The sequence below is a fragment of the Cavia porcellus genome, unplaced genomic scaffold (genome assembly GCF_034190915.1).
Source record: "Cavia porcellus strain 051 isolate PalLab524CR breed Dunkin Hartley unplaced genomic scaffold, mCavPor4.1 scaffold_14, whole genome shotgun sequence".
Taxonomy (NCBI): domain Eukaryota; kingdom Metazoa; phylum Chordata; class Mammalia; order Rodentia; family Caviidae; genus Cavia; species Cavia porcellus.
This window is the reverse complement of record NW_026947497.1, coordinates 50,482,381-50,624,594: the sequence shown is the minus strand read 5'-3', so window position 1 is coordinate 50,624,594 and position 142,214 is coordinate 50,482,381. Positions and strand designations below refer to the sequence as shown.

The following is a 142,214-nucleotide window of genomic DNA, read 5'->3' as shown; positions in this document are numbered from 1 at the left end:
CACATTTAAAAAAGGAGATGACAGGCAGGAATACTAGTCTTGCCTTGTGTCAGTTTGCTGAAATCGAAGCCTCCTGTACTGATGTCCACTGAGCCTTCCGAGAAGTATGTGGGGAGCAGTGCCCTGCTAGGCTACAGTGGCAATCAAGAAGCTGAGCTGAAAGGTGGTAACAATCACTTCATGAGGTCAGAAGTTGGAATCTGACCTTCCTCAAAATGTGCACTCTTTACGGAATCAGCATTAAAATATTCCAGAAAAGGAGAAATGGGGCATGAAAGCAATCTTATCTTGATCATAAGAAGCAAGCGTCTCTAATGTGGAGCTATTCCTATGTTAAAGGTACATTACTCAGTTAATGGATATAACTACAAATCAAGGGCTTGAGGAAGATGAAATTAACTGAAGAGATGGCTTTACAAATAACACATGAAAAAGGAAGGGCTTTGGAACTGTAAGCTGGTTTGTCCTAAGGGCATTCATTTGAAGAGATGTGAAGGGAATGAATGTATAGGGCCTCACTTCCTGGCTGAAAGCTGAAATTTTCTTTACTAGAAACAGAACTGGTCTAAAATGCATTCTTTCTTGGGGCGCTGGTAGCTGAGGCATTCATCAGCCTGGGGAGCCTGAGGGTCTGCAGATGCCAAGGGTGCAGTGCTGGGTGGTGTAGGAATGGCAGACAGTGCCTTGAGCAAATACATAGGAGAGACTCGAAGGGCTTGAAGCCTAGAGTCTGCTCTTGCTCTTGTACTGGGAAACTGAGATAAGAAAACTGAACCTTTTCATGTGGACATTTACTTCCACAGGCATTTTGTTTGGGGCTACGAAAATGGAAGACACCAGATGCATGTAAGAGATTTAAAAAATTTTTTCTTTTTTGTTTTCATGAAGAACCATGGAAGACACTTGTCACCTATGTGCTTATCAGTGTTCTTTCCTATGGTTTGCTTTAGCTATGCTCGATTAACATTACCAAGGGTTTAGTGATATGGATTAACACAGAAATTAAAAATTCATTGCTTTCGTTTGTTACCTAAAATTCACCTGACATATCCCATCTACATTCTAGATTATACCACAAATTTAAGTTAAATAGATCTAAAAATTTGTAGAAAACTTGGGCATTTATGTGTAACGTTCACAGATCAGCAGTGCTCTTTCCAAGTCTCATCTTCACGCTAAAAACCTCACCAATTCCCAGCAACCACCTCCGTCAATGAATGGAATGAAAGAATTGCACTGGAGGGAGAGAAGTTCTCATGGTATCCATGATATTGTTTGACATGCTACGTGTTTTCTTAGCTTCTGTTAAAATAATGACTATTATATTTAAAAATTACATTCTCTGGTAGTACTTTATACATTTCTGTACAGTATAGGACTTTACTATAACTGTCCCAGAAAAAAAATTACTGAGTCAACGTTTGAGCTGGTTTGAGTGTAATAATTTGTGGTGTGTGCGTGTGTGTGCATGTGCGTGTGTGTGTGTGTGTGTTTAGACATGGTCTCCCAATGTGACTCAGGGGAGCCTTGAATTTGCATATGTAATCCAGGCTGGCCTCAAACACAGTGATCCTCTTGCCTCAGCTTCCCAAGTGCTGAGATTAAAGGCATGCACCACCACATCCAGCTTTGAGTACAATAAGTTTTGTTTATCTTTAATCTTTAAACCTTTGCAAATATCATTTGAGTTTCAAGACTCAAAAAGATTTTAAAAGGGTAAGTTTGTTGTATGTTTGACTTTTGTACTCCAGTAGCATAGGTTTTTAACTATGTTTTCGTGTCCATGTTGTTTCTTGGAAATGAAACTTTATTTCTGTTTTGCTTTGATATGATCTCTCTAGTTCTAGTCTCCTGTTCGCTTTCAGTGTCCACCATTTAATTTTACAATTACTATTTGTTGACTTGATCTCTCAACTTCTGTATATGAAACATTTCTTTTTAAAAAGGTAATATTGACACACAATTACTGCATAACATTGCATGTTAAAGCTAAATTTTTAAAAGCATTTTTATTTTTAATATGTTAAATTACTTCCATTTCCCATTTTTTATTAAAACAAGCAGCTTGATGTTTTCTAAAGTGTTTCTTTAATATTGATATTAAAATAGCCTTTTGAGAACCATTTATTCTTTCAATTTTAATTATTTAAGTTCATACACCATCTCATATGTGATCTCACTATGATATTTTGCAAAATATAATAATAAATATTAGGTTCATTAAGCAAAACTTTAAAGTGACAATATATTTACTTTCTTTTTTAGTTTCAGTGTAGAGGTCATTTACACCCTTCATCAGACTGAGTCCTAGGTATTTCACTTTTTTGGATGCTACTGTACAAGGTATTATTTCCCTGATTTCTCTCTCAGTGAGTTTGTTACTCATGTATAGGAAGGCTATTGATTTTTGAGTGCTGACTTGTTGTAATCAGCTATGGTACTGAATTTGCCTGTTAAATCTATCAGTTTTTTAGTGGAGTTTTGGGATCTTCTATATAGAGTATCATGTCATCTCCAAGTAAGGATAGTTTATCTTCTTCCTTTCCTATCTTTATTCCTTTTATTTCTTTCCCTTGTTTAATTGCTCTGGCTAAAGTTTCCAGGACTCTGTTGAGTAAGAGTAGAGACAGTGGACACCCTTGCCTTGTTCCTGCTTTTAGAGAGATAGTTTTCAGTTATTGTCCATTTAGCATGATATTGGCTGTTGGTTTGTTGTAATGGGTTTTATCAGATTGAGATGAAGACTATCTATTTCAACTTTCTGTAGAGTTTTTCTTTTATCATGAATGGGTGCTGGACTTTGTCACAAGATTTTTCTGCATCTATTGAGATGATCATATGATTTTTGTCTTTGGCTCTGTTAGTATGGTGTGTTACATCTATGGATTTATGTATGTTGAACCATCCCTGTATCCCTGGGATGATTCCCACTGGATCATGTTGTATAATCTTGATGACTTGCTGAGCTCTGTTTACTAGTATCATATTGAGGATTTTTGCATCAATGTTCTTTAAGGAAATTGCCCTGTAATTCTCTTTCTTAGTTGGGTCTTTCTGCAGTTTTGGTATCAGGATAATGCTTGCTTCCAGAAATGAATTTGGGAGTATGGCTTCTCTTTCAATTTCATTAAAAAGTTTGAAAAGTAGTAGTGTTATGCCTTCTCTAAGTTTATTTTAGAATTCAGCAATGAATCAGTCAGGGCCTGGCTATTCTTTGTTAATAGGTTTTTAATTACATCTTTAGAAATCCACCTTCTTTTGGTGTTCTTCTGTCTCTCTGCGATATGGCTAGATGAATGTCTGGGTGTGTTCACTGCCTGACTTTGCGATGCCCCTGGAGGTCTAGAAGCCTTTCACATGGTATTTTCAACATTGAATGTTCCTGAATTATTTCTCATATCTTTTTCTGAGATATCAAACAGATGCTCTCTGCAACCTTTTACTCTGTTCTCCATATCCCTTAGCCCTTTATATGCTTGTAATCTTTTGTCTCCATGATATATTTTGATATAATTTCTTCTGTTCTATTTTGCAAATTATAATTTTCTCCTCCGCATTTTCAAAATACTGTAGTATGAAATCATTTAAACTTTAAATTGCAATTATTGTATTTTCGTTTCTATTTATTTTGTATCTACTAGGTAATTTTATGTCTCCAAATCCTCTGTATAGTTTCTTTCATATCTGTTTGTATACACTGAGTTATCTTACTTAATAATTTGTATCTGATAATTCTAAAATGTGATATTTTTGTTTACTTTTCTGTGTGTTTTACTATTTTGCAAACCTCTCGTGTTCCTTGGTAAATTACTTGTAGGTGTCCTTTATGGCCTGGACTACGTGTGTACTTATCCGGAAGATTCCATGTTGTTCTACTGGTTACTGCAGGGTGTTGCCGGGTTGAGACCACATTCAGAGTCACAGCTGAGGTCTAGAAATACTGCATGGTGGATTCCAGTTTCCTGGGACAACTTCTCGCATCTTTCATTGCTCTCCCTCCCACTGACCATTCCATCAGCAAATCTTCCATCTCGTTGGGCTGTGGTGGTCATGTGTAGTTTTTTTTTTTAATTTAAAGAGAAAAACAAAACAAAACAAAATAGTAAAAGGGTACCAGTAAATACAGAATTTCAAGAGAAAAAATATGCAGTAAGAAATCACTAGTTAATAGATTACATACTGTCATCTCAGAAACAGTTGTCCAGATTACAAAATTAAAGCATATAAGGTGAACATTAATACAGTGAGATTGCAGACAGTTCTGTTCAATGATCCAACAAAAACTCAGTAATATGGTTTTCTATCCTACACACTTAAATATACATGCAGTTATATCCTTTAGATCATTTTCTTTCCTCTCTTTTTTATGATAACAATTACACATTTTGGCTTTTATTACTCCCACAGTTCTTATAACTTTTTCTTTGAAGAGGAAAAACAAACAAACAAAACAAAACAAAACCCAATGTGACAAAGCAAAACAGAGTCAGTTAGAACAGGAGGATGGACATAGTATATAATGCAAAAAGAGAATACCAGGTGATCAATAATGGTTACCATTATGCCTTTTGCTATCTTAAAAAGAGTTGTCTGTAACATCTGGTATAATAGAATTGAACAAAATAGTACAGAACAAGACCAATAAAACCCACATTGACGACCTTACAGGACTTCCAAAGAAGATAATAGTCAAACCATAATGGGCATCATAGAAAATCTTGTTGCCTTCAAAGTGGTTGCCTATACCCTCAAACTTGATACTATTAAACAAAACAGAATATAGTAAAATCAGTCAGAACAAGATGTGGAGAACAATACAGAGGTTCAAATCAGGTCATGTGTGGTTTTCTTCACTGACGTGGAAACTGGTTTGGCAACTCATGGTGGGCGAGGCTCAGTCCTCTGCCTCACACCCTGTGACAGTGGAGACCAAAGCTTGGGTTCTCCAGGCTGGGTGTGAGGTCAGGGAGAAAGGGGCTGTAGGGGTCCAATCTGTGTTATGCCTAATTCTTGGTGTATGGTTTTCACACAGAAAGAGGTAATGAATGCTACTTTCACATATTACATTCCTAACTCCTAAAAGGTGTAGAATGTATTTATACATAGAGATTTCCTCAAAGTGTAAAGAAATTTTTTCTGTGGTCCAGAATTTTCGTTCTACTTCTTTTTTGCCCTATATTGTCTAACATTGTGTTGCAGATTTAGTGAATTTATTCAGAGAAAAATCACAAAGTCATAATTTAAAACGTTGGCAATCCTTAGCTAGCCTCAGTTCCCTCTGTCATCCACTATCAACCTTCTGTTGATTCACCTAAATTTTTATTTCTAGACCAGACCAAGAGGAGAAGATTTGTGAGGAAAGGTAGTTTGGGGTTTGTTTGGTACAGGGAGAAAAAGCACAGTCCAGGGGTGGAAACTGTTGGGGACCAGGTCTGAGTGTCTCATAGAATTCTGCTTTCTGTGGCTGCCGCAGCCATTCTGGGTAATACAGCTGAGGCTGGTGAATGGCGCTGATACACAGGCTGACAGCTCAGGTTATTTGAAATTTGTGTGTCATCTCTGAGTTTATAGAAGTCTCATTTGTCAAACTCTGTCATCACAGAGTTTATAGAAGTCTCATTTGCAAGCCTTTAATCTCTTGACAGTGTTGAAGGCATGTGTTCTGTCCGTTTCATGTGTGGTGAACCCTTTATATCATCTACAATACTGATAGATTTCCTCTTGGAATAAAACTTTGCTTTGTGTGTGTTGATGGATAAAATGCCTAATTACAGTGCCGTTCTGAAATTTTATTAATCACATCAGATTCCACCGGCTGTGTGCAGTGCATGTCCAGAGTCACAGCACGTGGGATAACTCCACAGGCCCACAGTGCCTGAGACCAACTGTGGGTGCTTAGTTATTTCAGTTTAGTTATTTCTTCATGGGGAGTCAGACAGAACTGAAGTCCGATGTCTCTAATGATTGAGATTTTCTATACACCTCCCAATGCGGTCCAAAGTGACATTTTTAATCAGTGACAGTTTGATTTTGTGTTGGGAAGCTGCTGCCCTTTGGGAGGACCATGCAGCGACGAGCCCTCTGGTGAGGCAGAGACCGAACCTCTGTGGCGTGGGTCCCTTTGCACCACTTGGAGCTCGCCCTGGCCCTGGCCGCCTTCCGGCAGTGCTTTGAACAGGGTTTGGCCTTCATAGTTTATGTCCAGGAGCAGGGCATTCAGCGTGGCCTTGTGGAGGACATGGAGGCTCGAAGACAGCCGCCCAGTGAGAGGCTGGCAGGGACAGGGAACACACCTTGGACAGAAGCGGCATGGCCCTCCTGGGATGCCAGCTGGTTCTTAGAAGATGACTGTCCTGACAGCAGGAGAAGGGTCCTCCCCACTCTCCGCTCTCCATCTTGTCCTGCGATTGCTTCTGGGCTCCTCTGGGCCACCGGGCTGGCGCAGGCATGGCCCTCACCAGAAACCAAGCAAAAGGGAGCCCCTGCTCCTGGACTACAGCCTCTGGGCCTCTACCTCACTTTCTGCCTCACGTAGCTGAGGTTAGTTTATTCTAAAACTGCAAAACCACCGTGAAACAGGGTTTTCACCGCCTTATGGTGAACAGAAGTTCTGAGCAGAGTGCAGTGCTCTATCTGTGAAGCTTATATTCTGTGCAAGTTTAATTTCCTTTTGTCATCTTAAGTTCAAATTAAATAAATCCTTGAACAGTTTATAGAAGTCTCATTTGCAAACCTTTAACAATCCTACTACTTAATGTTAATAGTTATTTAGTACATAAAATATCCATCCTCCTGTGTACTAATTAATGGAATGAACTGCAGTGTATTTTAAAACAATGTTACTGAGATTTCTGAGTCATGAGATAATATAATTTAGAATAACTGATTTCTAATTCACCATCCAGAGGCACATTTTAATCTCTGTCTCTTCCAGTGCTATCTAATGCTATTAACTGCTGTCTAACCAAATTCTGATAAAAATGCTTTTAAAAAATTTTACCTCTTCTGAATTCGTAGGTTTTAGGTAACTTTTTCACGTGGAGAAGTATGATGTGTATGATAAACTATAAGGCCAATGGAATTAAATAAGTAAGGTTTTCCTAGTGGTCCCAATTGGATTAGGTCCACCAAAGTAGCTACATTTATGTTCTCTAAAAGGAGTGAATTGGTTTTAACTTACTGTTTTTATAATGATCACAGACTCCCTGTAAATAATGGTTGGCATAAAATAAATTTAGTTGAGTTAATAACATTTATTAGTTCATCTTTCACAAATTCCCAGATAGAAAATTAAATGAAGATACACCTAGGCTATGGTTCACCTCCACAGGGCAACCTAAGGAAAATAATCAAAGGGACCCACGCCACAGAGGTTCAGTCTCTGCCTCACCAGAGAGCTTGTCGCTGCAGGAATTTTATAAAACTTAGGCATGTAGGTGAGAGAACTAACTGGGCAAACCAGGTATATCGTAATGTAATGGAGCAAGTGATGAATTTAAGAGTGTAGACCTGGGACCAGGATGGCTGAAAACTATTGGTCCTTATCATTTCTCTCCCCACTGAGCTGTGCTACACTGAAAAGACTGATAAAAGTTACTCAAATATTGTTCTGTCCCCAGCATTATATTACCTGGAGTCTCTGCACTATGACAAGCATCTAAAGATAAGAGCCAGCACATGGGTTCACAAATATAATGGACCTTTGTACATATTCTGGTCATACTCAGAGAAAGCATCATATGCTAAGGTGTCACAGATCGAAGAAATGTGATTAGAGGCCCATTGCTGTCTGTGACAAGGTTGCTCTTTTTTGGTGTAGGCAGTAACAAAAGATTCACTCTGCCTCTGCAGAGTGGTGGTTCCCTGTGCGTGTCAAGTTTAGGGGCCTAAACTACTGCCCTCCACACCCCAAGACAAATTACAAAAGCCTTCTAAGCCTTATTCTATCACTGATGCCTAAAATGTTACCAGTGGTAAGTCATTCTGTTAGGCTATTTTTTCCTCTATTGAAATAAACACACACTGAAGCACTACTTTGAGATTATCATTTATTATTTATCAATACTCCATTAACTGGACATTTTCCAGTGTCCGCCGAAAGTAGACACCTTGAAGGAGACTTGAAATTAGAAGTAATGGAGGAAATTATTAAATATCTGACAGTGAATCCTCCACGCTTCCACCGAGATGCTGTATTTAACTACACTGAGATACTTAGCAACTTAGCAGAGATTCCCTGACTGCGAGCCATATTTCCACTCATCCTGCAGTGTGGGCCTCAGTGTTATCTGAATTCTCCCTATCTGCAATAAAGATTCATTCAAGAGCTCATCTCCACCCTGCAGCTCCAGCTTCTACTTTGATCGGGAATACTGTCACTCCTTTCCATTGCCCACTCCAATGCCCATTCCACTGGGAGCCAAAATAGCTTCGTGAAGTTTGAGTTTGATTATGTCATCCACAGTTGAAATCTTTCACTTGCTGCCTATTATCTTTGGGGGTGAAATTAAAATTCTGTAGAGTGGTATACATGGCTTTTTATGATCCGATCACTATGACCTTCTATCCATTTCTTCACAATCTTTTGAAAATTAGGAATGTTTTTAAATTAGTGTCATCTTTATTCATACTTGAGGCAAACATACATAGATAGATTTCAACAACTGTAATTTTCTGCACCACATTTTTCCACTAGAGATTTACTTTTGCTCTGATATCACTTGGTGGAGAGATGCAGTTAGGACAGACTGCTACTCCCCCAGTTAAAGGAATCAGGCGTGATTGATTTAAATCAGGATCAGCATACTTTTCTATAAAGGGCCAGATAGTGAATATTTTGGGTTTATAGGCCAAGAGACAAATTTAAGGACTTATATAGTTACTTGAATAAAAGCAGAGAGAACTGATTTTCATAAATTTTTGTTGAAAAAATGCAATCATAATGAGTACAATTTTAATATAGGTTTGCTAATGAGAAGAATAAAAAATTGGGGTATGGGCAAGATTTCTGTTTAACTATGGCTTTGAGTTAGTTTTTCTGTATTACCTACTCAATTGCAAAACATTTACTTGTAGAATTTCATGAAGCAACTTTGGCCCAGCCCCTGGTCTAAACTATTATGGGCTCCAATTCCTTTTTCCAGCACCTGGTTTAGGCATGAACATCTTTCCCATGCCTGCCAAAGAGAATCTAAGAGAAAGTCTGCCTGAGGTTTCTGGGAAAGCAGATCTCCAGGAATAAAAGTAAACTGTGGGAGAGAAGTCCGCTGACATGGTGTGTCTGCACGGACACCCCCTGTGTCATTCACAGTGGTCTGTGACTCCGGACATGCCTGCACACTGCACCTGGCACACAGGTGCACCATTCTATATGACCTACTAAACATGGTAAAAGATACAGATGCAAAGGACACGGGGCACAGTGGGGTTGTGCCGTTAACTAACTTAGGGTACCTTGCTTTCCATCTTCTTGCCATGTGAAAAATAAAAGTCCCTTATTATATAAATTCCATTTAGTCATATTTTGTGTTACTCATAACTCAAAGCTTTTTAACTGATCCAACACCTCTATTCCTGGAATCTAAAATTAGTTCCCCCTGTAAGTTTAATAAACCTCCACTCCTTCATTTGCACTGTGTTCAGATAACATGTAGATTCTTTTTCAGAAGTTTTTGCTGAGTTCTGCAGTTACCCTCCCTAAACTCAGGCTTAGGTGGTCTTTAAACCTTTACTATTTCCATAGGACTCTGCACAATATTTTTTTCTTTTTTATTTCTACCCTTTTTTTTTCAATATTCATTTCACTAGGACCTGAATTCACCCACACTGGAAACAGCTCCAATCCAGGAACTATAGGTTGTATTTAATTCCTCACAGCCAGCACAATAGCCAGTACGACTGTTGAAGGATAAAATAAATTTTATGTTGTATTTATCCTCCAAGAGAAAGTGCTACGGATGGAAAGACAGAGAAATGGGCAATATCCTGTGAGCACTTCTGGTATTAGGAATGAAAAATGGTGTTTTCTGCTCCTTTACTAGATTTTTAATGTTTATAGTTAGCCAGGCCTGCCTGACTTTCTGGCTACTGACTACATGAGATTCAGAAATCCAGGGTACCATCGTGCTGGCAACTCCCCTTGTCTTTCCAGAAGTTTCTTTGTTATGGTAGGAACCTGCTGTTTCTTAGTTTCCTTTTGAAAAATGATGTCATTTAGAATAATCTGAGTCTGGAGTATCATTTGTATTGAGCTGTTATGCAATAGAAAAACTCACTGACCACCTGCTTGTTAGTACCTCTACGCTTATTTCATGAAGGAATTTTATTCATTTCAAAAAACCATACCAAGACTTAAGTCTGAAGCCTCATCCAAAGGACCACTGTATGCTTCACCTGGCTATAAATTAACTTCCAGTTGTCCTCAGCATTCCCCTGAGCCACGTGGCACTGTGAAACCTGCTGGTTAGTGCACCACGTCCACCCAGAGGAGAGAGCAAGGTAACAGCTCTTCTGGGAACTGCAGTGGTAATTTTCATCACCAGGATGTTTCTATCAATCCATTGCCTAGATTGCTGATCTAGTGCCAACTAACAAGTAAAATCCATCTCTATGCACTCTTTGAATAATAATTTTTTAGAAAGTTTAAACAACGCATCCACTCTCAAAAAACCTATCATTTTCCAAATAGCATTGATATTGGGGGAATATATCTTTCCCCACTGGTTGCTGAAATTAAAAAATATTTACACTTAAGTAGAACAATGGAAAATTTACTAATGTCATTTTTTGTAAAGAATATAACTTACTCTTCAACCGCCCGGTGTTTTATGAAGAATGGGTTCTGTACAGGACATTTCCTGGGAGCTGCAGAATTCATTTTCTTATTCAAACTTCTTGTGTCTTTGGATGATCTGAGCTGTTTCAGTTTCAGGTCTGAGCAGCTCCAATGATTGACTGTCATCTCCTATGAGACTTGCTGTGGTTTGAAGGGTTTATCTCCCCAAAACTCATACTGGGGCTGGACCCCCAAGGTAAGAGTCCGGTCAAGCCCTTGAAGAGGTGAGTAGTTGCTAAAGGGGGTTAATACTTTTCTCTGGGAGCTAGCTCTTGCTCTCCCAGGACTGCGGTTTCCGCTTTCTGGGCCCAGGCTCTGGCTTCCCCTCTCCCCACGTGACTTCTTCCACAAATGCTCGCCTCCCCTCTGCTCTTCTACTGTGAGGCCTTCAAGCCAAGCAGAGGCCGATGCTGTATTCTTAGCCTTCCAGAACCACAAGCCAAATATCTCCTTTCCCATGTAAATTATTCAGAAGTGGATATTCTGCCATAGCAGAAGAAAACCTCCTAAGACAAGCCCATGTTCTCTACTCCCTATAGGCCCATTTGCTCAGTTATCTATTGTTTATCTTAGGTTTAAAAAAATCCCATAAAATGTTTCAAACTCAATACATATACATATCAGATCACTTTCATCCATGTTTATTCTTCAAACTGTAATTGTTTCTCAAGGGATAACTCATTGACCAGCTAACCAAAATACCCTAAAAATAATAATAGCTTAGTTGTGAGCCCGGCACATTAGATGCTTTATTTCACTGAATGCTGAAAAGATATAGTATCTGGGAGGTTTTTGTTATCCTAAGTGAGTATCTGAGCACTTGGACTTAGCTGGGTGAGACTGTGTCTCACAGCTGGAAAACAGAGTGAACAGGGTTTGAATCAGGTTGATCTAACCCTTGCACCTCTTTTCATTGTGGCTGTGCTGCTTCGGCGTCCTTGAGCCTCTCTGCTTCGTCCTCAGGTAAATCCGCGTCTCAGTAACTTTTCACACTTCTTCTCTTGGTAAAGCAGTCGGTGCAGCCTCTGGGCGGCTCTCACTCCAGGGCGAGGATCTAGGTGGGACTGGATCATGAGCGCTCCTGACAGAAAACTTTCTGGGGTCTCCAAAGCACAGCTGTTTCTTAAAACCGAATGTTTAACATGTTTGTACGTCTTTATCCTAAACACATTCTTGTCTGGATACATATGAATATATATACCTTTTGGTTTTTGGCAATTTAATAAATACCAAATGTTTGAACTATTTATTTCTATGTAATAAGCCTTCCCTGCACATGATGGCATCCAAGAACAATCTCTTGTCAGTCTCACAGCCTTGCATCAGGAGCGTGGCCAGCACAGGTGGCCCTCCTGCCTCTGCTGCAGCGTCCGGCTCCCTGTGTGGCCCAAGGCTGGGGCAGTGAGGACCGGACACCCTCTGCTCCTCCGCCACGCGATCCCCAGCTCTTTATTACTTCCTTTGTGTTACTTAGACTTGAGTTTTGTTTTTACAATGATTGTTTTATTCCCTTTAGTGAGTCATTTTTATGTCCTAAAACTTTCCACAAAGGCCTGTACTTGACCAGGAATCCCCTCCAAGGTTATATAGCCCAGGGGTCGAGCAATGTGCATCCTCCTCTCCCATCCTTTGTGCTGTTGATATCAATTAATTTACTGCTGTGTGTGCCGTGAACATAAACTATATTGCTATTGCTTTTCCTTTATTGTGCCTTTTGTTATTTAGACTTGCTGAGCAAAGGAATAAATATTCATTTAACCTTCCTGCTAACTTACTCCTTTACATTTGCTAGTGTAGATCCAAGTTTCTGTCTCAGATCGTGCTTCTTCTCCAGGAAGAAGTTTATTAAATAAATCTCCTAGGATGAAGGGTATGTCCAGAGTTCAATTCCCTACATCCAAAATTTAGTATATATGCATTATGTACATAATACATGCGTGTGTGCCTTACCGTGTATATCTACTGGCAATGAATTTTTTCTACATTTGCTTTTTAAAAAGTATTTTTACTAAGTATAACATTATAGATTGACAGCTTTGCTTTGTTCATTAAGGATATACTTCTTAATGTTTAGGATATAAAGCACATATTTTAATGCTTAGGATATCTTTAGGATGTAAGTCTTAATGCTTTCTTGGTTTTGCAATAGAAATTTTAAAATTTTATTTCTGTTCTTGTCAAAGTAATGTGATTTTTGTATGTTTGTCTTCAAGATTTTCTCTTTGATTCTTAATTTCATGAGTCTGAACAAGAAGCACTGAGGTGTTTTGTTTCTCTGTTTTATGTTTTGCCTTTTGTTATTTTCCTGTTTCATGTTCTTGGAGATCTGGGATATGTTGTTTGTTATGTGTCATTAATTTCAGAAAATTCTTAGTCATTATTTTATCTGTATTTTAAAAATATTGTGTTAAAATCTCATTTTTCCTTCTGTTTTGTGTATTGTATGAACTGCTTGATGTTTGTGCTACTGTTCGGTTCTTCTATTTTTGTCTCATACTTTCTTTTTTGTGTGTTTCAGTTTGTAATTTCTATTGAAATGTCTTCCAGTCCACTGATTCCTTTTTTGACTCTGTTGAGTGTTCTCGTGAATGCTTTAGAAGCATTATTCACCTTTATTATTTTTTAAAAAGGAATCTATCATTTTCATTTGATCGTCTCCATTTTCACCTCTTTGATGAAATTATTCGTTTGATCTTTCATGCTACCTTTCCATTTAATACGGCTCTGGGAACGTATTACGCATGGTTACGTTCAGTTATTCATTATATAGCCCTGGAACTGTGCCTTCTCTGACTCCGGATGTGATAACCATTTTGCATCTTGGGTGTGACTTTTCAGATATAAACTTCGTCCTAGAATGGTCCAGTTTTCCATTCATTAGTCATTTGGCATACCAGTTTTGGTTAGAAGTTGGGCAAGATTTGAGGCTCATTGTCACTGTGGTAAGCTCAATGGCCCTTTCAATTCCTACCCTGATTTTGGTGTTCAGAAGGGACTGACTTGCCACCTTAATATCTGTGCACCTCTGCTTTAGCGATTTCCCTCTAACTGCGCTGTTCAGAGGGTCTCTTGCGTGCTGGAGCTTGTGTTCTTTATCATTTCTCAGCATGGGCCTCAAGCAGACATCTTGGCCCTGGCTGTCAGGCTCTGGCCTTCTCAGTTCTGCTCCTGTCTTAGCTTCGAGGTCTCAGTGTTCTTCTCACCTTGCTCTAAGAGCTGCATTTTGCTGTTCCCCTCCCTCCCCAGTGCTCCGAGGGCGCACCTTCTGTTCCTTCCATCTTTTGTTCCACAGGAGATGATGGGGAGGGCCCATGGGAGGTTCTCGGCTCTCCTGCAGAGTGCGCTCGTCCTACAGCCACCTGCACCTTCTCTCATCAGACCCGAGGACGTGACACGATTTATGGAAAGGCACCCCGCACAAAGGCATGGACAGCTCAGTTTCCACGGTCCCCTGGCTCTGCACAGTCCAGCCAGTCCCGGCCCTCACCAGGTTCTCCCTGACAGCTGACTTCCTCCTTGGTGTCCAGAGGCGTCTGCTAAGGAAGTGCGCCTCTGCTCTCTGTCGCTGAGTGTTTGTGTCTCACTGGCCTGTGGCCCACTGACTGTTTCGCAAACTCAGCTTTCTGATAAATTATAAAGAGCCAGGAATTTGATGTTATTCCAGCTATATTTTTGGTTTTAAAAGTGGGAATGATGTTCTTTCTTATTCTCTACATTCTAGAGAGGATACTAGAAATCCTTAATGAAGGAAAAATCTTGAAAAAAATAATGAAGTTGTCCAGTTCCACTTTTTAAACTTTTAGCACATTTCAGCTTGGATTGGTACTATTTCCACAGCCATCCGAGTTTTTGGCTTCCATATCAGAGGATGTAGCCCTAAACCTACTCTTTTGCAAACAATGGTCAGGACTGAAGACCGGGTCACTTGTAAACAACAAACATGAATTTATCATAGTTCTGGGGCTACGGTGTTCGGTATCAAGGCATTGGCAGATTTGGCTTCAGGTCAGAGCTGCTGCTTATAGACTACATCTTGCATTATCAGGTGATGAGGGAAAGGCAAACTCCCTTGGGTCTCCTTCCCAATGACATTCATCTCATTCAAGAAGGGTCTGCTCTCTGATCTCATCTCCTCCTGAAGAATCCCATCACCTAAAACCTTCAGATTCAGATACAAATGGGAGGCCAGCCTAGACTCCTAGTCTATATCATATACAAGTATATTATAACTAATATTACTGGACTCTGTTCTATGGCAAATGAAAAGTTTAGTTTAATGTTTTTGGTGATTTTCATATTCTCTCAATATTTATTCTCAATATAATATTCTTATATTTATTCTCAATATAATATTCTCTGTAAAAATAATAAGGTAAAGTATGTATCGCTTTAAATATACAGCTTACTTTAGTTAATTATAAACCTGAAGATATTGGGAGTGTCACCCTACACAGTTGAGATAAAATTTGTTAAGTGTATCTAATAGAACTTTTTCTAGCACATATTGTGTTGTTTTGGTTATTTATTTACTTATTTATTGAGACAAGGTTTCACTATTCAGTTCAGGCTGGCCTTAAACTCATTATGCAACCCAGGTTAGCTTCAAACTTGTGGTCACCCTCCCGCCTCAGCCTCCCAAGTGCTGGGAATACAGGAATGTGCTACCACACTGGGCTCTTCTAGCACATATTGTGATGTGTAGGCCTAACCCTAACTGAGTTGCTGCATTGAAGCATTACTTTAATAACATACAAACATTTTCAAATTATTTAAGCTGAGATCCTTACAATGATTCAACACCAAAGTAATAATATTGCTTTCAATTCACCAGAAGCAAGTTATAGTTAATAGGAACCGACTCACTCTCTTGAAAGCAATCCCAGCTAAACACCTTCAGTTTCGATTTATGCCAGGTGTATAAAGAATTGGAGTCCCCGATGTAGGGCTGAAGTGGAAATACCGAGGAGTCCATGTCAGGGAAGGGAGGATGTTGTGCAGTTCGCTTATTTTATTAATCTCATTATTTCCAGATAAACTGTGCTCTTTCCGTCCATTTATTCATGTAGGATGGAAACTCTGACCTCAGAACTTACTTAACTCCGATGACTCTTTGCTCCTTTCACTTCATGCTCTGTGCCGTTTTCTGCCTGCACCTCACCCAGTGTGAGACGCATTCTGATGCAGACAAATAGTTCCAGGAAATCAGCTGTTCTCAGCCTCTCTCTCCCTTTCTTTCCCTGGCTGACTTCTAACTTCTACTCTTCGGGTAATCAACAATGACATCTTTATTATGTTTCACGGGCAGTGAAAGATGGGAAAATGCTTGGTTCCTTCATGAATAACCTTAAATGCAATTTAACTGAAAAGTCAGTGCTTAGATTTGGAGACACCTGTGACTCACAGAGAGGCCTGAGGTCAGCCCGACAGGGAAGGGCCAATAGGGTGTGATAACCCTCACACTAATGTTTCTCTCCTAAACCCACCCACCGAAGAGCTCAGCTGGCAAGGAAGTCAATGTGGGTTTGCACCAAGGTTAGTTCGCTAGCACGTAACGGTGGCAGGCCTGGGAACATGTTGTGATTGAAGGCTGCACGATTCTTCTGCCTCTTTCCTTATGCTGCCTAGGCCCCCCACCCATACCTGTGCACCACTGAAGCTTAAACATGGCAATAGTTCATGGTGCTATGAAATGAGGAAGTGACTATAAAGAAAGGAGTCAGAGAATTGGAGAAAAAGGATAAATACCTTCCTTTGAAGGATTTTTCTTAAAACTAAGCAAAGAAGTAACACAGAATACTAGGTATTGGGCAAAACATGATTGTGGGTTGTCTGTTAAGATGAAAAGGAGCAGTTTTGCATACAAGGAGGATGGCGCTGGTAATGTGAGCAAGAGACAGTGAGAGAGAAAGAGCAAGAGCAGCGTGAAAGCAAGAGCAAGAAAGAGAGAGAGAGAAAGAGAGAGAGAGGAGAAGGAGGGAGGAGGAGGAGGAGGAGGAGGAGCAGGAGGAACGGGTGCGCGGGCAGGGCCTAGCTCCAGCTGCACAGTTGAACACAGTAACAGCCCAGGGGGCAGAACGGGTGGTCCAGGTGATGGTAGCTGAGTAGGTGGACAGTTTTGGAGTCTAAACATTTCCTTCCACTGCTTCCGTTTACTGAGGGACTCAGTAATAAGCTCATTGGCTAAGGGGGAGGGTGGGGAGGCTGTTACTAGGAGTTGAAAATAGAAGATAGGAAACAGCCTTCTATGAAAAAGAAGAAGGCTGAGGCAGAAGGATCACCATGAGTTCCACACCAGCTTTGGCTACGTAGTGAGTTCAAAGTCAGCCTGAACTGCATAGGAAGACTCTGTCTCAAAAAACAAAAACAACAAACAAACAGAATAAAGAAACCAAGGATTGTTACTGGCCATTAGCAACAAGGCCCTTATCCAGTTATCCCTGGGTCCTTGTGTGGTTAGCACCCAGATCTTTGTCTGGCCCAGGCACTCACTTCCAGTCCCACTGTCATTCCAGCCCGTACCACCATAGTCTCTCAGTCGGACTGCTGGCCTGGCTTCCTCCTTGGCCTTCCAAGTCCACTCTTGGGCTTCCTGGAGGGCATCTGTGAAGTCCAGGCCTGTTGGTGTCCTTTCTCTGTTTAAAATTCCTGAGACTTTTGCCGCAGAACCCACCTTCCCAGGCAGCTTCGCAGCAGCTCCTGGCCCCTCCTGCACCCTTAGATCTACAATGGGCCCAGCTTCCTCAGCTCATGAATCCTTATGAATGCTGCCTGCAAAATCCCTTCAGTATTTTATTCCTATTTTCTCTTCATTTCCCAGCTCTGTCATTACTTTCCCAAAGAAAACCTTTAAAAGTATTAACTTAATTTCCCTGTTACTTAGTTTTATACTATCGTGTATTTTTAGACAATTTTAAATTTATATGTTGAATTATTTGATTAATAGCTATGACCCTTACTAAACTAAGGAGCTACAAGAAAGTTGAGTATTTTCATTTTTGCTTGCTGGTTTATTCCTAAATCCTTAGGAAATAGTGTCTGGCACATAATAGGCTTCAATAAATATTAATTAATATTTACTGAGTAAATCTAGTGGGTACCAATGTTTGAAATAATACTACATGTAAAATTCTGCGCTAACTCACCTAATCTTTATAAAAAACTTCTAAAGTAAAAGTTACTAATTTCAGGAAGAACACACAGAGGCTTGGAAATGTTGCGTTTTCTTAATCCCTCCCCCACGCCCACTGTCATTTAAACCAGACAGATTTGACTCCAAAAGCACACATTGTTATCTACTCTGAATTATGAATTTTTTATTACCAAGTCTTTCATTTAATACCCAGTTTTGTTTTCCTCTTTTAGCTTAGATGCTTCAGTTCACTTTTAGAATATTTTAACTTGCATAACACAATTGATTAGCTCAGAATAATTTCCTTTATAAGTACATTTCAAGAGTATATTATTTTCAAACAGAAAATGCATAGCCTATTAAGCAGAGCTCCTGTTCTATGTGTGTCAAAATACATCAGTCAGCTGTTCACTTTTGTGATGATGTATTTATTGTATAAAATAAATGAAAGCCAGAAAGCCATTAATGTTAATAGATTTTATCCATTATCCCAGTATTAAAAGAAAGTATAAAAGGATTTATCTTATTCTTTAGAAAACTGATGATAATGCTAAAGTTTGAAGCTACATAACTTTATATAAAACTATTGCACCTCTGAGACGAGATTTCTTTCACTCCCCAACTGCCTGTCAAGTAGCTAAAGCAAGACAACGTGAGGCACTGGCTTGCTAATTTATATTCTTAGTTTTAAACTGACCAAAACCATAAAATCCTCCCAGGCCACTTTACTAGAAAATTACCAATCTTAATGCCATTCCAAGGCATAAATTCCAAGCCATTCAGAGAGCTGTGAGCTTGCCACTGTGAAACGCACCCTGCTTTTCTTGCACTTAGGAAGGAAACAGGACCACCTGTTACAAGGTACCAGAACCACCGGTAATTACGCAGGAAGTAGCAGCCGGAAATGCTGCGCCCTGGGTGGGCTCCACCTCCAGCATGAGGGCTATATTTTCAGTAAGGTGAATAGTGATTAAGCTGTGTGATTTCCCATTATAGACACTTAGCAGGACTAAAAGGTACAGGGACTCCAGGTCACTTAAATTCCTCATGGGGAAGCTGTTGTGAATAAAACCTCGATGGCATTGAGTTCCTACTGGAGCCACCTGGGGCTTCAGGAAACCACAGGGTATCACATTAGCCCTAATGGCAGGGGTTGGCCGAGGAACCATTTTCCAAATGGTGACTCACTCTTACATTGTCATTCCATAAATGCAGACTGACTTATTTCCTACTCACAAAGCGCATACCTCCCTCCTCTTTCTGCTTTTGCATGCTACTCATAAATGTAAGAGTTTTCTTGGCAGATCATTGCTTCAGATTTGAGAAGTAGGCTCCAGGACTCCTTTAAAATGAAGTATTTCTTTAAAGGATACGGAAAACGTTCCTGTCAGAATTTCCAGTGTCCTGCCGGGGGGCCACAGATCATTGCCCTCATTCTTGGTAGCAACACTGAAGCCTAGGCTCAGAAACACAAGGCTCCGGTGACCTTTGCTATTCTTACTGAATTCAAAGGTTCAGGTTTCTCCATTACTCAAGCCACCTGTAGCTGCAGAGGAGCCACTGGGACGGCTGTGAGCCCTTGTGGCTCCTACAGACGCTGCTCCATTGCCTGGCAGACCTCTGGAAAGGTAGCTCAACTCTCAGGGGCTCTAACATGATGTGAGTTTGGTTCTTTATATTCAGAGCATGACTCTTTTAGAGTACTTCTCATATTGAAGCCAAAGCCCCTAATTCTCCCACTCGCCTTTCAGAGAGTGAGGCACAAGTCTCTGAGCCACAGCACAGAGTGTAAGTCATGCTAGTGTAGTCAGGAGGGTGCGTGCAGCCACCACTCACCGCTGGGAGGCCGAAAGGCAGAGAATTAGAAGTGACTTTGCTACTGGCCCATACTCCTTACCTCTCCTCCTCCAGCATCTACTGCAGAGCTCCCCAGAGCTACCAAAGCAAAGGGCTAGGGAGTTCTGATTCAGTTCAAGAAATACATTTGTTCTTGAACAAACTTGGCCAATGCTCATGTAAACAATGCAATCCATTAAAATTATGTTCACAAACATAAAGTAATCACTTACCAATATCTTTTCAGAGAGAAGAAATTATTGTAGCATATCTCTCTGTGTAAGGCACATATATTCTTTTGAGCCAAACAAATTGCGAGAGTCACTGTCACTGGGGATGAAGGAAATTAAGGAGAATCTCCCTTCACTCGATGTTTCATCCTTAAACCTTCAGCCTGTGCTCTCATCACTCTCCCCAAACAGGTAAACCTTCTCTGTTTAGTTGGGCTTACTTTTTGACAATTCTGGGCTGTTCTGTATGTCTCTCAGCTAAATTTATTTCTCAAACTGTGTTTGGGAGTTTCTGAAAATATTCCAGTGGGTCCAAGAACATTCTATAATTTTTACAATTTTATAAAATATTTTTATGTTTACAAATATAAGCACACATTGAGTCAAGGTCATCATGTAATTTAACTTCATCCATCACAAAACTTATTTGTGTTTATCTATATCACATCATGATATAGGTAAATTAATGTTACAAGATTTTGCACAAATAAAAATTTTAAAGGAGTTCTATTGACTTAGAAGCTGAAAGAATTTGTCCCTGCCCATTCATGGTAAAAAAGAAATACAGAATAAAATAGAAAATGAAAGAAAACCTGATTGTAGTAGTAAATAGACAAAAGATCAGAGCAGTTTGCTGGCAATACATAGAGTACTTAGCAATGAAAACTTTTTCTCCCTTTGCTTCTAGCCACATTTATCTCAGGGACTTATTCAGTGGTCCTGAACCTTTTTGGCACCAGAGACTGGTTTGTTTCATGGAAGACGCTTGTTCCACAGATGGGAAGGAAGTAGGGGTGGGATAGAAGGTAGTTTGGGAAAAATTCAAGTGCATTACATTTGTCACACACTTCACTTTTATTATCACTACATTAGAGCCTTATAAAGAGCTAAGCAGCATCAACCTAGGCTCCTCACATGTGCAGCTCACAGGAGGGTTTGCGCTCCTATGAGCATCCAGTGCTCTGCTGATCTGACGGGAGGTGGAGCTCGGCCCTAATGCAAGTCCTCGATACAGAGGAAGTTTCCCTGGCTCATCCCACCCCTGCTCCTCAGATTCCTAAGGAGGCACTGAGCACAGACTGGGGACCCTCCTCCACTGTCCCCGCTGGCTGCCCCCGGATCCTGTCTGCTTTCGTGCATTGCAAAACCTGATGATGTCCACTCTCTGACCTCCTGCATGACTGACCCCAATGCCATTTCCTTTTCTTTTGTAACCCTGACTCTAGGGAAATTTTTGTAGGCCAGGAATTATAAACTTTATATTTGAAGTTCTGTGTAATATCCAGTGTGTGTGTGTGTGTGTGTGTGTGTGTGTGTGTGTGTGTATTTTTTACAAATTACAACATAGAGTGGCCCTTCTTAAACTTAATCTGGTGCTCCATCCTGTACTTTGAAAACAGAACAGGAGAATAACATTCTCTCCCTTGTCTCTTTCTTCTTTCTTTTGGTGGTCCTGGGGACTAAACTCAGAGAATTCATACCGAGCTACGGCTTATTTTAAATTTTGATATAGGCTCTTGCTAAGCTGTTAAATTGCAGGGCTCTAACTTACAATTCTGCCTCAGCCTCCCAGACTGTTTGGATTATGGGCCTGAGTCACCATGGTAAACTTGGAAAATAAATTTTTGAAAGTAACTATACAAATTTTAATAATATATGCATACAAATCATCAATCTCTACATTAGCATTTTTACTTAATTTAAATATGGGTGTGGGTTACATTGTTTTATTAAAGCTAATTTGAATTTCAAATTTAGCAAGATGATATTATCTTTAGATTAATATTAATTTGAATTTTTTGGCATCATTATTCTGTTTATATTTAATTTGTACACTCAGTTGGGTTTAAACTTATAAAGTCCATACACAAAATACGTTTGAATCTGCTTAAGTGATTGTCAAGTTAGCTGGTTATCATGTGACTTTACATCAGCCTAATCAAATCATGTGGCTCTGTTTCAGGAAAAGTTGTCACAACTGTTATTGGCATAGAATGCAGAGGCAGCCTCCTTTATTTGAAATCTAATTTTACCACTCAAAAGTTGTGTAACACTGAGAAAATGTGTAAACCTTTTTGTAGAAAGAATAATATGTACCAGCACTTTCTTGGTTTGTTAGTCGGATTCCTTGGATTCAAATATGTGAAGGACTTAAAATAATAGTACTCAGTGTATTGTGTGTGAATGTGTTTATCTTTGCAATGTGCATTATTCTTCATTATTTCTTCATTTTCCCATACACAGTGGTTAAAGTAGGTGCTTACTGAGAGTCTGGTCTTCAGCTGATGATTATATAGCCAACAAGTAAAAATCTGATATTCATAGTTTTACATAAAAGAGGCTAGTAAGTGACTTGGCATTCTGCTGACTTGCAGTTACCAATCAAGCCTGCGATCATTTGTAGATAAAATCAAGTTTAGAATCCACATACACATGCACAAAAGCTACATGCACAGCCCACATCAGTGCACCTTCTGTGGAAATGCTTTTGCTGAGTTAATTTCTGGTGTTCTGCCCTTGGTTATCTTGGAGGGCTGACATTTCTAATGACCGTGTTTCTTTGCAACAGATGCTAGACTCTTCACGATCTGTTCCTCCTGCCCACATGCCAGGCTCCCAGAAGGCACAATTCAAACTCATTTTTCATAAAATTAGAAACTTTCAGTTGAAGATGACTATTATGCCCTTGGAACATTACGCCTTGCACCTGACAGCACACCTCTTGGAGTTTAGCGTTGCCGGAATTTGTTCAACTTGTGTAAGCTTTGTTCTTCTGTGGGTTCTCTGGAGACCTCAAATGACGTGCTACGTGGGCTGGAGTCTTAGTAACCTGTCTTTTGCACCATTTTCTGACAGATAATCATTGTGCAACACTGAGAGACCTGCCTGCCCCATTCTTCAGTATCCTCTGCCCTCTTCTTGTCCTTGTTTGAAAATCTCCACTCAGTACAGGACATTGATCTGAAAGGAATGAAGTCCGGTTCCTGAAAATGTATTCGTAATCCTACATACGTCACACCATTACTCAGTAGTCCAGAAAAGGGAGCAACCTAAGAGTCCATCAATGCATGTGTGGACAAAAAACATGGTAAAAACACAAAACAGACTACTATTAGCTTTAAAAAGAAGCAAATCCTGCCCCGTTCCACAAAGTGGAAGAACCTAAAGACGTGCTAAGTGGAATAAATCAGTCACGGTAGGACAGAAACTGCAAATGCCCAGAGCAAGTGATCAGTCAGTCACTGTAGGGAAGTCAGATGTTATGCAGTACCTGAAATAGACCTGGAGGGGCAGAGTAAACTGGTGGTTTCCAGGGGCAACAGGGAGGAAATACAGGGATTGCTGCAAAGATTCAGTTATCCAACATAAATATATTCTCAAGAGCAGCTATATGACACCATGTCTACAGTTAACAATCCCGCAGTATATGTTTAAAAATTTATTATGCTTGAAGTTTGTTAAAACTTCACAAAGTTAGAAATTCATTAGAGAAAATATCAGAAGAAAAATATAACTATTTCAATAATATTCGAACACAAGAGTTTGTAACTAGCAAACCTGTAATATTTCAATGTTGTGTTGAGTCGTTTTATAGTAGATATCATACTTTATGGAACACAATATTTGAAAGTGTTGGCATGGAAACATTGCTATAAGAATCTATACAGATCATGAGGTCATTTAGTTTGTTTACCTAGGTTATGGTCACTGTTGCAATGCCATGGCGACCCGGCTCTGTGACTCTGTGCCGTGTCCCTGTGATCTCGGGGGTGTGGACACTGCTCTTCCCTTGGTGCCAGGATACCAGGGTTTAAATCCAGTGCTCCATTTTTATAGCCTCTGGCCAGTGATTCGGTTACTTTGAACTTCCTACTTTGCAGTACGGCTTTCTCCAGGGTTACTGTGAGAATTCCAGAGAATGGAAATGAAAACAGCAGTTAAGTTTATTGGGTGTTCACTGCGCTCCTGACCAAAGGTGCCGGCTTCCTTGCATGAGGAGCATTGTTCAGCTTGGCACATTCAGTCTGACTTTGCTGCCCCACCATGTCCCTGTAGGTGCTGTACTCAGCTCTGCCCCGTGGTGTGGCTCGGCTGATGAGGTGAGCAGATGTAACTCCCGTGAGGCTGCGTGTGAAACCCTTATGCGAGCTCTGTGCACCTGGGCTCCTGGCTCTGGAATTTGCTTCCTCTGCTGAGACGGAAGCAGCTCTCAGAGGGTGGTGATGGCTTCAGCCTCAGTCCTGGAATGAGGAGTCATGTGGAGCCTCTTAGAGTCCAGAAGAGCCACAGCCAATGCAAGTTCCTAAATAATACATCCAAGTGACAGATATTTGATCTTATGGAAAATATGAATTTGGAGATAGTATGCCATTGCAATTGTGTCTATTGGTCATTACCATAAAAATACCTGAAATATGCAACATAGGCTTAGAGGCTAGGTGCTGAAACTGTTCCAGACACCAACATAAGTATTATTATCCATGGGTGCCACGCTATTTGTATAATATTTGATTATCCTTTAATTTATGAGGCCGAGTTGTTGCTGCTGAAATGGTATAGATGTTATATTATGCTTGTTAATCAGTTACTGCTGCTATCAAGGAATGCCACCATTTTCATCCATGTTTACCACTTCTATCACTTCATATAATTGTGGACTATCTTTTTAATATAAATGTTTACTTTCTCATATGTAATGATTGTCTGTTTACCTCTAATCTTTCCACATCATTTAACTTTCTGAGCAGTTCTGTTAAGCAGGAGTACTAGCAATGTGTTTCATTATCTTATTTCTGACTTGAAAGTGAATATCCTAGAATTTATCTGTCTATTACAATGCATTTATAGAGTTTTGCTAATGCTTTTGTCAAAATGTGCTGGATATTCCTTGGCTATTAGAGGAAATACGGTAGGACACAGCTGTGGAGGTCCTGCTTGCATGGGGGTGCTCAGAGCTTCTTCTTTGTCCTGTGCCCCAGTTCTTAGTGGAAAACCTGGCAAGGGGGAAACATAACCTCTGACAGTTAACACTGCCTTTCAACGTTTAAAACACTCATGGAAGATGGCATGACAGCATTCCTTTCCAATTAAATAATAAGCAGAAAAGGAAAACATCATCATTTACAGTAAAATATTTTACTTAAACCTGAGAAATATTGGCCTGTAGAGTTGTAAATCCATGATGGGAAGGCTTGCCTTTATTGTTGTTCTAATTTACACTCCCAGTTGAAGTAGACAAAATAAATGTTGATCCATCTGGCTTGTGTGGGGGCATGCAGCAATATTTTTTAAATAAAGTGTGGTCATTTATTAAATCATCTGAACTATGTATTATTCATTAAAGGGAACAGCTTAACCTAGGTTAAGGACCTACCCTTCGTGCTGTGACAGTTTGTTCTAAGCATTAGTGTGCAACAGAATAATCTGCAGCTTGAAATAAGCAATTTTCAAGAACCCCACCCACAAATTCTGATGTGGTGTGCATGTTCTCCTCTTCCCATGCCTACTGAGATCTGAAAAACACTTTCTCCTGCCCCAGATGAAGAGTTAGTGTATTTGTTAGAAAGCCTTCTATAGAGCAACCGCTGATATTTACTTAAATTTACCCAGGTTTACTATTTGTGCTATTCTTTATTTATTAATTTTTTTGCAATTGTCTCCATTTGGAATCTTGTGAATCTGTTGATGTTGTACTGCTCTTTTTGTTGAATACTGGGCATTTTTTTTTATCGGTACCAGGGATCGAACTCACGGCCACACGCTTGCAAGGCAGGTGCTTATGCCACTGAGCTAAATCCCCAGCCCCTTACTGGGCAATTTTTAATTTTTTTGCATGCTTTTTATTTTATTTTTGAACGCGAAGCATGGAGTTCACGAGTCTCTGGATGATGCTGCGTCCCTCACAGCTCTGCCTGTTCTTGTACCAGACAAGGAAGGTAGGTGTGGGCAGTTTAACCGGACAAGGGGCTGACCTGTTTTCATGGGCTTGTGCCTTTCGAAGCAGTTGTCTAATTCCAGCTCACTTTCATTTTTATAGTTCCATCCTTCCTAGTCTCTCCCTGAAGTCTGGAATGATTTCTCGTGCCCTTCTTCCTGGTCCAACTCTTAGAAGACTATTGAAAGCTTTATGCAGCTTCTGGTGGTTTTGGCACGGAGAGGAAGGCGGAACTGTCCACTGCAATCATCAGGGCAGCTTCTGTTTTCCTGCACCCCTGACCCCTGGCTCTTCACTGTCTTAGAAACATTCTTATCTCCTGTGTGCCTTGTAGTTTATAATGAGTGTCTGACAGCCCTTGAAATTGTCTTTGCACAGTCTTTTTGAGGCCTCAAGATGAAAATAGCTTTCGACAAGACAATGTCCATTTTCTCCCAGTAGCCAGGAAGTGTCACCATCTAGGTCCATTTAATTAAAATTATTTCATTGAAGTTTTATTCTTTATACATGAAAGCTGAATTTAGATTGATTTCACACATTGGTGCTTTGGGTTGAAACTAATCTTTGTCTCTTGTTGCTGTCACAGTGAAATTTGCTACCTGAAGCTTTAGAAAATGCTCTCAGCCTCGCAGCTGGCTTAGGTTCTTCCTTCTTCACAGAAAGCCTGCCTTTGCTTTGCAGTTTTGTTTGCTTCCCTTCTACCCGTTTCCTTGTTTTGCTGTGCCTTTACTGTATTCCTGGCTATCTTAGTCATTTTTCCATTGTCTAGACACAATATACCATATTCCCACTATCTTAGTTACTTTTCTTGTTGCTGAGACCAAACACTCAACACCCAAAGTTAAAGGAGGAAAGGTTTATTTGAGTCACAGTTTGTACATGTTTCAGTCCATAGTGACTGGCTCCAAGGCAGGGTGGCACATGGTAGAGGGCCATTGCAGAGGAAAAACAGTCCATGGCAGGCAGGCAGGTGACAGTGCATTAGCCCTCTCTCTGTCCCTTATGTTGTAAGCAGGATACACGCCCTAGGATGGATATAGCGCTGACACCCTTAACCATAGTCAGAACTATGCAAATCCAACCAGCAGATTTATTCAGTAGTCACAGACCCTGACCCCAGCATTATACACTCTAGATCCAACCACCTTTGAACACACCCCCATGACTGTATGAGGCTTTAGGGGGACATTTAAACATAAGCCATAACACACAATTTAAAGGAAGAGAAGTTTATATGGGTTCATGGTAATACACCACAATTAACAAGACCATGGCATGTCAGCACGGCAAAGGGACTTCACAAGTTATCCTCCAAGTCATACGACATGTACTTCTTCTCCACCTTCTTGAAATTAGGTGAGTTTGTGTTTTACTTTTTAGCCACTAACATCACAGAAGTAGCATTTAATCCCTTTCTGGGGAAAACCAAAAAATTAGTGTGCAGTTTGGAACTTTGGCATTCATGGTATGACTGCTCGCATGTCTGAGTGATTGAAGTAAGTAAGCGAAATTTCTCTGTTGGTCACAGTAGGCTTGGAGCCTATAGCTGTACGTTATGTCATGCTACAGGGACACAGGGATACTTTCTAATTCTGTGTCTTCTAGCACATGACAGTTACCTTCTGACACTAGTTTCCACACGGCTCAGGTGACTTTTATTTCTGTCTTGGTTACTTTTCTCTCACTGCTGGGACAAAATACCCAATACCCCAAATTAAGGAAGGAAAGGTTTATTTAGCTCACAGTTTGTGAAAGTTTCAGTCCATAATCAGCTGGCTCCAAGGCAGGGTGACATAGCACAGAGACAACACTTTCAGAGCAAAGCAGTAAGAGCAAAATGAAAGAGAGCGAGCCTCTTCTCCTCCCTTCTATTGCACACATGCCACCTCCCTCCAGAATGAGTGTAGCACTCACACTGTCTCTGTGCCCTCTTCTTGCACAGGCTCAGGATGTTTACAAAGTAAGGACTCTGACTCCTGGCTGACTCTCTTAGGTTATATTTCTAAACTTCTCAAGTTGACACAATGTATCAACCATAAACAATGTCTTTGTTATATTTCTGTGCCATCTTTTCCTTTTAAGTCTCTCCATTTTCTGTTCCTTCCTTTTTTGGGGAGGGGGTGCAGTACTGGGGGTTGAACCCAGGGTTTTGCAGAGACTTACATCATCAGTCCTGTTTTTATTTTGATAGAAAAATCTCAGTAAGTCACCACCCAGCTGAGTGTCCGGCTGGCATCTGAAAGTATCTTTTCCTCAGTACTGTGCTTCACTTTGTGGACATGATTGATGATCAGGATGAAAAGAAGCTCCTACTAAGTAATTATTTTACTTGACTAGAGCTGACAATAGCTCAGCAAGTAAATAATGGTTTTAATTTAAATTTTTACTGTACCAGCCAAGAATGCAAAGGATAAATAGGACACTAGATATCATATCAGAAGATACAAGTCTTAAAATGTAATTGAAATGACACAAAAGAGCGTGTGTCCTGAAACTTCACACATTCCATTTAGAGTAGGTTTAATTGGCTACATACTGCTATATTTAGGTGTCATAATAGTGGCGTGTTTTTAAAGCAGAGTCAAGGAATAGCTTCTTTTGCTAAGAAAGTTTTTGTGAAGATTACATCCTGCAGAGGGGAAAAATTCCTCTTAGCGTGTCGTGCTTTACTTGGGAGATACTGTGCAGCAATGGGTCACGGTGACCAGGCTTAAGACTGCAAGAATTTAAAATGAATCTTCGAGAGTTTAGTTGAGTTAACTCAGGAGTGCCTTGGAATGAAGAGGAGGAGTTAAAACTCCTGTTCTTGCCACTCTCAAAAAATGATTTAGGATCCTATTTGATGAGACATATGCTTTTCACCTTATCCATTTTTCTGTTGATATTCAGGGTGGCGTGTCCATTTGATCAAGATAAAATAATGCCTCTGAAATCCACCCTAATCAAGACATACTTTATTGTCATCTCAAAGGTCCCCCCACGCTTCTTTGCACTCTTTTGCTCGTGACCATGGGATAGGACCGGCAGAGCTCCGACCAGCCCTGAAGTCACAGGGATGCTTCATCCCCAGGGAACTCAGACACCAACGGCTTCTATGTCCTTTCCCTGTCACCTCTGCTTTTCATTTCACCTTTGGCCTCCTTGTGAATTTTCCAAAAACCTTCTTATGGAAGAAGATTCTTAGGCTTTGCTTCGCTGACAGATCCCCTCACCTGACACTTTGGTGCGAGGCGGAAGTGGAATTCTGCAGCACTGTAGTTCAGTAAAGATGACTTGGAAAGGAGGATTGCACAAGGGGCAGATTTTCACATAGTTTTCCACTTCCTGGTAGTATAAATAGCCAAAAGTATGGATTAATAGCATTTCTTTTTTAGAAGTGCCTAAAGGTTCAGTAAGAGTTTCTCAGACTTGAATGAAGGTCCAGGAAGGATATGGTGAAAAATTTCTTGGAATGGTCACAGAATGCGAGCACATCACAAAAATTCATCTTCAAAGTACACCCCCAGAAAGAGCCTCTCAGGGATCCAGGGACCAGATGGCCTATTCTATTGCTGTCGGTTCCCTGGCCTCTCTGCCCTGCACAGTTCTCATGAGATAGGCTAATCGGGCCATGGAACCAGGGATGGAAGTAGTGCATAAACTTGACAACAGAGTCTGGTCCTCACAAGGGCTCATCTGTCACACACTCAGCCTTTCAAGAATGTAGAACTCAGTTGAGCCTTCTTCTCAGCCTCATTGCACAGAGAACAAACCAGAAATATGGTAGTAGAAGGCTGCGTGCACAGAGGCACTAGAGCTGGTTTGTTGTCAAGCAGATGCCTACTCTGGGTATGGGTCTGGATTCTCTCTCTCTGCCACATTTAGCCCAGTATCACCACCTGTGGGGTCTCTGAATGGATTCTTTTCCAGTTATTATGGTATCCTGCACAAAAATCTTACCAAAGAATTAATTTTACAGTAAAATAGGTAAGAAGAAGCCAACTTCCCTGGTGCTCATATGTTTGCCATGCAACCCATAGCTTGATGAAACAGTGGATCGGTGACGACCACTGATGATGATGATGATGATGACAACGACTCAGCTACATCTCCGGATGGATGGTGAATCCTGCTAGGATGCTGAGCTGCCCTGTAAAGCTGGAATGGATGCTTTGTGACATTACATCACACACAAGTTCAGGAAACTATGGGTGAAAGGTCATGGTGGTTACATTCTACAATGTTCAAGATTGAGTTTGATTTTGCCTCTGTTGCTATGATACTTGCAATGTTTTGACTTTTTTTCCTGACTGTGGAGATTCTATTGGCATCAAAGTAGGGCAAGGATAATGTCAGAAATCCAGAGTGACCAGGATATTCCCTTTCACTAAGAATAATCTGGTCTAAGATTTCAATAAGACTAATCTGATAAAGCTGGCTCTGTATCTAACGTGTGCTAAATGGCTCTGTGCTAGATGTGAGGCCTGAAAGGACCCCATCACACTCTCCTATATGTGCTTCCTTAGAAAGAATTTCATGTTTATGAGTCCATTCTGAGCCTGTCTACTACATTTAAACAGCATACAGTGTGTCAACATATCAGTTCACATTAAGCTTCTTTTTAACCTGGGACTTTTTTCAGAGATAAATTTTAAACAATGGAGGTTTTTAATATGTTAGTGTTTTATTATTATTTTATGTATCATTTTTACTAACCCCCATTGTAGACAGTAAAATATGGTTCCCATTATCCCCACTTCTTTGGTGTAATTCACCCCCCTTGAGTGTGTTCGGTCCTGTGATTTGCTCCTGGTCCACACAGCGCACCACCTTACAGCAGGCTCCTGCTGGAGGAGCTCTGTGAGGGTCTCTGCTGGAAAGACTGCACCACAAAGGCCCAGGAGCCCCCCAGAACTGAGGGAAGTTTTGTATAAACTGCCAGTCAAAACCTAATCAGCACTTGAAGCCCTCATCCTGCAAAAAATGGAATGAGCTATGCCAAGAGCTCGAATGATTTCAGACACAGATTTTTTTCCCCCAGTAGCATAACATGTCTCTATGTGGGATATGGAACCCCAAGTACCAACCCCACTATACTGTCCCTGGACTCTTGATCCACAGAACTGCAGAATAACAGAAATATTTTGTTTTGTTTTTACCCCAAATATGTGGTAATGTGTTGTGTAGCAATAGAACATCCTCTAAAACTGAGAACTCAAACTCTTTGCAAATATCTGAAGGCTGAGATGCTTGTTTTGTCATCTAGTGTAGCTGACTGCAGTGAGCATCTAATTATCCAGGCAAAGACAAAACTGGAGAGGGGAAGGAAGGGGGAGGGAGAGAGAGAAAGGAGCAGAGAGCAGACAGAGGGCAGAAAGTAAAGGGAAAGGCACGGCTGGGGATGGGGTCCAAACCCCAGGCAAGGACAACAAACCATATCGAATTTCATCAACTGTCCATCTTAAAAAATTAATCCTATCAACTGAGATTTTGAAAAAGTTCTGGATTTCGTCTTTGTTTCTATGCAGGACTTTAAAGCTGTGTGAGCCAAATGCAGACTTGACTGATGTGGAGGCTTCTTCATTCTCCCAGCGAGTGAAGAGACTTAGCAAGGTGGCTGGGGACACAGAGTAAAACTCTTCTCACGCTGAGTCCTGGGAGGCCTGAGGGGGACTCAGGAAAGTGCAACTGAAGTAGACAGCGCCTGCTTCCACCGCATCCATCATCTGTAAGAACTCAAATACCTCACACACTATTTCCCGCCGACACATCCATTTCTGTCAGACATCAGCAAGAGTAAAGGTTTCATAAATGCATGGATGATAGGAACAGCTATTTTGGAGAAAATGACGTCTTAATAGGTAATACTGATTTAGTATCATCTTGTTTTGAAGTCTCATCAAACTTTTGTTCTTCTGTCTCCATTGGTCTAAACAGGTTGTATCTTATTGGATTTTATTATGTACGATAGTATAAGCAAAAACTTTTAAAGACAAGGAGATTATACAGAAACCATTGTTCATTTTCTGTTAGTTGATTCTAAATACCCTGTAATGCTGTCATTATCTTAAATGGTTTTACATTGTTTTGATATATTTAATGCTACAATATACGAAGTTGTACTCAAGGATTTCAAGGAAAGAGACAACATGGTAACTACTTTTATGTCAGGATTATCTTGTGGTGAAACACTATTCTGCTTAAATGGTTACGTTTTGATCTGCGCTGATTTGCTGTTATGCCCTCTTTTATCTCAATCTCTACTCCATTATTTACTTTTTTATTTTTATGCTTTTAATTAAGGAAAAAATAAATAAAAATAGCAGGATATATTATAGCAACCCACTTTGACTTTCCATTATCTTGATTTAAAGCCCTGTATTACTCTCACCATCTTGTTTTTGACTGATGTCCCCCTATTCTGCTTTGCTTGATAGTACCAGGTTCGAAAGTTTAGGCAACAGCTGTGAAGATAGTGAGATTCATTATGACGCCCATTCTCGATGACTTTTATCTACTTTTGAAGACCTACAATGTCTCCAATGTTTTGGTTTTGTCGGTTTTGTTCTTTACTGTTTTGTTCAATTTTATTATAACTGATGATAAAGGCAATCCTATTAGAGATAGCGGGAGGCATTATGGTAACCGTTATTGATCACCTTGTATTATGCTTTTACATTATCTATTATGTCCACCCTTTTGATTTGATTGACTCTGTTCTGTTATGTGACATTTGGTTCTACTCCCTTCCAAAAAAAAGTAATAAGAACTGTGGGAGTAACAAAACCCAAAATGTGTAATTGTCATTGTACAAAAGAGAGGAAAAGAAAGTGCTCTAAATGATATAACTGCATGTATGTTTAAGTGTATAAGATAGAAAATGATATCACTGAGTTTTATTGGATCATTGAACAGAACTGTTTGCAGTCTCACTGTTGGAATGCCCACTTTACAAGCTTTAACTTTGTGACTTGAACAATTATTTCTAGAATGACAATATGTAATCCATTAACTAGTGATTTCCTACTGTTTATTTTTTTCTGTAAATCTGTATAACTTGTACCCTTTCTCTGCTTTTTTTTTCTCCTTAAATAAAATAAAAAAAAAAAATAAATGCATGTCTACGTTTCCTCACTGCCCACAATCCTTTACTGGGTGGCCCCTAAGGAAGCACCGCTTTATTCCCTGGTCTGTTTAGCTCAGAGCATTCCCTCACCTGAGGATGCAGTCCCTTTTCATGGTTAAACAAGGAGGAGGAAGAATAGGAGAAACAAACCGCACAACTGAACATTGACAGGTTTTTCTCTAATTGTCGGCAGGCCTGGGAATACAAAAGCTTCATAATTGTAATGACTACTTTTTATATGGAAAAATATTTTTAATTATCTTTTATAAGCCACGTAGTAAGGAATGTTGGGTCTGTGGTTTGGTATTGAAAAATGATTATTACACTCTAATGCTAAGGACCTCAATATTGATGTTGGTAAATTTTGATTAAGGCGGAGGAATAGAGAAGTGAAACTCTGGATGCTTGAATGTGAACACTAATTATAAACACTCTCCATTACCGAGAATTTTGTTTGTGTATAAACCGCAGAGCTGTAGAACTGAAGGTGATTGGTGTTCGTTAATAGCTATGAATTTCACTGTAAGCCGATTGGCCAGATCACAAGTGTTGGGAATGTTTTATACTGTATAGTAAATGTCCCATATTACCCTTCTAAAATGTATAAAATATGTATTATGCATTTGTATTATTTGGATGCACCTTTGCTTTCAAAGGTTTTAGATAAGGAACCGCAAGCCTGTATTACTGGGTTTGATAGGAATTGTGTAAGGATGAAGAGCAGAGCAGTGGGGAGGAAATTCTGCTTGAGTCACAATGCCCAGCAAGGGCTTTAGGAGCAGATATCCCTGGAGCCTCAGAGAAGGAGCATGGGAAGAGGAAGAGACAGGCCAGGGCGTCCAGACCAGATGGTGCGGGGCTGGAGAAGCAGCCAGGAGGCCGAGGATCCGATGGGAGCAAAGCACGTAGGTAGGGGAGACTGGGCTCTGTCTGTCTGCATCCCCTGCACCCTTAATCAGGTGCAGAACTCTCTAGGTGCTGAGACCTCTCATGCCCTTGATGTTCCTTGGGTGAAGTACTGTGAGAGGATGAGAAAGTAAAGAAGAGATAAACTGGGATCAGCTGGAGCCCTTACTCTCTGGGAGGAAAGGAACTGTCCCTCGCTGCAGGTGCGTTTATTTATACATTTTAACAATTTAATGTCATGTGGTAACCCGTTGTTCTAGCAACCCACTATTTGGATTATCTTGGGGCTGGGTGTTCCCAGGGCTGCAGCAGGCACCCCAGGCGCTCTTTGTTCTTGGGATGGTCATGCCCCAGCATTGCACATGTGGTCAATTTCTTGCTTCCACCTAGGTACTCCTGCTTCCCATTTCCAGTAACTCAGTGGTTTCACGGTGTTTTGTCTGTTAATCTCTATAATTCTTCAACTGGGATTTACCCCCCTCCCCCACATTACTTTGAAGTGTCAGGCACTGACCCATCCTTCAACAAGCAAAGGAAAAGAGTTCCATGATTCCTTACAAGAAGCACCTGGTGACAGTTACAAAGGAGTCAGAACGCAGAGGTAACACCACCCTGTGTGATTTGAAGTCTTTTGGCAGAAAGGAAGAAATACACGCGTGATACTATAATATTTTTAAATCAAGGAACATGCTTTAGATAGACCAATGTTCTTATATGAGATTATTGAATTAGCCTTTTCTTTTTATTACATTCTGTTGTTGGCTACCCTTTCATGAAAGACTGAGTTCCCTTGAGTCTGTTACCTCAATACCCTGCAGTACTGACTAAGCAGCTTCTTTCGGTGGCATGCTGGGTCCTTAATCCAGGTAGAGATCCGCAGCTCCCTGCTAATAAACCCAAATCTCAGCAGGACAAAATGTTATTTAAAACAAAATCTAGGTGGATTTGTTTCAATTAAAATTCAATTTTGGAAACAGCGTAACCCGTTGACCGCAATAGCAATCCACTCTGATGTAACTAGGATGTAACTAGTTTCCCCTGCATTTAAATGTTAACCTAACGGTCTCCCCCACCTTCATTTGTTTTTAATTCTGATTCACATTTGCCCCAGCCTGGAGGTAATAGTACGATAACGTCACTTTAATGTGAAAATAAATAAATAATGACATGTCTGGGATGGACACCATTTGCCTGGGGTAAATTATTTGGACACAGCCATCCAGTCCCAAATTACTTCCAAGAGTTTCCAGAGCAGGCCTCAGCCCCGGCAGGCACTTCTGTCTCACACTCGCTGGGGAGCCTGCAGAGAGCTCTGATGCTGTTGGAGGGTACAGGGTGCGACTCCCAGAGGCTGGCACTGAATCCTGCCTCACCCCGCTGAGGGGCTGTCTCTGGTGCCCTCAGCCCTGCTCCCTCTGCAGTGCTGTAAGGAGCTGGCATCCCAGTGCCAAGGTGAGCTTTATCTTAGCAAATGCCTCTCCCGAAGACTTTATTTATGCCTGCGTATTTTAGTTTATCCTTGCAGACTTTTTTGTCTTAAAACAAACAAATAAACTGCATATTGATTTCTCATGATCACCAAAGCAAAACATCCCAGGCTTGATAGCTGAAATGGCAAAAATTAATTTTTTTCTCATTCTGGAGGCTGAAAGGCCAAGATGCAGGTGTCAGCAGGGTGGGGCACCCTGAGGGCTCTGCATTTCGCTTGCAGAGGGGCTGTCACCACATTCAGGTGCAGTCTGTGACCCTTTGGCTCTGCTTACAAAGACAAAAATCTTCATAAGTTGAATGACTTTGTTTAACCTTGAAGAGACTGCCAATCCACTGAAGTGGTACAAAAATTATTAAATTGAAAATATCTAAACAACCATCAGACACAGAAACAAGCAAAAAAATCTAAATTTGGGCAGAAACTCCAGAGTATGAAGCTTTTACTTTTTTCTAAGGGAGTTTCCTGTTTGGGGAAGTGTTGGTCAGTTCTGTTTATCAACTCGCTATCAGAGTTAGGGTACTAGAGTCTCCTTCTGGAGGTGGTTTCTAGGTCCTTTTCTGTTCCAAACAAAGAACTGAAGGAAACAAGCAAAAATGGTAGCAGGTTCACATTTATTAAAGGGAAAGGGAAAAGAAGGGTAGGGGGAAAATGTGTTCTACAGAGCCAGTTAGGCCAAGTGAAAAGAGAAGAAAAATACGAAAATAAAATATAAAAATAAAAACAAGGATCAAATTACACCCTAGAATATAGGGCAGCCACGATGAGGGAAGCATGAGAGAGCGAGAGAGACAGACAGAGAGACAGAGACAGAGACAGAGACAGAGAGAGAGAGAGAGAGAGAGAGAGAGAGAGAGGTGCGGGGAGCACGAGCAGGTGTAAAGCAGAGATTCTTTGTAAGGAATCCTCTCATGTGATTATGGAGACTAAGTCCCACTATCTACTTGTGTGCAAACGGGAGACACAGAAAACCAAAGGTATAATTCCAGTTCACTTGAAGGTGTGAGGACCAAGGGTGCCAGTAATGCAAGTGCCAGTTCAAGGGCAGGAGAAAATGATACTGCAGGCAGAATAAATGCTTCCTCCCTCCACCTTCGTTCTAGTCAAACCCTCGACTGCCTGAAGGATGCCCCCACCCCTGCACACCCTGGGAAGAGAAACCTAATGAATCCGTAAATTAAAATGCTAATCTCACCTGGAAACACCCAGAAATGATGTTTAATCTGGGGATCTCTTGGCCCAGGCAAGGTTATCATTAGAAGCTGGAGCGTGGCTTAAACTGGCTGGGAAGGGAGGTGTGACCACATCCCAGGACCCTGTGCAGAACCAGCTCTCCAAACCTCACATGTGGATTTCTCAGGAGAACTTGAGATAGGATGATCTAATTGTCTGTGGAAATATTTCTTATTCTTTCTAGTATGGAAAATATTTCTTAGATGAAAAGAGTTTCAGATGAATGTTGAAAGATTTGTTTCAAGTGCATTAATTTTGCCGTTTTCCTTATGAGGCAGCTTTTCAACTCTCGTCATGGTGCCAGAGGAAGTCTGAATATTTTCCAGTGTTTGTTAAAGGCATTTAGCTGTGCTGTTGCTAGTGCTTGGAAGTGACCCTTGGCAAAGGTCCACGTGTTAAGGACTTGGTCCACAGCCTATGGTGCTGTTGGGTGGTGGTGGGACTTTCAGGGAGGCCTACTGGGAGCAGGACAGGCTACTGGGAGTGTGTTCTCGCAGGGAGCCTTGGGACTCCAGCCCTTTCCTTTATCTGTTTTTGCTTCCTAGCCACCATGAAGTAAGCAGGCTTTCTCTATCAAATGATCCTACCTGATGTGTACTGTATCACACACAGGTCCAAAGCAACAGAGCCAGAGCCATGCAGTCATGGACTGAAACCCCTGAACCCAGGCGCCAAAATAAATGCTTCCTCCTGTGAGATGTTTGTCTCAGGCATTTTGTCGCTATGATGGGAACCGAGCACAGCAGTGCACTGAGTGATCAAGATGTTTCTGAGGGTAACAATGAAATTACAAACAATTTTTCTTCATTTGAACAAATTCTTCATATTTTTGGTTTTGGTCCAACTTGATTCTATACTATTCAGGCAGACGGCTTAATTTATGCTTCTTCAAGAGGTCTGTTACTGTGTTTCCCTGAAAATAAGACTGATGGGAAGATAATCAGTCATGAAAACTACAGACTGTAAATCCCATCCCTAACTAGCCTGCTTACCTGCCGTTAAGAAGTCACCACTGAGCAAGAGAGCAAGGAAGCGTGATCTTCTGGGTGACACTGGACGTCACCATGGTAACAACCACTGCTTATTTCCCAGTTAGGTCTTTTGGGGGGAAACATAGTATACTTTCTAAAAGCTGTAATGTAGAATATTTATTGCTGTATTGTAAATGCATGTTAATTAGCATCTCTTTATAAGTAATAGAAAAGTACTCAAGACTGAAGATGCATAAGAAGTCTCCTGAAACCGTGAACTAAATTAAAACTTTGCTCCTTTAATTCGCGAGTGTGGGGCATTATGTCTCAGTGACAAGAAGCTGACTAACACATAGGCTGAGCCATTCCTGAGACAAAAGCTGTGTTAGTCAGATTTCCATGACTATAACAAAGTATCTGAGGTAGGCAACTTATAAAGAAAAAAACATTTATTTTGGTTTGTAATTGTGAAGGTTCTCCTCCATGGTCTCTTGGTGCCCTGGCTTTGGGTCTGTGATGACACAACACATCATAGTGGGAGCACACAGTGAAGCAAATCATGCATAGGGAATGAGAGAGTGAGAGGCTGGAGTCCATCACCTGCTGCAAAGACACGCTCAGGAGGGCTTCTCTTCCTCCCCAGGTCACATGGCTTCTGTCGTGTCCCCTCAGTGCTACTCTGGAGACCAAGAGTTCAACATTAGGCCTCTGGGGGGCATGGAAGATCCCAAGTGTGGATGCTACCAAAAATATTTAGGTTTATAAAGTTGTATCTCAGAAGACCAGTAGCAGTATTCTTTTCTGGATTGTAGTCACTATTTTCACACCTAGATTTTGCTATGTTCAAATTCACTAAAAACTTGAAATTTAGATTTTTAGTGTTTAAATTTTTAATGACCAGAAAGAGGTATTCATGCATATCCAAGCAAAATAAACTTCTTCACAGCATACTAGAACTTGCTTCATGCTCTCACCCTCATTATATTTCTTTTTCTTAGTAATAAAACATTTATAAAGTTGTATGTTAAAATTCAAAATTAATGACTTGTTTCTGTTTTACTTCCCGTAAATATCCAAGAGAAAAATATTCTGGCTCTTGAGACATGAATAAATGTATTATATAATACAACTTCTAGAAAAGTTCCAAAACCTGGTAGTATTTATGGCAGTAACCATTTATGGAATCATAAGAGTTTAGAGGAGTAGGTAGAAAATAATTAGAAAAAAATAATTTTTTGCAATACAAGTGTCTGAGGAATCTGAAAAACAGTTGTATTTGTTTGTACAAGACAATGTGCAGAAGTTCATTTTCTATGCTGTTTCCTTTGTCACACAATCTAAAAGTCCTCTAAGAGCATGTGTTTAGATGATTAATTAAAATGAAGAGCCACTTAGACATGGGTATTTGAGAGGTGCAATCTTAGATCTCCTTTTAGGAGTATGAATCTTTTTCTGAGAGTCTTTTCCAGACCCTGACTGCCTAAGCGGAGTGAAAGAAGGACGAGGGAATTCTGTGAATGCCTTCAACTGAAATCACAGCAGGGCTTCCCTGAGGTGGCTGAATCCATAGGATGCACAGACTGTCACATACGAAAGGCCTGGGGGAGGTGGTTCTAGTGTGTTAAATCACCACCTCCAGCAGCAGAGCTCAGAAGCCTGTCCTCCTCATCACCTGTCCCTCAAGTCCACACCAGGCCTCCCATGAGGCAGGAACAGCATCCCACGTCATCCCTTCATCCTTCCTGTTAAGTTCCTCCCTCCAGGGAACACCTACCAGAGGCAGTCACAGGCAAGAACAATAAAGAACAATAGGATTGTCTTACAGGATTATGCTAAATTCTACCTTGGAGAGAGGGCAGGTGATGAGGAAGACAGGCTTCTGAGCTCTGCTGCTGGAGGTGGTGATTTAACACACTGGAACCACCTCCCCCAGGCCTTTTGTATGTGACAGTCCGGGCATCCTATGGATTCAGCCACCTCGGGGAAGCTCTGCTGTGATTTCAGTTGAAGGTATTCACAGAATTCCCTCGTCCTTCTTTCATTCTTCTCAGGCAGTCAGGGTCTGGAAAAGACTCAGAAAAAGATTCATACTCCTAAAAGGAGATCTAAGATTGCACCTCTCAAATACTCATGTCTAAGTGGCCCTTCATTTTAATTAATCATCTAAACACATGCTCTTAGAGGGCAAAAAATTACGTGGATGCCTGACATCTTGTCAGGTTAATGATAAACAAATGAGACTGACAAGTCTTTCACACTGAATGATGATGCAAAGAGTAGAAATATGCCCATGAAATTTCTCCCCAGTCAATGTATATATTTTACAGTATAATTGTTTTTATAAAAAAGCTTACAAATATATTCTAAAATAGATATAAAAGAAATGCCCATGCATATGGACTGAAAAATACACAGCATATATTACTCAATGGGTGCAGTCACATACCTCACAAGATATAATAGAATTTAAGAACTTATAAAAGCAATTATTCTTTGAAAATATTGATGATTTGTTTTACAATATTAATTTATGGAAAACAAAAAATACAAAGCCATTTGAGGTAGACTTTTTGTAAACTCCTGCAATAAACTTTCTACAAATGTCAAAACTATTATTTCCTTTTCCAGAAAGGACAGTTTGTATAAAGTGTTCGGCTAAATTACATCTTAGGGTTGCTCTCCTTGCCATGACCCAGGTAGGCCCCATGGGAGCCCTGAAGACAGTTTATGAGCTGCATTGGCATAAGCATTCCTTCCTCAGGGCTCAAATCCAGCCCAGAGGCAACAGTTCTGGGAATCATGGCCCTAACATTCCTAAAATGTTATCTACAAAACAGCTAAGAATCAATGTGCTACAAAGATTTTTCAATCAACTACTAACAATACAAAATAATAGATGGTTTTATGAGGATTTACTTGAAAGATTTTTTTTAATTCCCAAACTCTCATATCTAAAAGGGTTTCAATCTCCTCAATTTGAAAATAAACAAAGATCCAGAAATTTCAAAGCTCAATGGAGGTCACATAGCTGGTGGGTGAAAGCACACACATACCCGCACACATGATCAAAAGAACAGCAAACAAAAACAAAACAACAAAAAATCTACGAAAACTCACCCAGTTTCTGTGGCTACTAGTTTGGTGATCTCTACTATTACATCAAAGGCTATTTCACCTATTTTTATAAAAAAACTTATCTTTGACTGCATTGTAGTATTTGAGAGCTGTTACTGATTCATACCAGTATGGATATCCTTTACATATAATAAGCCAGTGTTGTCGACAAATCTATTGAAAATAACAAGAGAAAACATAGTAGCTACGGAAGATCATTTATATTATAGTTTTATAAGTCCTATCCATTGCATGATTATCTAGGAAATTGTTTCGTTGTCTTGTTATGACTTGGTTTTCCCTATAATACAGAGAGGATAGGAACAAATACTCTGAGGAAGAAACCTGAAAAACCCGAGGCTTATTTTGTAGCATTATAATATAAATTCTAGCAATCTATTGCTTGCTGATTAAAATGACTCTGGACTGGTTTCTTCAGCTCAACTTCAGCATATGCAGAGATGGGGACGGCTATCACAAAGAGAATGAGAGATGCGATGGTAGTTGGTATTGTCTTCCCTAATTTGGAACTTGAGGACCTAAAAAGACTCCATCATCCTGTAATGATTTGATTAGTTCTATAATATGCAATAAGTATAGAAAGTGGGTGAAGTTAGGGACAACTATTTGTAAGAAGCTAGATAGATAAGGTAGATCTCCAGTGGACTTGCTTTGAAATCTGTATTTCTTTAAATTGTTTTTTTATTTTTTTTAAAAATGTTCTGTTCTGTTTTGATATGGTTAACCTTATCCTCTTAGAGATGTAAAACAAATAGGTGGGACTGATAATCATATTACAGAGCTTTTGTTCGGCCATAGAGCAGAATGGTTTGTAGGGTCATTTTTTTTTGAATGTCATTCTATATACTTTAATTCTATAACCTGAACAGCCATTTCGAAGATGACAAATTGTAACTTATCAACTGGCAATTTCTTACCTTTTGTTTGTCTGTAATTTAGAATTATTTCTACCCTTTTTTTTAAATTTCCATGTATTTTTTTTGTTTCCTTTTCTTAAAATAAAAAAAAAAGGCTATTTCAATCAGTATAGTAATTTTAATTATTCATGTTAATGATGCTGTTATGGCTTGTGCCTAGATGTCCCCCTAAAGCTTTATGTGACCATAGGTGGCGCTTTTTGGAGGTGGCTGAGTCTAGAGTGTGTGATGCTGGGGTCAAGGATGTGCACTGGAATTGACGCACAGTGAGATGCCAGGATTAAGGCTGCCCCACACTGCGTGTGAGTGCTGCCGCCCTAAGGATGAGTAGCCTGGACATGATATAAGTGACAGAAGAGATTCGCTGCTTGTCACTTGCTGCTGTTCTGTCTTTTGCTTACCACAAACTGTTTCTCCTCTTCGATGCCCCTCTGCTGTGCTACCCTGGCTTGGAGGTAGCTGATTCTGGATGGAAACCTCTACAAACTGTGAACCAACATAAATTTTTCCCCCTCTAACTTTAAGTGTCAGATGTTTTGCCTCAGCAATGAGAAAAGTAATCCAGACAAAAGTTTAAAATGACAAAATGTAAACAAAGCTGAAATGAAAATGAATTATCCCACCTCAAATGTTGAGGTTTTACTCATAATTGTCAAAATTTGGAAGCAAAAAATATGTTACTTAATTAGTGAATGAATAGACTATGGTCTATCCAGACAGGAGACTCATGATCACACAGATGTGCATGATTAATTTTGTCAACCTGTGTAGATTAAGAAACACCTAAGAAATTGGTAAAGTAAACTTCTGGATATCTTTGTTAGTTTCCAGAGACAACTGGCATGTGGAACAGCAAACTGAGGAATGAAATCTTCCCTGAATGTAGGCAGCACCATCTGTTAAGCTCTGGGTCCAGGTGAAACAAATGTAGGAGGAAGCCCTCCTATACAAGCTCTTCTCTCCACTTCCTGGCTGCCACGAGGTGATCAGGGTTCCTCTGCCCCACTCTCCCACTGTAACATTTCTGCCTTGCACAGGGCCCAAGGTGAGGGAACTGCTGACCATGGACAAAACCCACTGAAACCGTGAGTCAAAAATAAACCTTTTCTCCTTTAAGTAGTTGCTCTCAGGTGTTGTGTCACAGTGTTGGAAAGCCAAATAACACACGATGAGCTGTCAAACTATACAAATATTGATGCTACTATTGGCAGGAGTTTAGGGATCCTGATACCTCTTGATATACTCCAAGGTGAAGAACAAGTTAAAAAATCTGCCTTTCCACTGCCAAACATTTTGTTATATGAGTGGCTGCTTTTCTGCATGGAACAAGTTTGAGTATGGTTCATTGTCAAGTTGCAGCTTCAAATCCTAATATCATGACAGGTATTCAGAAGACTCCTTTGAAAATTCTGTAATGACCAATTGCTAAAGGAATCGGAAAATTGTCAGGCAATTATTGCTCAAGGGGTGGCATCATAAACTAACCATGAAGCATGGGTGATACTCCTTATGAAATATATACTATTTACAAAATATTGCTAAAAATAGAAATTCCATTTGACCCATGTAATTCCTTTCTAGACATCTTCCCAAAAGTCAACGACATCATGTTATGGTGATACATGTGTACTCATGCTGACAGCCATATAATTCATAATAGCTAAATCTTGAAAGAAGTCTAGATGTCCAGAAGCAGGTCAGTGAATAAAGAAAATGTGGTGGTGATACACAATGGAGTACAGCTTTGCTGTAAAGAAAGATAGACTCAAGTCATTTGTAGGAAAATGGTTGCACCCTGAGACCATAATGTTAAATGAAATAAATCAGATAAGTACAAACCTTTTTAATTTTCAGAGACAGATTATTAGGATATTTCTCAGGCTGATCTCAAATTCATGGGATCAAGTGATTCTCCTGCCTTAGGCTCCTGAGTGCCAGGTTGCAGGTACATCCAGTCAGTACAACCCCTGATGGAGTTTATTACTGTCTTCCCCATACAACATATCTCTCGCGATTCAGAACATAATCATACCTTTTTGCTTATTAGTGTTATCTACATCTTCATTTCTGAGTGGTCATATTAGGTGGCCCTGCTTGGCTGATACAGATTTGGTTAACTTTTACCATTGATAGGGAAATAGATTAGAGGAAGAAATGTCATTCCTAGATATGCAGCCCTGGTAGAATTTATACCATGGATATTTACCTAAGTCTGGGGAAAGAAGGAAAGGATTGCAGATTTTTGCAATCTAATAAGTCAAAGTAACTAAAAGCTTATAACGTGTATGTCTTTTTTCTAAGAGTGAGAAAAGAGATGATTTGTGTTGGAAAATGTGAGTAGGTGAGGACAGCAAGATTATTACAGGCAGCAGAAAGCTAATTCTTGAGTGTATGCTGTCCATATTAGAAATTACTTTTTCTCTACATATTAGCTGTCTGTAATAACTGGTCCCCTATGTAAGCGTAAGAGTTTTAGTGAACAGAACTCAGTTAAAACATACACTCCATGCATGGTCTCATATTGTCTTCCAAATAAACTGTCATTGAAGACTTTCTGTATTTGGAAAATGGTCAATGTTTTTTAAGGATAATACATGTTTAGGAGTCTGGATGGAAAGAGAACTGATTCTTGTCTCTGCTGGAGTGATTGGAGTCAAATCTCTTGTATTCAGGCAACAAGCAGAAAATGTCATCAAAATCGTCAGTGATAGAACACAACATGATTTAGAGTTTTCCGGCTCATTTTCCTCCAAAAGAGAAATACTGAAGAAGTGAGGTTGAGAGTACAGACCACTCAGTAGCACACAGGAGCATGTCACTGCTTGTTTTGCTTTTACAGGCGCTAAAATATTTAACACGGCTGTGTCTGGGTGTTGTTGGCTGACAGCCTTAAACACGCACAAGCTAATCATCTGAGACCCCTCACTTCTCTCCCGCTGCGCCTCCCACAGGCCTGCACGTTTCCAGCCTCACTGAGCCTCCATCTGATCTCCTGGCTCCGTGGAGAGCTCTGCTTTCACTCAGGTTACCGGCATGGTTACAGTACCTACCAGAAGTACACGGTAGAATATTCAGGAGGTACAGAAGGTCATGTAGAACAAAAACAACATCTCTCTTAGGAGAGTGGCCTCTGTTACTCTGTCCCCCACCCCTGAGATGACCATGGGTTTTGGTCATATGTGGACCCCTGCAGAGGCGTCCTGTGGGTGTGTAAATGCACATGCACAGATGAGCAGATCAGCTCCCTGCCCCTGCCAGTGCTGGCCTGATCTGCCTGTGGTCCTGCCCCTGTGATATTTGGGTCTGTACTTGAATGCATCATAAAATCTCCCTAAACTTTTTTTCATCTATAAAATGGGAGTGTAGACACCTGTTTTTCAGAGAAGCCATACAATATACAAAAAAATCCACAAAACTTATTATCTGATAAATGTTGACTGTATTTCTTAAAATGCGCCTTATTCTAACTCCTGGGATTATCAGAAAAGTTCAGGAGTCAGAATACTGACATTGGCTAATAAAGTCTATAAAAACCAAACAGTCCTGAATTTATCATTAGGAATTGCTTCAAATTTCAACATGATATTTTAAGAAGATTATTAGTTTTAGTAATTGAAATACAAAGTGATGAAATATGCAAATTTTAGCTGCCTCATGCCAGTAGGTTTAAATGAATCTCCAAGAAGTTTAGAAAGAAGACACATAATTAGGCGTCTACAAGTAACTCCCTATGCTGTTTAAACAAAGGACACGACAGAGCCAAGGAGATCGAAGCACATGAAGTGAGGAAAAGGCATGTGGAGCTGTGGAAGGAGAGAGAGCAGAGTGAAGAGGCTGGGCTCTTACCTCAGAATGTGGTTCTGGTCGGAGCTCAGAAACCCAGCATAATGATATAGACAAGAACAGTAGAATCTGGGCACAGGAGGTTTCAGCTGAGAAAAAGGATTCCACTGGCACTTGGCCTAGAGGCCATATGTGTGATGCACTGGCAGAATATTCATCTACATTCTGCTCATGGCTTGAGACTTTAGAGGAGACTAAGATTGAAGGTTTTTATAATTTAGCTCTAAATATCTCCCCACAGCCCCATGTGTTTGTCATGCATTCAAAGGTTGGGACTTTAGGAAGGAGATTCAGTTATGGGGAAGCTATAGCGGACTTGCTGGGTATTGGAAGTCTGACCTTCAAGGTTCCATCTCCATCCCAAGCTTCTCCTTCTTTCCCTGCTTCCTGGCACCTGTAACATGAGCAGATTTTTCTCTGCCCAAGCCTTTCCATTATGCCATTCTTCCTTTGAGCATGCCAAACATAGGCTGACACTTCTAAAATCTGTGAGTCAAAATAAATTTGTTCTCTTTAATTTTTAGGTATTAGTTATTGTATCCCAGCAATGAGAACAAGACTAAAGAAAGGGTGACAGACTAACTAATTTGGCAGAGGAAATTTCAAGACAGCCTGACATTTGAGCTGTGGCATGGGCACTGCTGGCTGCTTTTATTAAGATTTACAGTGAAAAGCAGGGGCAGAAGACAGGACAGAAAAATTTGATAAATTCCAATTTTCACCCCCAAAGAACCATGTATAAAGTCAAGGACAAAGTGAATTTGACTGATGAAGAAACTAGCACTATTAAAGAGAAACCAACTACTTTGTACATAGACAAAAAGAAAGATGCCTTGAGGGCACCTCAGGAATCAGTGAGGCTTAACTCAGGCTCAAGGGTACAATAGTATAAATCTACCCTGTAAGAAGAGAATGCCTGAGATTCCTGCTAGTGAAGGGCTTCCTAGATGCTCAGAGGCTGCTGAAACCATGGTCCAAAGAGGGCTGGCTACTGCTTGAGCTGTTAGCTGATGATAGCATCCTCCACCTCATGCTACCAGAACCAGAATACTGGGCTGAAAGTACAGAATGCTGGTTTACCAGTGGAATACAACAGTTATGGGGATAGGAAAACTCCCACTTAGATTTCAAAGAAAGGTCTAGGAAGCCAGGCAAGGATGAAGCCAAAGATGCAGTGAAAATCCCAGGAAGTTGAATATGGCAAAAATGAAGAAGGTCTGCAAAGAAAATCTTCAGTCCAAGAGTGGAGTGAGCCCAGGAGAGAGGTCCCATGGGCTACAGTCAGCACGGTCACAGAGGCGGTCCTGGCCAGCTCTCTCTGGAATGCACATTTTACCACTATGTGATCTGGATGCTTCATATGATGCTAGGTGAATTAATGTTTGCCATGTTGGGTTTCAATTTTGCTTTGGTAAAATTCTTTTCTGTATCATTTCTCCCTTTTGGAATGGTATATTTATCCCATGCTATTACATGTTGACATTTTAAACTTGATTTTAATTTTCATAGAGATTCTTAGCTAAGAGTTTGCCATGAACCTCAAAAGAGATTTGTACTTGAACCTTTGAAGCATACTGAACTGTTGGGATTTGGGGGAAAGGATTATTGCATTATTGTACCAGGGATGGTTGTATTATGTTAGATGCAAGTCTGACCTGCCATTGTCTTTATGTGGAGATGCAGTTTAAGCAGATGTGTTTGGATACCAAGTTGAAGCTAGACTTTCAACTTGATTGTTTTAGGGATCTGCACCAGTGATCAGTGGAACACACTTATGGGTGTGTTATGGAGCTGTCATGTTGCTTTTTCCTCTCTGGCATTCTTCCTCTGCTCTGCTTCTAGTCCTCCATGAACTAAGCAGCTCTCCCATGCTGTCTTTCCACCACGATGTCTAGTTTGGAGCCAGCCAATCTTGCACTGAAACCATAAGAAAATTTAACCTTTCCTCTTATAAGTTGTGGGTAGTGGGTGCTATTTTTCAGGAATGAGAAAACTCACTAATAGAAGGAACGAGAAGTCAGCTAAGATGTCCTTAACATTTCTCTCTGCCTGACATCTTAACAGGCCTATTACTTCAGCCCCTGATCTCACCCTTCTGAAAGCATTTGTGTAGTTGATGTCCAATTGTAAATTCTTTTTCTGTCCTTCTGAGATATAAATCTTCTTAAAACTCCTTGTGGATTTATAGTCCAGGGATGTCTTCCTCAAAGACCTGAGAGCCATCTCTTGGAAATGAAATCAGGGGAAACATTGATCCTCTTTCTCAGCTTTCGTAGAGGGTAAGAACCTTGCCTTGGAAATGCCCTGTTACAATTAATAAAACTACTCTCAGGCATGAAAATACTGTATTGTTTACTTTTCCTCTGGTAGAGCCAGTACTGTATTGTTTACTTTTCCTCTGGTAGAGAAAAATAGAAGCATTATGAAGGATGTCAAAGGAGATGAACAAAAGGGAAAAAGGAATTACCACTGACCAAGGAGGAGCAGACTGTGGCCACAGCCTGTGGAGGGGCTGAAAATTCCAGCTGGGGATATGTTCAGTGTGAGAAAACTATCTGGAGTTAAGATAGGTGATCCGAAGTAGAGCTACGGTTGTGACAGAGAATCTATCAAGACAATTACCAAGAATGAAGTTTAATGTCAGATATAAGAAGGCTAAGTAAGATTAAGCTCAGGGTCACTATCTCAGTAATGTAGGAGAAAAAACTGCCGGTTTGAGAACGTGGGGCTCTGGAGTGAGGAAGAAACCCAGAGGAGCACAGAATTAGAAACCAAGCCTCTGCTTGATGCTGCTAATGAAAGTTTAACTATGAATCCAGATGGATCGTGACACAGTAAGTTGGAGACCATTGGTGGCTTCATCCAGGGGCTTTTAAATGGAGTGATGGGGAAAAGGTGGCCTGGCAGATATGAAGGAAAATAGGAAGAGACAATTCTGTGTCACTGAGCACTTGCACAGATAAGTTATGCTACTTTACTGGGTTAATCTGCCGAAGTCTTAGACTGACTGCCTTAATCTGACCTGATTAAAAAAGATGGGAGCGCACTTCTGAGATCCTCTCATCTGTGCCCTGATTCCCTGAGGTTACTGACTGCGTGGCTGACCTTAGAGCTGCTTGCTGTGTTTGTATTTTTGTTTTTACTTTTCAGCGATAAGCTACAAAATAGCAAGACTTTTTGACTGTTTTTCCACTGATGTACTACAGGCAACTAGAGCAAGTATTTGGCATATGGTGAGCTCTAAAAAACCTTTGTAGAATAAATGAAGGAGGGGGGCCAGAAGGAAAGTGGAAATTTTGATCCTGCGAGACGCAAAATCTTATAGTTCTAAGATTTTTTGTGGACTTGAAATCAAAAGATGAGGGTATGGAAACGTGTTAGGTATCAGCATGTAAAGGAAGGCCTGGGGATGTAGCTCAGTGGCACAAGTGCCTGCCTGGCAAGTGCAAGGTCCTGAGTTCTATTCCTCGTACCAAAACAAAAATAATACAGTAGGAGAAGAATTCTTTCCCTCAGGTGAGGTGCCCAGAGGGCAGTGTGCTTAGTGGAGAAAGCTGTCGGTGTGATCCTGGGAAACAGCTACAACCCCATGACTTTTACTTTCCTTTATATTAAAGTTGAAGGAAAAATCTGAAATGTAAGGGTAATAGAGAAATAGGAAAAGAAAAAACAGTAAAGGCTAATTATCTGAGTATTATCATCTTGGCTGAAATGGACATCTGGCGTCCACTCGATCAGGATATTAATATATGCAAATCCCCGGGGAGGTTCATTTACTTGGGCAAAGGAAATAAAATGGTAAATTGAAAATGAGTGAGCTAGACAACTGAATGAAATCATGGACAATTTACTGAAGACTTCAGAACAAAATACACACGAAAGCTGTAATTAGTGTACAGTGCATTTTTGGTATCAGCCCTCGACACTCTGCTCTCCTTGTCCCTTTACCTCTAAGCATAGAAGAATCTTTCAGAATGAGCCGCCTGTCTCTCTCAGCACACGGCTATAGGACGTGTCTGTCCTCATCGTGCTTCTATCTTTTAATCGTTCACCCCCTGGCTTCCAAGCCTTATGTTATGCAGTCTCAAGGCACCATATCTTGTCTCCTCAGCAGTGAGCCACAAGGGGAGCACCTCAGTATTTCCATTTGCAGGTATTTTTAGGTAGATCTCCTCAGGACTTTCTAGAAAACTTGTCACTGCTGTTCTTGTGTGCACAGATTCATATAGTTGGGTCTTTCACGAGTCTATTGCCTCAGAAACCCTCTGCTTCATTCTCAGGGCCTTGGGGATGCGTGACCTCTGCCTTATGTTCTGTCTTGCTTTGTAAATTCTCCCCTCTGTCTCTGTCTGTGTGCCACAACCACAGTGGAAAGAGAGGTTGTATTTATCTCCTTTTGGTTAGAGAAATGATTCCAGAAGTCAGGTAAAACTGACTTTCTAATTGCAAATGTTACCGATAAAAATATTGTCCTTTATAATATTTGTAAACATTGCCTCTGGTTTCAACATAAAGTTTTGTTATTCAAACATTACTTCCTGATAGGAGAACATGGTGGACAGACAACAGCAACTACCGGAGGCTCTCTGAAAGGCTCGGCTCAGAGGCCAGGAATGATGCAGACTAAGGAGACATGAACCGGTAGAGATATGCTCTGCTGACTCAGGAACGAACTGGGCTGAGAGAAACCAACTTAGAATACAGTCCTGGCGCCAAAATAGGAACAGAAAAGACTCGGTGTGGAGGCTCGACCCCGCACCATTGGAAACCGCGATTTGGGTTTCCCGCCGCCCGGCGGCTGGCTGCCTCCACAAGCGGCTTGGCAAGGAGAGACGTGCAGAAGCTCTGGAAACGGGAGTCTGCGAACGGAGTCGAAAACAGGATGGACAAGGAGGCGTACACGAAAACTGACTGGTGATGAGGTGAGTGAGAGAAACTGACACTCTACCACAGTTTGACTCCAGCAGAGGACTTTCTGGGCTCGGGCAGTCCTTTAAGAGCAGGGTGCGGTGGCAACTCCAGCCACACATTCCCCTCTCGGACGGGATTGGTGAAAAGTGGCTGGCCTGCGTGACACTGCTGGCGGACTCCCTAGGCTGGCCTAACCCAGATCCCAGAGCCTGACGGTGGCCCGGAGGAGCGACTGAATCCCGCGTAGGCTGCCTCCTCCGCAACTCCCTGGTGTGCAGCGGTGGGCGGGAACACCTAGCCAGCCCAATTTGATCAGGCTGTGGCTGACAGGCAGGGAAGCCGGGCCTCCTATGTAAGCTTGCATTTTATAAGGAACAGAAAATATGGGGAAGGGAAGCAACAAGAAAGGCTCCTCGGCCCCCAATTCTGAGAAACAGGCAATAGTGGACACCACACCAATATACATTAAGCTCCATATAGAGAGCCTCATAGACCAATTCAGGAATGAAGTTATCAATGACTTGAAGCTAGAAGTATGCAGAATAGTTAGAGAAATGCTAAGCACCACCCAGGAAAAAACAGATAGTGGAATGGAAGAACAGAAAAAGAGGGGAGAATTGCATGATGGAGAAAACAGAGAAAGCATTGAGTATGTGAAGCAGGTTCAAAGGGACTATCAAGAAATTAAGAAGTCTATCCAAGACTGGCATAACAGCTTGAAAGAAACTAAGGACAGACTATCTGAACTGGAGGGCAGACTTGTAATATGGGAGAATGAAATGAAAAACTTCTTAAAAATAACAAAGAAACAAACAGCAATAATACAAAGACAAGAAGATGATAAGAGGAGCCATAACTTAAGGATTAAGAACATAAAAGAAGAAGTAGGGACACAAACAAGTGAACTACAAAAGCTACTCACAGAAATAATCCAGGAGAATTTTCCTAATTTAGCAAAAGGTAAAGATACTCAGATGTATGAGGCATACAGGACCCCAGCTACCTACAACCCTAACAGAGAAACACCCAGGCATATAATAATAAAAATTCCAGAAATTCAATACAAGAACAGAATATTAAAAGCTGTCAGAGACAAGAAACAGACCACTTACAAGGGAACACCCATCAGAATTATAGCAGATTTCTCTGCACAAACCATCAAATCACGAAGAGCATGGGGGGAAATAATTCAAGCTTTGAAAGATAATAATCTCCAGCCAAGATTGATATATCCTGCACAACTGTCTCTGGAAATTGATGGAAAAACGAGGTGCTTCCAGGATAAAGAGGGACTGGGGGAATTTGCAACCACCAATTCAACCCTACAGAAAGTATTGCAGGATATTCTAAAAAAAGAAAAATACAAAGAACCCAGAAATAGTGGCGGGGAGGCCACAACGAATGGAGCAGAGAACAAAATGAAGAAGACAAACTGACAGCTACTGACAGAAAAAGAGCTCAACAGCAATGAGACAGAGAAGATTGGATGATAGGAACAGCTATTTTGGAGAAAATGACATCTTAATAGGTAATACTGATTTAGTACCATCTTGTTTTGAAGTCTCATCTAGCTTTTGTTCTTCTGTCTCCAATGGTCTAAACAGGTTGTATCTTATTGGATTTTATTATGTGCGATAGTATAAGCAAAAACCTTTTAAAGACAAGGAGATTGTACAGAAACCATTGTTCATTTTCTGTTAGTCGATTCTAAATACCCTGTAATGCTGTCATTCTCTTAAATGGTTTTACATTGTTTTGATATACTTAATGCTACAGTATACGAAGTTGTACTCAAGGACTTCAAGGAAAGAGTCAATATGGTAACTACTTTTGGGTCGGAATTATCTGGTGGTGAAACACTATTCTGCTTAAATGGTTATATTTTGATCTGCCGTTTCGCTGTTATGCCTTCTTTTTTCTCAATCTCCACTCCATTATTTACTTTTTTATTTTTATCCATTTAATTAAAGGGAAAAAATAGCAGGATATAATATAGTAACCCACTTTGACTTTCCGTTATCTCGATTTGAAGCCCTGTATTACTCTCACCATCTTGTTTTTGACTGATGTTCCCCTATTCTGTTTTGCTGGATAGTATCAGGTTCGAAAGTTTAGGCATCAGCTGAGAAGATAATGAGATTCATTATAACGCCCATTCTCATTGACTTTTATCTACTTTTGAAGACCTACAATGTCTCCAATGTTTTGGTTTTGTCGGTTTTGTTCTTTACTGTTTTGTTCAATTGTATTACAACTAATGATATAGGCAATTCTATTAGAGATAGCGGGAGGCATTATGGTAACCATTGTTGATCACCTTGTATTATGTTTTTATATTATCTATTATGTCCACCCTTTTGACTTGACTGATTCTGTTCTGTTATGTCACATTTGGTTTTACTCTCTTCCAAAAAAGCAATAAGAACCGTGGGAGCAATGAAACCCAAAAAGTGTAATAGTCATTGTACAAAAGAGAGGAAAAGAAAGTGCTCTAAACTATATAACTGCATGTATATTTAAGTGTATAAGATAGAAAATGATATCACAGAGTTTTATTGGATCATTGAACAGAACTGTTTGCAGTATCATTGTTGGAATGTCCACTCTACAAGCTTTAATTTTGTGACTTGAACAATTATTTCTAAGATGACAATATGTAATCCATTAACTAGTGATTTCCTACTGCGCATTTTTTTCTTCTGTAAATCTGTGTAACTTGTACCCCTTCACTGTTTTTTTTTTTCTTTTCTCCTTAAATAAAAAAAACAAACATTACTTCCTTAGCAGCAGAGAACTAAGTGTCAGGGCCGTGTGACTTGTGGGATGGAGTGGGTGTTGGTCACTCTTGTGCCAAATCTCAGAGAGGCAACCCTTTGACCCCTCAGTACCCACAACCAAAGGGGGCCACCTTTCTCAGAACAGGGTCTCACCTTCCAGCGAGCTACAGGTCTAATCCACGGCAATAGCTGGTGTGAGGCACACTGCCCCACTCCACCAGAGAGCAAAATTCTAGGCTTCCATTTAACTTATTTTTTTCCTTGGAGTTTCCCCTAATCTTTACCCACCATCTTTTGTTTTCAACTTCTCTGATCTTTTTATTTTTCTTGATTGTTCTATATTCCTTACTCTTGCTAAAACACACACACACACACACGAGGCTTTTCTAAATCTAACAGATCAAAACACAGTAACAAGTACAGAAGAATTCATGTGCTGCAAGTGCTTTGTATACACTAATATAATCTTTGCAGTAAATCTAACATGTTAGATATATGTATTTCCCCCATTTTATCAAAGTAAACTAAAATAGTAGAGGTAGAATAATTTGTTCATAGACTCAGCTAATGAAAGGCAAGATGTAAACTTTGTTCCAATTGACTCTCCAAGACATAATTTATTGTTCCAGTAAAGAATGATTGAATCTACTGATGTTGGAAACAAACAATGACAAGCATATATCTATCACTGACCTTGCGGAGCTTCCTTCTTATGGAAAGGTGAACTTACACCAAATAGGGTACCTCGGCAAGAAGACTATTCATGACTATTGCAACATGACAGAGAGTGTGAACTCAACTCCCTAACACAAATGTCTGCAGAGAGTGAAAGTGTGGGATGATTAAGTATTAAAGCAGTGGGAGCATTAGGGAGTCACGGTGACCCAGTCATCCGTGTCTGTCAGCTAGCTCTTGGGGGCACAAAGGTGTCTTTTTTGATTAATTACAAGTAACAGCTTCTTAGTTCTTGGAATAAAAAAAACTGCTGGGTTGTTGAACTGGCAAAAAGCTGAGAGAAGATTTGCATCTCAAAAATAATTGCTTTAAGAAAAAAGATCAGACATCTATCAGCAGAAAGAAATTTCATTAAAATTTAGTTAAGCTAGAGAGTGGGAGAGACAGAGTGAAAGAGATAGAGATAGAGAGAGAGAGAGACACACACACAGAGTGAGAGAGACAGAGAGACAGAGGAGAGACAGAGACACACACACAGAGAGAGAGAGAGAGAGAGAGAGAGAGAGAGAGAGAGAGAGTAAACACTATATCCAACAGGACAAAGGTGAGCTGGAAAGAAGCTGTGTCTCATGGTTTACATAATTTGTCCTACTTTAAACACAGAGTAGAGGTCTCAGACCTCCCAGTCTTGGCTATGGAACAAACAGAATTAAGGGAAAGTATCTCCTGAAGCAATGTCATAACCACCAACCTGACCTTCCCTGGAAAACACTTTGCTGGGCTGGGGCTTCTGGTCTACCCAGATCTAAGGGCTTTCCCAGTCATCATTCGCAATATACACAATTGATTACAGGTTTACTGGATTCAGCAAATAGGCACACACTGATCATCCTGATCATATTCGTCCTCCCGCAAATTTCTGAATCCTCTAACTCAGTAGACCTGACTATCTGTTATATAGTAACGTTCTTCTCTCATTCTTCTCAGGGACCCCTTCAGAGTAACTTCAGTGCTCTCTGTCCTCAGCATTTTAAATATGAATTATTTGTCTATTAAATCCAAATATAAACAGCACAAGTATTTGTCATTGTTGTTTTAGGTATTGGCTTCATTTATGAAATCTCCAAAGGCCAGAGAGGCCACTGCAGCAGCTCTGGAAGTATTTTCCCCCTCAGGCAATCAAGGGGATTTTCTAGCAGCCTTCTCACCAGCTAACTTAAGTAAATTAAGCACCTAGCCAAAAACGCAAGTTTAGTCTTCAGCATGGCACTTCTATTCCATTATAGAGGGGTCTATTATTTTTATTTTTTCACAAGAAAGTTATAAATCCTCTATCTTTAACAGATGAGAAGGCTGAAACTTACAAAGTCTTGTTCAAGTCACACTAAGTCTCAAGCAAGAGCACCAGATGAAGACTTAGGTCATTCCAATGTCAGAGCCTGTATTCTCTGTGATTTTTGTTTTTATTATTGCATGATACTAATTGAAGGGTTCTGATCACATGAAACTCAATGTGGCGCCTGCCCAGCATGGAGCAGGGCCTTAGAGTGACACTGTGTCCCTTCAATACTGATTTGCACATTCTTCTTCCAAGCCGAAATTAAACTTTCTACTTTTTGCGTGTGTGCCTACCCGTCAGCACCCTTTCAGGCCTCACCCCCTGTCAACCCTAATAAAAGCCCTCTGTCTCTTTGTCTGCTTCTGAGGGATCCTGTACACTTCTGCAGCCCTCCCGTGTGCGCAATAAAGGCCTTTTCCCTTTTCTCTTTCTCTGCCCTCTCTTCTTTGTTGTGCCAAGGAAAACCTATCACTGGTAATCAAGTTTTATTCTCAAGGAAAAAGGAAGCAAAGTCTAAATTCTATCCCTTTCATTTTTCACAGAAAAAAATATCTGTTTTGGGGCTGGAGGGTTAGCTCAGTGGTACAAGCACCTGCCTGGCAAGCGCAAGGTGGCGAGTTTAATCCTCAGTACCAAAAAAAGAGAAAAAAAATCTCTTTTGCTATCAGAATGAATCATATGAGAAATATTCTGGCCTAATATAATTTTTATGGTGTTCAATAAATATTAGATTTTTCTATTCAAATGTTCTTTTTGGGACTACATCATTAGGGAAAAGGCTCAAGTGCTATTAATTATTCATCTTTATTTCAACACGAGGAGGAGCAATCTTACTAGCTTATTATTTTCCTTTGTAGCTTTCTAACCTCAATACATTTTGTTCTCCTTGGAGACAAATACAGACAACAGAACACATAGGAAAAATATCAATTAGCTTGTGGAATATTAACCATTTTATCTTGTTACCTAAGAGATTTCTCTGATTAAAGTATTATAATTTAAAATGCAGCAATCACAAAAATAAAATGCAGAAGGAGAATTTCCGTAGGTACTACTTCAAAATCCATTCTTCTTCTCTTTGTGTACTTAAATGGATTGACCTTTCTAATCCAAAAGTCTAAAATCCAAAATGTACAGACATTTGTAATTTTTAAAGCGCCAACATGATACTTCAAAAGGAACTTTCCACACTCTGAAACTTTATGTACAACATTATGGGAAATGTATAAAATTTCCTTCTTGTTTGTGTAGAAGGTGCATATGAAACACACACTATAGGTCTTAGAATTGTGAGGGATGTGCACCTGCACCATGAATCTTAGGAAACGATACTGGGTTGCATCTCTTTGAAAAAACTAAGCCATGCTTCATGGCATTTCTATTTACCATTTCCTTAGAATATAGTCAATTGTGAATATTTAGAGAATTCAGATTATATCTCCTATAGACAAGTGGGGTCTGCAGGATGAAAGCTCAGGCACCTGCATGGACACAAGTACATTCTGATGTATTCATGAGGAGGGGTGGGGGCTCCTCCTTCCTGTTGCTGCCACAAGTCTATGAACCTCTATGCACACCTCTTGTCGTTAAGGGCATGTTCCTGCTCAGATGGGAGGAGTGACCTGAAATCCTTTGGGCACCTGTGAGAAGGAAAGTCTAAAACTCTGCCTCTTGAGAGAGATTTAGAAGCAGGCATTGCAGTTTATGTGAATTGTTTGGCTGTTGGTTCATCCAGGAATCATAGGTAACATCATAGAATCACACACCCACATGGGGCAAAGGACCATAAGAAACCACATATTATGGTCATTATTCAACTCCATGCCCACTTCAGAATTACTGAGAGATTATATATGTGGTCACGCAGATTCTTGTACCATATCCTGGCAACCAAAAGCCTTTCTGGGTGGCTCCAGAGTCTCCCTATACATTTCTCAGATCTAACTGGACCATGAAATGTATAGGGTACTTGTAAGAATCAAAAAAGAACAACAACAAATAATTCCTGAACCATGGTTCTAATCATAAAAGTCTGGGTGAAACCTGCCAGATGCTAACTGTTACAGATTAAAAACCTTTTCTGTTTTCTCATAAGTAGATGGATGGTGAACTGATCTGATTTTTTCTTATGCAGACATTCTGTGGCTTTGTCCCTGGGGAGAGCCAGAAGGACATGATGGGAGGATCATTCTAGAGAACAGCTTCTGGGGTGGGGAAGGAGCCTCCCGGAGGCAGATGTCACAGACTTTCCTTTTGAGTCACTAACCCCTTGACCTTCTAATTCTTGACACGATACATCTGAAAAGTGGAAGGACTGTTTTGCTCATGAGTCAGTTCAGATCAAATGAAACTCTGGCCTTCCCAAGCTCCAGTAATTAGTTTAGCCTAATGTGTCTGTCCTAGCATCCAAGCCCGGCAGCAATCGGCGCCATGCTAATGTGCAGATAGCTGCAGAGATCACTTCATTCAGATAATTTCATTACACCTAGGTCCATCCACTGCTAACAATGACTTCAAACTCTCATTCATTACTGAGAGTAATAATATTACGTATGTTGAAGCAATTTTTAGTATTTAAAACACTGCTACAAGCCATGTGAGGAAGCAGGTGCTTGATGAAGATGTCAGGGCTTGATTTCATAGTCTGGACCAGCCTTCAAGAGTCAAACTCATGATTCAAATCCAAGCCCAGAGGCTCTCAGTCTAGTTTCTCTTTAAAAGTCATGAAGATGTGTGTAATTGGTTTTCAAAGCTCTGGTTGCAATAAGTGCAATATTTGACTCAAACCCTCACTGGGACTTGTTGAGACAGTAAATTCTGTTCTATTTCTCATCAAGGTTTAGCTCCTCCTGAAAAAAGAATCCACTGTCTCCTTCCTCTGGTTAGAGATCAGGAGAAACTCCTTGATGTACCACTGCAGCCTAGGTCCTCACTTGATGTATTCCCTTTAATACTTCCATGTAGTAGGGACAGGGCACTGTGCTGAAAACTGGAGGTAAAATCAAGGAGAGACAGCTACTCTTCTCAGAGCTTCAGTGCAGTAGGAGGTTAGAAAAGCTTATTATGTCCTGGGTATAGAGTTATAGAGATGTTTCAGGATGAGCTGAAGATACATAGCTAACCCATAGTGGCCTTGCCAGCAAAGGCTTCTCAGCAGAAGATGCCCTAAGCTGATCCCTAAAGGTAGTAAATTGGGATGAGACGGACAGAAGCTGCCGAGCAGAGGGAGCTGTGGGGAGCTGGGAGCCCTGAAGGATCAGAGATTTCTTTGTAGAGTGCCTGGTTAAGGCCACTACAGACCCCCACATTTATGTGCATCCTCTCCCCATCCTGAACCTAATCTTGACTTTGTGATTACAAAATGTTCTGGTTCTCCTTCTGCTTCCTGATGCAACTAATCACTTCACTATACTGTCTGCTCCTTTATCTGTAAGTGAAATAAGGCTGTTGAGCAGAATAACAATTCCTCAAAAGGTTTTCATGGCATAATAGGTAGCAGAGTGCCCAAGGGACAGTGTTGCTTATAATTAAGGTTATTAATCAATTGGTTTTTTTTTAATATGTTTTTCCTCTTGTATGAGCTCCCTTTGGTACTGGACAGAGTCCCTTGTGTTCTTTTCGCAAACTCACAAGTCAAACTTCAGGCTTTTCACGCATGCGCAAAGACTCCTCCTATCAGCTGTCAATACGTCATCCACCTGCCCCTTTAGGGCCGCCCCTGTTAGTTCCAGCTATAAAAGCCGTGCGCACCACATGCGCTCAGTGTTTTGACGCTTCAGAAGGCTGCACACCCCCTCTCTTCGGCAGCTGTCCTGTGCCCTCATTAGAGGCCGGTTCTCCTTCCTCCTGTTGTTGCTCTTCTTTTTCTCTCTCACCCCACGGGAAAGCAGTTTTCATGTAGGAAAACGAGCTGGGTTATCTGAGTGGGCACAATCTAATAAAACAAGCTCTGAGAGGAGAAAGAATGGATCAGAGATGAAAGAAAGCCAGAGACCACTGCAGCCTTTGAACGTGGAGAACCCACCTATCACGGCATCATCTGAACCTAAGATCCCATCTCCAGATGATGTCACCGCAGGGCTCAGAGCTCAGACACGAGTATTTTGGGATGACAAACATTCAGCCCTGACAATCCCCTATGTGAGAAGAAGATTCTTTCCCAGCCCCAAATGTCTTCATGGCTGTATTCAGCACTAAAACATCATAAGCCACGCTAGAAGGTCTTCTCAAAAGAAGAAAAAAGGCCGACACTTTTAGAGCTATCAAAACTGTCGCTCAAATGTAAGGGCCACAGCCCTTCTTCTTTTTAAAGGCTAAGAATTCAGCATACATACGGTTGCCTTCACCACTTTCCTTTTCTCCTTCCTGGCTTACTTTCTTTCTTCCTTCTTTTAAAATTTTCCAGACACTAAAAAGCAAATATTTATCTTAAACTTTTTTTTTATTCCCGTGTTTCTTACACTTACTCTTTTCCACCATTGCATTTTATTAAACTTTGAGCTCAGGTTTAATTACTCTGAAGGTTATTTCTTTGAAAAAAAAAAAAACCCTCAGTGCCTATTTTAGTATTTGTAGTTTTGGGGACATTTTGATTGGAATGATATATTGACAAAATCATAAACTATTACACAGCATGTAATTATACACTTTGATAGAATTTGTGTAATATTTCTATGTTTAAGATGCTTTTTATCTCTCTGTGTGTGTGTCTTTTTGAGGTAGGGTTTCACCATGCAGTGCAGGCTGAACTTACTATGTAGTCCAGGCTGGCATCAAACTAGCAGCGATATTTTTACCTCAGCCTCTTGAGTACTGGGAATGCAGACATATGTCACCATGCTGGGCTGTTTTATTATACTGTAAAATAAATTTAACATGGAAAATGCTAAATAGAAACCTCTGGCCAAAAAATAAGTCCCTCAAATGATATTGCTTTTATTTTCTTGATAAATAACACTAGTAAGAACATTTACAAAATTCCCTGCATGTTCAATATAATCTTTTATGTTTCTTTCATATTCAGTTGCCATTCTTTATGACCACTTATTAATACCACAAGTGATCATGCATGTTGCCCTTGGTAGTGACAAGAACTCTAATTAACATTAACTGCCAACAGGTTAAAAGGCAAACATATAAATATTAACTGATGATTCATTATCTCCCATGTTAATTTTGATTGCTTCAGGCCCTATGTATAGACAATGTTATTAGTAATTTGAATATTCTATTTATGACAGGTGCAGGCAGTGGTATGCATGAAATGACAGGTTAATAGTCACTTTGTGAGCTAACTGGTTTTAATATGATTATTCATGATAGAATTCAAACTCATCCATATTTAGGTTGGGGCAAAGTGAATGTAAAAAATATTTCTCATGACTCTTGCTGGGAAAAACACTGGCTAGAAGAACCCCACAAGACAATAGTTATAAACTGGTTACTGAGGTAGAATGGCTGTTAATGAAACAGATGGCGATGCACAATCACTTCCAAAAATATGTGCACAGTTCATTAAATGGCTGGACACTTGTTGTGTAACCTAGTGATTTTACTCACAGTTATTTGCCCAATAGAACTAAAAGTGTAGGTCACAAAAACCCTAAGCAAGGTTGTTTATAAAAGCTTAATTTACAATGAACAAATACAGAAAATAGATTCTATGCATTCATATAATACTCAGAAGTATCTTATTAGCAAGAAAAAGGACCAAGCTGTGACATAGGTGAATTTCTAAAAGTTACACTGAGTGAGAGAAGCATAAAATGATTAAATGCAATGTACATATTTACACTTGCATGTAATTCTGACCTGAATTACACTGATAAAGAGATGATAGAAACCAGACCAGGGGACCCAGAAGGGGTAAAAGAGAGCTCTTTGGGGTGGGAGAATGATCCTCGAGGGTGTCCAAAGCAGGGACTGTATTTCTCAGCAACCTGGATGATATACTTAAATGTGAGCACTTAACTGTGTACCAAGTGTCCCTCAATAGAAAATATTTTTGAAACAGTAGGATGAACATAGATAATAACTCTATGCTATGTATATCAAAATGTTGAAAGGAAGGATTTCGAATGCTTTTACTATAAGGCAATGATAAGGGAGGACACAGCTATGTCACTTGGATTTAGCCTTCGTTACACAGAGTTCAAATGTATTGAAACTCACCACATCATGCCCTATAAATAGGCCCAATGTTTATGCTTTTATGGATCAGAATCAGTATAAATTTTAAAACTCACTAAAAATTATCCTGGAAAATTCCACTAGATCTTGTTTGTCAGTCAATTTTGAAAGTAACCTATGAACTAAAAGCATTAAAACAGAAAGGCTAAAATATACTGTATCAGTTCAAATCCAAACCTATTAATAACTTGAATTTCAAGTTACTTGGTATCCATTTACTAGAGTTAGATATGTACAAATAGAGCCAAAACAAAACATTAACTGAGCTCATTGAATTGCCTGAAGAATAAATTAATCAAAGACCTCTAAAACACTTCACAATACAAGCACATTCTCCTCTGTGCTCTGTGGTTTACCATATAAAATGAAGGTCATCACCTTTTCACAGCTGTTCCTTAATGTGTGCTATATTTTAGAGAGTTGAGAATATGAGGGACCAATGTCAATGTGTGAACGAGTTTGTTGGTATTTTGCATAACAAACATTTCATAAGCCAGAGAAACTTCTTGCAGGTTAATGTATAAAAAATTGTCTTGTTTTTGTTTTTATAAACAAAAGGTCAATTTTTTTTTTAAGTTAGACAGCTGGGTGGGAGGGAACATTGCTTTCGAGAGCTGGTAACAGATTAGCATGAATTATAAGCTTGTGGAATCAAGAGAACACTTGGCTGAATCTTTTGCAGGAATAAAGAGAGTGTCATTTCTTTCTAAGGCAATGGTTCCCAGAGGGACACAGAAGAACACAGAGAAAATTCAAGCGGTAGAAGAAAGCAGAAAGGTAAGAGGATCCCATATAGTGTTAAAGTATTGCCTCATTTCTTATGAATTATAGTCAAACAAAGAAGAAATATCCAAAGTGAATTGCTCATTTAAGCAAAGACTTAGAAACAGACTTGTTTCATCTACAACAAGTCTGATAATTACTGCAGCTTTAAAAAAGTGAGGGAGTATACAAAGAAAGAGATATTTAGGAGGGAAGGTGACATCTAACCTCTTCCTATAGGTGACATCAAATCTGTCAGTGGATACGATACAATAATCATTAGACACAACACAGTTTCAAAAGTACTTTAAAAAGAGGTCTGTGCACCAGAACAAAGGGAGATTCTGGGCTGCAGCAATAGCTGATTTTGTTTTCTTGGGCAAGTTACTTAAATGCAGTAAAATATGATAATAACACTTTCTACTTCACTGGATGTTTGAAAGGATCGATGAAAAATGCTTGCCAAAACACTTAGCACAGTGCTTAGAATGAAGTAAGACCCTGAGATATTTATGTGTATATTCGTGTATGTGCATCTTTCTCCATAATCATGTGTGCACATATATGTACATAATTCAAGTAGTTAGCTAAGTCAGAGGTGAGTATGACAGACACAGTGTCTATGACTATCCTGCTCAATGTTTATGGAAGACTGGCTGAGTACTGGCCTGAGCCAGTGCCTTTCCTTTGGCTCCCAGCCAGCCTCCATGCCCGTGGGTGTCCGCAGCAGGGAGCTCCCACCCTGGCCTGGGTGGAAGGGTGAACGTGGCCACTTCTCGGCCTGGTGAGTGCAGCTCTTCGCTGACATCTGCTGCTCTGCCTGTCCCTCCCAGGGGGATGATGGTGGCCTTGCTAGAAGAAGGCAGGACCAGGACCCCTGGCCGCAGGACTCAGTGTCAGCATCGTCATGGCGAGCCCAACCCCCCAAGCCTGATTTCCTGAGATTCAGGTGTCTGAAAGATAAACTTCTCTTCCATGAAGACCACTGAAGTGGGAAACTCTGTTGACTGTAGCAACAGAATCACCTACCGAAACCTTGTAGCATTCAGACCGTGAAACAGCGGATTCATGGTTTGCTGGGCATATTAACAGAATGAAAGGATGTTATCTAGAATTCTGTTTGGTTCCAAGTAATAGAAAACCTGCTGCCAGCAGCTTTAAAGTCTAGATGCTTATTTCCCTCCATATATATCCTAAAGCTAAAAATTAGTTTTATATCCAAATTTTCCGTCATTTCTAATGAAAAGTCTCTCAACATAGTATGATGTATTTTTATCTGTAGCACGGAAATGAAATGAAAGCTGCACATTTGGGAAGCAAATGTTTCCACTCTCAATATATTAGGAACCTATTTTCTTTGTTTGTGATACTAAGGCTCGAACCCAGGATTCTTGACTAAACTAGATCCTCAGCCCAGTTTTCTTTTTGTTGAATTTTGACCCAGGGTCTCACTAAGTCACTGAGTAGCATGGACTGAATTTTCAGTCCTCCTGCCTGAGCCCCCCAGACTGCAGGGATTGCAGATATGCTGGGCCGTGCCCATTTATAGCTATTAAATACTTTTTGATGCTAAAACCACAATTGATTTAACCTATTATTAGATAACTAGTTGCCTTACAAGCATTTACTGAGATAAATAATAAGACAGCAGTGCTGCTATCATCATTGAGACCAGCGTCCTCACTAGAGATGTTGAATTTCACTTAACAAAGGGAAATAAAGCATGAGAGTGGCTGCATGGAGGAGTAGCAGGAAGTTTCTAGAACTAAATGAAGCCTGTACGACAAAGCAGAACTCGGGACACGGTGAAAGCAGGCCTTACAAGGAAGTTTAAAGCTGTAAACACCCACATCTCAAAAAGCAGATCAAACCCAAATAAATAACTTAATGATACACCTTAAGATCCTAGAAAAACAAGAACAATCCAAACTCAAAGCCAGTACAATTAAAGAAGTTATAAGTATCAAACACAAATCAATGAAATTGAGACACTTCATAAAAACCCCCACAAAGAATCATTAAATAGAAGAGTTGGTTCTTTGCAAAAAAATAAAATACACAACCTGTTAGCCAGTCTAACAAAAAAAAAAAAGGAAAAACCCAAATCAGTGCAAATGAAATGAAAAAGGTAAAATCATACCAGATACTGCTAAAATAAAAAGGAAAAAAAAAAACATTAAAACTACATGCAAACCTGCATGCCAAAACATTGGAGAATTCAGATCACATGGATAGCTTCCCACATCATTATGAATTACCAAAACTGAACCAAAAACTTTTAATACCTTGTATAACAGGCAATGCAGTTAACAACTAAGAAAAGTCCAGGTTCGGATGGGTTCACTGCTGAACTGACAAAAGCTTCAAGGAAGTTTGAACACTAATATTCCTCAAACTTCTTAATAAAATCGAAAAGGAAGGCGCACTCCTGAAGTCATCCCTGGAATTCTGTGAGGTATGTTAAGTGAAATAAGTCACCCCACACACTTAAATATCACATGGTTTCCCTCACATGAGAAACCCAAGCTCTAAAGAACAAAATAAAGAACCAATAATGGGAAGTGGGAAAATAGATCTGTCTCAAAGGCAAAGGAGACCAAGAGATGGAAAGAGGGTTGTTGGGGGCAAGAAAGGTGCTGATAAAAACAATTAATCTGTGTCTCACATGTGTACCAAATACATACAAGGAGTGTAAACATTACACACTGCAAACACACACACAAAGGAAGGAGAATAGAGAATTGGGGGAGAGGGAGGGAAGGGATGGAAAGAGGAGTTAAGAGGTGTCAGGCACCGAGCCAGCTCCACACAAGGAACATAAACGTTATGTGCAGACACACACATACTCAGAACATTTTTAAAAATGGGAATTACATGGAAAGTTGCCTGGGCTCATGCCTCCCATGTGCTGAGATGTATTTAACCGAGACTTCTACCTTTCAACTTAATTTAATCTTAATTTTTAATTAATCAGGCAATGATATTCTTATTTAGGTCGAGTGAGTTATTGCAATGAAGCATGCATTGACTTTTTTCTGATTTATCTTACCAGGAGTTTCTAATTAAGCAACTCTGCTGTGTGATTCATAAATAAAACAGACAAGCATGAAATATTCTGACTTATCAAAAAATATTGAAACCATTTTCTTTAGTGTATTTATGACAGATTTACTCTCATGTGTGGTAATAATTATCATATATTTGAAGGGTGATTTTCTTTTCCTTTCTTTTTTGACCGTGAAATGAGACATTCAGTCAGTTCTGGCAATTTTGGTTTATTATACATGTTAATTCAGTATTTATAAACTCTTATTTTTCTTGAAACATGTAAATTAGGTGAAGATATATTTGTATAATATGATTTATGTGATTACATATTAATATAAATAAGTGTGATTTAAACTCATTTTTCTTATCAAATTTTAAGTTTATCAAAAGCCTTACCATTTTTGCTCGTAAATATTCCAGGTAAACATTCATTATTGCCAACCTGTATGGCTGGTAAACTTTTTTTAAACTAGGGTTCAAAAGTTGTAAGATTGACCCAGAAGAACTTGACAACCATCAAGACATCTTGATGACATGCAGAAGCTGTATTTTAACTTTGTTAAGATGTTTTCCTTATGGGATAGATGCTAGGTAAGAGGGGAGAATATTAATGTTATTTTCAAAATTATACAAATAATTTGTATCTAAATTAGTTGAATTCTTCCATGCCACACATGTACCGCTTACAAAGGTACACAAACATAACCCTGTCCCATGCTTCTTCAGTGATTGCTGCAAAATACAAATTCTCCCACACTGAAAAGCAAAGGTCTTTGCCTCCACTGCTCCCACTGTATTTCCCTACCTCCATCTCTCTGTCATGATCAACAAAACATATTAAAAGTGTCGTCTCTCCATCTAACCCAGTTGCTTCTCTTTTTCTCTGTCACGGTCTATTCAGGTCTTCTCACTTTCTTAGGTCATTACTGATTTCCACATCACCAAATATGACAACAGTCTCATTGGAAGTTTTCGTGATACTACTGAAAGTCATTCCCCCACTTCACCCAGAATGCAGGGGAAGCAGGTGAAAACAAGTCTGGGTCATGTGCTGTGGAGTCCTCCGGGTCCAAATATCACTCCTCCTGCACTCAGGATTTTCTCCTTTACACTTAGACTTTTGCTCAGAACTCTTAACTTGGCCAGACCTCTGATGTCCTGACATAGCAGCCAGGCTTGCTCCATCTTTTTACCCACTTTTGGGTTACTGCACTCATAGCCAACGGACAATACATTATACACGTATATGAGCCACTTAGGGCAGGACCTTTGCTCTGTCTGTTAAGATATGCTAGGTACTAGACTGGCCCTGGACACATTCAGCCTCTTTGTTGAATCATGAAAGTGGCCAAAATCATTCTTGTCTCATAAAAGTACTCTTTCTTTCTGTCTTTAAATTAAGCTTGCTCACTACTTAGCGAGATTAACTATTTCCTGATTTCTTTTAACAAATGAAGGCATCAAAAACCTTGCTGCCCATCTCTGAAAATTAAATGGAGGCAATGAGTGTGCCTCTTTGTTCTGGGAGGAGTCACAGCTGTAGATCTGTCCTTCTGAGGCTGGAGGCACTGGTCACTGGGCAGGGACCACTGGCCTTCCTAAGATTGCATGGGTATCAGAGAGACCATCAGAGCCACAAGGCTGAGTATGCAAAGGGGTTCTGTGTCTGGCCCGATTAACACATTTGATCATATTTCATCTGAATAAAAATAACCATTATTTGGGAATAAACTGAATAATAAATATACAAAGTTTCAAAGTCAAATGTTTCAAAATGTGTAATGAAAGCCTTGAATCTGTTTTTTTTCCTATGCACATGACTTTTTCACATCAGGTTATATATCAATAGAAAATTCTGATCAAGACAATTAAAGACAGTCTTATAAAACATTTAAATTCCTTTTTCTAGGCATGGTGGCATCTGGGAGATAAGGTGGGAGGATCCCGACTTGAGGTCAGGAGTTCAGGGCTGCAGAACACATTGTGGACCAGGTGGCCGCAGTCAGTTTGACATCTATATGGTGACCTCCCACAAGCAGGAAACCACCACATTGCCGAAAGAGGGATGAACTGGCCCAGATTGGAAATGGAGCAAGTCAAATGTTTTTAATTTTAATATTAATTTTTTTAAAAATAGAGCTTGGGATTAAAATGAACATATTAGGTGAGAGCTCTGTCACTGAGCTATGAACCCCAGCTCTCAGAAAGCTCTTGATGATCTATTTTGTCAGAATCAATAAATGGATAAAACATTTCTGAAAATCTATCTCGCACTTTCAAAACTTTACCAGTGAAATTCTGTTTAAAGAACCATAACTTTTCTTTCATGAACAATTAAATGTTACAATTACTTGTGACGAAGTGAGTGAGCCTCAGGTCACACTGACTACTGTCTTGGTGGAATTTATCAAATCTGTCACGAAGTCCAGTTCACAGACTGCGTCTCTGCATCGGAGTGGACAGCGGGATCCCCTGCAGCTAGATGCTCATGGGCTGTGGATACAGTGCAGGGCTGCAGTCAGAACTGTCTTTCTTGGGGCCCCACTGGCTGCCAAGCATTGCCAAGCTCCTCTGGTCCCCACCCGGGATCCCCGTGGCTACGGGCAGCTGAGAAATCACCTGATTCACAGGGCTCTCGAAGAGCCCTGCTGGCAGGCAAGTGTCTCTGGGGAGCAGCTCCAATGGATTTCACACCTCTGAGGCTTTTACAGCTGAGGCACAGTGACAACTGTCATGCATCGCTTACCTGCCGGTGCAGAGTGACACAGTAGAAAGCTGAAGTCCCCCGAACACATATGAGGCAGTTTGCAATCCAGGTGACCACACGACAGGGCTTGGGCCGCCCTGACAGGGACACTCCTGTGGCCCTCACACATGCTTCGGCTCATGCATGTGACCCAGCATCTGCCGGGACTGTCTCAGAGCAAACACAACCAGGAAGCAGTGAGGAACTGTTTCATCTGGATTTCCCCGTTAATGAAAAAGTTCCTCTTGTTTAATTGGTATGATTTGTGGCACGCATGCAAACTGGAAATTCCATTGAGTCATCGGTTGGCTGTTGGTGAGGGAGAGTGCCCCCCCCCTCAGTGCCTGGGTGCTGCACCTCTCCTGTTTGTCCCTCAGGACCGGAATGATGCCTCAGTGCATACATCAAGGTGCTTCAGACTGTTACCCTGTGGCAGAGGCAGAAAGAAAGCCAAATTATTTTTTAAAATTCTTTTTATTTTTAAAAAGCAAAACAGAAAAAAGGTTAGAAATAATATAGAATTTCAAAAACATAACTGTAAGAAATCAACACTAATACGTTATACATTATTATCTTAGAAGTAGTTGCTCAAGTTACAAAATCAAAGCATAAAAAATGAACAACCAATGATAGCACAAGCTTTTTTGATGAACTAACATAGAATTAGTAGTATGATTATCTAAAAAAATCTAAGCCAAATTATTTTAATCATGTGTTATAAAATCAGATCACAAAGAAAAGTTGATGTTCTAGAAAAAGAGCAGTCATATTTCTTGTTGGAAGTGAAAATATCCCCACGTGTTCCAAAGCAAGTCTGTATCAGAAGAATAGAATTATATGCGATTCAGAGGTTGAGAAGAATATTTACTAATTCATTGCGTGTGGTCCCCGCCCTACACAGCAGAAGTTTTACTGGTTGAGATGCACACACCCACCAATTGGGTCCTTACAGACCGGAGCGGGAATATTACAGTGACACTTTTCACTCAAATGGAAAGTGGAGCCTTTTCTCTGTGATGCTGTTTCTGAGAAATCACAGGGCAGCAGCGGTGTAGCCCTGGCCAGTGATAGGGACAGAAGGTCTAGCCAGACACAAAAGGCAATTTTCCAGGAACAGCCTGTCAGGTACACTTTATGATTAATATCACGAGCTTTTTCAGAGACTCCCTAGCAACGGAAATTGTTTTCTCTGGTGGCCTCTCCAGCCATCGCCAACCGCTGCCCCCGCTGGCCCTGCGAGCTGCTTACCGAGGATGGGAGAGCAGGTCACGCATGTGTCTGCAGGTTTTCTCTTTCCTTCTTCCCACTTTATTCTCCTCTTATATAAATCCTGTGCTTCTTCACATTTTAAAATAAAACCAGGTACTGATTAGTTTTCCTCATTCACCAATATAATACTATGTTTGTGTACCTATGGGTCTGATCTATTATTTGATACTGTAGCCGAAGAATTGGGAATGCATTGTCCTTAATAAGGGAATGGTACAGTATCATAGATAACATGTTATGTCATTGTGGATGGTTACGAATAGGGAAATAATTCTACACACATTAATCTGAAAAATATCTCCAAGACAAAAGCAATATGCAGAACGTATAGGTTATTATCACTTGGAAAAACGAAAAGGACAAATAATTACATGATTTTAATATGTAAAATATCTCGGACAAATAAAAACCTGAATTGTCAGTTTTCTTTCACTACAACAAATACCTAAGATAACCAACTCATCAGCAGGGAAGGTTTATTGGTTTGCCGCTTGGGCCCATGGTCAGCAGGCCTCATCTCTCTCGGATCTGTTATGCAGCAGGGCCTCCTCGAGGGGGGCTGGGGGAAGCCTTCATTCACTCCACACCAGGGAACAAAAGAGACCGAAAGTGCACCCCAGAGGGCACCTAAACCCTTTCCACTGCCCTCCCTAAAGTACACATCACCTCCAATCATGCCAAGCTGGGAACCACAGCTTTGCCACCAGGGCTCTGAGGGCAGCAGACCATAGCATCTCACAGCCATGGCGGCCTCCTTGGAGGAGCTGGGATGACTGTCCCAGGACAGAGTGGCCACTGCATTTTTGACCTCTCATAAGTAATTAATAATAATTACTTAATTAGCTTTTAGCCCTGGATAAGCATCAGTATTTGCTTGTGTTTTGCTTGACAAATGTTGATCAAATCAACAAGTAGATTTATCAATATGAACCCTTGGAAAGTTGCTGGCAAAACATGGAGGGGAGGAGATGCAGAGGACCAGCAGTCTCCTGGGAATAGAAAGCAGGGACATCTGCTCTGTCACCCCTGTCACATCGTTCTGAAGTGGTCCGTGTTGAATAAGGTGGGAGAAAAGACAGCCGCAGCAGGGCAGTGGTGATGTGTCCAGTGCAGGCGCGGCTGGCAGAGGATTCGCTCACTTCCCAGGACACAGCATGACCCCGAGCTCCTGGACCCACACAGTCCTTGGGTCACCAGCTGTGCGGCATGTGCCAATTCAGGAGCGCCCGGGCCAGGGACAGGGCTTCTCCTTCCCTAACCACACCTCCAGGACGCCTGAGACTGCTTGGAACTGTGTGGTGTGGTGCTCCAAAGTCGGCCAGCTTGGCCTCCCAACCCTATCTCTAATTCAGTCCTGCCTTCTGCACTGATGCAGACCTGGCCTGCTCACCGACAGGCCTCCACAGGGCTGGAAAGGAAGCCCTGCAAAAGTCCAGACCTCGCAGAGCCATGTGAACAGCTTGGCAGGGTTTCTCAGATCACGGCAGTCTCCACACTGCAACCCTCCGTCCCATGTCCCATATGGAGAGTAGCACACACTGCTGAAACCTACCTTGGCATCCGGTCTCCGGACAGGGGGCAGTTTACTGACCTCTGTCTTGCTTCCTCCGTACTCCTCCTCGCTAAGACCCATCCTCTCTAAGGCCCAGGCAGCCTCTTACCTGCTCAGGTCTCAGCTCCTGTCTTATTTCTTTACAGGAACCTCTCCAGATTTTACTGCTACACAAAAAACTTTCTACACCCTGGCCAATGCTATAATTTTTTACAGCCCTCACAGGACTTACAGGAAGTCAGAATTGTTGCATTTATAAATGCATTCATGGGGCTTTTATCTCCCTTGACCCAAAGATAAATTCCTTGTGGGCAGGGACTGGGCCTTTCTGTCACCACCATCTCCCGAAGGTCACAGCAGAGGAGGGTGGGAGCCGCTCACTGTGGGGTGCAGAGCCTGCAGCTCCTGGAAGAATTTGCCAGGAGATGGTATTCACAAGCCTGAAAGGTGGAGTTCTGCGTTCTAGGTGGGGAAATCACATAACAGCAGCCACCTGCCACTGAGCAATCCATTCATCTGCGTCAATTGCGACAGCTTGGTTTCACTGTCTGCATCTGACTTAATCCAAATTTCAGTTCCAGCCAAAGAGATGCTTCTGTTTAGGATTGGCCCTCCCCTCCCTCCCCTCCCCTTAGCATCCCCTTCCTCTCCTCCCCTCCCTGTCCTCTCACTTCCCTTCCCCTCCCTTCCTTTCCCTCCTTTCTAGTCTCTTCCTGCCATGGAAAGCACTGGACGTTAGGCAGGTGATTTTGATTTCTGTTGTAGTAGTGCACTGAGTCACACTGACCTGTCCCCTACCTGTAGTCTGAAGTTTTATTTATTGAATCTTTTTTTCTTCTTTTCCCTCCCCTTCTCTTCCTTTTCCCTCTCTTCCCTCCCCTCTCCTCCCAACCCTTCTCCTTCCCTCCCCTTCCCTCCCATTCTTCTTTTTTCCTTCTTTCCTCCCTTCTTTCTTTCCCTCTCTTCCACAAGAAAGAGGAACACCAGATAAGAAGGCAGAAACAGCAAGAAAGAGAGCATTTCTCTACACCGGGCTCAATCTACTAGTTATGCATATCAGAATATATGTGATCTTGTTTTCTTTTCCAACCTAATGCAAGGATACATACGTACACACCCCATTTATTTTACGTTTTGAAAATGTTAAGTTTTTTTGGAATTGAAAAAACTGATGTTTAGCATTTACTCATAATTTTTAACAGTATTTTAATATGTATTTTTAGAATTGTATCAAACCACACAGCTCTTGTTTATGTAAACAGATGTTCATTACCAATTACCTTACAATCTGTTATTTTGTCACTGAAGGAGTATCTACCCAGTGTCCACCAATAAACAGAAACATCAAGATGTGTGAAACTGAATTCCTGCTCTCAAGGATTCCTGATACAAACTGAGAAACAGACACATACACTGACGATACGGACCTCTTCAGGAGCAGGGATTACAGAGGAAGAGACCCAGAGAGGAGCGCAATTCACTCTCCCTGTGGGTGGGTGCGTGCCAGGGCCACAGAAGGCTTTTCTCCAAGGACATCTAGGATTCCCGTGGCCTCCTGACATTAATAAAAGTCATGTGGCTGTGCCCACGCAGTATGACCAACCAGGAATCAGCCTCGTTTAAGGACTCATCAACTTTGTTTCAGACCCAAAGATTTTATTATTGTGCATAGTTACTGCAGTTCTCCTGAGTCCTAATACGATTTGATTTTAAAACTTAGAAAGAACTCTAAAGCTAAGCCGGGCACGGTGGCACAGCACTTGAGAGGCTGAGGCAGGAGGATTGTTGCAAGTTTGAGACCAGCCTGAGCTACAAAGCAAGCTGAAGGCTAACCTGAACTGCATAGCAAGACCTGTCTCAAAAAAGACAAAACAAAAACTAAAGCTAATCTCAAAAATTAAGTGGGTAAGAATATCTACAAAAATATGTAAGAGGAAAGATTATCGGAAGGTTTGTTAAACCATTTCTCTCATCCAGTTTGGCTCTTGGTCTAGTAGCACAGCACATTCTCTTAGTGATTAACTGGATCAGGGAAGAATCCTAGAGATGGGGTGGGGGTGGGGGAGTGTGTGTGCCAGGTCAGAGCAGAAGAGAGCCTCTGTAAGGAATGGCAAAAAGTGAGAATTAGTCACTATTAGGGATGTATAAATGCGAGAAAATGCACAGAGAATTCACCATCTGAACTATTTTTAAGTATATGGATCAGTGATACTAGGTACATTTACAAAGCTGTGCCTCCAGCATCCAAAACTTCATGTTGCAAAAAGTGAAATTCTGTATGCATAAACCACCACTCCCATTCTATGCCTTGCAATTCTAGAAGTCTGAAAGGCCTTCAGTCTTGTGAATTTTGTAATATTTAGCATTTCTACGATCTTACAAAACATGACTGACAGCATTCCTTTTTCCCTTCTGGGCAGTGCTGGGGGTGGAGCCCAGCCCACACCTTTACCCTGGTGTAGGCACCTTGGTGAATGCCCCTGTGTTCTGTTTCCTGAGTGATTATCTCAGTCCTTTGGTGCCTGGCCTGATGAATCTTCTGAGTCTATAAAAGATGTTTGAATGCATTTTAATATATTACACATTTTTATTTAATTTTATAATTAATGTTCACTTATTAAGGATATTTGCTATAAGGATAATAATTCTACTGTTATATTATTCACTGTAATAAACACTAGTAGGAAGCAAAGGATCTAATAATAGGTTAAATAGATTCAGTGTGACATCTTGGAGGCTGAGGCAGGAGGACTGCATGCTCTAGATCAGTCTGGGCAACTCAAAAACTTAGTGAGGTCTTCTCTCAAAAAAATGCGCATATATTGTTGAGAGCAAAAACCTGGTTTGGGACATGGGAGCATGGGTGACTTTTATTTGCATTTTCAAGTCACTTATAATTATCTTTATAATTTGTGTAGTGAAAAATCAGATTTCTATCCAAATTTCAGGCAAAAAACTAGTTTTCTATCCTTTTGTTTTTAATTAAAGGTATACCAACACAGTATGATTTAATTTTATCTTTAGTGCACAAAGAAAAGCCACACATTTCTTAACACTATGGAATGAAGTTTTGGCACACAATCCACAAACAGTATCACTCAGCAAAATAAATCTTGAATAGTTTAATAGTTTAATAAATTACTACATGAAAACATGTTACCTAAAAGTAGACATCAAATACACCTTCATCATTACTTTCTGAACCATCATTAATCCAACACTAAGAATTTTTTCTACCTAAATCAACATTATACATGACATATAACACATATATTCCAAAAAAAACATGATCACATTATGAAGTAAAATAGCTCAGAGAATCCTTCAGTTCAGCATTTATGCAACATTTTATTATTCCAGGAACCAGTGTAACTTGCAGAGCTGATAATCTATTTCTTTTGTGTGGACTGGAAGGATGTGGGTTTAAATAGCTCTCAATGTATTAAACTATTAAGATGGGAGCCAAAGTCAAGCTACAGAAGCCTGGAGTTTTCTGTACAAGCTTATTTTGGGAATAATTCTGGCTACTGTGTGCTTTGTTCCCTTTTGTAAACGTCCTTTTCCCTACTGTTTCCCAACCCATGACTTGGGATTTAAGGAACTTCCCTGTTTTCTGCGTTTTAAACAGTAGTGCCAGCATGCACACGGCTTGGATCTGGGGGACAGCAATGGATGGCGCAGTGGAGGGAAAAGAAAACAGACGTGAGAACCACCACCAGTTAAATTAACAACTACGATGTGGCAGATTATTATTATTTGAGGTATGTTTCACCAAACTAGACTAATGGGCAGGGTATGCCTGTGAATCCCAAAGTTTAATGCTTGATGTGTGAGCAGTCAAAAGCTGGTGAAAACTGGTTCATTATTATAAACAAGAGTTCTGACCAGATTTATTAAATCATTAAAATCTCACTCAGATGTGTAGTTAGAGCACACTAACTAATATGCAACTCTGGGTATCTAACTACTGTCACATAGTGCTTTGATGACAGAAATACTAGTTTTGAAAAAATTTAAGCCAAAAATGAACCAACATTTTCAAAATATGACACAAATATAAACCTCTAGAATATTGTTATTTCATGAAGTTATTTTTTTTAAAAAAAACAAACCTTTTTTTATGCTCTAAAGTGGCATATTGGTTCTTTTTATTTATGTAACATTACCACTTTCTTTGTTGTAACTTTAATATCATGTAAAGGTTTCCACATATAGATAAAGTATCTTTTTAGCTTTGGACACCTAATTCAATATAAGATACTTAACAATCTACCCTGGCAGGCTTTGTTTGGTACCACGGGAGCACATGTATAAATAAGATGGCCTTGATTACATTTCATATTAATATTTAAACTTACCAACAAATATGCTTCAAAGGGAATTTTCACTGACTTTAAAAATATATGTAAAATTTGTATTTTCTTTCAACTCTCAGCATTCAAGTGCTCCATGTAATTTACAAAACTAGGTAAGATTGTACTGTTCTTAATCTGAATGAAACATCTATTATAAATTAATGAATACTTGAGCAGATATCTACACTGACATTTTACACTGTCTAAGGAAATATGGGAAAGCCACAGCCCCTAAACAGATAAATACATTCACAAGGATGTCACCAGGTCTGGTTCTCCCCTTTGGAGCTCAGATTCTGGACTGTAGAAGGTAAACAACTGTACAGTACCAGTTTGCACCCAGCTCTCCACTCCTGCTCCAGGAGATGTGATTTCATTCAACTAGGTAACCAGCGCCAAGGCGAGCACGGGCGGCTGTGACGAGGAAGCCACACATTATCATGAGGGACAAAAAAATCCCTGCTCCCACTGGAGGGCAATATTGCTGTCTTCGCAGACATTTTAATTTCTCCTTCATTTTACCACAGAAGCAAAATTCAGAAGCCAGCATTTCTCTTTCTTTGGAGGGGGCCACGGTCTGTCACCAGGTAGGGAAATGTAAATGATAACAATGATTATTAAATCCTCATCATGTTGTGTCAAAGTCCTTCTCATCTTAATTGACCCATCCAATTCTCACAATTTAATAATAATAGCAAGCTACTCAATACAATAACATAGAAGAAAATGATCAGGAAGTTTAGGTACATCACATGAAATCTATGATACACTGATGGCCTCTTTCCCAGAAGTATTGCATCTTTTCCTGTTTTTCTCTGGAATTTGCAAATATTTTTTCTCTGGAATTTGCAAATATTTTTATCTCTGAATATTCAACTCGCTGTAAGAAACACCTGACAAGCTCTCTGGGAAGGCCTTGTGTTCTGCACCCTGAGAGATACACAGTACTAAGAAAGCTCCGGAATCTTATGTGGATGCTGCCTAACGCTAGTAACCATTGCAACTGCATGAGGAGTTCTCCTAGTTCCGGCAGCATAAAAAGGCTTCTAGTTTTATCGATGAACTCCCTCTTATTTCCACGGTACAATCTTACAGCAATCTATGACATCTTATCTTGTAAAGTACTGCAGCAAAAGGCTGTGTGAAGCCTCCTCAAATTCATCTGAAATCTCATGAGTTTTCTGTCATCCTATACTCAATGCAAGATGTACAACTTCTTAAATCTTACAAACTCTTGAAATTTCAGCTCACAGGTTTAGTGCTGCAGCTGTGTCTTCTGGGATAGAAATCTCTGGACAGCAATACAGGATTTTGGACTCTGCGATTACAGTATGTTTGCCACGTTGATGAATGCAGAGGTCCTGACAGGTGACAGAATCTCTGCAGCCCAGGGAGCAGGTTCCAGGAAGAGGTGCACACACTCGGACAGTCAGCGAGATCCGGTCCAGACCCTGTTGTGCATCACTGGTATGGCAAGTTACTTGGTTTTTCTGAGTGTTTTCTTGGTGTTTCTATCTGCAAAATGCGGCTAATAACACCTACCCTGAACAGATGTAATTCGTAAAGACTCAGCTCAGATAGTGAGGTGGTCGACACAGAGGCACTGTTTCTCTTCATCCACTATCTACTGACTGAAGCAGCATTTCAAGTCTGAGAGCAGACAGTTGTTTTGTTTTAAAGTAGATGACCAGGTCAAGTATGAGTCCAGTTAATACAAGGACATGGACAGATCAAGTAAATAAATAACGGTTCTTCAGGTATTTTCTACAAATGTACTTTCCTGTCCAGCTGACTTCTAGTGTAAGCCATGACACCCGGGGTCAGTTAGGAAGGGTGCTGTCATAATGACCCCATGGCTTTAGAGCAGAAAAGGGCATAACAATGCCTTCCACTCCTGTGCGATCTGCGTAACTAATGTACCAGGGTGTCACTACCAGGAAACTGATGTCTTTTGGTATCACTGCAATAGTAAACAAAGCGAGGTGAATTTAGACAGAAAAATTTCAGGAGTGAGGTACTTATAAAGTGACTACGATTGTCATTTAAGCCTGAACAGTTAAAGTGCATTCACATTAAAGCATAAGGCAACATTCTTAGATAAAATGCCTGCACATCACAGTTCTGTGGAGCTACTGCTCCCGCGGTCCACATGGTAGCTAGTGCAGGGCACATGAGCTCGATTAGGAACATCCCACCCAGGGACCGTTCAGGGAAACCCTGATGCACAAGCTGAATCAGTGCGCGGATTAGCATACCCAGGCGAGGCCCCTTTGATAATTGAGATTAAACACACAGCAATAACATGCAGAGTTCAGCCACAGTGACCATGGATCACCTCCCTCTGAATGTTACCAGGGCACAATAAATCTTTATGGGCCTTAATGGCAGGTGCGGTCTGATGATTAGCTTTTCACTTGAGGCAGTTTATCTACAGTTGCAAAAATACTTTCCCCAACTAAATTCCAAAATATTTTTTACATTGTCAGCGTAAGTGCCTAGAATTTACTTACAATACATTCTTATAACTACAAGGGATTGGATAAATGGCTTTTAAACTGATGGCTAAAACTGGTAAATTGATAAATAACACAAGAACTAAAATTATCAAAACACTTTTGAGAACACAGCTCTGCTTGGAGGGCTCCACGGAGGCAGGGCGTCATTGTCCAAAAAGGAATGCTGCTTCTTATGTTTCCGCTCAATTCTTTCCTGCTTTTCTTTCTTTTCCTAAAGAAAAAAATAGAAAACTATAAATTCACATACACTATGTGAGCATTATTTTCAAATCAGGTTATTCGCTGAGGCACAAAATAATCCATTGTAGGGCATTTCTGCATTATTTCCTAGTGCAGTTGTTTATGAAGAAATAGCCAAGGAATGTTGCTAATTTATAGATAAACTATCAATTGGTACTGTTACCTCCTCTTTTAAATATTAAAATTAAAACAGGACAAAAAGCCCTACAACTCTGTAACAGAAAGATAATAATGAGTGGACGATGACTTTCTGAGAACAATTTCTCAGAAGTAAACTACTAAGGCCAACAGGATAATCCAAATATTTTACAAACAGCTGCAAATTCAGCTTAGTATTTCTGTACTTATTACTGAGCTTCAGAAATATTCTCAAACATGTCTTTACTCATTCTGTACATTTTCTGTTGAGTTACTGGGCCCATTTAACCGAGTATCAGTGTTTTTAATTTTTAGCAATTTTTAAATTTTCAAATAATTATCTTTACTTCAAATGTTTTGATCTTTTTAGTTCTTAGCTTCTTTAAAAAATGTACTTAGACATGCTTCCACCTCAGCAGACTGTATAAAGACCAACAGAATTAAAACACGCACACCTGTGTGTTTCAGAGAGAAGACCGCTCCCTCCACATCTCCCACTGCTTCCGCCTCACTCTGACTTTGACCCCATCGATGCTACAGTGCAGCCCCGCAGGCTATTACACATGTACTCATAGTCACACAAGAGCAGTCTCTCTCCCAGGGTTTTCAGAATTTCTACCGGAAGGCACTGGGCTGTGCCCATGTGACCTATCAGGACAGGGGGCTGCGGCCCAGCCTGTGAGTGCTGAAGTCCAGCAGGGGCCCAAGGGCATTTATGCAGCGAGTCTTAGCTGCAGGAGGCCCCACGGTCACTACGTGTGCGCGCTCAGACACAGTGCTGCTCTATGAACACCTTTGCTTCTGAAGCAGCTGTCGGAACTTAGCCGCCAGCAAGCCGCTACTCTGACTTTTTATCCGGATGTGCAGCAAGGCTAAACTCAGGGACGATTCTGTTAAGTTGGAACGATTTCTTCTACATTTAGAAAAACAAGTTGATTCCCATGAGATTCAATACGCAGTGAATTCTATTTTCTCTCGGCATTTTACATTTACCACATTGATTCTTGCAGTTTATTCTGCTGTAAGGCAACACTCTGAAGTGATCTGATGTCCAGATGTCACATAAATAAGCCCAGTGGTAGACCTGGGCCCCCACTGACCTGCACCACCTCACCACGCGTCGCATCCTCCCATGTGACAGGTCTTGAGGTGCCCTACTGGCCTACAGCCCTGCTGTCCTTCTACTGCCTTGTTTCTATGCATTCATTCAATTGTTAAGCACTGAGTCCTGAGCTATGACAGACTACAAAATTCTGACACAGAGAAGGCCCCTGTCCCCCAGACAACTTTCATACTGACAGATAAGGAGTAAAACGGAACTTCCAAATGGTGTGAGTTTCTATAGAGCATGAGAAAACCAAAACCAAACCAACAAAACAAAAACCCTGCTGTGAGGAATAAAGGAGAGCACTTACTTCCCAGGAAAGTGGATTCAGGGAAAGTCACTGGACAGTGCAGCTTGCAGGGTAAGAGAAGCCACCTGTGGGGTGTGCAGGGGTGGTGGGGAGCCCAGGCAGAGCTGGGGGGTGCTGGCAGGGGCAGCAGCAGAAGCCAGTAGGACTGAACTTGGTGGCAGACGGAGCGGGTGGCTGGTAGCCAGGAACAGCGCACCAGGGCTGGGAGATCAAAGGCATGGCTCAGAGAAGCCAGGGTTAGAGCAGCAGTGGATGACACCTATGTGGGCCTTGTGAGGTAGACACAGCAGGCAGGAGGAAGCAGGGAGCAGCACTGCCTGGCGTGTGGCCACAAAGAGGCGGACCCGGGTCACAGCTGGACCAGAGTGCCAGCAAAGGGAGCGGGCTTTTTCCTAGGAGTCCACATGACGGGAATACTGAAGAGAGCAAGAAAGTGCTTCTCCACGGAGGAGAGGACGGGACGTTTGTATTTTATTGACAGGAACCATCCTGTTTCCTGTTATTTTAAAAATATCCTTTGCATTTTTACATTTCTACTATCCCAGGTGAATTTCACAACCGTTTCTTTCCTGCACAGCTTCCCTTCCGAGACATGGCCGAGGACCTAGACTTGCATGGAACCTGAACGCTGACCTCAGTATACACGCTGTCTGCTGGTGCGGCACTCGGTCTCTCTGTCCTCAGCCTGGTTGTCCCCGTCCTTACACAGCGGCTCACACTGTGAAGTCTGTTAGTAACTTCCCTGTCTTCCTCACAGAGCAGCAGCAGCAGCAAACCCGTCGACACCCGGAGGCTGGGAGGCCAGGAGGCTGGGCCCTGTGGGGTTGCGGGCGACTGTGCATCTTTCACCAGTAGGTGGATGGGTGACTGCATCCCAAGAATGACACGGTGGGGCAAGATCTGCCCTGCCTCACAGTTACTCCAGCCTATCTCAGGCGTGTCTAAGCTTCCTCTCAGCAGCAGGGTGCTGAAAAGCTTCCTGCAGGGCATAAGCAACTGCTGACCCCAATAGAACTAACAAATCAGCAACATTAGGTTAATAACAGCTAAAAGGCGCACTGAGACGTCTTTCTGATTGTCACTGTACAAGACTGAACAGCCTGATTTATTTATTTGTTTTTCACGGCAAGCTCTTGCTGCGTCCCCCAGGCTGGCCTCAACCTCTTGGGTGCCATGACCCTCCTGCGAGTTGCTAGGCTTCCAGTGTGTGTCCCTGCACTTCTGCTCATTTTCTCACTGCAAACTGAAGGAACCAGGGCCTGGCAGGAGAAAGGGATCTGACCTGCTCTCTAGAGGTAGTTCATTAAAATTGTGAAATGATTAGATAACTGCATAAAATTCTGAAGTCATTAGACCCTCCCAGAAGGGAACTTTGCTATCCTGTTGCAAAAATAATTCAACTTGGCTAGATAGAGTTAAATCAGTAGTTAAGCTGGGCATTTAAATTTTTACTGGTAACGTTATTATAGAAGTTTAACTACATATCATGCTATTTTGTCTTAGGCTTTGGTGACTTGTTTTTTTCTCTCCATAGGAGTAATAAGAATGAGAGACTAATTAGGCACTACAGACAAAAACAGTATGACCTAACTGTGATGCTAAATTTATCCCATTTCCAAAAAAAAAAAAAAGTGGAAGTAAAACTGAAAGCTCTTTTACATTTAATTACCCTAATTGATACTAGTGCTGGGATACATCTTCTTAACATAAGAAAACTTTTTTTTTTTTTAGAATGAACCATTCAGACTATAAGGTAAAGAAATCATGATGGAACACTACCTTTTTCATTCAAACAGTGAACAATTCTGATCACCTTATTTTTATACTATTTCTCTGCATGAAATTACTATACCATGGTCAACTCATAACACTAGATTGCCTGAAGTTATTACAGGAAGAGTGATATCTCTGTAACATTATTTAATGTTATGTGTTTTAAGAGTTTTGTTCTACTATCTTGAGTCCTGCAGGATAGTTCTAAAATTTTCTTTATTTTGATCTTGTTCATTTCTCAAAATAATGCCTAAGTGTTTCATCTTTTATGTCACACTTAAATACTCATTTTGGTTTCCTGTACCTCTTTAGCAACTGCTGATTCAAAGTTTATGTGGAAACATAAACAAGAACAGCCAGAGACTCAAGCAGATATGTAGACACAGACACCTAACAATGACACAGTGTGGTAGTGGAATGTGTATAATTAAACCGTCCAACAGAATACACACACAAGAAACACACCCCAAATGCGGATGTATCCCTGAATAAAGACAACACCTCAAGCCAATGAGTAAAACCTGGGCTGTTTCGTAAGACAGATCTAGAAAATAAACCTGGACTACTTCTCCCCATGCATTAGGATAAATTTTAAGTACAGCAAATGTTAAAACATTAAGATATTAAAGTCATTAAAGAAAAATGGGAGATTAACCTCCAATTACAGAGCAGAACTTTTCAACTATAACTGTCAATTAGAAGCCACATTAAAAGACCCAGAAATAAAGTTAAGTTCTTCATGGCATAAAACACTATAAGCAATGTTGGGAAGTCAGTGACCAGAGTGGGAAAATACATCTGTACCTTGTATCAGAAACAATAGGCTGACTTTCCTAGTACACAAAAAAGCTTGTGGAACTCAGTAAGAAAAACAGCAGCAACTCAATGGAAAGATGGAGAGCTAACAAACTGATAGTTTGAAGAAAAAAAAAATATGAAGTGTTTTACAAATGAAAAGCTGATCAACTCAACACTAACCAGAGAAACACAAATCAAAACTACCTGGATGATAATTTTTAACTAGCAAATAGGCATGATATCAAAGAGTCTCACCAGAGACAACTGGGTATACTGAGGGGCAACTTCAGATTGCCGAGTCAGGTGAATGTGCTAACTACTCATATGAGTGTGTTATCTATGTGCTTGTGTAAAGTACTGTTCATTCGGAAATTAACAAATGTGTATTGATATTTAACATAGAAAACTGCATCTTAGTGGACATCACCCAAAATAACTTTTGTAAATATAAATATATTGAAACCACATGTAGGTATACAAGGTGTGCTCAAAATATATAATTAATGTTTAGCAAAATGTATTACTGTAAAAGATCCATTGCCACTAATCCCCTTCGAAATACTCCACCTTGCTTCAAACACTTTCATCCTCTTTTTTACTTTCTTTAGTGGTTCTAGAAGACCTCCTTTTGTGGTTGTCTTTAGGAGGTACGGTAAAATACAGTGAATTGAGCTGTGCAGTGCCATCCAGTGAAAAGGCAGGCTCATAAAAACGTTTCACTGCGTCTTCATCTTCCTTATTCATTGGATTTGGTGCTGTGAAACTGCTGGCTCTTCCCCAAAGTCAAACAGATCAGGACAGGTAAAGGTTAGAATCAACTCAGGGCACAGAGGCAGAGGCACAGAGGCAGACTTCCGGAATGGACCGGCTTTGGACAGAAGCTCGAATGATGTGAGAAGCGCGCTCTGCCACATGGAAGTGGGGGTATTTTTGAGGGGCATCAATGGCAATATTTCTTTTACTGTAATTCATGTTTCAAACACTTTAACAGTTACTCTGTTGTCCAACCACATCTTTGTAAAAGGTAAAGGCCAGCTGGATATTTTTATACTCAAATCTCAAACTTGCTTTCGTTAAGAAACACCTCTAAGACCTTTATCTTGAGAAATGCCAAAAAAGATTAAAAATAGAGTAAGTTTCTCACCATGAAATTCAGTGTTCCTGTGGGTCATGACAATAACCCAGTACACTCATTAGTACACAGGCCTGCTCTCCAAGAGGTGAGAGGCAAGAAATGGGTCCCCGGGCACAAGGGCCAGTGGTGACAGGCGGGGACAAAAGCATGGAGGAGGAAAATTATACCTGGGATTTAACAAGGGGTACTGAGGGAGCAGACACAGTAATAGAGTTAGAACATCAAAGAGAGCAGGAAACACATAAAGGGAGGGAACAGATTCCAGAGAAACAGTAAATATGGGCGGAGCAAACAGCGGTAGATTAAAAACACAGGCCAGTCGCGGTAATACGTACCAGCCACTTTCCATATTCACTGATGGCCTGCTTATCTTTATCATTTTTCTTAGCTCTTTTCAGTTCTTCCTTCCTTTTCTCATTTATTTTTTCTTTTTCTTTTTGCTTAAAGAAAGCTTCCTTCTTCTCATTCCTGCACAGAATAGTGTAAAACACCCAAATGTTAAGAGAGAATACTACCTAGATAGCTTTGGTAGTAATCAAATTGAGTAGTATCAGTAAACCTCAAATAAATAAAAAAAAAAAAACCCATGTGTTGTTAATTTCAAATCTATCAAAACACACGAGTCTGGATTACCATTTTTCAACGGCGGTTAAGTTTTCTTTCTTTTTCTCAGCAACGGTTTCCTCTTCTTTCTGTTTCTTTGCTTTTTCATATTCTTTCTCCTTTTTATTTTTCTCTTTAAGATATTCCATCTTTTTCTCTTTCCATTTTTCAAATGCCTGAAAAGTACAGAATCATGTTTTTTCTACTCACTGTGAGTATTACAGGCAAGCAACGGCTCATATTCACTCTGGCCCAGCACTCGGGTGGGTGGACCGATGTCGCCGCCCTGCCCACCTGCAGCGCCTCTCCTTTCCGGAGTGCGTTCTCTTCTTCTGCTTTCCTCTTGTGTTCTTCCTCCAGCCTCCTTTTGGCAGCCAGTTTCTTTGCTTCCTTTTCTTTCATAGCTTTCCAGGCCTCAAACGATGCTAACGCTTCTTCTCTCTTGGCAGCTCTTTTCTAGTTCGGAGAAAACAGGAGGTCGATAAATACGCATGCATAAGCAGCCAGAAAAACAGACTCAGATACACAAAGGTATTTACTCTCAATCCTGCAACAGTCACTATACACAGAACTCAAATTTTAAAGTACATACTTTATTTTAAAAATGTTATTCATATTAGTCACTACACTTTTAAGTGAGCTTTTCTAAGTGTTTTTCAGCTATTGGTCCATTATTCAGGAGCATAATACAATGATTTCCAGAGATTACTAAAAATATCATAAAAAACTACAGTAAGTGGCACTGTAAAATGTTTAGAAAACATTTAAAAAGTTATAAGATTATAAGGTAGGTTATTGGTGACTTGGTAAAGACACACAGTAAGGAACAGAGCTTTTGTTTCCCAGGTCTGAATAATGTTGACACATAAAGTGCTTACTTCACAAATAAATACTGAAGTTTGAAAATCCGTGCTGGACTGGAAAATAATGTAGGTGACTCTACCTCAAGTGCGACATTTTCCTGAACTTCAGTCTAATCTTGTAATATGTAGTACTGGCCTCAAACACTGCTTAGCACTGGAAACACGCAGACCCCCCATCCCGGAGGAATGCCCTACCCTGCTGCATGGCGCAGGTGCACAGGAGCACCGAACAGATTGCTGACTGGAGGGCAGGGGTGAGGGGAGGGGTGGGGTGGGGCGAGGAGCCCAAAGGAGCTGGGCGGGTCGCCTGCAAAACCAAGGCCAAGGGAAAAAAAGAAAACTGGAGTAGCTCTCGGATTCTTCACACCGAGGCCAGGTTCTACCCGAGGTCAATTCCTAGCAGTGAGTCAGGTGGGCACAAGCATAACCAGTCAGCCCTAAAGTTCTACACACGAAACATAAAATCTTCTGTATCTCTGTTCTCAGTTATATTTATGTCCAATTCAAAATACACATTAAACTATTACAAAGAATTTTAAAAATGAAGTCTTTTATATACAAGTTATTTTACCACTCCAAAACCAACCGATTTACAAAAGTTAAATATTGAGAAATTCACTTCCTTATTTCTCCATACCTGTTCATTTTGGATCCTTAAATTTTCACTTTCTATCCTTTTTATTCTGTTCTTTTCATGTAAATGTACATTTTTCTTTTCTAACCACTTCTGTGAACAGGAAAAAGGTTACATGATATTCAAAACTGCCCAAATGAATTACAATTCTCACTTATTTCTGAAATAGTTGATTAAAACTTCTAAAAGGAAAACATAAAATTTATACATTTTATATACTAGCATTTTTCTAACAATAATCTAATAAATCTATATATTATTTAAGAAAATCAGATGCATAAACTCATATGTGGATGATCTTCTTTAATAGTAAGAATATAAACGTCAAAGATTGAATGTCAAGGCTAAATATACTAACATTTCTCTCTCAAACAGAAATGTATAATTTCCTAAAATGTATTATTTTTTTATAGCAAACAAGACAAAAAGAGTTCTATTGAAACTATGAAAACATTAGGAAAGCCTTTTTCTGTGTGAGTCTAATAAGATCACAGGGAAGAAGGTTTTCAAAATCCTTTTTTGCCCAGAAATAATAAAAATCTTAGAGACAAAGAGGTTATAACATATACGGATTGCATAATGTTTTGGCTTTCGCTGTATTTCTAAAGACTGTATTGGCACATTTTCTCTCCTTAAAAACAACTGTGAAAGTGTAGAAGCAAAAAAATCTAGTAAACCAGCTCCACCCACTGGAAGGGAAAATCTTTCTGTTCAGTTAAGGATTGAGCCATCATTTCTAGTCACCTTACTCTTTGGTAAACTGCAGCTGTAAGTACATGGGGATGAGTCACTGGTCTCCATAAGAGCCTTTTCCTTTTTACCTGGTAAACGGCTGCCCTTATGTGATCTGCACGGTCAGGCTCCAGGTTCTGCTTCTGTGAAGGCTTCTGGTCCAAGACTTTCAAAGTCCCTAGGTAGTGTGAAGAGGCAGCTGGCCCTGGAGTTCTCCTTGCAGAGCTGGGTTTCTTCACAAACTCAGAAGTCATTAACCTGGGAAGTTCCAAACAAATCACATAGTCTTTTAACTTGCTGGAATATGAAACTAGCATACTTGAGAGCTATATTGTAACATTATAACTTCATTTGATAAATTATTATCACACTGAAAGTGATGCAGGTGGGGGTCGGGGATTTAGCTCAGTAGTGTAGGCGCCTGCCTGGCAAGTGTGAGGTTGTGATCCCTGGTATCAAAAAAAGTGATGCAGGTAAAAAGTAGTCTTCCTTACTACATGAAAGTCCTGTTTAGTGTAATTTAAATGTTATGCCTTTAGAGTGACTGTTGATTTTAGGTGTTTTTAATTAGAGTCTTTTTAAGAAGTACTACATCTCAAATCACATAAAGAAAGTGAGATTAATACAGTGGGCCTTGCTTATTCACTCTTTTAATGTTTCTGTATCATTTTGATATTTGGATGACTCTAAATATAAAGTGAGAAGGAACAGCCCCCTGTGTTTCTGAGGCTGATGGGAAAATCAGTCTGCCCTCCGTCGTGGTGAGTGCGATTTACTGAGCCGCAGGCGCTCTCAGCACACTGAGCTGAGGGAGCCGTTTGCACACTGGCTGCACCTGCGGCGGGGGCAAAGGTGAGCAGCCACCACAGGGACACACCTGCCCTGACAGCTTGAAAAGGACACTGACAGCACTGTATTACAGGACAGCTGGGTGGGTCCTGCTCCCTGTGGTTAAAAGTCGCAGGATTCAGAAGGTTTGGAGCCAGCAGCCTTCACCACGGTATGGCCAAGGCAATGCGGGTGTTCATCAAGTTAGTAACTACCACGCTGGACAGTCAGTCAGTCAGTCAGCCCAGAGCCTGAAGACGCTGGGGACAACTTTTCATGTGTCAGGAGTTTTAAAGACGGAAATGAAGAGCGTGTAGAGTAAAGTCAGATGCGATTTGTTTTATGGAATTTAAATTGAAAGTTTTGCTGAGAGCGCAAACCCCTAAGGGAGTGATCCGATAACTGCATTACCTGGCAGAGGCACTGGAGACTCTGTTAGTTGTCAACTTTTTACTCTTCGTGTTTCTGTCTTCGATTGTTTTCTAATAAACAGAAAATTCCACAGACAGGTTATTCACCGTCAGTAGTCAGTGGTGAGAGTTGGGCTCAGAGCCCAAGCCGTGCAGAAATCAGTACTTTATCTATCCAGAGGGGGCCAAGCACAGCAGGCCCTGGGGACAAATCAATGAATGAGGGTCTGGCGAGGTGGACACCAAATGTCAAAGAGGGGTCTCAGACCACAGTTACCTAAACACAAGTCATGAAGAGAAACAGGGGACAGTGACAGTGATCAGAGCAGCCGGGGCAGGGGCTACCACGATGAAGTCCAGCTGGGGACTGCCGCAGGAGCAGGGCTGAGGAGGATGAGCTGGAGGATGGAGAATTCTGAAATAAACCCCTCAAGGTCAACGTGCTGAAGTGCAGTGAATGAGGGGAGAGTGGGGGCGCATGTGGCCAGGTACACCGGGAGCGTGCTGTGGGGGGAGTTTGGGTTTCTAGGGTAGAGGAGCCCACAGAGGAGGCCTCATTTGCTGTGCACAAGAGCGCCAGGTGGGAACTACTGGGAGGGGAACGAGGGGAGACACAGCCTTGAGCGGACAGCAGTGCTGCTCCAGGGCCAGCAGCTGAGGGCCATGCACTTGGAACGTGGCTTGGTGACTTTCCCCGTCGATTCTGATAAAACCTAACTGTGGTTTGGATTAGGAAAGCCCTGCTCAACCGCCAGTTTCCAGCTACCACTGTTCACTTTCCCTAGTAATAAAAAAGCTATGAGCTAACCTGCAAGAGGTAAGTGCTACATTCAAGAAAAACAGAGATGAAACATGCTATGGCATAAATTTTAAAGGTGAAGTACCCTGGTACAATCTAACTCTGGTACAAGCAGTCCTACACATGCAAATCTGTTCCTCAGGTTTACAGTTATAATCTTTCTAGGAAAGATCCTGTCCACCTGTTTATGGACACTGACAAACATTCCTTAACGATTTTCATTAAAATCTCCTAAAGTTACATTAAAATCTCACTAACTCAAAACCTCAGAAATTGGTCTACACAGCTGTATTTTTATGATCTGAAGTCCCACAGAAACCTATCTTTACAGGTATAACTTTTGATTACATGCTTCAGGCAATACTCGGTTTTATTTGCTGCAAATTTTCCTACTGACTTCACAATGTAATAACATGATCAAAAGATGAGATTTCCACAGGCAATGTAAAAATACATAACATGAAAACTAAACTACTGTAAAGTTCTATCTCAAGGTGTAAGCTCACTGTGAAGACGTGAGTTTGCAGAAATACCTGTGCAGGTGCCGTTGTGCTGGTCGGCCCGACAGTCCTGGGAGATTTCAGCGGCCGGGGAGCAGCTGGGAAGTCCTCTTCCAGCCCTGGCCCGTCCTTCTCCTTGCCTTCTTCAAGATCATCAATGGCTACCTCCCTTTCATTGGGTTTTTCAATTTCAGGAGCAACACAGTCTATCAAAACTGCTTTTTCTTCATTTTCATTTAATTTACAGGAATTACAGTTTTCAGTGACTTCTCCATTCTGATCTATTTTGAGAAAGAATATCAGCACTAAAACCTTCTCAATTAATAAGCTAGAAAACAAGTTAATTTACTTTAAATGAAGACTATGATCTTTTTTATTGCAAAGTAAAGTAGGATGAAAAACATATTAAAATTGTTTTTCTCAAATGTGATCTATGAAAGTAAAAATGGTTATTCAATGAAGCATTTGGGAAAACTAATTATTTTAAAAAACACTTTAATAATTAAAATGGAGTAACTACTCCAAAAAAAAGCATACCAGAGGCCTGCTGAGGTATAATCAAATAACCGGATGGCGATATTTATTTAATACTAAAACCTACCATGTTTTCCTAAAACTAAGCCTGAGTCTTATATTAACTTCGGCTCTAAAGACACAATAGGGGTTATTTTCAGAGGATTTTTCATTTTTTTTAATGCATAACATTCTACATTTATTCTCTTTAAATCTATCATTAAATCTGGTGTTAACTGAAGACTTATGAGAAGTGGCAACAAAAGTGATGAAAAGTTACAGGCACCAAAATTCAGAAAATGCTTATTTCACATAAGAGCATGAAGTGCGTGGGGTATATAATACATGCGATGTTGAGTTAAAAAGATTCATGTTAGACACCATGGCCTCTACTGATTATGAAGTGTACGTGGTATCCATGCAATGTGTCTGTCCTCTGATTGGTCATTTGGAAGTAAGTCTCAACATGTCTGTGCTCTGACTGGTCATTCAGAAGTAAGTCTCAACAGGTCTGTGCTCTGATTGGTCATTTGGAAGTACGTCTCAATGTGTCTGTGCTCTGACTGGTCATTTGGAAGTAAGTCTCAATGTGTCTGTGCTCTAATTGGTCATGCAGCAGTAAGTCTCAAGCTCGTCTCTTTACATAGGCCTTTACCCTTTCTTCTAGAGGTGCCCTTTGTGGTATTTACAAATATTGAATTATGCTGTAATTTATATTATCATTTATTATGTCAATATTTATTTATATATTATTATTTTATATTTCAATATGTCTGCTGTATGTCACAGCAGACATACTAAATATGTTAGTCTGGCTCATGATCTTCCACTGGGGCTTATTTTTGGGGTAGGGCTTATATTACAAGCATATGAGCATTCCAGATAGGTCTTACTTTTGGGGAAACAGAGTATATGTTCTTAGCTGGAGCCTGGCTGTGAAGGGGAAAGCAAGCATTTGCATGCTACTCCAGTGATTAGCAGTACAGGAGCAGATGCAGGGAGAACTGAGAATTACTGTAACTGCACATAGGGGACAAAGTTAGGGGCCAGGCATTTTCAGCTGGTGGCGCATGAGACTGTGTGGTCTTCCGGCCCAGCACTTAACCGGTCAGTGACCCCATTTCGCTTCTATGCAGTTGCTGCTGTTATTAGGATCCCGCTATCCTCTGATGCACAGCAGAAATAAACCTGCACTCTCCATGAACACTAATGCTCCTCACTACAGGGCCTGCTCTGGGACCCAGTGCAGACCTTTGTCACCATGCCCTAGTGTTGTTGCTTTGTTTTGGCCATGGATTTGTCTTTGTCTGAGGTCAGTACTTTCAAAGTCATCTTATTCCTGCGGTTACATAGTCAATTTGGGGAGCAGCCCAGTGCAGTTCAGTACTGGGCCGTTTGGCACTGTTAATCAATTTACTCCATGGAAATAACAAGGACTCTGGAGCCACATATGCAGACTGCAGCTTCGTGGCTGGCCCTGGGCATGGTGCCCAGCACCTCTGTACTTTAGCTTTTCCCAGCTGCAAAATGAGAAGCTTGTACCACACAGCAAGCACCTAGTGCATGTCTGTGGTACACCTGAATCCCAGAAATGACCATGCAGGTTAGCTTCTGTCGTTACAGCACTAAGAACCATTAACCACGCGCACCTTGCGTTTACCACATGCTCACCGCGGCACTCTTCCAAGTGTTCTGCTGTGTATTCTTTCAAGGCTCGGAACTGCCCTTGCGGCTGGATATTCTTATTACCTTCATTTTAAAAACCCCTCAGTGGGTCAGAGGGGTGTGTTACTTTGCACATGTAGTTGTATCTGGACTGAGGTCCACCGAGATAGTACACTGCACTGCGGAGACTACTGCACAACACGGAAGCAGTCACAGTGCACCTGAATGCTTACTCACCTGGCTCTGCACTTGTCCTGTGGCTAAAAAGGACCGCACCACTTAAACTTTCACGACTGCCATTTCATAGGTTAACTTACTTACAAAGGGGGAAACTGAGGTAGTAAAAGATATCATTCTGCCTCTAAAGTCACACAGTACTGATCAGTCAGGATTGAAACTGAAGCAAAGAAATATATTTTCCCTGTTGCTGTATCAAGTATCATTTCGCTTACAAACATGGTTCTAAGCAACACAGCATTCACAGAAAATCATAGGAATTAGATATAAACACCTGTTCTGAGTGTCTCCTCCTCGGGTCCTGGCGGAAGGCAGCTTCCAAGGCTTTCTTCAAGGGGTGATGATGACGGGCTTCTAAACAAGGGATCCTGTTGCTAAAAAACGAATTTACCATGGAAATTTAGTTCTCAAGATTTGTACAGCAATAGCATTATGAAAACCATCTCTAAACTGTGCAGTCTGCATAGTATTAGTCAGCTGCTGAGACACAAGAGGCCTAAGCCCCTGGAGGCTGCTGTGTGCACATCTGAGCCCTGATGTCTAAATGGGGTTCCTGAAAGAGGTATTTTAGTTCTTTACCCATCATCTCAATTTTAGAGCAATCTCTGCCTAGGAAACACACTTGCAATGCTGGGCTCAAAGAAATGTTAGCATGTTTAGAAGTAAAAAAGAATGCTGAGAGGATCCTGTGAAACCACAGAAACCAAAAACTGAAAGAAATAAGCAGAGATTCAAGTTGACACGCGTGGCTGGGGAGACAGAGCCGGAAATCTACGTCCAACCACATTGCCTGACTGTTAGAAAACATGTGGAGGCACAGAAGAGACTTCAGAATGCTCCTATCATTTGTAACATCCTGCATGCAATCAAATGTCACTGAGGAGGGAAGGAACAGGAGCAGATGACTCACACTCTGGAAAACAACAACAAAAACAAGCAACAGTCAACAGGAACCAACCACAGATGACGCAGATGTGACAGTTTCAAAAAACAGGACTTTAAAGTCATCCCTGTAAACCTGTTCAAGTGTGACAAAGAAAACATGCACACAACGGCTGAACAGAAGGGGATCTGATCAGAGGCAAGGCACAAAAAATACCAGTGGAGATTCTACAGTTAAATACTATCATGACAGAAATAAAATTTCACTAGGTAGACTTCACAGTTGTAGACTGGAGATCAGAAAGGCCAAGGCACGGGAAGACAGCAATATAAATTATCCTACTTGAAACACAAAAGAGAATAAAGATCAAAGGAACATGAATAAAACTGCAATGATCGGTGACATATCAATGTATGGATATTTGGAATTCCAAAAGGAGAGGTATAAAAAAATTAAGTAAAATAAAAATCCAGAAGCTTCCTCTGTTCATGGAGGGAAGGTATCATCTTAGAGAAAGCTCCCCTGACCCCAAGCAGAATAAGGATGGGGGAACCAACTTTGTACTCAAAGTGCTACAACTCAAACAAAAAGAGATGCTGAAAAACATTCTTTAAGCAGGCAGAAGAAATTAACACATTATACACAGGAGAATAATAAATCCTGTGACTACTGATCTCTTGATGGAAACAAGAAACCAGAAACAATGGAAACCTACAAGAACTAAGGGTTAATCCTTCAGAAATGAAGAAAAAGAAATACTTTTAGATAAGCAAAGACTGAGAAAATTCATTACTGACGAACTTGCATTATAAGAAAAGAACAAAAAATAAGTGCATAAAACTGAAAGGAAATCTCAGGAATTGTGAGTTCAAGGTCAGCCTGGGCTACAATGTTACCTACATGGTGAGACTCTTTCTCATGAAGACAAAAAAACAAACAAACAGACAAGAAAAAAATCTGAAGGGACAAAATCATCTACAGGAAGGATACTGTACACATGTATCTTTAAGAAAAATATAATTTTTTAATTCTTTAAAATCTTAGACAAAGAGTTAAAAAACTCTTTAAAGAAAAATTATAATACTATATTTGTGGGGATTATATCCTAAGCACACCAAAAATATATGACAATGATATTACAATAAATGAAGGAGTATAGGCAACTAAACTGCTGCAAGAATTTATTGCTAAATGTAAAATACAAAAAGCACAACTCAACTGTGATCTTTTATAGATGCAATGTTGTAACCCACAGAACAAGTATTAAAAATATAATGGAAACACTGAGAGTTAAAAAAAATCAATAATGAAATCAAAATGAAAATGTAAAATACAAATAATTAATCTCAAAAAAAAGGGCAGGAATGAAGTAACAATGGAACAGTACAACGAAGGAGATAAAACAGAAAACAAACAGCCAATGAATGTCAAAGTATTTACATTAAAAGAAAATCCAACCAGGTACAGTAGCTCATATGCATAATTTCACCTTCAGGAGGCTGAGGCAGAGGGGATTACAAGGTTCAGGAAAGTTATTGAGACTGTGTCTCAAAATAAAAAAATTTAAAAATGACCTGGGGAAGCAGAGGAGCATCCTTGGGATGAGCAGCACAAGTCAATCAATCATAAGTGGATTACACACCAGAATTACAAAGGGTGAATTATCAGATTTGATTAAAAGGGACACAAAACTGTTGCCATATGGAATTAATTCATTTAAAGGCAAAGACCTAAGTTGTTTGAAAGGAAAAAGATAGAATATATATTATGTAAACACTAGTCCTAGGCTAGATGAAGTATCAAATAAAATGAACTGCAAAATAAATACAAACAGAAGGTCAGATATTTTTCATTGCTAAAAGACAGTAATAATAATAATAATATACGTGTATGTGCCTAGCAACAAAGCTATAAAAGATTGATAGAACTAAAAGGAATTACAAACAAAACTCCAGACTTAACTGAATATTTTAACTTTCCTAAGTTGACAGCTGATAAACCAACTCCAAAACATCAGTAAGGCTGGAGAAGATGTGTCTAATACCATAACTGCCCTGACAAGGCGAGTGAAATGGCAAGTATACAGAAGAACAAGTGTACTTTGCCTGGGCAAATGGAGCTTTCACAGGTCACACTAAGTATTCTTAAAAATCTGAAATCATAAGTATTTCTTGGACTATGATAAAACTAAATTATAATCAATAGTAAAAGTAAATCTAGAGAAGACTCAAACATTGTAATTACATTTCATTATCACAAAATAACCAATTGGTCAAAAAAAAAGGGAATACATAGTAAATTGGAAAATGTAATTAAAGAAATGATCATGATTATTAAAGGCATTTAAAACTTGGGGCTTGTAACAGACCAGAGAAGGAAGTGTATAGCTTTCACAGTTTTAATAGAGGAAAAAAGACTCACAATCAAAGTGAAAATTTTCAACTTAAAGATAAGCAAATCAAATCCCAAGAAAGTAAAAGGAAATAATAAACATTGAAATTAGTGATACTACACACAAATAATAGAAGAAAAATTAGCAAAGCCAAAGTTACACTTTTGAAAAGTTTAAGAAACTAAGTGGCACCTATCAAGATTGAATAAAAAAGACAAAAAGCAAATTATATGTATTAGAGATAAAGGAAATCATGTTATGATAATTTTATGGTCATCAAAAGGTTGGGGGAATATCATGAACAACAGTGGTTTTTTTTTTTTTTTTTTTTGTACCAGAAATTGAACTTAGGACCTCACATTTGCCAAGCAGGTCCTGTGATGCTGAGCTAGATCCCTAGCACACAACACTGTTTAATAAATTTGACTTCTTTGATGAAATGAACAAAGTTCTAAAACACAAATTATCAAATGGATGAAAAGAAAATCTGAGTATCAAAAATATCTAGAAATTTCAAGCCTGGAGAATTTCACAGGTGATTCTTCTCTTTTAAGGAATATGTGATGAACTTTTAATGACATATTTTCCTTTCATAAAATAAAGAAGAAAGCATATTCTCTAACTCATCTGTACATGTTTGATGATAACATTTTCAGGAAAAACAGCCTTCATAAGTATATACCCAGAAGTCTTAAAAAAATTACCAAACTGAATCCCAATTTGTCTTGCTCAAGCAGAATTTATCTTAGTAATACTAGGTCAGGTTAATTTATGCATCAGTCATATACACAAGTCCCATCCCATGCTCAGAGGTGAGCTGAGAGGCAGGAGGAAGGACTGCAACTCATCCTCTCTGTAGCTGGCTTTGCAGGACGGTGCTATGGCTTGGACCTTAAATGAGCCCAAAGGGCCATGAGGTAAAGGCTGCCCTGCCCATGGTGTTTGCCATGACACCGGCCTAGTGGGATGAAGGCAGGCTTGCCCTTGGAGGGAGCAGTGATACCTCGGCACCCTCCTTTCTCTCTCTTTGCTTCCAGGCCATCACGAGGTAAGCAGTCCTCCTCCACCACACCCTCCCACAATTTAGCAAAAGGGCTAAGGAAGCACAGATAGGAACCTCAAGACCACAAGTGGAAATAACAGTTTCTTCCTTCTAAGATGATTATCTTGGGTATTTTGTTAGGCGGACAGAGAGGTGTCTGATGGGCTGCAAGGCAGTAAGAGGAGGTGCAGAGTCAGGAGAGCACGGCTGAATAAAGACGGGACAGACCAGTGAGAGCCAAAGCTCATAACCCAGAAGAGAACAGAAGCTGGATGGGCAATCCCAGAGATAGAAGATTTAAGGAAGATTCTGAGGACGGGCCATAAAGAAGACTTGTATAATGAAGACTATAGAATATTTAGATGGTTGAAACAGAAGTTTCCAGAATTAAGATAACAGAGCTACATCCCGGGTGGTGATACAGACATTCACGTGCATGTAGTCTCCAGATGCCCCAGTGACATGGAAACACTTCACAACCTACTGCTAGGAGACAAAGCGAGAGCACAACCAAAAACCTGAATGTGAACAGACAAGCATGGTGATACCATGCAGGAAAAGGTTTCAAATAGCACAGCAGACTTCCTGTTAGGAGGCAGGACTGACTGTGGTTAGCTGTGCTTTTATTAAATCTTTGTCATGGAATGATGTCATTTTTTTAAAAAATTGGGAATAGTTTTTGAAAGAAAGAACATAAAAATGCTAGAAAGTAGTACTTAAGGTTAGGTTTCTATTCCTGTTTGATAGTGTTCCCCCAAACTAAGGGGCATCTTATTTGGAGAAAAGTGTTTACAGAGATAATTTGTTAAGACGAAGGCATGGATGAGGACAGATTCTGAATCTAACAGCATTGTTTTTAGAGAAAGAGGCACCAAAGAAACACGAAGCTCAAGGGGCGATGAAGGCATGGATTGGAGGATGCAGCTGGAAGCCAGGGGATGATGCCAAGATTTGCTGCAACCTCTCAAAGTGAAGGAGATTCTTCCCTGAAGACTTTTGAGGGAACACAACCCTGCAGATCTGAGGCCTGACTTAGGACTTCCGGTGTTCACAGCTAAGGAATCAATTTTTGTTGTGGGAGGTCTCCTGGTTTGTGGCAACTGGCTGCAGCAGCTGCAGGAAACTAACATAATATTCAACTGACCAGATAAGTACACTGAATATAAAATAATGGCCTTGGTCCCTTTTTTTGGCTTTCCAGAACAAATTAAGAACTAGCACAGAGGGGTCAGATACACATCAGATTGTCAGCTTTACTGGTGCAGATGGACTACAGAACGGGATTTGAATCACTGGCCTGTCGTGCTTGCTGACACTGCAGGTCTGAAGTGGAAGGTGTCATTCGCTCAGTCAGTACAGAGCAGCTCCCTTCTGTCCTTCTGTGTCACCTCTGGGGAGCACATTTTACACACACAGAGAAAACTAGAGAAGCTTGCATAGGAGGTGCGGAGTTTCTGCTCCCAAGCACATTGTAAGGGAAGGACAGTCTTCCCCACTTTTCCTTCTACAATGCGAGGTGGGAGTTTGCTTCCTACACAGAGACAAGAGACAAATGCAACTGATGAAAAATATGGAGGGTCACATTTCACCCCACTGTGGCACACCCCACAGAAAAAGGGGGGCCAGGAATGCTCAATACACATTTGGTGAGTGGACTGAATCAAATCAGTGACAGTAACTATATTTTCCTTAGCCAGAAAGTGTATAATTCTAAAATACATAAAAATAAAATACATAAAAATATAAGGCAGTATGATTTAGATCCAGAAGTACAAAAATAATTTTGACATTTAACTTCTGCTGAAAGTGGGTGAGACTTGCAATTACTGGTAGGTAACAGCTGACATGGTACCAGCTACGTGGTACTTACAATATGCTAAAATTCACAACTGATGGCATTTTAGACTCACTGGAATACAGAGGCCTGAATTTAAGATCACAATTCAACAACTTGGCAACAGCCCACCTCAAGACCAAGGTCTGCAGAGGATGTGTCTTTCTCAGCTTCCAGCTGTCTGACACCCAGCTCGGGAAGGGAGGAAGGTGCATGATCCACGTCCTCACGGAGGGCAGTTTCCTTCTCTTCTCCTGATTCTTCCTTCTCCTCTACGTGGCTGCTCTTTCTTAACAAACTTCTTGGCCGAGGTGAAGGCCTAAAGTGTCTGTCTGCTTCAAGACTGCTGCTAGTTTCTGCTGCAAACAAACATACACAAATACTTTAAGCTGATTTTTACAAAAAACAGACGCTGGCCTACCCTGCCATAACAGGGTTCACTAGTCTTGGTCCTTGGCCCTAGAGGACCAGATTAAGCCACAACCATGATCTACAAGACCTAGCACGGCACAAGCAAGGGATGGTTCACACTCCAACTTTTAAAAAGGGTGCTGCCACCGTGAAAGCAGTCAGTATATACTGGTTTTATTTGAAGTTATTTCTCTAACTTTATGAACTCTCAGAGTTTTCATAGCATTTTTTAAAACATAAAATGAAGCCCAACCTTGCCTCTATAAAATGAGGAGATCCATGCAACACACCTTGATTGAGTCCCCAACACCAGGCCCTGGAAACACTAGTGGTCTCCAAATTACAGTGTGACAGTGGTCCTGCTCCAGGAAGGGAGATGACACACAAACTTGTGAGAGGTAAGTGCTGCTGTCAGTATGAAGAGGACCACACTGGCTTGTGGGAGGAGACACGCGACTAGGGAGTTATCACTCCTCGAGTTCGGAAGATGCCCCAGCAGTTATTAAAATTTCAGTGAGGGCAGGGGTAAGCCTCGGTGAGAGAGCATGCAGGAGACCCCAGGTGAAATCCCGCCACCAAAAAACGAAACATAATAAGTAAAGCATTTTCACAGTTGTTATTCCATAAAGTATGTTCTACAGTCATATGATGGTTGTTCTAGAAAATGAGAATCTTGTTGAACTTTTTTATAAAAGACAAGCAGGAACAGAGAAAACATTTAAGGTAAAATAATACTTTTATAAAGCTTTATTTGCTACCTAGCAGTGCATCACTGCATTAAAAATACTCAGTTCTAGGAATTTTGAGAAAGACGAGGCTGGCTCATAAACCACATTCCCTCCTTCATCAATGACTCATTCACAGATTCACTTATTCATTTAGGTACTTAACAAATTCCAGATGCCAAGTTCCATCTGAAGACCACCAGCCTCAGCGTTTCTCCCCAACCTGAAGAACCTGAGAATGACCTTCACGTATTTCATACCCAAACTCTCCTTCCAGAAGTATCATCAAATGCTCAGAAAAGTCTATGCATTTTTAAAAAGCTGTTTTATATTTAAGTGTATAAGACTACCTATTCATTTTTACATTTCCTACACCAAAGACATTAGATACCCAAGTAGAGCACTTGGTGTCTTTCTGCCACCTTGTGGTTAAAACACAGTATTTTCTTCATTCATTTTAATTCACTGTAATTTTTTGGGGGGTTCATAAGTGGATTATTATTTGGCTAATTATCTACCATAAATTTCTACTTGCATAGTGTTTCCTGTTTCAGGTCAATTTTTAGCTGCTCTATGCTGGTATTTTCCTAGTAACCAAGCGCGGTATCACTCTTTATTCTGCGTGGAGCCCCACTCACTGCATTCGAAGTATGTGGAGCCGTGCCGCACTGTTTTGTGCTCGTGTTTGGCAGTGTTTCACAGCCATGGAGACGAACTTCCATAAATCCTCCAAGCCACCTGACAAGGCAGGAAGAGTGGAGTGGGTTTAGCCTCCGCCTCAGGGTTAACCTATTTGTCAAAATTGCACATAAATGGTAGTGGTGGAGGTTTTCCTGATACGTTAGACATTATTCTAGCATTTGTTTTGACACATCCTTCGAGTGGTTCTCTTTGATATTGACATCCAACATGAAAACTGTAAACTTCTAGTATTTTCTGATAATATAGAGAAATTTTATGGAGGTTAGCACCAACTACTATTTCCTTAAAAACCAGAAAGAAAGTGGATGGGACACACCAAGGCCTTCACCTTGCACGCACAAGGCTGTGCATGTCCCCAGCAGAGGCTTGGTCCAAGCCCACTTGGTCCCAGTGCTCTAGCCCACTTTCACCAGGAGTCCAGAGGAACAGTGGGGATAGTTCTCGTAATCCTTGATCACATCAGGCATTTGCCCTGAGAAAATCAAACTTTAGCAGATTTCCCCATGCAGTAGAAGACTACTTTTCAAAAAAGAGCCTAGAAGTGTCAATAAGCAACAACAGCAACAAAACTGGCTCCCTTCAAATGCACAGAGGCGAAGGATTGGTCTGGAAGTAAATGCTGGGCTTCTGAGGGTGTGTGCATCGCTCAGGAGTGAACCTGGGGACTCCAGCTTGCTGGAAGCTCTCCAGCCCTTCAGCCACAACTTAAGCCCTAGAAATGACTATTTTACTCTCTCCAGCATGAAGGCACTAGACAGGACTCCACTGCAGCTCCCGCTCTAGAAACAATTTCAGCTCCTGCGCTGGGATGTTCTGGAGCTCTGCAACCCACGGCTGAAGGCTACCACTTCCCCACAGCAAATCCACGCAGACCCCTGGCTGAACTGGTTAAGGGGACATTAGACCTGGGCTTTCTCTGCAGCTTTGCTGCCCTCTGTCCGCAGAACTGAAAAGGCAAATCTTTTCTTGGATACACAGTAGATACCATCCAGAGGTGTTTTGGGGATAATTATTTGAAAATACATTTTCAAGAAATGTTATATTATCTAACCAATTACCTGAAGAGGTGCTTTTGACTGAAAGAACTCTGGGTTTCGGTTTTATTTTAATTCTCTCTTTTTCGACTTCTAGATCATTATTTTGAATTTCAGAGAAGGAACCTGCAACCGTATTCTCACAAACATCAGGTGCCCTTTCTTCACAGTTTTTGACAGCAACTTCTGGCTCATCTCTTATGTCACCGTTTGATTTCTTGGCTTTCAAAAAAGATGGTCGTGGAGAATTCTTTTCTTCATCATCTGATATATGAAAATCATTTATTTTTTTCTTAACTGAATTTTCATCTACTGAGGTATCAGATAGATCACCTAAGGAAACTGAAAAATGGGTAGGGAAAAATATTCAATACTTTATTTTAAACTTTTAAGATTACATCAATTTTAAAGTCTAGAAAGAACTATAAACCCATTTACAACCATGACCAGAGATTTACTTTTCCACATTCTCACATACCAACATCACTCTCGAAGTCATCTGAGTATTCGGAACTCCTCTGCCTGGCCGAGCGGGCTATGATTGCTCTTATCAGCTCATCCTGAAATGACAGAACTAAAATCAATCCCCGTGCAAACAGGGATCTCATGTTTAGAATTAATTCTTTAAAAAAACTTCATTATTAAGTGCCTGCAAACTTTCATCTGTCTGACAGGCAATCCCACACCTGCTCTGCACCACGCATCTGAGGCATTAAATGTGACGCAGAATGTCACCGCGAGGCCCCTTCTCAAGGGGCCTGCAGTTCAACTGCAGAAGATGGTCAGTATCCAGGTATTAAATGCAGGTTAGCATTAGAAGTAAAGGGTAACAAATGTGGAGGATACAATCGAAAATACTTATTACAAACATTTTGGAAGAAACTGGAGCTCTGAGTAAGGGTGTGGGGGACTGAAGTGGGGCTCCCTACATGCCAAGTACAAATTCCAACATTGAGCTATGTTCCCAGCCCAAAGCTAGTATTTCTTAAGCATATTGCATTATTTTCATCAATAATGGAAATTTAGAGGCTGGGTTCAAAAATTGTATACCAACAGAAGAAGACTTAAACATTATTTTGGTACAGTAGAAAATGCTTCTTATATGATGATGGCAATTTCAAACTGCTTTTATGTGTTCAGGTGTAAGTACATAGTATTGGGTACTATACCTGGGGTCTGTATGCTGAGCTACATCCCTCTCTCACTTTTTCTTTTCTTAAGTTATTGAGATGGAGTCTTGCTAAGTCACTAAACTGCCCAGGCTGGACTCAAACATATAATCCTCCTACTTCAGCTTCTCAGAGCATTAGCATTATGGCAGGCGCCACTAAGCCCTGCTTTACGCTGCTCTTTAACTTTTAACTTACTAAGAACTTTGTATGCAGGCTAATTTGGTAGCCTGAAAACCATAAAGAAGGATTTGTAATCTTGGAGCCCAAACAAGAGGGATCATTTGCAAATCCTCAAAAGGAATGTAAGGTTACTTCACCTTTACATAGGAACCCTTAAGGAATCACCAAGTCCCAAGTTCCTAGTTGTGATGGCTTGTGTCTAGATATTCCCACAAAGTTTCCTGCAGTCACAAGTCGGGCTTTTTCAGAGGTGGCTGGATCTAGAGTGTGTGATGCTGGGACTGATTCATGGTGCGATGCCAGGTTGAAGGGCACTAAAATTAAGGGTATGAGTGCTATCCACCCTAAATAAAAAAGAGATGTGGCTATTCCTTGTTGCTTTACTACCTTCTGCTGGCCATAAATTGTTTCTCCTCTGCAATGCCACTGGGGCTAAGAGTCAGCTGATCATACAGACTAAAAACTTTAAAACCGTGAGCTAAAAAACCATTTCCCCTAAACTTTGGGTGTCACACATTTTTATCTCAGCAATGATAGAAGAGTAACTAAAACAGAAACCTGGTTCCAGAAATGGGGTCACTGCTATGACATTACCTGGTCATGAGGCTCAAGGGTCTTTAAAACTAGTTTGCCAGAAGGGTAGAGTGAGGAAAGAGTCGGAGATGCCAGCTCAAAGAGTAGAGCTACAATGCCTGAGGCTGTTCATGATGGGAGAATCTGGTCAGAGCTCAGAAGACCAGAACACTGATAGAAATCCTGCTGGTAAAGACCAGGCTCTGGAGGTTTCTGCTGGGAAAAAGGACTGGCTTTTAGATTGCAGATGATGTGCATTATAGCTTGGAAGAAAGTTTGTCTATATTTTGCTTCTGTCTAGAGATTTTGCCTCAAACTGAGACAAAAGGCAGTAGACTGATCTGGCAGAAGAAATTTCAAGGCAGTTGAATGTTGAGGCAGTGGTATTGCTGTGCTGGGAGCTTTTAGCCAGATTTATGTTGTGATCAAAAGAAAAGAGCCCAGCAGAATGATTTAAAACATTTAGAGTTTGGCCAGAAAGGAAGCTCCAGTAAGGCTATGGATTACAAAGATACAGCAGAGGAAATCCTGATTGCTGAGAAGGAACACAATAGAAAAGATGGCCTGAGGACATCACAAGAAGCAACAGGACTCTACCCTTTTCAGGCTCAAAATTGCAAAAGTGAAAGACTTTCCTTTACAAGGAAACCCCCAGAGTACCATGTTCTAGAATGGCCACAGCCTAAAGAATTATTCCTCAAAATTCAGTTCATAGGTACTTGACTCCTATATCTCCAAACTCCCAAAAAACAAAAAGAGCCTGGCTACTGCTCCAGTTGGCAACAGACTTTGGTGTCATTTACATGGTACTGGTTTTAGGTGCATATAGGGTCAGAAAGGCCTCCACCCAAATTTAAAAAAAAAAAAAAAATGCTTGGGATGCCAAGCAGTATTTCCCTGAGAGAACACTGTATAAAGCTTTGAGTATGAAGCCAAAGGTACAGTAGACTCTAGAAGTTTAAAAAGGCCAAAAATATAGATTATCTTGAAAAAACTACAAAGAGAAAAAAGCTGGCCCCAGACAAAAGTCTTGAGAGCTACAACCTCCAAACCCTTTTAAGAGTTCACCACTTGCCACAGATTGCCTGATATGCTAGGCATAAAACTGCAAGACTTAATGTCTGCCTTGCTAAATTTTAGACCTGGTTTGGTTCCATTCCTTTCTATTTCCCTAATTTTGTCTTTATTTATTTTTCCCTAACTATATCTTTAGAATACAAATGTCTACCTTGTGCCATTAAATGTTAAAAGTGTTTAACTTTCTTTTCATTTATACAGGGGCTGTAAATTTCAGAAGAGACTTTAAACTTAGACTTTTCAGGAATGCTGAAACTGCTAAAGACTTTGGCAACTCTTAGACTAAATGCCTTTTACATAAAGAAATGTTCATGCGTCTTTGCGGGGTGCAGAGGTCAAGCAGTCATAGGTGGGGCTTTTTCAGAGGAGGCTGGACCTACAGTACAAAACGCTAAAACATTTATGATACAATACTAGGCTCAGGGTACTAGGATTAAGGGTGTGAGTGCTACCCACCCTAAATAGTTTAAATAAATTCTAAAACATAAAAATACCTGTGGTTGTCCCTGGCTGCTTTACAACCTTCTGCCTGCCATAAAGTTTTTCTTCAACAGTGCCAACCTGTCTTACAGCCCATTGCCTATGGACTAAAACCTATACAAACTGTAAGACAAAACCCTTTGTCTTTGGGCACCAGTTACTTTGTCTCAACGAGAAAATTACTAAGACACTAATACAGAATTTACATTGTAGAATCATTCAAAAAAATGCTATTACAGTATTTTACCTGGAAAGTAGTTCTTTTGGTAACTTTTGGACTCTTCGTATATGCCAAAGTTGTGCTGAAAATTTCGTCAGCCATAGTGTATTTTCCCCTCTACCTCTATTAAATAGTTAATAAGTAGTTGCAGAAATTCATTCAACCTGTGATGCTGGCTGAAACAGACGAAAAACATATCATCAGACTTCCTTTGCATGCTTGAAAATTTCTATTAGTACACTTAGCGCCAAAACGGGGGAGGGGGATGAAACAAAAACGTCTCATGGACACTGCTACATCTTCCTCTAAGAACCTAAATATAGTTCTTGTAAAAAAAATAAGGCATAAAAAATGCAGATGCAAATGGACGTTATCCTAAAATAGCTTTGGCACTATTTTAAGGATGTGCAAATAAAAGCACGCAATGAGCGGACAAAGTGCCAATGTATAGAGAGCACCGCATTGTTCACCTGTCTCGCCCCCAAAAGTATAGCACAGCTAACAGAAAAGCCACTCTGCACTTCAAAGGCCCGAAGAGGACCGCTGGGTAAAGGTTCTGAGCGCCCCGCACCCCGACGACTGCACGCTGCCCGCATAGGGCTCCAGTCAAGGGCCGGCGACCGTTCGCTGAGCCCCTTCTCCTAAGGCTGTTAACCAGGCCGGATGCAGGAGCTTCCGGATGCGCTATGCTGAGCTCGCCTTCCCGGTGCAGGAAGCCAAACCCGGACGCGAGGCGTCGTCCTCAGTCCTCGCAGCTCCAGGCTCTGCGCCTACCCAAGTTCTGCAGCCGCGGGCGCCCGGACCCCGAAGCCGCACGGGGTCTCAACCCCGGCCGGCCGCGCTCCGGAACCCGCACTCAGCACGGTCGGGGGCGGGACCAAAGGCGGAGGTGGGAGGCGGTTGCTAGGCAACAGCGTCTGGGGAGGAAGTGACTTCCGTACCGCCCTGTCTCTTGGGTACCCAAAACTACCCTTGGGGAACGCGTCGCCTGGACAACCACCTAAATGAGGAAGTGACGTCACCCACTGGCGCCTGTGCGCTTGTGGTGTTGCCGAGGCAACAAGGCCCGCCCCTGGCTCCCGGGCAGGGAGGGCCCGGCGGCTCCACTGGTGAAGGGGGCGGAGCCGGTGCTAAAGTCTGTACCTCTGGCAGCGTTACGCGGCATAGAATCCCGGGTCTTAGCTGCACCCCAGGGTGCCACAGACCCTTGCGAATCTTCCCTGTCTTCTGAAGAAGAGAAGACACTAGTGCCAGCGGTCTGCGGGAGAGATCCAGGGGGATGCTGGGAGCGCGCTGTGTCCCGCGGAGCCGGCCTCCGGGCGCAGTGTCCCGGATGTGTGTCCGGGAGACCACGGTGCTTCACACCGTCTGTCAGTCCGTCAGTCCGTCCGTCAGTCCTTCAGTCGTGAGTCAGTCCGTCCATCAGTCCCTCGGTCCATCAGTCTATCAGTCCATCGGTCAGGCTTCAGTCGTCAGTGAGTCTGTCACTCAGTCAGTCTGTCTTTGTCCATCAGTCCTTCAGTCCGTCAATCAGTCATTCAGTTTGTGAGTCCGTCCGTCCGTCAGCCAATAAGTCATACATTCAGTCCATTAGTCAGGCCGCGTGCTGCTGAGAGGAGCCGGAGCCACTCCCGTTGCACTGGCACAGGCACTCCTTCACAACTCCCTTTCATTTAACCCCGTGTGTTCCTGCTGGAGTCACTGGCTGCTGACTGGCCTGCGCTGGGCTTTGTGTCTCCGCCCAGCGTTAATGTTTTACTGGGCCACAGAACAGTCAGGTGCCAGTCACACCGAAATGGAGATTTTAATAAGTGTGGTAAAATGCAATGTGTAAAATTTTAAATGTTAAAATTATGCGAACAATGTTAAAGTTTAACCAACAATGCTGTTTAATAACATTTGCAACACTCCTTTGTAAAAATTTCGCTCTTTTACCAATAGTTGCTTAATTAGGCTGTTTAAGACATTCTTGGTGACTGTGCGGATAAAGGAGCGGTTTCCGGTTTTCTGCACCTGCGCCTTGCGAGTTGCTAACCATCAACGGGCTGAATGATCGGGCTTCTTCCGGGGTCATGTCTGCGGTCCCCTGGTATTTGAGTACTTATTTGCTCATGTTGAAATACATTCATGCAAAATTACATGCTCTGTTTATTTTTTCTTACCATTTGACTTTCATAATATGACATGATTTAAGAAGTAAAAACTCAAAAAATACAAACAGCCCTTAACAAAAGATTCTGTTTTCTACAGAACACACTGTTTTCAACTTTGTTTCAGTAATTAATTGATAATAACAATTAATAGATGTTATAAAGCTGTGCCATACAAAGTTATGGTAAATACAATGGTTAGTTTCTCCAGGACACAAAGTACAGTGTTTTCCACTATATTCTTAGTTTTAAGCTGCAGAATCTTAAATGTTGTGTTAACATTTCAAGAAGCTTTAATGTACATTAGGAGTAATGTTATATATATGAACAATGGTATTATTTTATATACTGTTTAATTTGCAATACATATTAAGTGAATTCATAAAACTAATAGTACTTTAATTTGAAAAATAATTTTTAAAACGTTCCAAAAAGTTCAGATACTAACTTTTAAAAAAATTAAACCACTGCAACATATAAAATTTCGTACCTTGTGCGATGTTTTCTTCATATTTATTTCCTTTTATATTTCTTTTAATGTATCTCATTTCTAAGTCTTGTAGTCATCGACTCATTCACTCATTTAGTGCGCTCATCTAAATGATATATCCTGGGCCAGATATTAAGAGTACAAAGGTGAAACAGATTGGTCTGTGCCTGGGGCTTTTCCAGGCTCCAGATGGCTGGGAGTCTGGCAAACATGTCATGACACTACCTACTCAATGTGTTCTTGTTCCCTACCGGAAAAGGTACAGCATCAAGAGAAAGCAAAAAAGTTCTCCCTGGAGACATTAGAAGGTTTACACAGAGAAAGTGATCAAGGAGTTTAAGAAGAAACGGTCAGAACTATAGAGGTGCTGTAGTTTGTTATTGTTTGTTTGTTTTGTTCTTGAATACTGAACCCGGGGATTTCTAAGCAGTGAAAAACATTGTGAACATAGGTCCTATCTCCTAACAGGCTTCAGTGCCTGACCATGGTGCCAGGATTAGCTAGCAATCAAGAGAGGACAGTGCTCGGGGTGTGTTCCTAGTGAGCAACAGAGGGGAGTGAGGAGACCCAGTTCCCCACTGAGCAGTAACTAGATGCTTCTCCCAAAGCTTCCCATTTTCCCTTAGCATCCAGTTGTTTGTAGTCCTGTGGTTGGCAGCACACAGATGAAAATTAGAGATAAAAGATCTTGTACTCATGTCCTGCTCTGGTTGAATAAATGATGTACCTAAGCAGCATTTTGAGAAGCACACTACAAAAAGCAAATCTCAATAGTTGTCAGTTGATAAACACTGCACTTGTTAAGCACCGAATGCCCATGCCAGAAGAGAATTAGATTCCAGGTACAAGTACAGTGGCCACTGCTAACGTGTGAGACTTCTGTCAAGAACGGACTTATAGAAGGAAAGTATTAGAATCTCAAGGAAATCTCCGAAACCATCTTCAGCTATACTGGCTAAAAAACATAGTTTCTTACAAGTAAGGGAAATAAACATCATCACTCTGAAAGAAAATGGGAAAGCTGTCAGAACCAAATGGAACCTAAAAAAAATGTTAATAGAGAAAGCCTGGAAGTTATGAAAGAAGACTTCTTACACATGCTTGCCCGAGACAGACTCTCACAAAAGATCATCAGAGCCTCTGGCTTGGCTGGAGGCCACCAACCTCTCATGCAAATGTTGCCTCAAGTACCTGCTCTGCAACTGTCTGTTCCACACTGAATCATACCACTCTTGTCATTAACCATTATGACCCAAGATCATCATTCCAAATTTTCCAGTGTAGTCATCATGTTTGTCTGCTTCAACTACCTTGAATACATCCAGCTTAGTAATGTTCAGCTATTCCCAAGAAATTTCATTATTCTTCTGAGAATCTCCAATTTTTTTAAAAGAAATGTAGATTCACAAATCAAATGTATTTGTATGAATTTTTTGGTTAACTTAGAGAAAATTGAATTATTATACAGGAAAAGAAATATGATTCCTTGTACATACGTTGTACATACACATTCCTTGTACATACACATTCCTTCTAAATACGAACTTGAGATTCTGAGCAAATCGGTTTTGTTAATGTGCTCAGAAGCCCTTCAAGATGTTGTTCTAGTTAGACATACAATTTGGATGGAGACTACTTCTATGTGTATATTGCTAACAGTATTGGATTTGTTACAAGTTTTAAAAAAACTAATTTAGTCTGCATAAAGCCTTGTGAAATTTGTACTTCTACAACCACATTTAACAAGAAAATAAAGTTTCAGAAAAAAATAATTTTCTTAAGATATTTTAGGCATTAATAAAATCTAGATTTGGACCCAGATATGTTGACCTAGAGCCAATAAGAGGGAGCTGTTAACTAACCCTTGCCATAGGCACCCTGGGAAACATACCCTAATGTCTAGAACCTGGTATGTGTTACTCACATCAGGGGTCTCCAATGAGGCCAGACAGCGGGGAGGTGAGGGGCATACCACCAAAGCTTCAGCAGTACTTATAGCCCCTCCCTGGTGATCATGTTACAGCCCAAGTGTCACCTTCTGTCAGACTAGCAGGATCTGCTGTTCTCATAGGAGACAGACCCTTCTGGGAATCGAAAATGAGAGGGATGCTCTTCTTTTCATGCTCTTCACATGCTCTTCTTGTCATCGTGAAACCATCCCTAGCTGCTGAGTCTATGAAAAAAAATCATCTTTCACAGTACTAGTCCCTGATACTAAAAAGCTTGAGGACTGCTGCTCGCCTGTCAAAAAGGATTTTGCAGGTGTGATTAAATTAAGGATATCAAAATAGGGTGATGCTCCTGGGTTATCCGGATGGACCAGTGTAATCATAACCTTCCTTAAAAGGGCTCGCAGAACAAGAGAAAAAAAGAGATGAGAATAGAGGGAGCAGAGGGTGGAAGGATTAGGAATTCGATCAGCCTCTTAGAAGCTGGAAACTACGGGTAAATAGTTTCTCCCAGGTAATCCCTGCAAGGACAGCCCTGTTCACTTGTTTTAGACTCCTGGTATCCTCAACTGTAAGAGAATAAAGCGTGTTGCTGTAAATGATTCTATGTTGTAATCTGTGATGGCAGCAGTAGGAAGTTGATAGAATGCTGTACTATCTATTTTCATATGCTTGGCTTTTTTTCAGATAAGACTGTGGAGCTCGGAAGGGGAAAATCTAAGCAGTAGATAGGTAACTTCATGTTGATGTCCTGTCTCTGTTACTGTCTGCAATGTGTGGCAAGGAAGACCGGTTAATGTTGACCTGTGCCTGTCATATTTTAGTCTGTTGGGAAAGTGTAAAAAACTAGGAAACGACATGACTGGATTGTTCTACAAAACGCAATTTTAACAGATGAAAGATGAACTGGAGTAGGGGAGAAGAAAGGTATAAGAAAGATGTCACCCAGGAAACTATGGCATTTGCTCAGGAGAGAAGTGACACAGTCATAATGTCAAGTGATGACTGAAGAGAGACATATAAAATTAGTGTAAATAATGTGATGGGAACTGTAGCCGCGGTCCGTGTGCTGGGAAAGGAAAGGGGAAGGTGGGCAGCGCCATGCTAGGGTCAGTCTTGCTAACGCTGAGACGGCTTTGACAGTGGGATGTGTGGCAGGCTGAGGAATGAGAATTCAGAAGGACGCAACTTGGAAACATCGCTCAAGCTGTGGGCAGGAGTGGCATGTAGCATCGGTCACCAAATAACTGCCAGAGAAAGATGGGAGGCCAGGCCATTGATAAGGGAGCAACCAGGGTTGCTTGAGGGTCAGTGGGGAAGCCACTGTATTTATCCTCAGGAGGTCGCTGTGACTGGGGAGGGAGTCTCAGTAGGGGGTCATAGGAAGGATGCTGGAGCTTCTACTTGCTCCAGGGTCCCTTGTGTGCCCTTGCGCCTGAATGACCTTTCAGAGACATCAAGGTAGTGACTTAAAGTCAGCCATGTGGAATTATTTGAAGTTGGCAAGTCCTGCACCATTGTAAATCAAGGCATTCACTGCCTTCTCAGCTTTTCCTGTAAGAGTTGAGTCTTTACCAGCCTCAGCTGAGTGGGAAGGACAAAGCTGAAGCATGATTGGTTGCACTGAGAGCACAAGTGAGTGGGGATAAAGAGCTGGGGTGAGAGACTGGTGTGTTTCCAGAGGTGAGCGTGAAAGGCAAGAATGAGATGGTAACACTGAGACACAGGCAGGTTTGGAAAATACTGCTGTCGCCTAGAAATGTCTCAGACAGATGTGATACAGCCTTTATTATGTTGTGAAGTTTTAAGGAATCCTTACTTTTAATGAGCTTTACATTTAAAAAAGCATAATATTATTAGATAAGGAGTTTATCTAGCATTTGATTTCTTTCCTGCATTGCAAAAGAAAACTTCAGAGCACTGTTTCCTCCTAGTATAGTTCCCTTTCATCGGCTTTCCTGGAAGTACTTGGTACCTTCCTGCTCTGTGCACTGCCCCTTTAAGGCAAAGCCTGTTTCAGGTTGGAAGATAACAATCATTTGTCTACATGTGATTGTTCAAATTATTTAATATTCTGTGTTACATTATCTGCATTCTAAGTTTGTGTGTTTTTGTGGAATTGAAATCCATCATTGTAGGAAATTCCTTTGTAAAAGAATATCCCTTTCTGGATTCTCAAGGAAAATCTAAAGCCCAACTGTACTTTCCTGACAATGAAACAAATTATTCGACATCATACGTGAGCTAATTATTTTAGCATTGTCCCCCTTTAAAGTGGTAATTCTTTATCTTTTTCATTAAGAAAATTTTTTTTGTCTACCCTGGGAAGCCTTTTCCAGTTGGAAAGTCCCAGGCACGCTTTAGTGCCTGAGCCCGGGAGAGGGCACCAGAGGACTGGCCAGCCAGTAATAAAATAAACTTAAAGTATGTGAAAATAAACTACTTTTGAAATTATTTCATAAAACTTTTTGAATGGTCAGATTTTTCTTTTTATTAGCACATTAAAAGCTTATTTTTAATGTGACAAGAAAATATTTTTTAAGTAAAATTTTTCAGAGCCTTAACATAAGTTGTTTGTGCTCCTCTCCATCCTCACAAACTCAACTATGATCATTGTTAATAGTTAGAGTTATTTTCCACCTATCCTTTCTGTGCATGTAAAATGTTTATGTTACAATATCCTCTCATAAGCCAGTCTTGCCACTTGAATATCTTTGCATGTTAATCAGAAGCTGAATTGTGCATTAGTCTCTGGTTATATAATTATATATATTTAAAAAATAATTACTGATGATCTCTTAGAATGTTTAAGCATTCACGAACACTCAATTAAATGTCAAATATTAAGTCATTAACTTAAAACAGAATTTCAGAAATAATAATTATTAAGTTAAAGTCATGTACAGTAACTATTATACTGATTGCCAGACTGCTTTCCAGAAATATTTTTACAATATACAGTCCTGAAAATATCATGAGAATGATTTTCACTTAAATTTATTCATAAGTTAGGTACCTTTATTGTACCATGATAAGTTAGAATTTTGTTTTCTAAATTTAAAAAAAGTTATTTGAAACTCATCATCTTTAAAAAGTGTCACTAGGTCTCAAAATAAAAAATAATACAAAATAAAACATATAGAAAATATTTTTGGTTTTTAAAATGAAACTGTGAGGGTTAAGTGGAGCAAGAGTTATCTAAGTGTACCTGGAAAATTCTCTTCTGTGAGTAAAAATAAAATATTTTGAATTTCTTGCTTCCTATAACTGTGATTCTTAGGAACTATTTCCTAGAGTCTGTTGAGGAGATCCGTTAGGTCACAGGAACTAAAAATAACAAATTAAAGCCCTTTGTGTTTAAAATAAGCAGTGATGAATGCTAAATTATTACTAAATAGTTCATGTAACTCCCCAGGCATCACCTTGCCTAATCATGGCTTCAATTTTAGACATTTTATATACATATACTATGGCTAAACATAGAGGAAACTTTGATAAAAGTTTCCTATTATGCAAGCTACTTAACCTGACAATGAACTTCTGTGACTCTTGAGTAAATATTCTAAGGTGGTGCTTTTATGCTTTGGCCTGTATCCAGATGTCAACTTCTGGTTTTAAAGAGTGTATTTATGTAATTCATGTTCAGTTATTTTTTTCTGTTATTAGACAAAGAATGAGGCATGTGCTCTGTATATTTTTTACAGACTTATTTTTACTATGTTAGATATTTTAGTGCCTCCTTTTCTTCAGTAATATAAACCCACAATATTTTTCCTTTAAAAATTCAGTATTTGTTAAGATCATTTTTCTCTGTTAGCTGTCAAAGATCTCATTTTTTCTTGTTTTAGTTGTGTTTGACTTCCATTTTATTTTAAATTTGGGAGTAATGTGTGTGTGGGGTTGGCAGGTTTTCTAGAAAACACTAGTAATATTTAAAAAGAGAGATAATAACAGAGAGGTTGATATTTTGGTATCTGAATCTATTTTCAAGTTTAACTTCCCTTCTAAAAACTGAAATGTTACTAATTTAAATGAATTAGACAATGAAGTAGAGAAATATTATGTTGCATCTGAATTATGTACCTCAGTCTCAAGGTTTATATTTGAATATGATTTAGACTATTTTAGGTGGAGAAATTCAAGAACATTATGCTTCACCTAGAGAATTTTATTCTGTAGTTGGAATCATGCCACACTTATTATGCAGTTAAAATCCTAGATTGCTACAATTATATTAACATAATTCTTGATTCTTGAATCCCTTTGATTGATTTATGGATAGTGAAAATTTGAATACGTTCAATAACATGAATTTTAATACATCAGAATATGATGTGTGTGTTCCATTGTTAGATTATACTTAAGTTTTGTTCTTTGTCTTCAATCAAAATATGCTTCTCCAACTCCTAAATATTAATCTTAGTTTTATTCAGCCACAGGGAATAAATATAATCCTCCTTTTATTTAACCAAACTTTCACTTTGGAAAACTTGGCATACTCTCCCAATTTATCATTTTTTTACTCACTGCTTTTTATTTCTCATAGTTTCAAAAACCTGCCATCATCCTGCTTGTGCTGTTTTGGACTATCTAAATTGATTTTGTCCCTCAAGGAGGGTCTGAAGATGACTCTCAACAGTTTAATCTGTACAAAAGAATAATTCCCTTTAAAGGTCATTCATTAAAGGAAAAATATCTTAAAACTTGTATGTCATTTTTTATCATAATTCATTTTTTGGTACTATCTTAATAAAATTAAATCTTTGGAATCTCATGTTTGTTTTTTCTTCCAAACATTTTTGTGTTAAATGCTGGTCTCATACTCTTAATGTAATTTTCCAATTCAGTGTAAATAATTCATTAGGATTGTCAGTGATATTGCAAGTTGTTACCTTAGACAGTGGTATTTTGTTTAACTTGTTAATTAAATTTAGGCATTATGTCAGAGTCCTGTGCGCAGATCCTGGCTCTTCCACTTATGTGTGCATTTGGCTAAGTTATCCAATCCCTCTGAGTCTCAGTGTCTTCCTCTGTAAACTAGAAAACAATGAGAAGACCTAAGTATGACTTGTTGGAAATATCAATGAGGATAAATGTGTAATGCCCTAATTGCAATGTCTACCACAAAGCAGAATCAGTAAATATTATGTAGGTGCCAATATAGATTTATATGGGCTATCCCTTAGAACATGTTTAATATTATACAGTATATCACCAATTGTGTTATTTAGTACATACTGTATATTCCAGGTAAACTGTTCCTTGCCTTTGTTGTATAGAAACAATCCAAATTTGCCTGAGTAATAAAGATCAGTCACTTCAGTATTTGTATAATGGCAAAGAAAGCCCAAAATGACCAGATTAGTCTCAAATTTTAGTTCAGTGGAAATCTTTTGTTTGCTTTTTGGTAAGTAAGACCTTCCTAAGAGCATAACCTAACACTCAAGGGTAAGAAGCTCATTAACACTTAAGGATAAGAAGCACAATTTATTTTTGGCATTTCATTAGGAATACCAGTGAGAGAAACTTTTCTGCTATAATTCCTTGTTTCTGAACCCAAACATCTCTGGGAGAATTGGCCAGAGTTATTGATACTGGTTCAGTTATATACTGTGTCTGCTCGGAGAGCTAACCTAGGGGCATCAGTATAGAAAGTGAGTCTTTAGTAAGTCATCCAAACATAACACAAAGCCGGTTGTTCAGGGTAGGGAATACATTACATAACCAGCAAGTCTCAAAGAGTTTGCCCAATGAATCATTTTTTTAAATTTGTAAAAGGAATTCCTTGATCAAATATATACTTCCAGGATTACTATGTTGATGGAAATGACTTTCAATAAACCTTTAATTTATAATGCTGGCAGATACATGTAAACAGAGGCAAAGATATACAAAGAATTGGTATACATTCTGATGAGTGCCAATTTCAACTTTCTCTGAGATGTGTATACACTGATACAATCAAACCACGTGAAGGTGGCTGATTGGTCCTTTCTGCATGGGGACCTCTAGTGGATGTTGGTGTTGGTGTCTATTGTTGCGTTGTTAGGTGTTCAGTTGCACCATAGCCAAATCAGCCTTAAGAAGTCTAAACTGTTGAGCTAATGTAAAACTTTCTGCTTTGATGACATTGCCATTTATTTACAAGCCTCTTGAGAAAGCATTAGGGGGACTGAAGAAAGGCTGACTGACATTCACAGGATGGCAGGGAGTCTTGTCCACATGATCCTTACCAGTCCTGGTTTTTGTACAGAGGATTCACTTAGAACAGCAATATACTAAAAAAATTTTCCACTCGGAATGGTCCATTCTCAAATTTCCATATCATCAGTTCTCTCATTTTTTACTTCCAAAAGATCATCAGGCAAAAGGTTAGCTCATAAACGGTGTATGGCAATCATCATTCCTGTTTTATTCATTGAAATATGAGGAAGAACTCTGCCCACCATGGGCTTCAATTCCAAGAAGGCTCTACTAGGGGTCCTCAGCACAGAGGTGTGCAGGTGATTATCAAACAGCTGACCTGATCCAAGAAGAGACAACACCTAGAGAAGACGAAAGTCTGTGCAGAAAACTCAGCTGCTTCAGAAAGAAACAATAGATGGGCCAAAAGCTCTGGCTCCAAGGAAGGCTCCTCCAATAGGTGGATTAAAAATGAACAAACAAACACAGAAACAAAAAATTGTGGGGCTTTACTCCCATATTGACTTCTTCATGGGATGGCACTGAAGAAGAAATCTGGTTCAGCACACACCACAGCATCAGAGAGTTTCATCAGGTGCCACAGCAAAGTCCTGCATGAGTCCAGCTGAAGACTGCGAGCCCATGACAGGAGCTCATGCTTACTATGAGTCCAACTGGAGGTCTAGAGCCTATGAGGACTCATGACAGTCTCTTTTATGGATCTGTGCTGGAAAGGCCCAAAGGTCAGCAGCAGAAGCTAGAAAGTCTATGCCAGCAGGGTGAAGGAGCTGTGCCAGTAGTTTGAGGGTTCTACACTGTAGCTGAGAAGTCATGTTCTAAATGAAGACTAGGGATGCCCTGAAAAGTGCCACAACCATCCTCAGGGAAAAAGAAGTCCTGAGCTCCTCCTATGATGGGAACAGTTGACTACATGCCAGGAAGCCAGGGTGACAAGCTTCTCCTGGAGATTAAACAGCACACATCTCCAGAGCCAGGAAATGATGCTCAATGTAAAGAGCAAAGCTCCCCAAAGTGAACCACAGCCACTCTCAGCAACAAGGACCTAAGCTCCTCTGATAATAACAGTCAAATTAGTATGGGGAAGCCATCATGACAAGCTCCTCCAGGAGAACCAATGGCTCAAAACAGCAACACTTAGGAGAACCCACAATGCCCAGCTCTTCTTCCCCACACCTTTATTTATGCTGGCAACTTTCCTCAGGTGAGCTATCTACACTCAGCACCAAGCTGATTTAATCCAGTTGGTGTTAAATTGACCACCAGCTTTTAATCCATAACAGTAGGTATTGCAGGACCTTATGTCAGTCTATTAAAGTCATTTATGAGAAGCCTATTGTCAACATGTTAAATGGGAAAAACTGAAAGCTTTTCATCTAAAATCAGGAACAAGACACAAATGTCCACTGTTATCACTCCTCTTTAACCTAGTCCTCGGTGAATACACAAGACTGAATACACTAGACAGTGCAACCAATTAAGTAAAAGGGGAGGAGAGGGAATCAGCAGCAGTGAACACTGGCAGGAATATGTCAGTACCTAGCCATTATAACTATCAATGTGAGTGGTCTTAATTCAATCAAAAGACACAGATTAGCAGAAAGGGTCAAGAAACAAGATCCAACCATATGCTGTGCACAAGAAACACCAGCACAATCAGACAAAAGAAACAAAAGAATTATGTATAGGAGAAGACGTCTAAGTGTCATTATTTACAGATGATATGATCCTTTACTTACAGATATTTCCACTAAAATATTCCTAGAATGAATTACCAAATTCACTGATGTAGCAGGAAAAAAACAACAAAAACCAATGGCATTCCAATGCACTAATAATGAACTCACTGGGAAAGAAATTAAAAAAGCCATACCACTTACAGTATCATCAATAAACATTAAAAACTTAGGAGTTAACCTAAACAAGCAAGTAAAAGACTTCTACAACAAATATTGCATTGATCTTAAAAAGAAGATTGAATAGGACATCAGAATAGAAAGATATTTGATGCTCCTGGATAGCCGGAACAAATATAATCTAAATGGCTATACCTCCAAAGCTGTTATACAGATTTAACATAAAAAAGTCAAAATGCCAATAGCATTCCTCACAGATCTAGAGGAAACAACATTCCAAAAATTCACATGGAACCAGAAGAGATGCAGGATAGCAAAAGCAAATCTGGATAACAACAGCAGAGCAGGAGGCATCACAGTTTCAGATTCGAAGTTATATTACACAGCTACAGTGATAGTTACAGCACACAGCATAAAAATTTGGATCAATGGAACAAAATAGAAGATACAGAAACTACTCCAGATACATTAAACTATTTAACAAAGGGCCAACAACATATAGTAGAGAAATACTAGCCTCTTTAACAGGTGCTGGAAACGTTGGTTATTCACTGTGGAAGATTTGAGTCTAGACCTGCACATCTCACTGTGCACTAAACTAAAGTCAAAAATCAACCAAAGATCTAAATATTAAGACAGAAACAATCTGCCAGAAGATAAAAATAGGTAAAGCTCAAGTGTACAGGCAATGATGTTCTCAGCAGAACACCAGTGGCCCAAAAAATAATACCAAGAATCACCAATAGGTTCATATAAAATTAAAAAGCTTTGGCAAATCAAAAAACAAACAAACAAACAAAAAACACAGTGAAGAGACAATTTACCTAATGGGAAAAATATTGTGCCAGCTATTTCTCAAACAGAAAGCTAACACCTAAAATATAAGAAGTCTCAAAAAAATAAAAAGTTAGACCTCTTCAAAATAAAAAACTAAACAAAAGATGAGTAACCAAAAGGAATAGATACTTCTCATCTACAGATAGCCAGTACATACATGAAAATATTCAAAATCGCTATCCATTACAGAAATGCAAATTCCAACAACACAGAGATACTATCTTACTCCAGAAAGAATAACTATCTCTAAGAAAGCAAATAATAACAAATGCTGGCAGCAAAGAGTTTCCAGGAGAGGTGTCTAGCATCCTAGAAGCAAAGAAGTTCTTTTTTCTGAAAGACACAATATAAATTGAAGACTTAAAAGTAATCAGATCATTCTGAATCCACCCATATTTCTCCAGATGAGTTCTGACCACACTTTTCCTGCCTATGTTCTAATTTCCATAAAAGAGACCTGATTGAACTGTAAGTTAAACTGACACTGTTATCTTGTAAGTGGCAAGATAAGATTATATTCGCTTTTGTAAACAACATCCTTGAATTATAAATGACAAGATATTCTCTTAGGGTAGTTAGGAAAGCTCTGGTTGCAGCTAGATCTGCATTGGAAAGGACGTTCTGTAGCAGTTCAGTCAGGCCAGCAGAAGTCACTGTGAGAATTTCTAGGAGGAAGTAACACAATGCAGAGACTCAGAGGCTTCTATAACTGCAGGAGAGCCTGTGAATCGAAGGGTAGAGAGCCCACTGGAAACGTTAAGAAACTGGGATACTGCATGAATCCTAGGAACAAATGTGAATAACTTCTGCTGCCTGAGCATTGGCATGTTTGGTTTCCAAGAAGCTCCTGAAAGCAGGTCAGAAAGGCAGTGTTCTTTTCCAAACTGCCTAGAACTGTAAATAGTGCATTTTGAAGGAATTAATTCACCCATGAAATGTCTGTTGGACTGTCTTTAATGGGGTGATTAAGATCATTGTGTGTCTTGAGAAACAAGCACATAATTGATTTTGATCGACTAAATAAACAAGAAAGCTAAAATAACTCCAAGCCAAATGGAGTATAAACACAGTCAATTGTGGCTTATTTTTATTTTCATTTCCCTGATTCTTACCATGGTGAAGCGTGCTACAAATGTTTAAAGTGGTAGTCAATGTTTTCCTTACTTTTGCAGTGCAACTTGTGATGGTCAGTTGTGACACTTCACTTTGACTTGAGAAAGAGCCACTCAACAGGACCCTGAAGCTCAGAATGTGTCTGGGGATAGCTGGCTTGTAGACAGCAAACTGAGAAAAGAAGATTGACCTCACATGTGAGTGGCTTCAAGCAGTAGGCTTGTAGCCTGGATGGAATGGACAGAAAGAAGAAATTCTTTCCACTTTCTTCATAAGAACTCCAGTCTTTGACATTGCATTTGAACCCTGGCCTACAGTTCCTTCAGGCGTCCAGCAGTGAAGCCCTTTGGCTTTGTGACAGTTGGGCCAGTGACTCTGCAGTAGTCCCACCGCCCCTCCAGCTCTTGGTGAGCACATGGCCATTGCAGGCTCTTCTGATTCTGTAAGCCAACCTAAAAAATCCCTTTTTACCTCATAATTATAAAGAAATTCTCATAAACATGTCAATTCCGTTTGCAACAATCTTGAAATTACAGGAGCGCAGACAGCTGGCCTGCCTCGTTTTTCTTTCCTGACTTCTCCATGGGTCTCCTTTGCCTTCCTTCCCTTTTGCTTCTTCATTACCTCGTCTTTCTTTTTCTTTCTTTCCTCTCACCCACCCACTCCATCCATTTTTCCTGTTGAATTCTTTTGTAATGAAATGAATGAAAAAGAATTGAAAAAAAAGTAAAGGCCTGAATTCTTATATTGTCAAGGGTGAATTAACTGATAGATGCAGAAATGAAGTCCAGACCTCCAGATACAGTTTTATTTATTTAAAAATTGCATTTTCATAAAGCTTCTTCAGAGATACTCCAATGAGGCAGCCTAATTGTACAGAATCACCTGTTTCTAAAATAACACATTTAATTCACTGACCCTTTTATTTCTCTCACATTGGCTCAATGTATCTATCGTGCATTTTTATTTTGGAGGGTAGAGGCAGTTGTAGAACCTCAAAGGAAGGCAAATCTTCATGGCTCTGACTTATTCGTGTTAGAATTCAGAACACAGGCATAACTAAATGCAGATTCAGGTCAAGTAATTGCACAGAATCTTGTCATGAAATGACAAGTTGTAATGAAAGCATTCTGCTACCCACAGACATTTATCCGGAAGCAAGAAAACAACAGCCACGTCTTTTCTGTGAGATCAGTGAAGTCCTACCTTTATGTCTTCTTTGGTGTTTCTAAAATATATTTTATAAATGTTATTTCAGAGAAATAAGACAATGTTCAAATGGTAGACTGTGGCACACCAGTCATTTAAGTCAAGAAACTAGAATCCTCTAAGAACCAGTGGCAAAAGGTGAGATATATCAGGAACCAGGTAGACACTAACCCTAAAGGTATAGCCTTCTTGACTCATTAGTTCTTAATCACATTTATGCAAGGACGAAAAAGATCATGATACCACTGATTTGACCAGTGAAAATTCATTCTCAGTATCTATTAAGCTATTTAGCAAATCATCTAGTGTTAATGGAAATAAGAAGTATGGGAATTATTGTTGTAAATAAGTGACTCTGAAGGCTGCTTCCTGATGACAATTCTAGTTCACCTTAAACACAGTCTCAGTTTCCAATTAGGACCATTGATCCAATTGGTATATACCTAAGTCCAAACTGTCTGTGCAGAAGTGTGTTTAACTTTGTTGCCTGCATCCTAAGCTCAGTTCTAATACCCTAAGGGACCAGTGCCACATCCCTAATCATCTTTTTTTTTTCTGGTAAGTTTTTAAACATGACCTGTAGGCTGTATACAGAGTACAGGTGGAGTTTATTGCAAAACGATAGATTTTCTAAGTGAGAGAAACAATGCTTCTTCAAGTAGGAAGGTGGGCCAGTGGCACTGCATTGAAAGAGGGATCAGGTTACATTTACAAAGCAACTGGGTCTTTCAAAGAATACTGAGGTCATTGTTCTTTTCCATGGAAAGCCACTGTGCTGACCTCCTGGGTCCTTGTTTACTCCCCAGGTAGGTAGAGGCTTCCTGCTAGGTTTGTTTTCAGACTGAGGTTCTTCCAACCCTTCATCCATAGTCTGGACTTCCGATGGGCCCTGGACCTTATCGGCATGTTCAGAGAAGGTCACATTCTCTTGAGCTAATGTTGAGCATCAGCTTGTGTGGATTTTATGTTTAGCTAATGATTAAGAAAGCAAAAGGAAAAGCAGGGAAAAGATCGTTTCTTCTTTGCTTTTCAAGCTTCATCTGCCTGTCTCCAGGCCTGCTATTAGCTAACTTTCTGATGAACAGATACATAACTAAACATTAGATGGTTATTTTCAGAGAGACTTACTAGTTATGTTTTGTACCGGCAGGGGAAATCAATGTATCAAAATCCTATAATTTGCTATTATCCAATTTTATAATTTTTAAAAACATTTCTATGGATTTCAATTTGTACCTCCCTAACAGTGAATTTGAACACTTTCTGAGACCACATTTGTAAAATTCTGTGGCCCAACTGGGCTTCCCTTTATGAATGTCCAGATCCTTTGTATTTCTGATAAGCTTCTTGTCTTCTCTTGGTTGATTTACACTCATGACAAATACAGCATAATACCTTCTAATTTCCCACACAGAACCTCTCTCAGGTTAGTTTAAGGGAGTCCTTTGGAAAAGTACCTATGAAAACAAGGGAGGCAACCGGCTGTTAAAACACAGCCTCCTGGGAGTCCAGACACAAGGAGGCCTTGGCTAGGATCTATTTTTACAAATGGAAATGTCTTCTCCATTCAAATAGCTGGAAACCAATGACCTCTCAGTAGATGTTTCTGTCCCTCCACCCGTATGCCTTCAGGTCCTTGTTGATTGCCTTGTTTGTCGGCTTGCTTCCTCTTCTTTGAAGGGTTTTCCACACTGTTCAGCCAAACCTTGCAAATGTTTCTCAGGGGACCACTCTTGGGCTGCTGGATCCTCCTTTGTTCTCATACTAGAAACTCAAATTCTCAGAAATTTAGCTTCCTTCAAGGTAGCCCTGGAACATGATGCTGGGCCAGAGGCTGGGGAGGCTGAGCTCCTTGCTTCCCTTCAGAGAAGTCCGAGGGCCGTAAAGAAAGAGCAGTAAAACTGGGTACCAACTTGTCCAGTGTGTGAGCACCTATCCCAACTTTCATACTGAAATCCCTGACTGGGAGCCCACTCAGTTCCCAGGAAACCAACGCGAGTCTTTACCTGGATTCAAGCCCTCCCTTACTTGCTCTCCTCTGCCCCGCTTCCTTGTCTGCAGACTACTTTGTTTGCTGTTGTTGACTTGCTTTTCTTTCTTGTGTAGTTCAGACTCCCTTAGTAGTTTCTACAGGGAATAATTTCTTAATAAGTGACTGACTTGACATTGTCTCAAAATCTGCTTTTTGGGACACCGACTCCAGGGTACTCACTTAAGTTTGGCAATCCATCTCCATGCCTTTATTCTGTTACACTTCTGCTAATTTCTGTTATATTTTGGTTTCTATTTTTGCTATTAACATATTTCACCAAGGCTTAGCTTCTCATTTTCAAAAAGATAGTGGTAATCTGATTTGGTCCAGCTGGTGGCCTGATGGGGCATGAAGACGGTCTACTTTAGGCCAGGTCATCAGACCTGCAAACAATCAGTTGTGTCCTTGGGTTTAGAATAAATGGTTTCCAGTATGTTTATTGGCAGAACAGTCCTAGTAGAGGGGAGTTACAAGAGATACAGGCACATAGGATTTGAAAGAACTGTTTGGTACATGCTATGATAGAATAGTTCCTACCAGGAAAAAAAGATTTTATATTATTCAGTGCTCTAGGCTTTAAGACTAGCAGCCTGTTGCAATGCTACCCCAAAATAACTTTTATATAAAATTAATCATAATACATATAAACTAAAAGGCAAAGTAACTGGCCACAGGACAGAAATTTTGAGGCCCCCCCATTGTCTTATGGTATCATTAGAGAACATACAGTAGCAATTTGGAAGCAGAAAAATTTTGTAGTAATAGCATTTCATTCGATATTACATATTTTGCAACATTAGATAGGTAAGTAGAGCATTATAATGTAATGCTTATAAAAGCATAAGCATTAAATGTTTTATCAATTTGTATGATATTTCACTTAAAACATTTGTGATCTTGATGTAAGATTTCACAGGCTTGGGGCTTGATTTCTTTTCAAACTCTGTGATTTGTTTGCACTTATTTGTAAAGGAAACACAAATTAACTTGTTAGACTCCCAATCATTGAAATATATTCAACTTGCATCCTCAAATTTGAATCTCACACATTCAATTTATTTTCTTTCCATTAAGAATAACATGAATGCTATTTGATGCGTTAGAGCTGTGGTCCCCAGAAAATTTTGATAATTTAGAAGATTTTATCTTTTACTTTAAAACCATTTTCTTTTTAAAAAAAGATTTAAATATCTACAAGTTGACATTAATTTCAAAGCTTTTTGCTTAAAGAGACAACCATTACAGTATTCTTTTAATATGGGATAATATCCTTATATTTATCATTAAAGATAGTCTTTATAGATTTTTGATATTTCAATTCATTTACTTAAACACTGACACGATGCTTGAGTATCTTTCATGCTTTTTTGCAGGCAGCCTCGTGTTGTCAGTAAACATCATTTTATGTATTGATAATTCATTAAATATTTACTGTTCTCTATAAAAATATTGATAGTTTTCAGCCCACGAGAACGGGACTAGGAGAAGAAGGTAGAACATGGCAGAAACCGGCAGGAAGAGGAGGCGGGACAAAATCCTGGCACGCATGCGCAGAGCACTCCCCAGAGCCCAAGTGTGGCTTTGTCGTGAGACTTCGAGCAGGTTTCCTGTGGGTTGGCCAGGACCTGACGTCTGACTGAGTGGCGACGATTCAAAAACAATGTCCACATTGAGTTTTGGGCACTGTTGTTTCTTGCACGGTGGCTGCCCTCACCGTGCTTTTCCTACTTTTACTTGGCCTGATTCGCTCCGCAGAGCCTGTTTTCTTTTCCAACCTTAATTGAAACTTCACTGCTAGTTGCACTTGTCTTGACCACTTAGGACAGAAAGAACCCAGAAACCACCTCCGGAAGCAGACCCAAATCCCACAACATTATTTGGTTTAGCCAGCAGGAGACCAGGTAAAGCTCTCTGGGAAATTTGTAGTTCTGTTTCTTTCTAAAATGCCATGAAGGTTTCTTCTTTTTTCTCTGTCTCGCTCAGGTTGGGTACTCGGGAGCCTTTTCCCATGGCATCTGTGTCCTACCAGAGGTCTACAAGCCGCCTTAAATTTATACCCCTTTTCTTCCTTTTACCCACTTGTGGTCATTCTGTGAGATAAAGTCAAGGAGCCTGTTATTATACCTTTTGTCCTCAAGTTTCCTGTGACGTTTTGCTTTCCTTTTGGGAAATTATCTTGGTCTCTGCCTACCCTAGTTTGCTTCCTTTTGAGCTCAAAGTCTTGTCTGTGGTCTTTAGATGGCCTTTTCTTTTTCAGGATGCTATCTTAGTGTGGGTTGCCATCTTGTCTTATCACATGACTGGGAGCCATCTTATCATGTGACTGGCTGCCCATTTTGCATCAACTATATGTGTTCCACCATATTTGTTTCCATTCCTTGTTTCTTCTAACCTGGTCCAGGTACTTTAGAAACATACCCTATACACTATAACCTGAGCAGGACAAAAGAACAGCTAGTAAAGCTTAACTCAAGTAAGTGAGTCATTCTTAGGATTTTTAAAAGTTCTTTCTAAAAAATTTTTTTCTCCCTCTACTGCCTTAAAAAAGTACCAAAAGTTTACTGTCAGGGTAAATGCAAGATATATAGTTTCTAACTGGTTCAAAATGTCTAAGGGAGTCTCGGGATACTATTTCTCAAATGATTCCACTCTGTTAAGTAGAGCCATCAGCATCAACGTGGCAAAGGGAGTCCTGGTCAGAAGGGACTCAACCCTGGTCTCATACGAGTTTTGGAGGGCTAGGAAAAGCCATCAGGTAGCTCAAAGCCCCCTTCCTGAGGAGTTAGGGGGTCCTCGTATGGAAATAAAAAGCCCTTAGTAGGATTTTCTTTTATGCTTCCATGAAAGGTATTGGCATCATACTAGGTTCAGACAGAGATATCTGTCTAGTAAATACCTGAGTTTCACAAGGAACACAGTAGGGGTTCAAATTTGATCTCCTCCTTCTGCATAAGATGCCATCTTAAGGATCTGAGACCTAGTTATGTACAAAAAGATCCCACAGTAGGACAATCTTCTATGCTTCTGTGAAAGATGCCTAGCTTTGGACAAAGATGTCTGTCTAGTAATTACTTGAGCACAGTAAGGGATGCTTTGTGGACTCAACTCGGGTCTCCTCTTTCTGCATCAGATTCCATCTTATTGTCCCAGTACCTAGCTGTCTCTGTCTAGGCTCCTAGCTAGATGAGCCATGGGAAGCTTCATGAACCATAATTTACAGATGCCTCTACCTCACTCCTAGGCTGTGTCCTTAATCAGTGGGAAAGTTTTAATCCTAACAATTTGAAAAAGGAACAGTGTATCTACTATTGCAACACAGTGAGTTTAACATAAACTAGGAAATGGTAAGTACTGGGTGTGTGATGATAGCTTGAATTATGAGACTATTTTTCAATTAAACACTTGCTGCTTAAAACATAAGATGGTGGAGTGAAATCCCTTATGTTCAGGATTTTATGACTCTTTATCTCAGGAAAAGCCCAGAAAGTATGGTAATTAATGTGGTCCCTGATGCCATTGGAATAAAACAAAAGGGCTAAGTGAAAAAAAAAGTGGCCCCTGAGGAAGAGGCATCTTTGATCATCTTGTCCTCAGAGCCCCCATGTTTCTCAGGGCACATTGATCTCTTCTCTGCTTCAGATAGGATTCCAGACACCCATGACTCAATTGCCTTTTCTGTGTTCAATAACTGGGGTCTGAAGGAGAAGGTCAAGAGAAAAGCTAGAATTACAGCTGTCGCAATTGGCAATGCTCTGAACTCAACCGAGTTATCTAAGGGAAAACCCAAAGGTGATGGAGGAACAAGAAGTCTGTACACTGAGCACACCGCTGAACCAAGCTACTGCCCTGTTCTGAGTGTGAGGTGGCCAGTGTGCCCAATCCATGGCACTGGAGGGTTGGCTGTCCCGGCTTCCAGAACCTTTATTTCCTGTTTTGAAGAGGCTCCAGGGGAACTACACTGGCCTTGCCCATGAATATTACCATTTCCTATGAGAAACCCTAGTTAACACTGGACGTCAGGGTGAGGTAATTCAATTACTTCATTCTGATTTGATCTGTTCTTCTGGGAAACTTCCTCTAGAGCTATGCCTTAATGTCAGGAAAGGAATTCTTTCGTCCTGCGCTGATGTGTCACTTCGAAGGCCAAACACTTAACTATGAATTATAACTATGAATTCCTAATCATCCCCCAGTGTCCTACTCCATTGCTAGGAAGAGACTTACTGGCAAATTTGGGGGCAATTCTCATATTCTAGCAAAGGCCAAAATGGATTTTACCTGTTGGGACCACACTAGGTCTCCCTAACCTAATTAGCCAATGAGTAGATCTTGGTGCGTGTATCATGGAGTAATCTTGACTCTCCATCGGGTCAAAGTGATGCTTGAGACCAAAATCCACTTGTGATTAACGGGCATATAGCTTCCTAAGTCACAGGCCATGCTCTTAGATGCCCCTGGGATTGTTGTAAAAATTTGCATTACTCTTAATCCTTCCTCTCTGATGCTTATAGGCCCAGAAGTGAGCCACTCGTGGGAATAAGTGATCTCCCAGACGTATGCAAGCAGGCAGGACATGTGTGTCTGTCCTCCAGCATCCTGAGGAGGTGTGATGGAAGTAGCTTTGTCCAAGGTGGATTATGCAGTTTTCAGTTCTCATGAGGTCATTGAGGACAACTTCTCCTAAAACCTCTGATCAAAAAGTGGAGCTCATAGTTCTTATTTGGGCATTGATATTAGGAAAAGTGAGAATCTATACATCTATACAGACTCCAAGTATGCCTCCATGGTGCTATGTGGCCATGTAGCAATCTGGAAAGAGGAGCTTCCTGCTCAATAAGCCATCATCTATGAAACACAAGCAGGACATTTTATGACTCTTACAGGTAGTCGATCTTCCAAAGCAGCTCGCTGTCATTCTCTGCAAGGATATCTGTGAGACATGTCTAAAGTTGCTCTGGAAAATCACAAGGCTGATAGGGATGCAGTAAGGGCAGCCCTGCAGCCCCTCAAGAGACTAGCCTCATTTCCAGTGCCTGAGGAACCATCTGGTCCTTCCTCAAGGGATCCAGTGATCAGCTGTAAAAATTCTACATGGCAGTTGGTCACTAGAATTTCCACAAGACTAAGGGGAAAGCTATTCCTGAGGACTTCTGGAAGACCTGAGGCTCCTCTTCAGAAAGCAAGAGCTCAGTATTGCTCCAGGTAAAGATAAGTGGAAGTACTAACTAATTCACCATGGTTTAAATGGGAACATGTATTAAGTCTTACATTTTTAATTAGATCCATAATGTGGGTATTGCCCACATTATGCAATACTTTGTCTTCCACAAGAAGTGTGGAAATCTGACCTGCTCCTTGTTATTGGGTTCCATATCCCCACCACAGTAGAGAAGTGACTTTCTTTCCCCCACTGAACAAGCAGCTCAGGGGCCACTTTTCTTATAACGTTGTAACAATTTTGCTGTCCAGTGCACCCAGTGAGCCACAGCACAGCAATACAGTCGGGAAGCACGACATGTGCAGTACGTAGGGCCCTCAGCTTGAAGACTGCAGGAAGGCAGACGTCCCCACTGCCTCAGCATCCCGTTAAGAAATACAGCGGTGTGTGTTTCTCAGGGGAAAGGAGACAGGAAGGAAGCATGTGACTAATACTGGCTGGGCTAAGACGTGTGACAAGATCCTGGAACACATGTGAAAAACAGTTTCCAGAGCCTTGCACTGGAAATTCTTACGAAAACTCAGGCATGTTTACCACAGAAAGGCCTAGATCTGACATCCGCCTGAAGCACAGGTGGTACAAAATGACATCTACGTTGAGTTTTTTCCTCTGTGTCGTTTCTTGCATGGTAGTCTGCCCTCACACTGTAGAGCTCTTTTCCTGCTTTTGCTTGGCCCAAACTTGTTCTACAGAGTCTGGTTCTTTACTACATTTAATAAAATTTTGCTGCCAGTTGCACTTGTCTCGGCCAATTCTTTACTCAGGACATAAAGAACCTAGAAAATGCTTTTAGCAGGAGACTTCAGCTCTATGAAGTCTGGTAACAGGGCGATTTTCTGTTCTTTGACAGTGCAGTGTGCCAAGAGCCAGAATTAATGTCTTTTCAAACAACAGTTATTCTATTTCAAAATTTTACTGTGGCTCTAGCTCCTCATGAGGCTAATGTGGGAAGATCATTTCAGCCCAGGAGTTCAGGTCCACCTACACAACGGTGAAGCCCGGTCTTGTCGCCAGGATGACGTAAGGAACCTATCCACCCTTTTGTAGAATGTGTTTGTAGTTTGCTGACTCCTGTCATGGAAAAAAGAAATGTGAGGTTGCATCAATAAGAGGCACGAGACAGATTTATTAGACTGACATTAAAGGAGGCACTCAATAATAAAATTACAGGTGCTCTAAAAAAATGGACATTCCTCGCAGGAGCTGGGAATGTTTAAGGGACATTGAAGGATATTTGTCCTCCAAAGGCAGGGGACTAGGATGTGTATATCTACTGCCAAGGGACTTAACTGTCAGCCGTCAGAATGCAAACCCCGTAGGTGTCTTTGAAGCTGAGATGTGGTGGTCACTAGCACTGTTACTCTTTTGAGGGTGAAGAAAACATAATTTAAGGTGGAAAGGACAGGTCCAAAGCCCAAGTTAAAGAGTCATTTTGTCTTTAAGACCTTGAGGAAGTTCTTTGAATGAGTTACCTGGAAGGGAAAAAGACTGGAGTAAATTTTGTTTCTGGAAGCTGAAGTAAGCACAGTTTTAAAATTGTGATTTACATGTCTCCTGCCTAGTTTTTATTTCTTCTGACCAGTATAGACAGTACAAATGGGGCAGATGGCCCACTCCCCTCCACTCATGTGAACATGGGCAATGCCCCAGGGCCACCCCATGATTTTTGTTCTGATGTTCACTACCTAGACACAGAGATAAAGGGACAAAAATCACTGGGTCCACTTTAGAAAACTTCAGCATCATAAACTCGGACATATGCATGCCAGACTACCCAACGCAACCTATAGTAAACCTTCCTTGCTAGCTCTCATGTGGATTGCATCTCATACATCCATTTATAACAGTTGAAATGTCTTAGCCCCTTGTTAATCATATTATCAATCAAGTTTTGAAAGACCAATGGGAATTTCCCTAACCTGTTACAACATCATAAATTCTAAACTCTCATATTAAATGTTCTTGCCTTTACACCAGCACAGACCTGCCCCTGCTTAGGGTTTTGTTTAGTTTTTTATTTGCAGGGTCTCACTATGTAGTTTAGTTGGTGTTCGTCTCATTGTATAGCCAGGCTGGCCTCAAGCTCTTAGTGACCCTCAGACTCCCAGATATGGGGGTTACAGGTGTCTACCACCACACCCAACTAAGCCTGATCACTCTGACCATAACTTTGCCTAAATAAACTTCATTAAAGTTTTCTGCTTTTTTCTCACAGCCACATGCCATGCCTAATTCTTTGTTACGTACAAGAACCTACAAGCCCATCCGGGACTACATCACCCATGGCTGTGTCTTTGTGAGCCTCGCTAGAAGGTAAGGTAAACCTCTTTCATTGGGGAGATTTTATACTTTATCTCCACCTTCCAGCTTTTCATATCCTCTCTCACTTATTGTGAGTGTGGGTCAGACAGTTCAGTTGCATTAGGGAGTCTGCCAAGAGAAAAGAAAACTCCCATGAGAGGAGAACCTGGCCATAGAATGGAGAATTTTAGGTTTAACTAGGAGCAAAAAAAATTCCACACATCAGTCAGGTTTGTGTTTATGCAACCTCTATTTTGCCACGAACTCCTTTCTGTTCCTCCAGGATTTTTTTCTCAGTACTGAGAGTCTTCTAAGGCCCTGGAAAACATGCGTGCTTATAAACACCGAAGGTTGTGAAGCATTTGCTTCTTGTGACCAGAAATGGCAAAAGCCTCGTGAGGCCCTCTCAGGATGCGCTGTGGCCTTATTAGGTACACTTTCAGGTCCTTACATCCTCTGCTTGGTTTCGATGAGATCCTAACAATCTCACTTGCACAGGAAGACACAAATACGGATGCAGCCTCATTCAGCCCCAAGCAACATTTCTCATACAACCTACTGGGAAACCCCGTGAGACACAGGGAAGACATGTGGAAAGCCAGCCTCTGAATCACCACAGAGAAAGCCATCTCCAAAACCGTGTGCCCTTGTGGGTCTGAAACACTTCAGTCTGAGAGAGGTCCTCCACCCTGCTCCTTTAATCTGTCTCAAAACCAAAGACCATAGGCTCAGTCGGCATGGTGCTGTCCCTCTCCTGTTTTGGGTGACCAGCAGCATGCCCTACACCACGCAGGTTCAAGTGGTCATTCAGGTGATAGCGGGTGCCGTCTGTAGGGTTTTGCTTTTCTTTCCCTAAGTGGCCTCTACCCTCTTCTTTTCCATTCAGGTCATCATCTGGCAGAAAACTCAAATCCTTTAACTTTTTCTTCTGATACTAGCTATCGGGTCATGGCAGGGAACTGAAGAGTAGGGGAACCTAGTGCGCCCCATGTGTGTGGGGGAGCTGACTACCTCTGTGTGTAAAAGGCTCCCATGGGAAGTGAGCCAGTCCTGCCCTCTTGGCTCTCTGGTGCGTCCTTCCTGGGACTTAGGGCAGCTCGTCAAGCCTGTTTATTTAGACTTCTTCCAGTGTCTCTGGGCTTGCTTCTTCAGTGCTAGCTTTGTTCCTCTCTCCATCTTGTTTTGTTCTGGCATTCTTATGATGATCTTGGGCTCAAGTTTATTCCCTCTGTAAAGTGACTGTGCCCTGTGGTTGCTGACCTCTCACCGTGCAGATTTCACCTGCTGGGAAACTCACATCTTTTTGTGATGTGAGTTAATGGTAATCAAGAGCCCTGAGGTAAAAGAAGAGATAGGGAGGGGTGAAGGGACCACTCGAGAGCTAAAGATTTTAAAACTAGGTCTTGCCTGGGTTACTGGTGCCACCAGGGCTCAAAATTCCCACGTCTTCTAGGCTCAGATGCCCTCTATAGCTGGTTGGTCTCCTTGCTCAGGGACCTATCTCTAGTTCTTAGACTGCATCTTACCATGTTTCTCACCACTAGACTTTCCTCAGTTCTTTCCAAGTGGGCCACTTCTCCTACTTTTTATGGTTAGGGGAAAACTTATTGGGTCCTAGAGGTCCCATTCTCTCCGCAGTGGGTCGTGACAGAAGATCATTTTTCAGATTCCCTCCTTCTGTCAGCCTGCTCCCCAAAAGGCAACTTTGCTGAGTAATGTATCAGGGTTTACTGAGAAAGTGCTCACTACCACCCTTAGACAGGTGCACTGTGACAGTAGATTATTATTTTTTTTTCTATTTTTTTTTGTCTTTTTCCTTTTTATTGGTACCAGGGATTGAACTCACGACTGCCTGCTAGGCAGGCGCTTATGCCTCTGAGCTAAATCCCCAGCCCCGACAGTAGATTATTTTATAATCAGCTAAAGGCGTCCAGCCTCTGTTACTGAGAAAGTGCTCACTACCCACCCTTAGACAGGCGCACTGTGACAGTAGATTATTTTACAATCAGCTAAAGGTGTCCAACCTCTGGCGCACCCCAGTTCCAGACCCACTGTCTTGAAGATGGATTGTAGCCAAAAGAGGGGAAATCTGAAGGTCCACAGTATGCGGACCCACACAAAGCAGGAGATGCCCACACAAAGCAGGAGATGTTTGATGTCTGAATCCCCAGGAGTTCTGCTCTCCCAGGGATGCCAAGGGCAGAATGAGTCAGGAACTGACCCAGGAAATGCCTTATAAGGTCCTCATGACCTAACTTACTCCTGCCCACAGACCCATCATGGGAAACACCTCATTCTTTCTGCCTGATGCTTTGCCGAGATGCTTTATGAGATACTGGAACAAATTTGAACCCCAGACTCTCAAGAAGAGAAGTCTTACATATCAGTGTACTAAGGCCTATGGAAGTAGAAAGTGTGCTTCCCTCAGCAGCTGCCTGAAATATAACACCGTACCCCAATTAGATACTTTTCATAAGACACAGGGGAACTGCTGGAGGCCTCACAGGTCCAGGTCTAACAGCTGTCTAACAGAAGCTTGGTGTTGGCCACAGAACCGATCTTTTGGGAGCTTGTGCAGCTGTACACCTGTCTGGTCAGCCCCTGCCCATGTGGTAACTCAGTCTAAACCTGTATGACCAGTGTGCCCAGAGAGTAAAGACAGCCTCTTGAGCCCCGCTGTACTAGGTCTGGGTCTGCCCGGAACCCAGATTCAGGGAACTCAACAACTAAACCTGCCATCATTCTGCACCATCAAGAAGTGCCAGACATGGATAGTATCACTGAAGTGCTTATCTTTTTTTGTCAAGGATGTCCAACAATGCAAAGAGAAGCTGGGTAAATTATCTGGGGACCCTCAAAAGTTTGTTGACAGATACCATATCTTGACAATGACTTCATCTGACTGATTCTCACTGGTTTCTTTCTGCACATCAATATAAAGACAGCGGAATATAGCAATTGCAAGGCAGGCCAAAAATGGGCTCTTCGCAGCTCTACCTGATGGAAGTCAGATGTGTTATTTGGGCCTGAAGAAGGGCCTCCATGGGATTATAACACAAGGGAGGGAGAAACCAACTGAAGCTTATGTTTTTAAGCCACCCTAGTGGGTGCACAACTGTGTGCCCAAGCCTGTAAATTATAAGACCAGGAGTGTTAGGGTTCTGCTAAAAGTCCAGCCGCTTTGAGCATCAGCTTGAAGGGGCTCTCTGTAAGTACACTGATTTAAACCTGGAGTCTAGAGAGGGCCAAATTATACAGGGACAGTGTTTTATTAGCTAAGCTGCTCAAGATATTAGGAGAAAATTCCAAAAACTCCAACATAGCCCACAAGTCAGGTGAGTCAGTTGGCCAAGATGGCATGGCTTACATGGTCTTTAATAGCCACGAAGGAAAAGAGGACAAAAAGGAATAAAGAGAAGTAGCAGCTAAAGTCATGCTGGCCCAGATGGATAAGGCTTCTGATAAAGCCTGTGGCCCCAAGGGTCTGAGGTGGTCCAAAGAATGACAGAGGTAGGTCTGAATGCTTCCAGTGCAAGCCAGCAGGCAGCAGGCAGAGCAGTCCCCTCACAAGCCCCCAGGTCCCTGCTGAGCCTTTCTGAATACGGAGGTGATCTTGTTCTTCTCAGAGAGGGGGGAGGTAATCTGTCTCCATGGTGGCCAGGGAATAATGCCCAGAGTGGCTGATGGTGCTGGAGGTGGCCTCTGTTGTACCCACACAAGGGCATCCCATCACCCTGTCAGGTCTTTGGGTGCCTGAATGTCACGGGCAAGCTTGCTTGTTACAGCAGCAGCTTGTTACAGCAGTAAATTCTGGCCTTCTACTGGGGCAAACTGTCATCCTGTTCCTAAGCAGCTGTGGGCCTTGGAGGAGTTACCCTGTCAGCTTTCTTTACCTCTACTCTGAACTGCTGGTTGAGAGATTTCCTTTTCTAAGCTGCCTTCATGGTAATACCAGAATTGCTGAGACCTGCAGTTGGCAGGGATATACCCGTCCTGCTCAGGGCCACTGTGTCACTTAAACCTCTGGAAATCCATGTTCTAAGTGCTAGGGACCTGGGCAGCTCCTCTTCAGCTTCCTCCTTTGTGAGGAGCTGAGCCCCCAGTGCAGTATGATGGCACCCCAGGGCAGGATATCAAATGCCTTCATTTCTGTTCCCAAGAAGCCTGTCTCCAAATACTTGTTAGATTCATTTCTCTAGGCTAAATCCCAAGCCACCTGAGGCAACAAGCCAAACAGATAAACAAACAAACAAACAAACAATAAAGAGAGGCACAAACTTCATATTCATGCAAACCAGTTGATGACCTCAAGTTTTTTTTTCTCTGAAAGAAAGCACAAACCAACTTGCTGAGCCATATAAGTAAACCATTTCATAACTTCCAAATAAAAGGGAAATTCAGCCCTATCTTGGCAAGAGGGCTCCTTGCGAGCATTGTGTAACTAGTTTTCCTACTCTCATGCTTGCCATGATTCATTCTCGACATCTCCGCCTCAAATTATCAAATGACCTTTTTTGGTTTGTTCTTACTTTTCTTGGCAATCTGTTTGGTGGTTCAAGGTTTGCCTCGAGAGATTGCGAGCAATGATTGCTAACACAGAACTTTAAATCTAACCAACCTCTTTTTAATTTCTACTAACCCCGACTTAATAAAGGACTCTTTCCTCACCCTGCAGCCAATATATTCTGTGCCCATTTCCAACCAACTCTGAGCTCCTGGAAAGGTGACTGCTGGTCCAAATATTGAGGGGGCCTTGCTTTTCAGTTATTATGCCATTTTCATATCAGTGAAGTGACCAAATTAACCTCAAGGGAAAGGGATGCTTCCCTCTGCAAATATTATAAAAATAATTTTAACCAGGTTTCTTCCACAAAACTACCCATATGGATCCTAATATCCATTCATAAGTTGCTTAAGTTACAGGTGCCCCTCTGTGAAGAGGGCCTGAGACCATGCCACAGTCAAAATCTGGGCACATTAAAAGACTGCCTTTGCAAACAAATCCTAAAATAAATCCTTCACTGGGCCATGCCAACATCCAGGTAAACCAAACCACAGCCTTCAAAAACCTGCTGCATTCTCATGGAAGTCATCTCTGGACACACAAGGGCTAGGAACAGGGAGTCAGGGTACTGTCGAGGAAAACTCTTCAGTTGTGTTTTGACATTCTCAGGAAAAGATTGCTCTCAGCCATGACCATTGAGTCTTTGCTGGTGCCTGGCGAGGAAAACTCTACTGATTGAGTGTCAGTGGATACCAGAGAAAATTAATTCTGAGAAAACAGAACTACCAGTGCTACTCCAGCTACTTCTTTTGGGTTCTTGCAGCCTCAGACTGGAGTTACACTGGCAGGGATTTATCTGTTTGGAAAAATTAAGACAATCAGCCACCCATATGTTTACTATTGAAAGTAATTTATGTTTTGAGACAACAGCTTTTCTTCCTGTGTGGCACTGATTCCTGTCATTGTGTTTTAGCAAACTAGACAGGAACACGTGCCTTTATTTATCTGCACTCAGGCAAATATAGAATGTAACAACCAATTCCTTCCAGTTCCTTTAGCCACCAGGATTTCTCTTGATGAGGCCTTTATTAATGCTTCTTGTAGCCTTAGTATTTGGAACGGGTCACATTTCTTCTCAATGAACACCTGGTAAGCTATAGATAATGATTCAGATCAAGGACCAACACCCACCTCCATATCTGTGGCTCATGAAGAAATCCTCAAAGGAGGATTTTACTTCCTTCACTCTCAGGCAGAGCAAGAGTTCCATGGTAGAGCCAGTGCCACTACTCAGCAGGAAGCAGCTATAGAAAATGGCCCTTAAAAATTTGGGGGGACCTGGTCCCTTCGGGAAAATAATATATAGTACAATCAAGGCTAATGGACCACTGTCCTCTATTCATCTGAGCCTGGGCTATTCCCCAGGGCCATCTCTGTGACCTTGGTCCTGAGATCTACTACTTAGAGGCAGAGATAAAAAGACAAAGACCCCTGTGTTTGCCTTAGAAGATTCCAAAGTTCCAAACCAGCACATATGCACCACAGACTTTCCAACAAGATGCAAGGTAACCTTTTGTCACTTGGAGCTCATTAAAAGTTCATAGATATGGATGCATCTCATGCATGCAATTGCAACAGAGTACAGTACAGAAAGTGACATATGCAGTACATACAGCTGACATGTTAATTAGCACAATGTTAATCACACGATCAATCATGCTCTGAAAGACCCAGCAGAGGCACCCTTGACCCAGCGCACCACTTTAAATCCTCAAACCAACATAGGCAGCACTCGTGCCATTTCCCTTTGTGCTTACTTTGAAAATACATTTTCTTAATTAAACCTAATGAAACATTGCTGTTTTTTTCTTATCATCATGTGCCATGTCCTCTTCTTCATTCATCTTGCACAAGAACCTAGAAACTTGTCCAGGATCCCACCTCCCATAGTAACACTACCTCATCACCCTCCCCCAGGACTTCAGTCCCTTATTAACATAGTAACTTCAGCCAAGACTCTGAGGTTTTCTGGCATAATTCTGCCAAGATGAAAATTGGCCCTTTTACCTTTTTTGATGGCTGAACATGTTAAGAGGTATGAAGGCAATAAGCTATTCCCAAAGTGTCACTTTTGAGACAAAGGGAGGGTCATTATTACTCTGAAGTGACTTGGGAAGTCCAAACCTAGGGATGATGTCTTTTAACAGAAGTTTAGAGACTTCTTGGGCCTTTTCAGTGGTGTGTGACATGCTTTTATGTACCCAAAGAAGGTGATACTGAAAACTAAGGGATATTTGTGTCCCTAGCATGAGGGTTAGGGTGAAGTCTTGTTCAGAATCAGCTCTGGGAAAGGTACCATGCCTTTCTACCAGGCTGGGCAAAGTGGGAAGGCTTGACTTTTCCTCCCGGATTGTTGCAGAGGTAAAAGGAACAAGTGCTTGTAACTTCCTGAATAGTAGACTTGAGGCTGTTTCTTTCTCTTTATGTGGGTGAAGTATGTAAAGATAGTTGTGATGCACATAAACACCAAAATGTGATCTCAGCAGAGCAATATTTTGATGATCAAGTGGCTAGGATGACCCACTCTGTGGATAGCCATCAACCTTTTCCTTTAGCCACCCCTGTTATTATCAAATGGGCTTATGAATAATGACCATGGTGTCAAGAACGGAGTTTATGCATGGGCTCAGAGACACGGACTTCTGCTCACCAAGGGTGATCTGGCTACAGCCGCTGCTGAACGCCCAATGTGCCAGTAGCAGAGACCAAGGTTGAGTCCCTCATGTGGTACCATTGCCTGAGCCAACGAGCCTCTGTAACCTATGAGGGCATGGGAAGCTCTAAACAGCATCTCTGTCTGCTCCTACACCTCAGCTATGATTGGATCAGCTGGTAATTGAGACTACACAGCTCCAGTGGCAGAGCACCCTGCACTCCAGCCTGGTCCTGTTGCAGAACTGTCTCTTGTTCCAGGCTCCACCCAACTCTGGCAGCTTTGAGAGTCACTCAGTTAATGGACTGGAGTTATACACTGAAGTGAGGAATGTGTGGCCTCCAAAATCCAAATAGGTCCACTAAGCACCATGTGTCTTTTCCATTGTAAGGGGAGCAACTTATCTTTCATCTTAGAAGGAATATCTCTGCATTTCCACACCACTGGACTCCTAGAAATTTCACTAGGGTAGAGGGACCTTGACTTTTAGGTGGATTTATATCCTGTCCTTGGGCATGCAAATACTTGCTTACAAGTCCAGAGTGGTTGCTTTCTCCTCCTTACTTTTTCCAATCTGCATAATGTCATCAGTGTAAAGGACCCAGTGTGATACTTTGTGGAAGAGAAAAATGATCAAGATCTCTTTAAACTAAGTTGTGACACAGGGCTGGAGAGTTAATATAACCCTGATGTAGGGCAGTGAAATGGTATTGATAGCCTTGCCAGATAAAAGCAAATTGATTCTGGTGAGCTTTATGGATAAATATGGAGGATAAATATTTATGGATAAATATTTGCCAAAGCAAGAGCTGCTTAGTACCAGGAGATATATTAATCTACTCAAGCAAGGAAACCCCATCTGGTACTCAATATGAGTAACCACATAATTGATTTACAGCAATACACTGTAATTCTCCGATATTCATCCATCTCCTTCTGCACAGGCTAACTAGGAGAATTAAAAGATGTGGCGAGAACCACTACCCTGCACATTACAAGTTCTTGAGAGTGGCACTAACCTCTGAAATCCTTCTAGGTGTGCAATAACGTTTTTGGTTTATTATTTTCTCAAGTAAAGGTAATTCTCATAACTTCCCCTTGGCCTCTCCATTCGTAATAGCCCTCCCACTATAGTTAGGTAACCAAGGTGAGGATTCTGCCAAGTAGTAAGTACAGCTAACCCAGTTGTGAATTCTAGAACCAGGGAAATAACTGCAGAATAGATTCAGGGACATCTATGACCCACTGTGCACTGGATGATGATGTTTTGTTCTAGTTGTCTCCCAAAGTCTGATCATTTTGCTTTCTCTAATATGTAATTTCCCAAGTTAAAGGCCTTAGATCACTTTGGAGAAAGAAAGACTGGCAATGTAAATTTTTGGTAGTATATCAAGGTCTTACCTCAAAAGTCACTCTTTTATTCAAGGGGTTTCAAGTCTGTAAATCAACTCACATCTGGGAAATGGTTGAAGGACTATAATTCTTTGATACTGTAATTTGAGATATGTTTTTATTTATTTACCCTTAAATTTTTCTGATTATATAAACCTAGTAAAGATTTGGTAGGTTTTCTGTCTATTGTGGGAACACCACAACTAATCAGCCAGTGCTATAGGTCTGTCTACACAGGTCAGACCATTTCCATCATTGCTTTGCTCTGCTTCCATTTACAGTATGTGCGCCTTGCCTTCAGCAGCTGAGTGCTATCGCATGACCCCTGCCACTCTGGGATTCAGTAAAACCCATTCCCTTGAGCTTTCTGATCAAATGAAAATGGTCCCTACCACAAGATCTGGCATACAGATAAGAACAATGGCAGGGCACTTTAGGGATGCTGGTGTTCCCCTAGTGAATCTGTTTCTTAAAATGTCACTGAAGGGTACATTTGAAGGATCATCCCAGTGTGGAAGATTAGATTTAACAGCGCAAATCCACTCCAGCATTCCCATTTTCCCGAGTCTTTGAATCTCCTCACCAACAGTAAACCAAGGAATAGCAGACATCTCCAATTCCTTCACAGTGGGCCATCTTTTGATCTGTATTTCTGCCGAAAAGTCAAACAAGCCTTTAAAACCTTCTAAAACTCCATGAACTACAATGTTAAATTTAGGATCTCTACTTATGTGTTCATATTGACAAACTCATCCTGACCCAGGCATTTATTTTTGCCACCACTATCCCACACCTTTAAAATCCATTCGCATAATTCTTCATCAGACCTCTGCCAATAAGAGTTAGAAAACTCAAGAAGCTCTTTGGGATTAAAAGACCTCCTCCTGGGTCACATGGTGCATTTCACATTTAGGAGCCTTCTGGGAATTGATCCTGATTATAGCCCTAGAGGCTAAAAGTGGGTGGAGACTGGGTCCCACAGAATATCAGCATTATTATGTTTGATAACTGCATCAAGCAACAAAGGATTAATTTCCTTAAGGAATAGGAGAACAGGCCAACACCACATGGTTGGGTGGATATGTGTCTGCCACTGTGGATGGGGAAATCTCTTTCTCTGGCAAAGCAATCTGATTAGAATTTAGGAGCTCAATGTCACCAGCTTCATCAGGGTCTTCCCGAATGACTCCACTGCATCCTATTCTTTTCCAATTTGTTCCTTCACTCTTCATAACCCTTAAAGGCTAAGAACTCAACTTACACTGTATTTTAGCCAATTGTATTATGAGGGCTTCTATTTAGGTTTCTACAATCTCAGCCCTGTGGCTAAAGGAGAAAAGATTCTCTTTCGGACACACTTCGGAATTTTCAGATTGTTTATTTGTGTCTGGAGCTGGGAATTTGAATCTTTGAGCTCATTATTTTCCTTCATTAATTTTATCACACTTAGAAACTTTCAGATTTTTTATGCATGTTTGGAGCTCATAACTTTTCTTTACTAGTTTGCCAAGAGATGGTAAGAACAATCAGCCGACAACATTGTATGTCCCCACTCCACAAAAATATTCACAAATGTCACGTACAGCAGTGATGATGAATCTCTTAAGATCAAGTCCCAAACCACAACCCTGAAACAACTTATTTATCACAAAATGCCAACACTGAAGTTAAACCTGAACACTAAAGTTTTAGTTTAGGAAAAGCAACTCCTACGTTAAACATCTTTTATCTTAAAAACACAATGACATGCACAAAACACGTTCATCACCACAGTTATATAAACCACTAAATTAAACCATTAAATAATATAAACCACTAAATCCCATGCATTGCCCCTGGAATTTGATTATCTTAGTTGAATAGATCGACATTGCAGTTTCCAGCATGACTATGACTTTTACTTCATTAACTTCTACTACCATTTTTTACTACATTATCACTAGGAGACACTATAGCAACTTTAGTTCTCATGAAATTAGACAGCCAACTCCTGGAAGCACTACAGCCATTAAAGAAAATCATCCTTACATTATGTTTCCCTAGAGTCTGTTCTGCTACCAGTCTGTTTTAGTTAGGGTTCGTGAGAGGAGCAGAGTGAATAAAAATATATTCCAGAAATACGATATATAAAGATTTCCATTGTAGGCTTACAGTGGCCGCCTGCAGAGTCAGGAGTGGGAGAATTCCTGTGGGCCATCTGTGTGCTAGAGAGCCGAGGATCCGCATCAAATCCAAGGCCAGGAGCTCACTGCAGAGTCCCATTCAGGCCCATATCAAGAAGCTGAAAGGTCGAAGATTCTGGCTGGAAAGTTGCTGTCTGTGCTGAAAGCCTGGAGACAAATATCCAAAGGCAGTGATCAAGACTGGAGCTCTTCTAAAAAACCAGAAATGAGACTTCCTTTTTTCCCTTTTTTATTCCAGCCAGGCTACAAGCCTATTGGTTGGTGCCACCCACACCCGGGGTGTGTCCTCCCTCTTTAGTAAGTCAGTGATCCAGAAACACCCAGAACTGTGGTTTCTGGGTTCAGAAACACCGCAGTGAGGTGTTTCCTACTCAAGCTGATACCCCAGTTAACTGTTCCATTCACTATCCTACAGCCATGAGAAATTTAAAAATCTAACAGTATTTTGATCATCTACATATTGCAACAGGGCCCCATTTTTAAAAGCAAGAGAGCTTAATTTTTTTTGCAAGAGAATTTTCAAGTAACGAGCTGTGTCTGAATCCCTGAAATAGGGCTATCCAAGTACACTGGGCAGTTTCCACAGCAGCAAGGTCAGTCTGTTTAAAAGGCAAGCAGACCAGATGTAATAGCATGCAAAAGAAAAATGTCTTTAATACCCAGAGGAGTTAACCATGTAGTGTCACTCAGAATTTGAGTTAAGACGATACATCATTAATGGCACAGAAATCTGGCCCTGCTGTTTCCCATTTGGTTTTAGTATTAGAAGGATGGGAGTGTTCGTGCAATGGACCAAAAGGTCATGTTCGAGGAATTTACAAATCAAAACCTCTGGCTTACTAGGATATTATCATTTATGAGAATATTTCTTTCAGTCTTTTAAGGAAATCCCAAAAGGCATGAATTGCCTTTTCTGGGGTTTTAGTATTCCAGACTTGGGGAACTATCTGATAAAATTTTCCTATAGCTATAGTTGTTGTCTGGTGTATCTGGAGTTAATGCTCCTAAAACAGTAGATGAGTATTTTGGTAATAAAGAGTTGCTACTGAAGAGGCAAGAGTTCCCTCTTAATAATGAAGTAGGGTATTTTGGGAAACGAGTGAAAATTGATTCCCCAAAGGCATTGTAAAGTATTTGGGCTCAGGGATACCATCAACACCAGTCATAACATAGGTCTCCTGACAACAGAGTCTGAGGGATTCAAGCAAGGCAGAGAACAATGTCCTCTGGTATCTAAGAAAAAAAATTTACACCTTTCCCTGTAGCATCAAGAGTTACCCAAGATTCCTGGAGGGTGATATTTTCTTTGTTGAGAGATCTTGGGCACCGTTAATCTTCACAGTGACTGAAATGGGAGCAGGTGGCCTCCCTTTTCTTAGTGGAAAGGACCATCTTGCTTTTGGTGTTTTCTGTCTTTGCAGAACGGGCACATCCCAGGGAGGCCTCGCTTCCCAGTCTTCCTGCCAGTGTGCAGCCTCCCCACGGTGGTAGCAGCCTCCCCATGGTGGCAGGAACCCCTTTGTCTCCTGCTCTCCATCTTTGGGTGTGGAATCTTTGGAGTCTTTCGGAAGAGGCGGGACTTTATTTTCTAATCCCATGGTGATTAATCAAGCCTGTTCCTATGCCTGTGGTCCTTTCCCTGGGGCCTTGGTATTGTTGTTACTTTGTCTTTGTTATTGAAGACCCAAAAGTTTGACTTTAACCCTGAATCTTTTGGGGTCCTCTCAGAACTGAGAGCCAGACCACTCCTGGAGAAGGAGCTGTAGACTCATCACACGCTCTTTCCTCTCTGAGGCTTCTGGGGTAGACACATTAGTGTTTGAATCACTGGGATGGTAATCGTGCTGTTTCTTGTTCCACCAACAGGGTTGGATTCCATTGGTAATGGGGGACAGACAGGCTGATAAGGAGGTGGAATGTGGGAAGTGGCCCTGGGAGAGGAAGTAGCTCTGAGCCCTGCTAAGGGGCTCCTGGAGCTTAGTGCCAGAGCCATGTTGTCTGTGTAGTCTGACCCATTTTCTAGAACCAGACCTACCCTGGGAGGCAGCTCTGCCCTGTTAACCCAAAGTGAGAACCCCCTGTGATGGGCAGCTCTGCCCTGATTTCTGTCACTGACCTGTCCAGGTCTCGCTGCTAGTCACACAGGAATCTGTTGCTCCAGTCCAGCGTGAGCTTTCTTTTTTCTTGGCACAAAGCTATTCTAACCTTTACCAACAGATCAGGAAAGCAGAAAAGGAGCTGTGCACAAGAGCTGGATTTTACTAATAAAAGTCAGCCTGGAGATTTTATATCTAGGAATCCGTACCGCACACAAAATGCTCAGAGAGGGTTTGACAAGTCTGGCTGTGTTACTTAG

General features: G+C 40.8%; 1 protein-coding gene and 2 long non-coding RNA genes across 12 annotated transcripts; 1 reads left to right on the top strand and 2 right to left on the bottom strand.

Moving 5' to 3' along the window:
- Positions 1–38,131: 38,131 nt before the first annotated feature.
- On the bottom strand, positions 38,132–71,047 carry LOC134478719 (uncharacterized). Of its 3 annotated transcripts, none has more exons than XR_010051504.1 (4): positions 70,832–71,044; positions 69,259–69,348; positions 68,011–68,437; positions 38,132–38,347 (listed from the first exon to the last, which is right to left on the bottom strand). It is a non-coding gene; the product is annotated as an uncharacterized LOC134478719 (long non-coding RNA). The 3 variants fall into 3 exon arrangements; XR_010051503.1 differs by lacking the exon at positions 38,132–38,347 and adding an exon at positions 65,476–67,757 and having other exon boundaries at positions 70,832–71,039; XR_010051502.1 differs by lacking the exon at positions 38,132–38,347 and having other exon boundaries at positions 65,476–68,437; positions 70,832–71,047.
- Positions 42,705–63,711, top strand: LOC134478607 (uncharacterized). Its single transcript, XR_010051359.1, has 3 exons — positions 42,705–42,805; positions 62,166–62,231; positions 63,050–63,711. It is a non-coding gene; the product is annotated as an uncharacterized LOC134478607 (long non-coding RNA).
- Positions 71,048–73,938: 2,891 nt separating the features above from the next.
- On the bottom strand, positions 73,939–139,982 carry Map9 (microtubule associated protein 9). 8 transcript variants are annotated; one of them, XM_063260894.1, is made up of 14 exons: positions 139,827–139,982; positions 103,738–103,886; positions 100,487–100,568; positions 100,033–100,350; positions 97,269–97,495; positions 91,260–91,359; positions 88,604–88,875; positions 87,273–87,343; positions 86,123–86,291; positions 85,305–85,394; positions 84,099–84,260; positions 83,835–83,980; positions 83,537–83,669; positions 73,939–77,913 (listed from the first exon to the last, which is right to left on the bottom strand). In XM_063260894.1, exons 2-14 carry the CDS (start codon positions 103,810–103,812, stop codon positions 77,791–77,793), a joined length of 1,968 nt encoding a protein of 655 aa, XP_063116964.1. In that variant the 5' UTR covers positions 103,813–103,886; positions 139,827–139,982; the 3' UTR covers positions 73,939–77,790. The 8 variants fall into 8 exon arrangements, with proteins under 8 accessions (XP_063116964.1, XP_063116962.1, XP_063116960.1 ...); XM_063260892.1 differs by lacking the exon at positions 139,827–139,982 and adding an exon at positions 104,854–105,368; XM_063260890.1 differs by lacking the exon at positions 139,827–139,982 and adding an exon at positions 104,485–104,633.
- Between the last annotated feature and the right edge of the window lie 2,232 nt (positions 139,983–142,214).

What these genes read in the sequence shown, in the direction of transcription:
- Map9 (XM_063260894.1), bottom strand. Translation starts at nt 103,812, where the DNA reads ATGGCTGACGAAATTTTCAGCACAACTTTGGCATATACGAAGAGTCCA. An exon ending in GGAGGAGACACTCAGAACAG is followed by an intron (nt 88,876 to 91,259) that starts GTGTTTATATCT and finishes AGAAGGTTTTAG; the next exon opens with TGCTGATATTCTTTCTCAAA. An exon ending in TTAACCGCCGTTGAAAAATG is followed by an intron (nt 83,670 to 83,834) that starts GTAATCCAGACT and finishes TATTCTGTGCAG; the next exon opens with GAATGAGAAGAAGGAAGCTT.